Source organism: Silene latifolia, chromosome 5 (assembly GCF_048544455.1).
Source record: "Silene latifolia isolate original U9 population chromosome 5, ASM4854445v1, whole genome shotgun sequence".
Classification (NCBI taxonomy): Eukaryota; Viridiplantae; Streptophyta; class Magnoliopsida; order Caryophyllales; family Caryophyllaceae; genus Silene; species Silene latifolia.
This window is the reverse complement of record NC_133530.1, coordinates 50741852-50886030: the sequence shown is the minus strand read 5'-3', so window position 1 is coordinate 50886030 and position 144179 is coordinate 50741852. Positions and strand designations below refer to the sequence as shown.

At 37.9% G+C, this 144179-nt stretch overlaps 1 protein-coding gene, 2 long non-coding RNA genes and 2 other non-coding genes across 5 annotated transcripts; all 5 read left to right on the top strand.

The window, feature by feature from the left end:
• The first annotated feature begins 60248 nt into the window (after positions 1-60248).
• Positions 60249-60355, top strand: LOC141657985 (small nucleolar RNA R71). The gene has a single exon (XR_012548898.1). It is a non-coding gene; the product is annotated as a small nucleolar RNA R71 (small nucleolar RNA).
• A 39485-nt stretch (positions 60356-99840) lies between these two features.
• LOC141658208 (small nucleolar RNA R71) lies at positions 99841-99947 on the top strand. The gene has a single exon (XR_012549108.1). It is a non-coding gene; the product is annotated as a small nucleolar RNA R71 (small nucleolar RNA).
• Positions 99948-121049: 21102 nt separating this feature from the next.
• Positions 121050-124736, top strand: LOC141656102 (uncharacterized). Its single transcript, XR_012548339.1, has 4 exons — positions 121050-121148; positions 123399-123433; positions 123668-123779; positions 124666-124736. It is a non-coding gene; the product is annotated as an uncharacterized LOC141656102 (long non-coding RNA).
• A 244-nt stretch (positions 124737-124980) lies between these two features.
• Positions 124981-126913, top strand: LOC141656101 (uncharacterized). Its single transcript, XR_012548338.1, has 3 exons — positions 124981-125101; positions 125905-125988; positions 126386-126913. It is a non-coding gene; the product is annotated as an uncharacterized LOC141656101 (long non-coding RNA).
• A 4395-nt stretch (positions 126914-131308) lies between these two features.
• LOC141655350 (uncharacterized) lies at positions 131309-139743 on the top strand. The gene is made up of 8 exons (XM_074462435.1): positions 131309-131374; positions 133465-133569; positions 136933-137069; positions 137147-137217; positions 137310-138191; positions 138317-138449; positions 138566-138662; positions 138814-139743. The coding sequence occupies exons 2-8, from the start codon at positions 133519-133521 to the stop codon at positions 139741-139743; spliced, it is 2301 nt and encodes a 766-aa protein (XP_074318536.1). The 5' UTR covers positions 131309-131374; positions 133465-133518.
• The last annotated feature ends 4436 nt before the right edge of the window (positions 139744-144179 follow it).

Genomic DNA, 144179 nt, shown 5'->3' with positions numbered 1-144179 from the left:
CACGAGGAGGAGGCCGTTGAGGAGGAGGAGGCCCCGAGACGGGCCAACGTCGGACGAGGAGGTCGTCAGCTGAGAGGAGCTCCGGCGTGGGCTGAGACTTGGGAGAGCAGGCACCTGGTGTGGGCTGCAGAGGGTCACCTGTCTTACAGGACGGTGAAGAGTTTGGTAAATAGGAATTCACTACTCACTACTCATCCTCTTTCGTTTATTTGTCCAAATTTCTTTCAAATTTCATTCAAAACTAAAGATAGCTTTGTTTCAAATCATAATAGGAGGCCGGGAACATCAGGTCGTTCTCGGGTTACACGACAGCGATGGAGCACTACGAGCGGTTGTCGGCGGAGGAGAGGGCCATGATCGAGCATGGAGCGTTCGGTCCTTTGGTTCAGGTCTGGAGGGATATCGCGAAGAGGAAGTTGCGGGCTAACCTTAGCCTGGTCCGTGCTTTCTTGGACCGATTCTGGGATACGACTTCCACGTTTCACATGCCGTTTGGTAAGGTGGGAGTCACTCTGGAGGACTACGGCATGATTTCTGGTCTGCCGTGTGGGACCGAGGAGGTGGCGTGGCCGGAGACTGCCATGAGGGCGGACTCGGCCGAGGCGAGGAGATTGATCGGCTGGAACTTGTCGCCGAAGGTGTTCACGATCGGGTTTGATACCCGTTCTTACGTTCGAGACTACTTTGCGGGAAGACCCGTGCCCCGTGACGATTGATGGGAGGGAGACGGCTCCTCCTCCCTGTACACGGTGAGCAGGGGCTTGTCTGTGGCTCGTGGTTTCGTCTTCGATTTACCTCGGAGACAAGGGCGAGAGGTCACGACAAAGCTTCTTCCCTTCCTTTCTGACCTGAGTTCCCTAGGACGTTGGGACTGGGTCACTGCTGGTTTCGCGGTCCTCATCCGTTTCATGAGGGCCATGGTTCGTTCGGAGTTGATGGAGAAGGGGACTTCTCCCTGTGTTGTCGGACCTGGACTGCTGCTGGAGGTATGAACCTACCTTTAGACCAAAGTAAATTCCTTTCTTTATTACGAAAGATCGACATTGATTATTTTGCTTTTGCAGGCGTGGGTGTACTCCTACTTCCCGAGTCTCGCGCCCAAGAGGACGGAGCCGTTGGAGAGGGCCTATCCCGTGGTGAGGGATTGGGTGATGTGCCGGACGAAGAGCAAGCGTTCTTCTCACAACGTCTACCGGCGGGACGTGAATGCTCTTCAGCTGAGTAGCGTGAGTATCCCACTTATATTCACTTGCTTCTTATATTTGCTTTTAATTGATCGTAGGAATGATCCTTTTTATCTTGTCTCAGTGGGTGCCCGACCTTGGGCGGAGTACGCTGGAGCGCCTCCTTTCGTGGCCGAGGTCCTTCGGCCTAGGAGCTCGGGCCGACTGCTGTTGAGGACGTCGATGGGTCCTGTGTGGTACTTGGGCGAGCGCTTGGCTCGTCAGTGCTCGCGGGGCATGTTGACGGTTCCCGTCGATCCTCCCAGGACGATGTTTAGGGAGCCTACTGAGGCTGAGAGGGAGGCGGACTTGGCTGGTGCCAGTGGTGACAACCTTCTTCTTCCTGGCGAGGACTACTCGGCGTTCCTTTACGGGAGATTGGCGTATTGGCCAGTGGTGGTGAGTATCTTTTATTTTGCCTTTTGATTTGATTTTTGAGAATCATGATGAAAGATCGTCGATTGATGAGAACCATTTGTCTTTGTAGGAGGTCGAGGCGGCGGGCATCGAGCCCCCAGAGTACCCCGAGACCCTTGAGTACACTCACGCGACCAGGAGGACGACGATCTCCAAGCTGCGTGACTTTGACGTAGCCGTGACGGATGCTGGCCTGGACGACTGGCAGCATCTGATTCGGAGGGTGAGCCTCTAATCTGTATATCCTTTGTGTAAGAACACATTTGATTTTGAGTTTGTTCAATTGTTGAGAATTTCTTTTTAAAAATGCAGGTTGCGCCGTCTCGGTTTGTGGCGCTGTGGAGGGTGGCCAACCGGCTGCGAGCTACTGCCGTCGAGGCACTTGTCGGCGGTCGAGGTCGTCAGGTATGAACCTTACACCTATTTCCTTTTTGATTTGTTGATTTTCTAATTTTGCTTGAATTGATTGACATGAGCCAATTTTCTTGTTTACAGGGTGACCGCGAGTTGGAGCGAGAGTTGACCCAGTCTCGGGAGGAGACAGCTCGCGTGTTGAGGGAGCTCGAGGTTCGGGATGCCGAGATCGCCGCTCTCTTGGCGAGAGTTGCAGAGTTGGAGGGCGCCCAACAGTAGTTTTGTGTAGCTTTTTTGTTTGTTGGCTGTGTCTTGTACATTTGTACATTGGGACTATCATTTTAAACATTTTTGGACTCTGTTTGGGGCTCGAGCCCCCAGTTTGTACATTTCTTCCGTTTGGTATATATACGATGGCCTGAGTGCCTTTGCTGCTGGGTTGTGTTGCTTGTATCTGCAGGTTAGTTTTGAACAGGTTTGGTAGATGACGGTTTACGCCGTCATGCTGCCGAAATTTACATAAAGAAAAACACGCAAAGCATACATTTTTATATACATATGGCCTTAATTAGCGCAAAATGAGAGACTCAAAAGAACGCGAAAAAAATGCAAAAATGCAAAAATTTGCCGGAAATGACCGGACGGTAGGGAGGGTTACCCCCTAAAAAAAGAAAAAAGAGAAATCTATAAGTTTAGAAATGAAATTAAAGAATAGAAATTAATATTTACAAGTTGAAATTTAAAATGAAAATTATTTCCTAAAACGAAAATGAAATTTATTTCCTAAAATGAAAATGAAATTTATTTCCTAAAATGAAAATATACAAGTGTGATATAATGGCTGAAATGTCGATGTCGCCTCGAAATGCGTGCCCGCGAATTTAGGAAACCTGAAACATGGTAATTTCCCGTATTTACCAATTAATAACCTGTAGGAATAGGAAATTGTTCGTTATGGATTTAGGAAAGATTTAACGCGGAAAATCACAGAAGTGAAGCTGAGGAAGAGGCGCAGCAGGAGCTGCGTCCCTTTGAAGAGGCGCAGCAGGTGCTGCGCCTGTTCCCAGGTTGTTCCGTTCTGACGGATTTTTGGAAACAGCAATTAGTATAAATAGAAGCGTCGATGGAGCTTTATTCACACAAATCTTCCGTTTATTCTTCGTCTAATTACATAAAATTCTTCAAAATAAATTTTCTCATCATGAATACTTTAGAGATCCGCTTGAAGGAATGGACCAACGAGTTTTCATATATGGAGAAGCATGATATGGGCTTTTATAACTTTGGATCGTTGTTGAGTTTGAAACGCATCAAGGTTGTGAAACCGTTCTTGGATGCTTGCCTTGACTACTGGGACCCAAATTATCATGTTTTTGCGTTCCCTGGAGGTGATATTTGTCCTTTTCCTGAAGAAATTGCTGCCATTGGTGGATGGGACCCCGAACATTTGCCTGCTATCCCTTCTACTTCTCAAGGGTATAAGAGCAAATTTAGAGATTTTCTCGGATTGACCAGACTTGAGGTGGACCGTCTAGTTACCTCAAAAGGTGGAGAATGTTGGACTTCATAGATCGATTCATCAATAGGGCCGACCCCACCGTTTCTCATGTTGCTAGGCGGAGGGCATTTGGCTTTTGCTTGTTGCATGTGTATGTCTTCCAAGGGCATGTTGATGAAGACTTGAGAGGTGATCCCCGTCTTTTGGGCCTTGTTGAGCAGATGGAGCTGCGCAGGAGCCCAGCTTGCTTATGCTTAGGAGAGATTATATTAGGTTTGGATAATAGGAAATCAAACCGTGATCTGCCGTTCTTGGGGAGTCCCGTCATCTTGCAGGTAAAAGACACTTTCTTTTTTTTTGTTTTTTTTTTCGTTTCTTTTTTTTTCGTTTTTTTTTTTTTTTTTCGTTTTTTTTTTTTTATGTCTAATACCTGCTTTTGGTAGGTTTGGCTTATGGAGCGGCTCCGATTGATCGAGCCCCCAGTTCATGCGCTTTCCTATCATGCCCGTTCGATTGCGATGAGGACGAGGTTGTACATGGTGGACTTCACTCGGGTCTGTGATTATTGGAAGAACAAGTTGAAGAGTGATGATGGCCCGTTGATCAGGTGGGTCGTTCCATGGTGGCACCTCAAGTCCGTCACTGGAGTGTCTTCTTTGGATCCCACTAGGTCGGTGCGCATTCCCGGACTGGAGTTTATGGTATGCATCTTTCCGGAAAGGCTGATGAGGCAAGTTGGGCTGAAGCAGACGATTCCGAGGCTTGATACCGTCCCGCAGACTGCTATGGCGCTTACTACAGAGAGCCGAAGAGAGTGGGCTATCAAATGGGCCCAAAGAAACATGTGGTTCTTGAATTTCTCCGCCAATGCTTTATGGGTGTCAGATTCTTATCTGAGGTGGAGAAAGGCTACAACTCCGGAAGAGCGCGAGAAATTGAGGAAGCGCGAGCCTATCGACTACAAGGTGCGCGAGGGAGAGAAAGAGAAAGAGAAGCATCTGACAGAGGGAGAAGAAGAAGTCGGGTTTCAAGTCATTCATCCTTCGAAGAGGCCAAAGACTGCTCCTGTCGCGGAAATGGTGATTGGCAAGAATGGAAAAGCTAGACCTCGGGAAAGACCATTGGTGATTAGGTCTGAAGTGGCGCAAGAGCGTCCGGCTCGAGGTCGTGACAAGAAGTATGACAAGAATGACAAGGGCAAGGGGAAGATGGAGGAATAGCCCAAGTCTCTTTATTATTATTTGATTATTATTATTATTATTTCTGTTGTAATAAAAAGGAGGGGATTTTTAGAATCCTAGCCTATTCTATTTTTATTATTTAGCGTATTATTATTATTAGAAAATGAATGAATGAAATAAAAAAGGTTAAGTGGTTATGAAACCTTTGTGATTTTCTATTTATTATTCTTGTCGAATTTCAAATGCAATGCAAATGTCCTTCTATTTACATTTTAGATATGATGGGTTGAATCCCGTGAAGGATTGCCTACGTATTCACTTAAAAAGCGAAATCAAACCCTTGCGCGTAGTTCAAGTAAATGTAAAAATAATAATTGTTCAAAGCAAGAGCTTGTAATGAACTTAGAAAATAAGCATGAGCTTTTGCTTACTCTGAAGGTGCGAATTTAGTTTATTTGATGATATGAGGATGACAAATTTGTCAAAATACAAGAGCACGGTGACATTTAGCTTTATTTCAGCTTGGCCAGGGGCCGTTTATTTAGTGCCACAAGAGCGACACGTGGCTTTACGCGAGGAGCGTCTTCATTCCTATTCTAGGCATATTATCGTTTCAGTTGGTCAAGGTTTGTTGGGTTTGAAAACTCATTCCCATCTAGGTCTGTGATCCTAACCGCACCCCCTGGGAGTATGGATTTGACCAGAAATGGTCCGGCCCAATTAGGTTTGAATTTTCCCCGTGGGTCAACAGGTAAGAGAGCTCTAACCGATTTGAGCACTAAGTCTCCTTCTTTGATGTTCCTTAGCCTAACCCTTTTGTTGAAAGCTCATTTGATACGTGCTTGATATGTTTGGACATTATGCAAGGCGCGCAGCCTACGTTCATTCAGAAGGATGAGTTCTTCATATCTATCCCTTTTCCAATCGGCTTCCGGGATTTGACTTTCGAGTAGAATACGCAAGGATGGTATTTCTAGCTCGACTGGTTGTACAGCTTCTATGCCGTAGGTCAAATAGAAAGGAGTAGCCCCAGTGGGCGTCCTGACAGATGTTACATACCCCCATAAGGCAAAGGGTATCTTGCTTGGCCAATCTCTATAGTTGTCAATCATTTTCTTGAGGATTGTGACAACATTCTTGTTTGCCGCCTCTACCGCGCCGTTAGTCTGTGGTCTATAGGGCGAAGAGTGGTGATGCTTAATCTTGTATTTGGCTAGCAATTGCTCGGTTTCAGCTTGGAAATGTGATCCGTTATCGCTAATGATCTCATGTGGGCAACCATATCGACAGATGATGTTGTTTTGTATGAATTTTGCCACATTTTTAGCCGTAACACTAGTGTAGGAAGCCGCTTCTACCCATTTGGTAAAATAGTCGATTGCTACTAGAATGAAACAGTGACCTCCTGTTCCGGCTGGGGTTATCTTCCCGATTATGTCAATTCCCCATGCAGAAAATGGCCAAGGGGATGTCATTGTATAGAGCAATGAAGGAGGGACATGTTGTACATTCCCGAAGATTTGGCAGTTGTGGCAATGTCTTACGTATTTGATGCAATCGGATTCCATTGTGGTCCAATAATATCCCAAACGTGTGATTTTCTTTGCCATCATGGGTCCACTCATGTGAGGACCGCATTCTCCGTCGTGGACTTCTTCCATCACCTTTCGTGCCTGTGAATGATCGAGGCAACGTAGGACTACACCAAGAGGTGTTCTTTTGTATAATTCTCCTTGCATGAGAATGTATTGGGAAGCTAGTAGGCGTATAGCGCGTTGTCCCCTCTTGTCCATATCTGGTGGATAGGTACCATTAAGCTTAAAATTCAGGATTGCTTGGAACCAGGGTTCCTGCGCGATTTCCTCTTCATCGGTGATTTGGTGGACATAAGCCGGCTCTGACCGTCGTTCGATGCACAAAGGCATTTCCACCATGTGATCTGGCATATTAATCAATGATGCGAGTTTCGCAAGAGCGTCTGCAAATTGATTTTCCTCCCGAGGTAGGTGTAGGTAGGTTACGTGATCGAAGAATTGAGCGACTTGATCTATCCTAGCCTGATAAGGTGCGAGGCTTTCGCTTCGGATTTTCCAAGATCCTGTAACTTGGTAGATGATCAGTGATGAATCCCCATGTACTCGGAGGTTTTTGATGCCTAAGCTTACTGCCGCTTGTAGTCCAATGAGACAAGCTTCGTGATTCTCGCAAAGATTGTTTGTCACCTCGAAGTCGAGTTTGACAAAGAATTGGTGTATGCTCACCTTCAGGAGAAATGAGCAACACTCCTATTCCGAATCCTCTTAAGTTTGATGCTCCATCAAAGTACAGGTCCCAGGAGTCTACATCAGTTTGGAGTATATCCTCGTCTGGAAATGACCAAGTATCTATCGTTTGTGCGTCATCGATAGGATTTTCTGCGAAGAATTCGGCGACGGCGCGACCTTTTATAACTTTCAGTGGCACGTATTTGAGGTCGAATTCTGAGAGCATCAAGGTTGATACGTGCATTTTATATAGTCTTTTTAGCCTATTTTATGCACGTATTTCTATGCTTTTATCGTGGTTTTATGCTACGAAATGCCCCGAATATGCTACTTTGGGTTATTATGTCTTATTTGCAGGTATGGACCCGAAAGGAGTGAAATCAAGCCATTTACCGTCCATTTTGCATGCATTTGGAGGAAGAGATGATTTGGAGCAGAAATGTTCTTTGTCTTGAGATGCGTGAAGGTGTTCCGGGAGCTAAAAGGACAAGTCAAGGCGAACTAACAAGAATTCTAAGCTGCTGAAGTTAATTATCACTCGATCGAGGACATTCTTAGTCGATCGAGTGGTTTTAGGATGAATAAACAGTCGATCGAGCAGTTATATGGTCGATCGACCAGTTCTCTATATGCCCTTGCTCGATCGAGCACTATTCTAGGTCGATCGAGCTGTTTCTGAGTGAAGTTCACTCGATCGAGTGATTTAAGTGGTCGATCGAGTGGATATTGCTGACGGGTTGGGCTTTTTAGTTATATTCCGTCATTAGGTTTAATCCTACTCCTAATTTCTTATAAATAGGAGTTAGGGATTTCATTTGGAGGGACATCTCTCTTTACCCGGAGGCAGGGATCACGTTATTCTTCTCCCTACCTTTGCTACTGTTACTTTTATTTCCGGATCAATAATTAGTATTATCTCTTTCTCTTCTTTTCTTACTGTTATTTATGTTTATTTCTTCTCCTTTATTTCTTGTTTCCCCCATTCCCATGTCTAGCTAATTTCCCCTAGTATGTTAGGATTAGGGAAGCCGTGGTAGCATGCCTTAACTGTATTAAATAGATTAGCCTTGCGATAGGAATTGTATTAGGCAATTTAATTGTTATCCGGTCAAATGAATGCATGCAGGAGACCCATAATTCTAGTTAACCCCGACCTAGATCGAAAGATTGGAAGGGAAGGCTTGCTTAATTACAATAGGGTATTGCAGTGAGGGCGAAAGTTAAGCTGTTTACACTCTAGGGCGGTTTAAGGACCGAAAGGTGACGACCATAGCTCTTCTTATCAATAGTCTAATCGCCTTAATATTCCCGATAGTATAGATCTGATAGCTGCCACGGTGGACCGACTCCTAGCATACTTCCTTTCTCTTATTGTTAATCTCTCTCATCTTTTTCCCTCGCTTAGTCTCTAGTTAGTTAAATCAATTCAAAACCCCCAATTGTGACATTTAGACGGATAGAATAGACAAATAGATAGTACACCGCCTCCCTGTGGAGATCGACCCTACTTACCGCTGACTTCTGTTAGTAGTAATCTAGGTATTTTATTTTTGGTACGAAACGACAGTATCAAATTTTGGCGCCGTTGCCGGGGAGGCAATCTATTTATTTATTTGTTTAATTTTATCTGTTTTTAGCCTCAGGGGATTTTTCCCTTGAGGCTGTTTTTAATCTTTTGTTTAGTCTTTGTTTTGATAGGCCTTACAGTACTACCTAGACAGTTCTAGGTGAAGGACAGTCAAAGGGAAGGCTTGAGTACCTTTGACCCACCACCGATGTCCCATTTTATGGAACAGACGGTGATTTACGGCGGGAGATGTGGTTCTGCTGAGCACAATGCAGCTGTAGTTGTGCCGCCACATCCGCCCTATCAATGGCCACCGCAACAAGATTCCCCTGATATACAAGAAGAAGACCTTGCGGAGCTGAAATTCTTGATGGAGGAACTTGCATTCCAAGTGCAAGAATATGTCTCGCGATTTGATGAGCTCGAGTCTGCAGCTTGCTCAATTAGCAAAATGAGATGGAGAGAGAAGAGATCGCGAGTGATATATTTAACGAGAATGCTTGTATCACAAATGCAAGAGAGTGATAGATATATGGACGCTCGAATCCCTGAACTGGAGTCACAAATAGCTCAGTTAGCAGCTGAGATGCAAGAAGAAGAGGTTTATCTTACTGAGAGCAGTTTTTCTCGTAAGGAAACCGTGTTGCCCAATGATGAGGATGACTTCTATGACTCGGACGACGAGTTCCTATCATATTTCACTGCCCCACGCGAAGATTTCAGCGCTGTACAGGAGGTATCACTCGATCGAGTGACAATTATTGGTCGATCGAGTGATTTTTCAGAAGAACTTGCTCGATCGAGTGATATCACAGCTCGATCGAGTGGAATGCAGGAGGATAGTCCTCGATCGAGTGATTCGCCACTCGATCGAGTGAATTCTGAGGAAGAAATTGGTCGATCGAGTAATAATTACGCTTTCGATCGACTCGATTTGGTCATTGGGAGCTGTAATTCGTCAATTGGGCTTGATTTAGATGACGATTTTGACGATGATAACGGTTACGGTGAATCTCCCTTATTCAAAGCCGAGCTGGATGCGCTTGAGGCTGCGATTTACGGGACGAATTCCACTGAGGATGACAAGGAGGTAGCTGAGTCGGTAGTCACTCCTAGCACGGAAGAGGTAATGAATTCTTTTATCTATGATTCCGTCATTGAGAGTGATCAACTTGAGGTATTGAACGATAATTTATTTATTGTTTGTTTTAATAGTAAATTGCCTCAGTTGACTTTTGCTGCCCATCCCAATGCCTTACCCCTTCCCAGTAGGTCGCACAATTTAAAGATTTCTCACCGTCCTTATCATTATAAATTCGTTAATCTGAAATGGAGCCCTACTTATTTGACAATTGCTCCCGCGCTCCTATATTTTGTGGATAAATTTAGGAGCGCCCATAGGAAATTTGTTAGACTTAAATGTTTACACATTTTTATTTCCTATTTTGCTATTCCACTTTGGTGCTACTTATGCTGTTGTGTAGCACATGCGCAGCTATTTGACAAAGTTCTTTCGCGCTTTGAGTTGCTTTGATTGTAACTAATTATAAGGCTCGAAGAAAAAGAAGGTCGAGCTGGGACTGACTGAAGCTAAGCGCTACCGGAGGCAACCCGCGTTTTATTTTGTTTTTATTTCAATTTCGATTGTAATAAATGGTTCTAAAACCATAAAAATTTCTCAAAGATGCTTGTTTTGGTTAGTTGCATGGCTGTTTGAATTGCATTTTGCGAGAATTCATCGAGCATCATTCGATCGAGTGTTCTGCTTACTCGATCGAACACCGTAGCGATTTGATTCACTCGATCGAGTGATTAATCACTCGATCGACCACCTGCATATTAGAGAACCACTCGATCGACCACTATTCCGATCGATCGAAAGCGGTTCATGGACGCCCACTCATTCGATCGACCACTGTTGGACGGATATCGAGTGTTATTGACTTGGATTAGCTTCCTGAGACGGTTTTCCGGACCCTTAGCAACCTCCCATTTCATGGTCGGTTTGGGGAGGTTCCCTTTCTTCGCGTATCTTGTAAGTTTTCCGCTTTTACTCTCTTCCTCCTTTAGTTTGCATTTTCCTTTCCATGTTTTGGTACAATGGGGGCATTGTACGGTTTGGTTTGGGGAGGTTATGCATCCATATCTGTGTCTGCATATTGTTTTTATTGCATTTCAGTTATCACATTTAATTTATGTTTGCATTGTTGTTTATTTTTGTTAAAATTCAAAAATTCAATAAAAAAACTGAAAAATTGTTAAAAATTCAAAAAAAATTTAAATTTTCATGTTTATTTTAGCATATAGGTTGAGTCGGAACGGTAGATTTCCAGGATGATATTGCTCTATAACTGTCTTTTTGCTTAAGCCTTGCAATAAACTGTTATCTTATTAGCTTTGTCTCTTTGCATATCTACGAGTTAATGTTAAAATTTAGCTGAACGAATAGACTTGACCTGAAATCTTGGCAACCTACTTATAATTTCTAAGGAATTAGAGCCTTATAAACTGGTGTCATTTATGACCAGTTTCATGTAGGATTGTGAGTAGTTACTCCTTGCATAACATGTATCATTAATTTGCACATATATGAAATTCAATTGCTTTTTGCCGTCATACATTCGGGTTAGTGGTTGGTGTCACATGCAGGGAGGTGCTTACATTCCCTTTCTTTCATTTTTACCCATTTAACTCCACATTAGCCAAATTTGCCAGTTGACCCTTTAGCTACATCCAAATTTAGCCTGCCTTGTCAAGCTAGTTTAGATTGTTTCTGCGGTATATATTTCACTGTATCGAGTTTGGCTCGTATTCTGTTGATTTGGAGTCGGTAGAAAGAAAGACGGAGGTTGATGAAAAGAAAAAAAAAAGGGGTGAAAAAAAAAAACGAAGGAAAAAGAAAACAAAAAAAAAAAGAATTCGAAAAAAATCAGAGAAAGAAACCGAAATAGAAAAAGAAAAGAAAATGAGAAAAAATGGTTGACGGTTTCTGCTCCTATGTTCTATCTTATATCATTTGAGGAGTAAGTTCAGTTTGGTTTGGTGAGTTTTGTGCCAAATGAAGGGCATGTGCTTATTCCATAATTGAGTTGAGAATTGGATGTTGTCATATGGTTCTGTTTAGGTACTAGCTTGATCACCTATACCTCCACATTCCCATAAATGTTTTGCCTTTTCTTACCCATTGCCTCACTTTACCATATCTTTGTAAGCCCTCGGCTGTGACGGACCTTGTTTGGTTGGAATGTATGAACGGTAGCTAGAATTGTCTGTCATATCAGTTGCATGCATGTTTATGTGGGTCGTAGTCTAGGTGAGCGACTATTTTTCTTCTTCTCTCTTACATTCATTTGCTTACCCTTTGCTTCATGAGAGAAGAGTGACCCGTGAGAGTCCATCATTAAAGGTCTTGCAAGGTCGACGGTTCAGCTACTTTTATAAACCTCTTACAACTCGTTTGCATTTGACTTTTTGCTATAAGTGTTTAGTTTGCTTGCATTGAATTGGCTTAAGTGGGCATTTGTAGCTAGCTCTGAGTTATTTTTCCGTTCCATTAGCGTATAGTTTTTAGTTTACTCGGGGACGAGTAAAGGTTTGGTTTGGGGAGATTTGATACGTGCATTTTATATAGTCTTTTTAGCCTATTTTATGCACGTATTTCTATGCTTTTATCGTGGTTTTATGCTACGAAATGCCCCGAATATGCTACTTTGGGTTATTATGTCTTATTTGCAGGTATGGACCCGAAAGGAGTGAAATCAAGCCATTTACCGTCCATTTTGCATGCATTTGGAGGAAGAGATGATTTGGAGCGGAAATGTTCTTTGTCTTGAGATGCGTGAAGGTGTTCCGGGAGCTAAAAGGACAAGTCAAGGCGAACTAACAAGAATTCTAAGTCATTGAAGTTAATTATCACTCGATCGAGGACATTCTTAGTCGATCGAGTGGTTTTAGGATGAATAAACAATCGATCGAAAGTCAGCGATTATATGGTCGATCGACCAGTTCTCTATATGCCCTTGCTCGATCGAGCACTATTCTAGGTCGATCGAGCTGTTTCTGAGTGAAGTTCACTCGATCGAGTGATTTAAGTGGTCGATCGAGTGGATATTGCTGACGGGTTGGGCTTTTTAGTTATATTCCGTCATTAGGTTTAATCCTACTCCTAATTTCTTATAAATAGGAGTTAGGGATTTCATTTGGAGGGACATCTCTCTTTACCCGGAGGCGGGGATCACGTTATTCTTCTCCCTACCTTTGCTCTCACATTTTTTATTTCCGGATCAATAATTAGTATTATCTCTTTCTCTTCTTTTCTTACTGTTATTTATGTTTATTTCTTCTCCTTTATTTCTTGTTTCCCCCATTCCCATGTCTAGCTAATTTCCCCTAGTATGTTAGGATTAGGGAAGCCGTGGTAGCATGCCTTAACTGTATTAAATAGATTAGCCTTGCGATAGGAATTGTATTAGGCAATTTAATTGTTATCCGGTCAAATGAATGCATGCAGGAGACCCATAATTCTAGTTAACCCCGACCTAGATCGAAAGATTGGAAGGGAAGGCTTGCTTAATTACAATAGGGTATTGCAGTGAGGGCGAAAGTTAAGTGTTTTACACTCTAGGGGCGGTTTAAGGACCGAAAGGTGACGACCATAGCTCTTCTTATCAATAGTCTAATCGCCTTAATATTCCCGATAGTATAGATCTGATAGCTGCCACGGTGGACCGACTCCTAGCATACTTCCTTTCTCTTATTGTTAATCTCTCTCATCTTTTTCCCTCGCTTAGTCTCTAGTTAGTTAAATCAATTCAAAACCCCCAATTGTGACATTTAGACGGATAGAATAGACAAATAGATAGTACACCGCCTCCCTGTGGAGATCGACCCTACTTACCGCTGACTTCTGTTAGTAGTAATCTAGGTATTTTATTTTTGGTACGAAACGACAGTATCAAAGGTCCATCTTGCTAGACGTCCGTTGAGGACGGGTTTCTCGAAGAGGTATTTGACTGGATCCATTTTGGAGTATATTTTGACAGAGTAGCTAAGCATGTAATGGCGTAGCTTCTTTGTTGCCCACACAAGAGCGAGGCATGTCTTTTCGAGTTGTGAGTATTTGCACTCGTACTCCAAGAACTTCTTACTAAGGTAGTAGATAGCTCTTTCTTCACTTCCTACAGTTTGAGCCAGCATGGCACCCATGGCCGTTTCGGTTACTGTGAGATATAAACCAAGAGGTTGATCTCGTTGTGGTGGCATGAGCACTGGTGGTTTAGCCAATATCTCCTTGATTCGGTCGAAAGCCTTTTGACAGTCGTCATCCCACATGGTGTGGTCTGTTTTCTTGAGTTTCTTGAAGATAGGCTCACAAATCATCGTAAGTTTCGATATGAATCGACTTATGTACTGTACCTTTCCTAGGAATCCTCTGACTTCTTTTTCTATTTGAGGTTGTGGCATTTCGATCAGAGCTTTGATTTTGGAAGGATCTATTTCTATACCTCGTTGGCTAACAACGTATCCCAGGAGTTTACCAGATGTTACCCCGAATGTGCATTTCTGAGGATTGAGCCTCATGTTGTACTTCCGTAGCCTTGCGAAGAACTTGCGAAGGTTCGCGATATGTCCCTCTCTTTCCTTATATTTGACAATCATGTCATCTACGTATACCTCAACTTCTTTGTGCATCATGTCATGTAGTAGTGTAGTTGCGGTGCGTTGATATGTAGCTCCGGCGTTGATCAATCCGAACGGCATCACCGTATAGCAGTAGGTTCCCCATTGGGTGACGAATGCGGTCTTGTGCATATCCTCCATGGCCATCTTGATTTGGTTATAACCCGCGTACCCATCCATGAAGGATAGTAATGCGTGGTCAGCAGTATTGTCTACCAATATGTCGATGTGAGGTAGAGGGAAGTCATCTTTTGGGCTTGCTTTGTTTAAGTCCCTAAAATCAACACAAACACGGATTCTCCCATTCTTTTTGGGTACGGGTACTATGTTGGCTACCCAGTCAGAATACTCGGAAACTTTGATGAACCCGGCTTTGAATTGTTTGTCAACTTCTTCCTTAATCTTTAGAGCCCATTCCGTTCTCATTCGCCGAAGCTTCTGTTTCACAGGTTTGAAACCTGGCTTAATCGGAATCCTATGTTCAGCGATATCCCTGTCGATCCCTGGCATGTCTTTGTAGGACCAAGCAAAAACGTCTTTGAATTCATTTAGGAGGTCTATGAAATCGGCCCTTTCGGTAGAGCTCAAGGTAGTCCCTATCCTAAGTTCTTGGGGTTCTAGTTCGGTTCCTACGTTGATGGGTTCGGTGTCCTCTATTACACGGTCCCCCTTCCCTTTCTGTAGTATTTCTTTGGCTATGTAGGGAGGTATTTCAATTGAGTCCGGTCTTGGTCATCCTCGGTATCATCATAAACAGAATGCACTCAAGATAACACAAAGAGTAAAGCGTAACTGATTTATTCATATTAAAATTTGAGTAAAGTTGAAACAAAGAAGCCAACCGATCCATGGTCAGTGGCGGCAAAGGGACAATGGTTGGGGCATTTCCCGAACTCTCGTGACTACTCGAGACTAAGTTAGGAGAAACGAAGGGAGTGGGGATGACGACTGGAGTAGACTCTCTAATGACTTCTCTAGACTCCGACTCGACTCAGACTCCGACTCGAACTCATCGTCTCCTGGTTCTCCTTTGAACATCTCTCCTTCTCCAGTGGTGAGCTTGAAGAGTCTTCCTTGATTGTTGGTCCATTTGATAGATTTTCTCCACCCTTTCTGCTGTCTTGCGTCGGTTTTTGTGATCAACGCGGTGGGGTTGGAGCGATCGTCTTGAAGTATCATAGTAATGATCTCATCTGCGCGCCCCTAACGAATCGATCTTCTCCAAACAAAGAGGGCTAACACTTGTTCGTCTAAGCAAGGTACTTGACAGGTTTTGACGGTAGGAACCGTTTCTGGAGGGATGAAGTAGCAATCGTGAAAGATCTCGATTCCGGCTAACTTCCTCTCGAGATAATGCCAAGGTTCGGGAAATCCGTGAAAGAGTTCTACACTTCCTTCTTGAACAAAGTATCCATTTAAAGTAGGGAGATATGGCCTCATTTGGACTCCTACGTGCTTGCGGTTTTGGACTTGGGCAAGCATTTCGAGAACCTCCTCTTTTGTGGGTTTGTACCCTAGTCCCAGTGGTATTCTCGTTGAGTTGCCTTCCTTATATGGTGCGAAGGTATTCTTCCGAATAGGGTTCAAAGGCATTTCAGGGAAGTATCCCTGGGATTTGAGTATGTGGTTGACCACCAAGTTAGAGTAGGGATTATAGTATAAGGGTGCCAACTCACTTTCTATGACGCTTACACTTTGGAAGCCCCCAAGTTCGTATACGGGATCCGCAAGGACTTGATTGTTCGACTGTTTTTCGATTATTGCCTTGATGGGTGACGAAGTAGATGGAATGTGAAATTTAAAACGATGAGAGAGAAAGCTAGAGAGAGAAACGGTTAACGATTTTTGTTTGCTTTTCTTCCAAGCAATGGCTAGAACACGGAAAACAACCAAAAATCATCCGAAAACTCCAATTTCTAATCAAAAAAATACACAAAATTCACAAAAACAAGCTGATTTTAGTCTGAATTCTTCTAATAAAGGGAAATCACAACGACAATTGCAATTTTCCTCGCAGGAATTGGAAGCTGACTTGCACTCAATCATCGAAGGGGACGAAGAGGTGTCTGATCCTGAGGAGGAAGTTGTAGCTGCTCCTGTGGTTACTCCGGTGGCTACTCTGGTGGCTACGCCTATGGTAAGAATTACTAAAGATGATGTTCTTTGGTGAAATCTTTTTTTGGTCCACTACATTTTGTTTGTTACGTACTAGGTGCAAACCCTCCAAGCTCTGTTTGACGGGGGTTTGTTCGGAGGGTATGGCAAGCTCGAGTGTGGACAAAATCTCGTTTCTACCAAACGGTATTTTTCTCGTTAGGTTTAAAACGAAGGAACAAAGACAATTTGTTTTGGGGAATGGTCATCTGCTTTTTGATAATAAACCTGTTATTATCAAAGAGTGGACACCTGAGGTTAAGTTGATTAAACATGATGTGAAGCGTATTCCAATCTGGATGAAAATTCATGGACTGGATGTGCAGTACTGGGGGATGGGGTGTCTTAAGAAATTGTGTGAGGTGGTAGGAAAATTCATTCGTTGTGATGAAGCCACCTTGCATAAAAACTTCCTTGGTTTTGCCCGTATCATGATTGAAGTAGATATTGGGCAAGAATTCCCAGAAGTTATTAAGTTCCAGGATGAAAATGGTGAGGTTCAAACATTGCAGGTTGTGTATGATTGGCTCCCTTTATCATGCACAGCTTGCAAAGGTGTGGGTCATTTGACTGAAAATTGCAGGAAGGTGGGGAAAAAACCCGGGCCAAAGAAAGTTTGGCGACCTAAGGGTCCTGTGGTAAGACAGCCAAAGCCTGTTGTGGAGCCTGGTGTTTCTGTACATGTTCAGGAGAAGAGGAAACAGAAGGAGGTCACTCCTGCTGTTGTGCTAACTCCGGTGATGGTGGCTAAGACACCCGTGGTTGAAACCTCTATTCCTAGAAGGTTTTTAACAAAACTGTTGAGAAATGAGACTGGTGAACGTAGGTCTTTTACTTCTGGGGGAATCTCTTTCATGGAGAACCTCTCCAACTCATTGCAGAAATCCAGATTGGGGTTAATTGAACATTGTACTGTGGAGAAAGGGGGGCCAAGTAGAATACCCTCTGATAATGGGTAGTTATGGAGTGTGGAACATTCGAGGTCTAAACAATCCTAATAAACAAAAATAAATAAAAAAATTCCTTCATTATAATAAAGTGGGATTGTTTGGCCTCTTAGAAACAAAAATTAGTAATAAAAATTGGAATAAAGTGAGATGCAACTTATGTGATGACTGGGCAATTTGTACCAATTCTAGTTTTCACAAAGGTGGAATAATTTGGGTTATTTGGGATCCTCAGTTGTTTGAGGTGGATATCCTGGATGTAAATGTGCAGTGTATTCATTCTCTGGTAACTGATAAAGTTAGGAAAATGAAGTTCTGGTTTACTGTTGTTTATGGCATGAATAAAGCAGTGGAGAGGGAGCCTTTATGGATTAGTTTAAGACAATATTATACTACTGTTAATGGTCCCTGGATTGTTGGGGGAGACTTTAACACTGTCCTTGCTGGGAATGAAAGAATTGGTGGTGCACCAATAACTAATCTTTGAGATGAGGCCTTTGTCTCGGTGGTCCATGATTGTGAGTTGGCTGATCTTGGGGCTAGGGGAGCTTTCTTTACCTGGACGAATAAGTATGAGTCTGGGACTAAGATTTATAGCAGAATTGATAGAGTGCTTGTAAATGATGAATGGATTATCAAATTTCCTAACAGTTATGTGCATTTTTTACCTGAGGGGATGTTTGATCACTGTCCTGCTTTGGTAAAACTTGAGGAGGAGATATATGGCAGGAGGGCCCCTTTTAAGTATTTCAACATGTGGGCTCTAGCTCCTGAATATGGCAGTATCATTCAGACTGGGTGGCAAAGGCAGGTCCATGGCACTGCAATGTATCAAGTAGTTAAGAAGTTAAAGAACCTGAAGTATGATTTAAAACAGTTGAATAAATGCCAGTTTGCAGACATTGAGAACTTGACTAATGTTGCAGAGATTGCTTTAAAAGAGTTCCAGGAGATGCTGATTCATGATCCTTTGAACTCTGGTTTGTGTACTTCTGAGAGGGAGTGTGCCAAAGAGTTAGAGGGTTTGATTAAGGCCAGAGATAGCTATTTGAGACAAAAAGCTAAATGTGACTGGTTAAAGATGGGGGATGATAATACTGCTTTTTTCCATGCTTGTATCAGAAGGAGAAGAGCAGCTAATAGAGTATACCAGATAAGGGATGGGAATAATACTCTATGTTCCTCCCCTGATGACATTCAGAGAGCTTTCCAGGAGTACTATACTTCTCTGCTGGGCACTTCAACTGAGGTGCATCAGATCAGTACGAAAATAGTTCAGTATGGGAGCTGTTTGTCTCAGGAGCAATGTGATAGTCTAGTTGTTCCTATTACTGATGATGAAATAAGAACAGCCATGTTTGATATTCCTGGGAACAAAGCCCCAGGCCCTGACGGGTATAGCAGTCAATTCTTTAAGGATAACTGGAGTATTGTAGGGCCTGATATCTGTACTGCAATCAAGGATGTTTTTCACACTGGGCAGCTGCTGAAGCAATGTAATGCCACCACTTTAACTTTGATTCCTAAGGTTGCTTTGCCTGAAACAGTGCATCAATTCAGGCCTATTGCCTGTTGTAACACTGTTTATAAGTGTTTATCCAAGGTTCTGTGTAATAGAATGAGCAAGATTTTACCTACAATTGCGAGCCCTTCACAGAGTGCTTTTGTTAAAGGAAGAGATATAGTTGGCAATATCTTGATTTGCCAGGATTTAATTAAACTTTACAAAAGGAAAGCTTGCTCTCCTAGAATTCTTTTGAAGCTTGACTTGCAAAAGGCCTATGATTCTGTGGAGTGGAGTTTTGTGGATGCAATGACCAAGGCTCTGGGGTTCCCTTCTAAATTTCAGAAACTTCTAATGCAGTGTGTGACTACCCCAACTTATTCTCTGTCACTTAATGGTGAAACTTTTGGCTTCTTTAAGGGAAAGAGAGGCCTTAGACAAGGAGATCCTCTGTCTCCCCTTTTGTTTACTCTTTGTCTAGAGTACTTGAGTAGGATTTTAATGGTGGTACAGCAACATGAGCAATTTCATTACCATCCTTTATGTAAAAGGATAAAGCTATCCCACTTATGTTTTGATGATGATCTAATCTTGTTCTGCAAAGGGGACAAACAGTCTATCCAGCTGATCTTCCAAGCTTTTGATTACTTCTCTAAAGCTACTGGACTGAAGATGAATAGGAGCAAGTCTAGCTTTTATTGCAATGGCATGGACAGTCATCTGATTGATGAGATTGAGTCCATGTCTGGAATGAAAAGGGACACAGTACCTTTTAAGTATTTAGGGGTATGTGTCTCACCAAAGAGACTTTCTGTTCTTGATTGTCAGTGCCTGGTGGATAAGGTTGTGGAGAGGGTGAGATGCTTGGGCACTAGGAAGTCCTATGCGCAGCAGGATCGTGCTCATTAAAGCGATTCTAGCAACTCTTCATAGTTATTGGGCTCGAATTTTTATTCTGCCTAAGACAGTCATAAAGAGGATTGAAAGTATTTGTAGGAAGTTCTTATGGCATGGTAATGAGATGAAGGAAAGCCCTTCACTTGTTTCATGGGAGCACATATGCAGACCCTTGAAACAGGGTGACGAAGTGATCGTCACCACTTTGCCATTTAGTGGGATCTTGATCTTTTGATGAAGGGTGGATGTTACCGCTTTGGAAGCGTGAATCCAAGGCCTTCCCAGAAGTATGTTGAATGAAGCTTCAATGTCCACTATTTGGAAGCTAACCTTTCGTTTGATGAAGGGTGGATGTTACCGCTTTGGAAGCGTGAATCCAAGGCCTTCCCAGAAGTATGTTGAATGAAGCTTCAATGTCCACTATTTGGAAGCTAACCTTTCGTTCGATTGGTCCCGTGGCTATGGTTAAGTTAGCAAGTCCTACTACCTTTCGTCGTGTACCGTCATATGCACGCACACCTTGATTGGTAGGGGTCCAATCCGACTCTTTCATGCCCAGTTTGTATGCCGTTTTGATGGGTATGACGTTGACCGCGGAGCCATCATCCACCAAGGTCATTGGCACATTCTTCTTTAGACAAATGACAGTGATGTACAGAGCAAGGTTGTGACTAGCGCCAAAAGGTGGCAAATCTTCGTCTGAGAAAGTAATAGGATTACTTAGCTTTGGTGATTCTTGGAAGACCAAGTTGACTACATCTTCAGGAGTGGAGTTATGTGCTATATTTAGCTTGGCCAAAGCTTGCAGTAAAGCTTGGCGATGTGGGAATGAGCTTGCTACTAGTTACCGTGACCGAAAGATCACCTTTGTTTTCCTGTAATTGCTTGAGCAAATGATCAGTGGGGTCATCTTCGTTGTCATTTGGTGTGATGACGTTGGTTGGACCATTTTGAGTAGTGTTTTGATATGGACGACCCGAACGAATTAGGTTGTCCACATCTTGGTCTTCACCATTTTGGACTATTTCTTTGACTAGGGAGTTTTCAATGAGATATTCGTCCTCATCATCATCGGCCCAAACACCATTGATTGTAGCTAATTCCCTCATTCTCATGATATCATCTTCTAGTCGTATGATTTGATCGACTAGTTTATCAACCATGGTGATTATTTCTTGCATAGTGGCACTTTGAGAGAAGATTAGTGGCACACGCTTTTCGGGTATTGCGTTGGGATCGCGTAAGGTTATTACCATGTTTTCTAGCTCCCAAACTTGTCTATCTACACTCCTTGCCCATATGATGAAGTCAGAAATGGTAGGGGAGATAGTAGAGTAGAGCCCTTCATTCTCGATTGCATGAATTTCATTTTCGATGGGAGAAATGAGGTGTGAGCAATCTAAGGTAGATTCATCACTTGTGATCATTAGAACTCCAAGAGGATTCTGAGTGTTGTTGGGTTTACCTCCCGGTGGTATTGGGAGTCGACCATCTTCAATCATGTCTTGAAGCACGTTTTTCAACTTGTAGCATTTTTCTGTGTCGTGCCCCTTGCCCCTATGGTATTCACAGTATGAGTTCTCGTCCCAAAACTTAGACTTCCTTTCGGGTTCGGGAGTAGGTCCAATGGGCTGGAGTTTACCTTGCTTCATTAACCTCTTTAAAGCGTTGGAGTAAGTGTCCCCAAGGTTTGTGAATTTCCTTGGTGGGGTGGTTTTCTTGGATGGCTCGAGAAGGTTAACTTCATCGGTCTTACTAGTAGAGCCGTATGGACGACTTGTGGACCCTTGGTATCCTCGACCTACCGTTTTGGACAAGAGTCCTTTACGGATGTCATCCTCAATCCTCGTCCCTAGTACGGTCAAGTCTTTGAAAGTCTTGATGTTTTGGTATCTCAAATGATTGGCATAGATGGGCTTGAGATTATCCACAAATTTCTCCACAAGAGTAGCCTCGTCCGGGCGTTCCACTAGTTGAGTGCTAGTCTTCCTCCACCTACTTAGGAAGTCGGTGAATCCTTCTTTGTCATTTTGGGTAAGAACCTCTAGAGTACGCATGTTGACTTGGATCTCGGCATTATCCGCATATTGCTTGGAGAACTCGATTGCGGCATCTTCCCAAGTAGCGACCTTCTTGTGATCTAAAGTGTAGAACCATTGCTTCGGGATGGTGTCAAGAGATGAAGGAAAGATCCTTAGGAACATCTCGGGTTTGATCCCTTTGATAGACATGTAATCCTTGAAGGCACGGATGTGGTTCAAAGGGTTCTCGTGTCCCTTGAACTTAGGGATATCCGTCATACTAAAGTTGGTTGGTAATTTGGAATTGACGGCCTCATACTTGCGATTGTTCTCCCTATAAATGTCATCACCCTTAAGGTACATCAATTGCTCCTCCAGGTATTGGAGCCTTTTCTCAGCTACAGTCATCCCCATGAGAGGATTTCCATCCTTGGATTCGTTGTCAGAGTCACGTAGTACTTCACTTTCATGAGGAGGCAACCTTCCCTCCACGGCAAAGATTCGGCCTTCGATGAGCTCAAGGCGGTCATAGGTTTGTTCTTGAGTAGATTGCATTTGGGCTAGCGCGGCTAGGATTCGATCATTACTATTCTGAAGTTGGTTGAAGTTTGCTTCATCACTTGATCCGGGCATCTTGGAAACTGGATAAGAGATCGGCGACGAATCAAAACACGATCGACCATTCTAAAACACTTGCTAAAAGAGGAAAAGTTTTGACTCGTGAAGTGGGTGTGTGCCACTTGCGTTGAGTGAGTTTTGAAGAAAGACAAGGTTTTTGAAAATGTGTATCCTAGTCAACTGTAGTGTAGTTGTAGGAGTGGACTCGAAGTGAGGTTTTGAAATGGGCTTGTGGCCCGAATTTTGACACGACAAACGGACAGAGTTTTGACCGGATTTTGCGCTAATTAAGGGCCCAATTCGAAATTTTTACTTGAAAATGGGTTTTGATCTTTTGAAAAATTGTCATGGTTTTGTTCAGAAATGGTGATCACGTAAGGTGTACACATTTATACAAGCATTATAACGGGATGCTGAGTGCATTTAAAAGGGTTTTGGTTTAAAGGATGGGTTGCCATACCGAACCATCAAACCCGAAGTCTGTGGAGAGGCTCGTGCCAAACAAGAGTAAGGTCGATTCCTAGTCCATTTCCTCAAGTAGTGAAGGCCCTTGATACAAACAAAAGTAAGCATCATGGTATGGATGACGTCAATCGCTATCCATCCTTAGGCCCAAATAAGAATTAGGACCGTTTAGACGGGACGATTGGTCGAATGGATTGGGTTGGGCCTAGGAAGGCCGAATAAAACGGTCTAGGAAGACCGAGTTATGAAAACCGACAATTGTCTTGTACAAACTATTCCCTAACCTTGTTCAAGTTTCACCCTTTTGGCTACACGTAAGTGTATTATCCCCAGGAGTCGCCAAACGTGGACAGGCGGGGGCCACGGGGGCGCTTGGGAAACAAGCGTTTGCATTTTTGTATGGAGTCGCCACCAATTTTTATGGGAAATTGGAACCGTTCGAGTACCTCGTGTCATGTCAAGACACAAAGTAAAGACATGAACACTAAGCAATCGTTACCCTTAGCATTCTATGTCTAGAATGACTCTCGTGGATGCCAATGAACACGGGTGTTCATAGATATCTGGAGTAAGGGGTGAGGGTACGTATTAGGAAGCTCTTTTGATCGAACACCTAATCCCGCCCGCCTCGATAGCGGCCTCTACTAATGATTAGGGAAGTTATTCATACTTGATATATCGTCGGCTATATGCATGCAATGCAACATCCAAGTTTTAATCCTAGCATGTGAGAATTAATACTAAGTCGGTTGACAATTAATTAGCATACAATTGGGTCGAAGTAGGGATTTAATGCTCGTTTACATGTGAAAACATACAAGCAATAAAAGGAATACAATAAAGAAAATTACAATAATGAAAATTACAATAGTTACAACGGAATAGGCGATTTATGTCGAAAATACCTTTAAAACGGATGATTTGATAAAAAGGATAAAAGAAATAAATAAATTACGAACGGAATTAGCGTGATATTACGGATAATAGTTAGTTATATGTAAACTAATTATACTACGTCAAGGCAAAAACGGAGTTCAGGGACGAAACTCGGCCGAAACAGCGCAGCGCGTGCGTCCCCTTGAATAGGCGCAAATGACGCCGCGTCTTTCCTTGGCTTCGATTCCTGGTGAAGCCGTAATTGCATGCCGTTAATGTTAATCGGTGATTTTAATGATCAATGGATGATATTTACTCGGATGAAAGTGATTATCATGTTATTGAACATATGAATGGGTCATGAAAACAGTAAAACATGAATAAGACGGAATTAAACGGATTAATACAAGATGGATTAATGACAGAAGTGAAAAATATTAATGAGTCAAACGAATTAAATCAATTAATTAGGTTAGATATGATGGATTAAAGACAAATATGCGATGAACATGTGAATAAACAGATGAAAACTATATCAAAGACGAATCCCAGAAACTCAATATGAACAAATTGAATCTCTACAATCCGGAATTGAATTTAATGACGAAAACCCGCAAATATGAGATTATAAGGGATTTAAGTCGGATTTGTGACGATTAAAAGCATGTTAATGATGGATACTAAATATACATGTGAATTATATGCTAATACGACGAAGAATAAACAAACTAAACGAAACAAACAAAAGGATTTTGAGACGAATAACGAGAGGATTTAACGAAGAAGAAAGGAAGCAGGAATGCTGGCGGCCCCTCACGAAGAGGTGCGGCAGTGCTGCGCTCCTTCAAGAGGCGCAGCGATTCTTTGCGTCCTTTCTCGACGGTTATCTACTGGAAATCCGTAAAAAGGGTTTTAAACGAGGTTTTATAAATCGGTTTTAACGGTATTTTCGACGTAAACCTTACAATTGATGATTACAATAATTAAAATACAATAAATAAAAGAGAGATTACACCCTCAGACTTACATGTTGACGAAACGAGAAGGACTAAGATATCGATTAGTGATGCTCGACGCGAATGCAAAGAAGGTGCCCTCGTAAGAGGAAAACGATTAATTAATTAAATTGATTGAGTGTAGTTGGTCAAATTGGTCGGTCATGCAAACGGAGAGGCTGGTACACAGAAGGATCCGAGCTTACGTGGTCGAAAGTTCAAGCACGTAGACGCCAAAAAGTAAGAACAAAGTCTAGAATGCAAAGGGAGAAGAGAAGGGCGGACACTCGCGTGAGAAATATGAGGAGCGAAGGCTCCTATTTATACTAATCACGTGAAGGAATTAGGGTTTCAGAGACTCTTTGGAAGTGAATCTCGGAAAGATATGAAAAAGATACGAGAAACATGCGAGAAAGGGCACGGGAAGAGGCGCGCGACCACTGCGTCTCTTAGAAGAGGCGCAGCACCTGCTGCGTCTATTCCCAAGTGGTTTCCTCCTGCTGAAGAAAGATTTTCGTGTTTGAGTTATGGTAGGACGGAAATAATCCGGTTTTCCTTAATATCTTTTGTGAATATTACGGGAAATTGCTTACTAAAAGATAAAATCTTTGAAATATGGAATAGAAATATCCGGAACATTCCAGAACATTCTGACTCGGGATTTAACGTTATCAGAAAATGGAGACGGTTTTAGGCCCGGACTCCGAATGTACTCTAATTACTGTCAAAATGACCGCATCGACACGTAGGTGACAACTAAGAGGTAGATATTAATATTTGAGCAATCACTTGACGATAATCTTACGAATTGTCACAAATAGTTCCGCGTATCAAACATGCGGCCCAATCATCACCGGGTGGTTTGCGGGAGGTGCAGAAATGAGGTATCTACAATGAGTGTGCACATAACCCAGATGACGATGACGCTGTGTTGGATTTGCTTAAGGATGATTTAGATGATCGTGAACTCACCGACGCTGAGGGAGAGCGAGTGGAACAGATGATCAGTACCCTTTGCTCCATTGAGGTAAAGGTACCTGAGCGTAAGCCTCTTCCTTCTCATCTAAAATATGTTTTCTTAGATGATACTGAGCAATATTCAGTCATTGTTAGTGCTAAGCTTGATAATGATCAGCTGACTTCTTTGTTCGCTGTACTTAAGAAAAACAAAAAAGTTTTGGGTTATTCCTTGGACGATATCAAGGGGATTAGTCCCGATATTTGTATGCACAGGATAGAGCTGGAGGAAGATCATAAACCTTGAAGACAGGGCCAGCGCCGGCTGAACCAGAAGATCCAAGATGCTGTGATGGCTGAGGTAATGAAGCTGCTCGACGCAGGTATTATCTATTTTGTTGGTCATTCTAAGTGGGTAAGTCCAGTGCAGGTGGTCCTGAAGAAAGGAGGGACTACCGTGGTTAGGAATGACAAAAATGAGTTAATACCCACTCGAGTAGTGACTGGTTGGCGGATGTGTAAAGATTACAGACAGCTGAATGCCGCCACCAAGAAAGATCACTTTCCCCTTCCTTTTATTGATCAAATGGTAGAAAGGTTAGCCTCTCATATGTTTTTCTGCTATTTTGACGGGTATTCAGGGTTCTTTCAGATCCCTACTCACCCAGACGATCAAGCTAAGACTACGTTTACTTGTCCTTAGGGCGTGTTTGCTTATCGCAGGATGCCTTTTGGTTTATGTAATGCCCCTGCTACCTTCCAAAGGTGCATGATGGAGATATTTTCAGATTATATTGAGTCTATTATGGAAGTTTTCATGGACGATTTCAGTCTTTATGGAAGTGATTTTTCTAACTGTCTGTCTAACCTTGGTAAAGTGTTGCAGTGCTGCATTGAGGTTAATCTCGTGCTTAACTGGGAGAAGTGCCATTTCATGGTCAACGAGGGAGCTGTCTTAGGGCACTTAGTTTCTGATAGGGTAATAGAAGTTGATAAAGCAAAAGTGGAAGTGATTCAGCAGTTACCTCCTCCTGTTAATGTTAAAGGAGTGAGAAGCTTCCTTGGTCACGCCGACTTCTATCGCCGGTTTATCAAGGATTTCTCAAAAATTGCTAAACCACTTACACATCTGCTACTTAAGGATGCCTCTTTTGTATTTACTGATGAGTGTCTTTTTGCTTTTAACAGGTTAAAGCAGGCTTTGGTCTCTGCGCCGATCATACAGCCTCCCGAATGGGATTTGCCGTTTGAGATAATGTGTGATGCCAGTGACTATGCACTAGGAGCGGTGCTAGGCTAACGGAAAGACAAAGCTTTAAATGCAATCTACTATGCGAGCCGAACTCTGGATGAGGCTCAAGTGAAGCACACCACCACTTAAAAAGAGCTGCTAGCTGTAGTTTACGCCTTAGAGAAATTTCGTTCTTATTTGATTGGGTAATAAGTTACTGTTTTTACTGACCACGCAGCTTTGAGGCATCTCCTTGCCAATAAGGAGGCTAAACCACAGCTATTGAGATGGATACACCTTCTCCAGGAGTTTGATTTGTAGATTAAAGATAAGAAAGGAGCTGAGAACGTTGTAGCTGATCATCTGTCGCGACTGTCGCGATAAGAGGGGGAAGATTCTCTACCTATTGATGAGTCTTTTCCTGATGATTCTTTATTTTCTATATTATCATCTATTATTGACCAAGAGCCTTGGTATGCAAATATAGCTAATTACGTTGTCAGTGGCAAGCTGCCGCCTGACCTTTCTCATCAGCAGAGGAAGCGTTTTCTGTATAACGCTAAGCAGTATTTTTGGGACGATCCTTATTTATTTAAGGAATGTGCAGACGGTCTCTACAGATGGTGTATTCCACACTGGGAGACCAAAGTAGTCCTGGAAGGCTGTCACTCCTCTTCCTATGGTGGTCACCACGGTCCATCGCGCACCGTGGCTAAGGTACTTCAGTCTTGTTTTTACTGGCCTTCTTTGTTTGCTGATGCTAAGTCTTTTGTTTCAGCTTGTGATGCCTGCCAACGATCAGGGAACATTTCAAAGAGACATGAGATGCCACAAAATGGTATCTTAGAGGTTGAGGTTTTCGATGTCTGGGGCATTGATTTCCAAGGACCGTTCCCGTCTAGTAAAGGTAACAGGTACATTTTAGTAGCTGTAGATTATGTGTCGAAGTGGGTTGAGGCAATTGTCTCACCTCATTGTGATGCCAAGACCGTGATAAAAATGTTTAAGAAGGTCATATTTCCCCGATTTGGTGTCCCTAGGGTCGTCATTAATGATGGGGGAATGCATTTAAAGAAAAGAAACTAACTTCCATTATGTCTAAAGTTGGTGTTCAACACCGGCGTGGTTTGGGGTATCATCCCCAAACTAGTGGTCAGGTTGAGGTCTCTAATCGCGAGATTAAAGAGATGTTGTCTAAGGTAGTTTCTAAATCACGGAAGGACTGTAGTCTTAAATTGGAAGACACATTATGGGCCTACATAACTGCCTTTAAGACACCGATTGGTGCATCACCTTATCGGTTAGTTTATGGGAAATCATGTCATTTACTTGTTGAGTTGGAATGTAAGGCTTGGTGGGCAATTCGTGAGCTTAACTTTGATCCTAAGTTGTGTGGTCAGAATTATCTTTTGCAGCTAGATGAATTGGAAGAGTTTAGGCTTAATGCCTATGATAGCTCGTGCATTTACAAGCAAAAGAAGAAGAGATGGCATGACAAAATAATTCTACCTCGGGAATTTCATGTTGGGCAAAAAATGTTGCTATTTAATGCCCGACTGCGATTATTTCCTGGCAAGCTGAAATCCAGGTGGAGTGGTCCTTATACAGTGACAGCTGTTACTAAATTTGGATCCGTTGAGCTAGAGGGTCTCGAGGGAAATCGGTTCAAGGTGAATGGGCAGTATGTGAAGCATTATCACGAGGAAAATGAAGCAGACAATCGTGTTGAAGTCCTGTACTTCGACGAGCTTGACGTGCCAGTTAATTGATGCTAGAAAAGGTCGTGCGAGACCTCTTAAACCTGCGCTCTCTGGGAGGCAACCCGGATTGTTTTGTTGTATTTTTGTTGAACTTTTTCCTTCACATTTAGCTTTTTGTTGAACTTTAAACGCTGTTTTATGCACCCTTTGTATTTCCCTTGCTCTTTACTCGTGTTTTGCAGGTGCAATTTACTCGATCGAGTAGTTTTTCTACTCGATCGAGCACATCTGAGTTAAGAATCACTCGATCGAGTACCATATATACTCGATCGACAAGCTGCAAATTCACATCCACTCGATCGAGTAAACATTTCACTCGATCGAGCCTTTTTGACACCAATTCACTCGATCGAGCTATTCCAATCCACTGAATCGAGTTGTTTCGTCTTCCAGCTACTACTTTTCATCTGTTGAGCTACTGCTAGACTTCCTTTGACCTCCCATGTTCATGGTCGGTTTGGGGAGGTCCCTCTTCATGACGTTTTGTAAGTTTTCCGACTCCACTTATCCTTTTCTCCTTAGTTTGCATTTCTTTCCCTATTTTTGGTACAATGAGGGCATTGTACGGTTTGGTTTGGGGAGGTATGCATCCATATCTGTGTCTGCATGTTTTCTTGCATTTCTGTTTGCACGTTTATTTACTTCTGCATGCATTGTCGTTCTTAAATTCAAAAAAAAATTTCAAAATTTTCACGTTTAATTTGAGTCGGAACGTTTGAACTTTGACGCTACATTGAATCCTTACCTCTACCCTGCATATTCTCGGCAATTAGTTGGCATTATAATGTGCATGATCTATGAGTTTTTGTTTCTCTCTTATCTGAACGAATAGACTTGACTCACATATTGGCAAGCTACATTACATTTTGAGGTTAGAGCTTTATAAACTGGTGGCATTCATGACCGATTTCATTTAGGATGTGAGTAGTACTCTCTGTAAGGCACGTAACATCAATTTGCATAAGCATGAGTCTAGTTTTCTTAATACCTGTATGCATTCGGTTTGTGGATGGTGACACATGTAGCAGAGGCAGTTCCCTTTATTTCATTCTACCCATGAGCCTTACATAGCCAAATTGCCCTTTTTGTCCTACTAGCTACAAACTATAATCTTTCCTACCCTAGCCAAGCTAGTGATGAGTAGCTGTTTGGAATGCTTCACTGCAGTCTAGTTATATATCTGATTTCAGAAGTTGGTGGAAGAATCGAAGGGAATGAAAAGAAGGAAATGCTGAAAGAAAAATGAATGAAAAACGAAAAAAAAGAATGAAAAGAAAAAAATTGGAAATATGAAAAAAAGAGTGAAAAGAAAGAAAAATCATATGCGAAAGACGAAAAATTGTATGGATGATTTTCACTCCCATGGCCTATTTATATTTTATGGGGACTTGACAAGTTTATGGTGTATTGTGAGTTGAGTGCATTGAATTTGTACCGTTCTGTATTGTTATATTGAGTACGAAGTTGGGATGCAGTTTCATAATTTGGATCCGTGCTGCTAGTTTGGCTAGTAACTCCACATATCCAAATACATCTTAGCCCCTTCTTACCCATTACCTCACTAACCCAAATGTAAGTCCTCAGCATGTGTCTTGGTCATTAGTTTGGTTGGAATGCGTATGTACAGTTGTAGAGACTTTATTCATGTTAACTGCATGCATGTTCTTATAGGTCGAGTTAGGTGAGTGTCTTTACTTCTTTCAATCTTTCACGTATATACTCACCTGGTGCCTGAATTTGAGTGATGAGCGACCCGTGAGAGTCCGATATTTCTGAGTCTTGCAAGGTCGACGGTTCAGTAAGTTTGAAACATTGATTTAACTCGTTTGCACTTATCATTTGCCACTTTGTTAGTTGTTGCATTAAACTGGTTTTGATGGATGATTTGTAGTTGATGCGTTGGCCCCGTTTCACTGTTTATTCTTAGTTGCATTCATAGTTTGCTTGGGGACAAGCAAAGGTTTGGTTTGGGGAGATTTGATGCGTGTATTTTGTACAAGGTTTTTACCTCCTTTTTACACGCATTTCTATACTATTTTATGTAGCATCAAGCTACAAATACCCCCGAATAGTCTACTTTGGTTCGTCTTGTGTAAATTGCAGGAATAGACCGAAGAGAAGATAAATCGAGCCTAAACTCGTTCCATTTGCATGCATTTGTGGAGAACAAGGAATTGGAGCTTGGAATCTATCACTTTGAGGACGCGTGAGCTGGTTTCGGAAAGTCTCTTAGTGCCTAAACGTGCCAAAATAGCTCGATCGACTACAATTCCCAGTCGATCGAATGCTTTATATCATGAAGATTACATGATCGAGTAACATACCTACTCGATCGAGAGGGCATTACAAGGAGTTACTCGATCGAGTGGTTTATTTCCACTCGATCGAAGGGATTGCTGCTTAGTTACTCGATCGAGCGGTTTTATTCCACTCGATCGAGTGGTTTGCTTTATATTTGTGTTTTTCCGCCTCTTTTCGTATGGGCTTTTATAATTAAGCTTTGGATTAGGTTTAAGGGGGAGAATTTCGTGTGCTACAAAAAGGAGTAGACTGCGTAACTCTTCCCCATTGACCACTACTTCATCTTTTTCCACTGCTTCTTTCACTTTACTCTTCTACTACTCTTTTCTACTCGGATTCGGAATTGTAATCGGTATTATTACTCCCTTTATTTCTTAATCGTAATTGTTTCTTGAATTCTCCTTTTCTCTTATTGCTTATATTATTGCCTTATTCGATCCCTCTACTTTCGTTATTATCATGTTTAATTCTCATTATCTATATATTATCGTTGTTGATTCGATAGTAATGCGTAGCTAATTCCCTCTTGCTAAGGCTAGGGAATCCATGATTATGAAGGAAGAGTAATTGAACTATTAGGTTAATGCTTGTGTAGTCCTTGTTGTTAATCGCTGCACTTAAATGTATCTGTCTAATTGAGTCGACGCAATTAGGCATTTAAATCATAGTAAACCATAACCTGGACCGGAAGGTTGGAAAGGGTGAGACTCGTAGCGAACATTAGGGCACCGTAGTGAGGGCGGAAGCTAAGCTATTTGTGCTTTAGGGCGAATTGAGACCGGAAGGAGATTTTCACTGCCCCTTTGACCATACTTGAATTGACCTGAGACCTAGATTGCTTTACTGAATGATCATGGTGAACCGACTGTCTTAGCTGCTTTTCCCTGTCTGCTTAATCTTTATTCTCCTGCCTTTTTCTCTTTCCCATTCTCATTAGTTTAGAACAACTCGACTAAAACCCCCCAAATCGGTTACCGTGATGAACTTAGACAAAGTTGACATTTTCCCATCTCCATGTGGAGATCGACCCGACTTCCCTAGCTATATTAGTTAGAGCCAGTTGGTTATTTTTTATAGATATACGATTGCCCTGTCAGGGACAAACATGTATTTTCTCATATTCCATGTCCAATTCTCTAATCATTTTTTAGCCTTATATGTCCGACTCGGAAGAACATTACTGTCAGGAAGCATGTAACATAGCATTGCTAGAAGATCCGTAAAACTCTTATCACTCCACCCATTTGCCCCCTTCAAGTTATATAACTTTACCACCGCGGACAATTTAGTATACTTCTTACCATCAGTAAATAAAGGCATTTCAGATTGACTCAACTTCTCAATTAAATCATCAGCATTTATTTCTTCATCACCGGTAGCTTCAAAATCATCGAATCCATCATCTTCAGCAAACTTCTCACCTAAAACAACTTCAGGTGTAGGTGAACGATTGTTTACACACACATCATATGCCCCATCCCCTATATCTAAACCAAAGCGACTTGGTGTATGATTATTTACCTCTACATCAGATTCCCCATCCTCATCCACTAATTCTCCATGAAAAATCCAACGCCTATAATCTCTACTGAAACTATTCTTTTCTAAGTGTATTTTGACATCTGGGATAGGCAAAACCCTAATACTACCACATCTATTACAAGGGCAGGGGATTGATGAGTGGAGATGAAAATTTTCACTAACGAAATTGTAAAGTTCTGCAATTCCATCATTATAAATGGGGTCACCAATTTCACCATCAATCATCCAAGTACGACCCATATATAAGCCAATAGCTATGAATATGAGATTACCTTTTTTAAGCTATAAAGATTAATGACGGCGACGACGGCAAAGATGACTTCTTTAATTAGTTTTTCATTATAAATAACACCCTTAAAAATATAAACTCTATATTGCTATCATAGCGCGGGATTTGTTTTTACAACGGTTTTAAGAAACACGTTGTTAATTGCTGTAATATGACAACGGCTTTAAAATAACCGTTGTTGATATATGTAATATGATAACGGCTTAACAAAGAACCGTTATCATTTTATCTTATTATTGACATAACGGTTCCAATTCTTATTATCTTATTATGCCGTTTTCATTCATTTTATTATTATAAGTAGAAAGTTAGTCATTATAATATTTTATTTGGTGGATTGAACTTAAGTGTAAGGACTTGATTAAAACGTAGTAACAAATAAATAAATAATTAAACTTTTATTCAAATAACCACCATAATCAAAATACAACTCATAATGTCAGATAATAATTAAAGACTTAATTAGAATCTGATGAAGAATTAGGATAGTCTTCATGCCCAATTTTGGCATAGATTAAGTCGTAGATCGACTGTTCATCATCAGCGGGCAGCGCAGGTGGTGGAATGGCCTCTTTCTCCCATGACATAGGCACGTTGGCAGGAATGTACTGCCTCCGGTAATGTGTCAGCAGACGATGATCAAGATGGGTCGCAACCCATAGATAAGGGCCCTTTTGTTTAGCATCTGAATAAAAGTCCTCTTTCCCCGCATCTTTCTCCTTATATCTAGCCCCTAATGTTCTTGCCTACCGAAAACTATCATGGCAGTTGGCTTCGTCAAACTCGATAAAAGCGAAGCCTATAAAATCTTGCTTGTTTGTAGACACAGGGTACACTTTTTTAACCGTAGTGAAACCGGAGTCATGAAGCATTTGCCTCAACCACCAAAAATTAGGGTTTAAACCCTTTCCATTCCCATCATAACGAACCGGGAGATTATGGAGAATGCAAGTAAAAGGCTGTGCGTAATGATTACGTGATTGTAGCTCGGATACACTAGCCATATTTTTTTTAGAGAGAAATTTAGAGAGAAATTAAAGAGTAACTGTTTGATAATTTAGATTTTAACATTATGAAGACATATTTATAGAATTATTTTGGTCAAATTGAAAACGGTTGGTCAAACTGAATATTTATTAAAGTTCTGATAAAGTTTTGAATGCAGTGGTCAAACTGAGAAATCTAATCAAATAGTGACAACGCTTGAATTGAAAAATTGTTCTTTCATAATAGCAAATGATAACGGTTATAAGAAACCCGTATCTATAACATAACAACGAGTAACACAAACCGTTACTGGTGTTAATTTAGTAACGGTTTTTAAAATGCCGTTTTCTTAAACTGGTAACGGTTGTCTAACAACGTTGATAAGAGAGATTTTATAACGCGCTTTTGGAAACCTTTAAACGTTTTTGATAACCGTTTGTTAAACAAGCGTTGTCACATTGTAATAAGAACGGTTTTCGACGGAAACCGTTATTCTTATTAGCGTGGTCAAGGTTTTCGCCAATATTTTGAAAATTTTTCACCACAATAGAACACGTGTACAAAATTGTGTATAGTGGTTGTTCTTTTATAATTTTATATAGATAGATAGATTATAATTTTTTGTTCCCTTTTACATACCCCAGCAATTGCCCATAGTCCATAACCCACCATCGACTAGTAACCAAGTCCAACCACAGCGTAATAACAACCTCAAACCGACCATTTTACTCTCACCCAATCACAAAACTATCAACTGAGCCCCACCACTGAACCGGACCGCCACCAGCCCAACCACCGAACCGGACCACCACCCGCTAATCCAGTAGACCATCCGCCCAAATTAAAACCGCACATCAATCGCCTTTGTTGCTACTCAATTCACCGCCCCTAACCAACCCCAACCCACAACATATCGAGAAAGTCGCCGTACCAACGACTCGATTCATCCCTCTCACCAGAAAACAAGTAGCAGCCACATCGTGCTGTCCATGGCTGCATGAGTTCTATCCACAGCCATGCACAAGAACGAAACCCGACATAAGTTCAAAACCGTTTGCGTACACCATCATCAGCGTGCACCACCAAACAGATTATTGCGCTACCCATCTTCACCGATAACCACCTGCTCTGCCTAACATCAATTCGTTCACCATAGTTTGCTTCAATTAAGCGCAATGATGGTGATTATCGAGCACTCTTCCTGCCACTACTGCTCCTATTTTGATGGGGATGAAATTCATTTGGAATGGACTCTTTGTATTCAATTAACAATTAAAATACTTAATTTTGGCTGGACTTTTTAACTCTTTTAAGATAGAAAGGGTGGTTGTTTTGTGAATGATTTTATTGGAGCATTCTTATTTGTACGGGTTTGGTGTATGAATATTTGGGTATGAAAACTCATATTTCACGCGTTTATTACAAAGTAAAAGGGATTGGGCAAGAAAACTAGCTCTCTCGCAAACAAATACAAGGAATAATTTTACATTGTATTAACTATTTCAAGTCAACTACCAACTACGTTATATCAGAAATCCATTTAAAATCTGATTTCAAAAAAATCCATTTAAAATATAAATATATCACATGAAAAATAAACAAGTAAAATTTTAAGTTACTAACCCATCTTTTAATTAAAACAAATACCTACAATATAGAAAACGGGTAAGCCGGGTGGATACAATTTTACAACTCCTTGACTTCAAAACATACGAGTAGAAATATAAGCGACATCTAATATTCCAATAGGAGGTGAACGGAAAGAAGAATGGGGCACTACGTACACCTATATCCTTAAGAATTGCCCAGTTTCATTAATATATCCTTGCAATTCTTAATAAAAAGTGGGTCAATTCAAAAGAATCGAATATATACATTTTATTAAGTTCGTTTTTCATATTTATCACGTATAAGTTCCGCACACAATTATTCTTTACATTTTAGAACTAAATCGATATTCTTCTCATTTTTTACTTTTTTTTTTTTAATTATTTTGGAGTTTATAACTAAGTCGACATCTTTCTTAATTTCAGTGGGATAACTATAAGTGACAAAAGTATAATTTTAAACTCAGAATTATTTCATAAGATTTAAGTATACTCTTTAATACTACCAAGTACCAACCATAACCTTTAATGTAAATATGACCTAAAATCATTTTTATACCTTATAACAGATCCGTGAATTTCACCTAATATGACATGTCATTTCATGAGTACGTAAGAGCATCTTATAACCAAAAAAAAGATATAGTGCCTTTTTTTGAACTATTATTAAAGCAAGAATTTTTTTTTTTTTAAAATAAAACATATTTAATATTAATATTTTAATCATATGAAATGGCTATACGGAGTATTAATTATATTGACACAATTATAGAAATTACGTTAGTTTAATTATTATTTTATTATTAAATGTTACGAAAATTTATAATATTGATTTTTAAATTATTTTCGTAGTTAAAAGTAAAAAGGAATATTTTTATTATTATCATTTCAAATATAATATAAAAATATTAATATTTTAATAAAATTCGAATAATCTGTGACCTAAAAGGTCAATCCGTTCGGGCTGAGTTTCCCTAAATTAACGAGTCATTTTCGGTTTGGGTTAAACGGATCGCGGGTTGAGATTTTATGGGTCTTGACTCTGGAAAAAGCACATCAGGCATGTTAGGTTTTCAGGTCGGGTCAGAATTTAACAGCTCTAGGTGTTGGTCCTAAATTAGCAAGTTGTTATGTTGTATCTTAGTCTTGGATGGAGGGTCAAGATTTAAGGGTTTATGACCATGAAAAAACGGTTTAGGTTTAGACAGTTTTGCAATTCTAGTCAATTTGACAGATCTACATAATACTATGTAGACCAATAATGTTTAATTTTTTTTGTTAATAGGGAAGATCCAACTTAAATTTTTTATTTATTTATCTATTGTACAAAGTACAACATTAATTGCGAAACTGTTATTCACGTTATTTAATACTTCATTCATTTTTTTAGCTTCTCATTTACTTTATTATGATCTCCAAGACAGAACTTTGACCATATTTTCCGACTTCTATTTGTTTGTTTTTTTGTCGAAAAATTATTTAGCAAAAGATATTTTGATAATAATTAAATATTTTGATTTCAACATATTTACGATTAAAGTTTAGAAAATTTGACTTTCAAAAAGCAAATGAGAAGATAAAAAAAATGAAGCAAGTATCAACAGATTTTAAAACAGACCGTGAATTTCACGGTTTAAAACTAATTCAATATCAATCATCATCATTATATCAATCAATATCAATATTCAATATCTATCTATATTATTAAAGGAAGCTTTTTTCGAGCGATTATAGAGAGCCCAAGTTTTCGAAACTTCGTAAACTATTTCTTTTATGTAGAGATAATATTTTAATTTAGAGATAATAATCAAGTAGTTGTGAATTTATTATATATCGAAAAAGAACAAATTTTAAGTTTTCAAAACTACCTAAACTATTTCTTTTATTTAGAGATAATATTTTTATTTAGTGATAATAATCAAGTAGTTGTAAATCAATATCTATCTATATTATTAAAAGAAGCTTTCTTCGAGCAATTTTAGAGTCTCCAACTTTTCCGAAATACATAAATAAATCTAAAATTTTAATAATATTAAAAAATAAGAACTACAATAGAGTTTGAGAAGTATACAAACTGAAATAATACCCAAAATATATCAATTCAGTATATATAGTCGTACGTACTTCTATTCTAAGCATTTTTTTTTGTCCTGCTCTTTTGTCACGTTACGCAGTACGCTTTATTGGCTGCCGTTATCTGTTTTGTTCTTCATATAATTGATTGTTGATAATGTGTTAATGAATCTAATTAATTATCTTTCTTCTTGATGTCAGATTAGAAGAATATGGCTAATCCATGATATCTTGGTTGATAATCAACATGCTCAAACATTCTAATTAAGGTGAAAATATGTTATACGAGTACAATTTTAGATTTTTGGTTATCTTCACATTCCATCATAATTTTTTCTTTATTGTAGATTTTGTAGTGTATGTTTCGGGTCTAACAATATGAGTGATTTATGATTAGCTATACTTTTCATTGTATATCGAACTTTTTTGTTTTCTGAAAGTAGAGGGCTTTACCCGTTTAACCAAATCCGTCTTCCTTACGAATCGGGTAAGGATTGGTGGTATCTAAGAATAAGATGAAAGTCTGAAGTACCAGGTAGTTTAGAGTATAATTTATAACTATTGATCATATAGCATGCCTCTTCTTAGACATAGTATCTAGAATATAAAGATTTGTTATTCAAACATCCATATGATCGAATTAAGATAATTTACATGACATTTCATTAATGAATTATGGTGATAAGTTTTTTTGTGTTGATTATTGTTTTATTTTGGTATATACTAAATAATATATATAATTAAAATCTCCAAGTATTTAAATTTTATTGTCTCTCTTATGATTTAATAACGGGGAAATGGTGATTTAGCCCCATAATTCTTTTAAATTGTGAAATTAAGCCCCATAACTCTCAATTGGAGTAATTTAGCCCCAATACTTATACATAAAGTGAAATTTGGCCCCAATTCAAATTGTATCTAATATCTCCCTTGAAATCAATATCTCGTCAATTTTTCCTTAAAATAATAAGAAAAAAAACTTATACTCTCCATATACGTATTACAATTTCACATTTTCCGTACATAGTTGTTTCTTCATAAACGATATACATTTTCAAACTTCTGTAACAAAAAGAAATCAAAGCACTATCAGCCATAAGCAAACACTCACATGTGTGACATGTCTATATTTTGAACAACTATATAATACACCAACACAAATTCTCACTTTAGACGGACACTTTCCGTCAGAAGCTGTAGACAGATAGTGTCTCACTTTGCATTTTGTGTCCGTCTACAATGAGACGGATTGATATACCAACTAATGAATATAAATATTTCTCTAATTAATCTAATTTAGTAACAAAATAAGACGATTTAAATGATAATAACAAGAATATATTACCTTTTGAGTAAGGTAATATTAGATTGGGGTAGAAATTGAGGTTTAGCTATTGAGATTTTGAGGAGAATTTGGTGAGAATTTGAATTGGGGCCAAATTGCACTTTTTGTATAAGTAATGGGGCTAAATTACTCCAATTGAGAGTTATGGGGCTTAATTTCACAATTGTAAAGAGTTATGGGGCTAAATCACCACTTCCCCGGATTTAATAATATTATCTTGGAGATCAGATTTCTGGTTTGATTGTTTTTGGCGTACGATATTTGATTCTACTTTTTATAGGAGACATTAACATCGAAATCATTAACAACGATCAGCAAGATGAAGGTTCATGACGATAACGAGGCACATTACATTGTCAAATTATAAGAGGGTTGTGATCATTGTACAAAACAACGTTCATTAGCTCAGCCTGGATTTATGATCATGATAGTAAATTTTCGACCACTACTAAAGGCTATGATTGCGATTTGCGAATGACGAGGAAGTAATCTTCACTATCAAATATGCGATAGTATGTGAGATATGGCTAAAACATACTCCCTAATATTTTAGGTTCACTTAGGTTTTCATCTAAATCATTGGCATAGGATAAATCATGAATGTATGTAACCCTCCCTTCGTCTCCGTTATATGTTTTACCTTTGGTTTTAGCACAAATATCAAAGAAAGACAATAGGTGATCAAATTCATCTTCATAAATATTTCTAATATAAAAAAAGTAAACAAATAAACGAGACGCTCAATAACGAAACAAGTAAACAAATGATCAAGATGGAAAAAGAAAACAAATGATCGAGACGGAGGAAATACAACACATTTAACACAAGTAAGAAAGTTATATACATGAGATATACCAAAATAAGTAATTAAGTATACATTAGTTCGTAAGCCTAATGCAAAAGTATATAATAAATTATATACGGAGTACTTCATAGTCACCAAATTAAAACCTTCTATCTTCCTATCGCTTTGAAATTTCAAGATTTTATAATGCTTTCTTTCCAAAAAAAAATTATACTGCTTTTAACCCTGCTCGACTATTACTCGTGATATGGTTCTAACTCTTATTGTTACTAATACAAAAGTATTAACAATAAATAATAAATATTTGAATAGAAATAGAATTTTAATTGAATTAAACAAATAAAGATAACATGCACTAAGAAATTCAAAAACATTTTCAACTTTTTCTTATGTTTGATTTGATAAACTATTACATTTTGATACTCATAAGTCATAGCAAGCCTTAATTTTTTGGTTTGATACTCTCTTACATTTAGGGGGAAATAGAGTTGGAAATTTGCTCGAGGGGTATGGAATGAGATTTAGGAGGTTGAAATGCATTTAGAATTCATCTAAGCATTTAACTCCATTTTAAAATTACCAAGTTAAATAGTAGGTGAGTAAGTTTCTAGAGAGACCGTCTTACACTTAGCTTGGTTTTTCCACTAATTATAATACATGAAAAAACCACTCAAGAAAGTTTTAAAAAAGTTTTTTTTTTAAAAGTCAAATTAATAACTATACTGACAATAGATGAGATGAATCATATTAACTTGATTGAGAGACTGTCTAAATAAGAAAATTAGCGATAGTAGAATGGACGTAATCCATTCCACTTCATTTTAAACAATCAACCAAACTTATGAGTTACAGATCGACAATAACTTGGTATTTGATTTGGGTTACGATATGAGTACGACGCCTCTACCTTTAAATTAACATTAGTTCTTACCGTCCTACAATTTAAATCCGAACTCCAAATTTTATATTAACTTATGTCATCTAATTTAAACACTTACAATTAGAGTTAGACCTTTTTCTTTTGTACTTAATTTCAGCTCATTTCATTTCAGTTCAGCTATATTCAGTTCAGTTCAGCTCAACTCTTCATAAATTAACTCTTACTTCATTTCATTTCAGTTCAGTTCAGTTCGATTCAGCTCTTTTCAGCCAAAAGAACAGGTTTTAGACTTCAATTAGTGGCAAAATTTTCTTAGTTAGAGACTTAAGAGTATTATTACATCAGATATCATATGATATTACAAATTGGCACGGACATCGCCCAGACATTAAATCTAGTATATACTTAAAAGAGGAACTTTTGGAGCGATTTCATTGGCTATTAATTTAGAGTTATTTAATTGGATATTACTTTTGTTAGGAAATAAATTAAAATTATATCAATTATTTAAATAAGTTTAAAATAAGATAAGTTTGTATGAACAAAAAATCATAAATTAAATTAAAAGTATATTAATTATTTAAATGAGTTTTAAATAGGATAGGTTTGTATAAAGATAAAAAAATCAGAATTTACATATGAGTATATGACTGAACCTACTACTATAAAGCCAGGTAAAATTATTCTAAAAGATGAAAACTAATTCAAATACTAACAAAAATCCTATGAAAACAAAAAATCAATGCTAATGAATACGGAGTAGTACAATATTGCTTCCGCCTTACTAAAAGCGATAGACGGAGAATATTAGTGCAAACAACTTTAATAATTGGTTGTTATTTAAATACTACGAGTATAAATTTCGAGTTTTTCCACATTAAAAGTTGAAATTTCAAGTAAAATCAAAGACCTTAACGTTGTGAACTACCCTGATTTTTAGTTATATTTACCTAAGTTTTGTTTCGTGACGGTCTTAAGTTAAGATTTCACATAACTCCCTTTTATTTTAACATTATTTAAATTGATAGTGAATATCGTCTTAATTTAAGACGGTTTTTAGTAAGAATTTGTGATAATAGAGTTGATGTAGAATAGAATAAAGACTTTGATTCACCTATAATTTCCCCTTGGTATAAATAGACCAAACGTCTCTTTGATTCAAGAAATCCATGGAGAATAAATTGTTTACATACTAAGATAATGTTTACATGCACATATAGTCTCATTTTATCGCAGTTTGTTTTCAATTTTGCACAGAAGATGTATATAGGCTATGAATCGGTTTGGTATCAGTCATGTACCGTTCTATATTCGCGGCCGTATTGGCATATTTCGGCTATAAAATACCCATATGTTGTTAGGTAGTGATGAGAAAGATTGGATTAGTTTTATATGACACTTACATTAGTAGTAACTATGCCTTCTTAAAAAAACACAAAAACGCTCTTACCTCTCTCTAAACTTCCCTCTCTCTAAAAAAACACAAAAACCTAATCCTTCCTTGCGCCGCCGCCTCCCCTAACCACATACTTCCCCTCGCTCTCCCCTACCTTTTCGCCGGAGATAGGCTCGTTCCGTGGCCTATCTCTGGCGATCGATCATGCTTCAGTCCTTTCTCCGCCCGATTTGTTTGTTTTCTCTCCGATCCTGTTGACGGTTCTTGGTATGGTTCCGATGGTCCTCTGGCTGCGACGGTATGGTATCGGCCGTTCTCTCGTTTCCCTGTCCTGTCGTCGGAGCCTTGCATGCTTCCCCTTCCCCCCTTCCCCTGGTAAGTTCCGATGGTCTTATGTCGGTCTTGGTGTTTTGGGTCTCTCACTGACGTTCCCGTCCCTCGTCCCCTTGTCCTGTCGCCGTCGTCCTTTGTTTCCAACCCAAGGTGATCCCCCCCATTTCCCCCACCTCTGGATTGGATTTTCTTGATTGTCTATCTGTCTGGTTTGATGGGTATAGCTCATCCGTATTGATTTGGGACTGTTTTGGTGATCCCCCCATTCCCCCCACCATTCGGCCCCTTGTCCTTCTCCTGTTGTTCTGTCGGTCTTGTTTTTTTAGGGTCTGTTTGCTTGTTAAGTGGTGGTCCTGGGAGGAGTCGTTGGGTGAATCGGGTTTCGTTGTAGTGTATTGTTTGGTTTTCTGTGTCGTCTTTTGGGTTGGGTTGGTGTCTCCTGCATGCAAGCCGACGGTCCTGGGGGGTTGCGTTTGTTGGTCCGGTGTCTTCGTGTCCTTTTTGGGTGTGGCCTTTGTTGGGCCGGCTGGGCCATTTTTGGACTTTTTTGTGTGACCGTCCTGTTCTGTAGTCGGAGGGAGTTTGCGGCAGCTTGGGCTTTCCTTTTGTTGTTCTGAGGCGTGATGGGTAGGTTGGAGTCGAGTTTATGGGAGTGTTGTTGGTTGGGTCGGATGTGGTGGTTCCTGCTTCTTGTTAATGGCTCACTTCTCTTGGTGCTGTTTGTTTCCTCAGTTTCTTTCAATAATTATCTCCCTTTGGTTATGGGTGTCCTGTCCCGTGATCAGTGAGGTGTGGGTTGGTTCTGGTCGTCTTCTGGATTTCTTTGACTGGGTTGAGGTTATTAGACTGCCTTTGTTCCTTCTTCATTGCATGGTGAATTTCTTAAGGTGTTGGTCCTTTGGTCTAAGGGTTCAATCGCTTAGGTGTAGGAGTTTTATCTCCGCTGATGGCGGACTTCGTCGTCTCGCTCATCTCTTTTTATGTCTTCGTTCTTTTCGCAAGAGCGGAAGTACATCTAGTCTTTGTCACTCGACGGCTCGGTGGCGTCGATGCCTTCTGGAAGTCAAGAATGCCTTTGAAGCTGGTTCGGTTGTTCGTGGCCAATCCTCCGCCATTATCCATCCTATCATCGCGGATTTAGATTTTCTTAATGTTGTTGTTTTAGTTTTAATTAAGTTTTACGTTTCTCTTAGGTATGGCTTTGTAGTGCTAGATTTAGTTATCGGGTTTCTGGTACTACCTAGTCGAGTAGCTTACGTTGTTGCCTGTAAAACATTGTAAGTTATTCACCTGCCGTTGTCAAAAAAAAAAAAAAAAAAAAAAAAAAAAAAAAAAAAAACTATGCCTTCTTCCATCAAAATTATATAAGCACTCATTTTATTCATGTTAAAATGTAAATTTATTATTTTATGTTTTTTTTATTAATGAATTTCTTATGTATATTGACATGATGAAGATGTTAATGAAAAAGTCTTATAAAAAAACCATTTTATGTGTAAAAACTATACATAAAAGCCACTATTGAGTAGTTACTTTAGGATATTAAAGCCAATTAATTAGGGTTTTATACTAATATTTGTGTAAAACCGCTTTATACAAGTAATATTGGATGTTAATAACTAAAAACATTGTATTTAACTTCTTGAAAGCCACTGTTACGATCTTACCCGGGCAACGCCCGGGCATGAACTCTAGTTAATTATATATCGAAGAAGAACAAATTTTATCACATCATGATCATAACCAACCGTATAAAAAGTGTAAAGCTATTAGAATTCTAGAACTCTATTACGGAGAGAGTATATAAAACCAAGGTTGAATTTCTGCCATTAACCGTTCAATATCCCCATCCCCATAGATTAATCACAAATTGACATGAACTTAATTTATGTTGTGATGCACGTTAATTTTGTTACATGCATCTAATATACTTCTATTTTATGAAATCTAATTATATATTGTATTTTTTATGATTTTCAGGAAATATAAGAACGGATTTGGATAATTGCAGCATCAACAAAAATTTGTATTTTTTAATTGTATCAATGTTATGGTAAGTCGACAACTACACGTATACATTTATATTGTTTATATGTTTACCCTAGATCGACTCGCTCGCATTACTCTTTCTGTATAATGATTGTTATTATTATTATTAAAACATGTGATTTTTTTCCTACTAATTTTGATATTTATGTAGTTTCTATTATACGGAGAATTATGATATTTACATGAAAATTTAAACATTTTGCAGGTTATGTTATATTCTTGCAATTAACGTTAGTACTCTTGCCCTTTTAAGGTAAATTTTAAAAATAATTTAAACATACGCATTTTTTAAATAAAAGACTACTCCCTAATATTTGGTTTCCATGCAATGAACATAAGAGGTTAAAAACGACTTGCGATATCAGATCTAATAAGCTAAAAAAAAGTTGTGACGAGAAGAAGAACAACCAAGAATGAAGTTATTATTGCAAAAAAAAAAAAAATGTATCAAAATACATATCCCACATGGTTGTGCAGGACTCATAAAATTATCTTAGTTGTAATGCATATTAATTGTGTAGCTTTAATATTAGTCTTATGCTTTTGTTCATAGAAATTTAGATTTCTTTATTTTTCCTTTTGAAAACCTTTATTATTTAAATAGACGAGATATTGAGTATTAACGGTTATGATTAGGTCTACTATATTCAGTCTAATTATATGTAGTTATTTATGTTCGGTAATTGGAGTTAGGATTGTTTACTGCTTATATTATGGAGTTGTATTTATTCTAAGTTGCTCGCTGGACAAATCATAAGTAGAAAAAATTTTTCGAGCGATTATAGAGAGTATTTTTTTTGGAAAACTAATTTCAGTAATATTAAAATCTCCACCTTTCCTAAAATACCAAGTTAGGATTAGCCAGATGCATTCACTACGCCAAATAAGACATCCAATAATGGTCAAATAATGCAATTATCATTATTAATTTGAAACACGGAACCGTTATTGCAACGACTGTTGTTAAATATATACCACGGTTGTATGACCGTTATATAACATCAATAACGGATCTATAATACCGTTATCACTACTCAAGAACCGTTATAAAACTGTTGTTAATTATGTTTATGGCAACGGGTATACTTTTAAGAAACCGTTATTAGATATTAATAACGGTTTCAAACCCGTTGTCCTAGTTTACTATTGATAGCGGTTTAGTGGTTCCAAAACCGTTGTTAAATATTATTTATGATAACAGTTCATTTCGTTATCTTATTTAATTAAATGTCAATATTTAACAACGGTTTTATTGCGTGATAAACCGTTGTTATATTTATCAATTGATGAAACTTTGACAACGGTTCTTCTTAAATAAACCGTTGTTAAAATTTTGAAGTCGACAACGGTTATCGTTCGTTATCTTATATTTTTGGCGGTTTGAATGGGGAGGGAAAAGATGTCAACGGTTATTTATCTAAATAAAACCGTTTTCAAATAATTGTTTGCAACAGGTTATTTTTAACCGTTTTCGTTTTTTAATTTTTTTAATTTTTTTTTTTTAAAAAAATTTAGCTTGTTCTAGCAAACTTTGAAATGCTATTTTTCAAAGAAGCGTTTGTAGCAATCTTTGGAATGCTATTTTTTCAATTTCTTCTGAAAATAGCATTCCAAAGAAATTGCACTTTGCAAAAATTCAATCCTGCATCAAAATATTACACCCCGTGATCAATTAAACCCAGTTTCAAAACCGTACAAACATGATGATCAAAAGCCAAAACACCACTTCCTCTAAAAAACAAAAGAAGCCAATACGCAATGGCTCTATAAATATATATATATATATATATATATATATATATATATATATATATATATATATATATATATATATATATATATATATATATATATATATATATATATACACACACACACACACGTAAATAAAGCATGAGCAAACTATTGAGACTCCGCTAATGAAACAACATAACTGGCCCACATATTTCTCATCCGTTTGATGTCCTCTGGCGAATATTCTAGGGCTTTGTTGAGTATTAGTGGAAACTACAATTCAAAATATATATATAATCAAAATAGATATAATACATGGAAGTATACAAAATTGAGCTCAATTTACATCTGAAATAGTTTTTAAATCACACTAACTCGTATCGGAATGGTATAAAGTTTTCCGTCGATAACCTTCCACATGGAGTGACAAACGTAAAAGGCGCATTGTTTGTCATCTGGTGCTCTAGGAGACTATTATATAAATCACACACAAATCAGCTGAATTAGATAATCAACCTCTCGCATAAACATTAATTAAATGGTACGAGTAATTATTAAGAATAAACTTACTATTGGCGTGATAAAATTGAGATCAGTGTTGCTTTCATATTTCCCAAATGGACATAATCTTTTTTTGCTTCAAAAACACTAATTCATAAATATACACACATACCATTATTATTTGCATATATATGGCTCAAGTCATACAATCACAAATGACATTATTGAAGGTTGTAAACTTACTCAGTTATCATCCTTACACAACTGTCAGAGGGTTTGCCTTCGCGAGAGTCAATCTAGTACACTGTTTTTGTTTCCACTTGGATTGCCAGTAGCACCCAATGCTTCCAATTCATTTTGAGACATTGAACTGTTAGTTCATTTACGCGCATTTAAGCAAGTTAATAATAAATTTATAGAACCGTGATTCATTACAATAATCACGTACTATACATACATATTCTCATTGTAGGGGGCAAGCCATAGTTTTTTGGATGACATCAACCGACGAGCGATACTATTGATTTGTTCTTCGTATGAAATTCTGTTAATAGAGAACGTCTTAGGACTCAAGAATCCGTAGGCGTGACTAGGGACCTTCCACTCAGCGAACGGATTATTGAGGTATCTATTATGCCACATGGAACGAAGATTGTTATTGTAATTGATAATTTTAACATACATCATTATTCGTAAATGTAAATGACTTAATAGTTATACTAATAAAATTTACTTCATCCAAATCAAAATTTGAACAGCATCTAAATTGTCAAGGTCGACAAATTCTATCAGTTGCTTCGGGTCCGTATGGCTATATCAGCTGCGGCCATAACTTCCTTTTCAATGCTAATCATGACTACATCACCTGTAGGTGACCTCTTTACAGTCAGGTTGTGCAAAGCCTTCAGCGAAGCAGTTTTCATCTTTTTCTTATATTCACACGATTCATAATAAGAATCATAAGCAGGCTTGCCTGCAACAACTTTCGTTAACGTAGTAGTAATTTCTTTAGCTGCCATCATGGCTTTGCTTAAGTTCTTCAAATGTAAAGATTAAAGTAGTTACGATATGTTAATATTCGTACCCTAATATATTTAAAAAACAAGTGACCCCCTCGTAAAGATTAACGTCTGCAAATAGGTACCTCGGCGATGACAACATTGATGAGTTTGTCAGGCCATTGCACATAAGAGTTTAGGGCTTCTTTCAAATAAGTGACCCTCTCAGTAGGAAATGGTACTTGTACTTCCCCATACTCGTCTTTATATAATTGGGACACTTCCACTTTCCTGCAATTGTGACGAAGGGGTATACCATGAACCTTAACTTGCTGAACCGGTCGTAATTGAACACGTATCCCCTGGCAACAACAACTTTCTGTTTCCCCTGTAAATAGGACAGACGACAAGCCACCTTGCAATCGCCCTTCACGTCAGCTTTAATCAATTAGTACACATACATTCACTACCTTTAATAAATTTCCTAAGTAAAAAACGTGTATGATATGAATAATTATAAACTAGCAGCTATTACCTTTTTCGGTGTTGAGAAGAACATCTGATCATCAACTACCTCCACTTCATCCTGTGTCACGACCTTTCTGGCATCCTCTTCCTCTTTAACTGCCTGATATCGATCCTCGCCTCCCACTTCAGTCTCCTTTCTCATTTCCTTCTCCCTTGTCATGTCATCCTCGTCTTCCTTCTGTACATTAACACTTGTCCATATAACACGTACTGATTTTCCAAATCATATAACACACTGTATATAAGACTAATATTATTACCTCTTTTTCCTCCTCCTTCTCTTCCTCATCTGCTTCTTTTGTGACTTCTTGAACCATATCCAACTCCTTTTCTGATGGCTTTTACCCAGTTTCCAACATTTTCATCATCAACCTGACTATTTTATGTAGCTGTGTAGTAGAAATTAATGTCAGCATATATAGTTGCAAATTAATTACGTTGGTTCAAATACAGTATTTATAGATTACCTTCTTGGAAGCATCACCACGTCGAGTAGTTTTCCCAAAATACTTAGTGATACCAACATGCGTTCCTACCCCTCTCACACGACCTGGATGCTCTGATTTGCCGATTGCCCTAGCAAGAATGTCATCACGTCCTTCAGGCTTCCATTTTCCTTCCTCTACCTCCTTCTAACAGATCCTCTACATACACATAAAACCATTAAGCAACACACAATTATATAACTCCGACTACCAGTGGTAGGAGTGACATATTTATTCAAACTTACAATTTTCTCTTTGATGTCCTTATCATATTCAGTTTCCGTCTTTCTATTCTCAGGAGTGTGACCTTCCCCCCAAGCGTCGTGACGACTGAATTTTCCAAGCTTTACCTGCAATTCATTCATCACATTGACATCCTCTCAAAATATGTATGATTACGATGAACATATATAACATCCGACTATAACACCTAATAGTCTAATACTATAAGAATTATGTAGTACTTACAAGTTTCTTCTTAATCAATCTATAACCACCTCGGGAGCCGTAAAAGACGGTCTTTTTCTTTGAAATGTTCGCCTTTTTCCTCTCACTCATAGCCTTCATCAAATAAATTGTATGAAGAAACGTAAGCATGAACAAACACTAAACTAAGTATACTTCTTTACTTATTATTATTATTAAGTTACCTTAAACTTTTCAGAGTGCCTATAAGCGATATAGCCATCCCAATAGTCCTGACTGACATACGGATACTTCTTTTTTGGTTGGTTCTTGTTCATCTCCCCGGTTTCCTTGTTGAACAAGTGGTTCTCAGCCATCTTTAACTTCCAAGATCTGAGGGCTTCCCCTGTCTTTTTTTTAGGTACTTATCATACATTTCGGGGACAACATAAACTAACTGCATATATGATGAGCATAGTTGGTACAAGTGTTTCGGCTAATACACATATCAAGTAGTAACTTAATTTCAGCTAAAACATTTATTATTGTATATACATACCTTTATTCTGTTTATTAGCATGGTGTTCCGTATTTAACTCAGTTAACAGATACGCGGCGTACCGAGAGGCACATATTGTCTTACACAACAACCAATCCAACTCGCAAAATACCCGGCATACTCACCATATGGCAGCCCCGTATCTTTATCCCATTGTAAAGGATTAGGTATCTTTGAATTTATTGCTTCTAGGGAAACCATGTGGCGCATTCGACCCGCAGTGTGTTGCAAATTATTCTTATCACCTGAGTCGTCACCTGACGCATTTCCATTATTTATTTTGCGCTTTTGGACCATATCTAAAGCAGAAATTAATAAACAAATAATAACAATGCATACTTATAATAACAAACAAATCTCTAGAGAGGAGGGTTTATTACTTCTTTAAAGAGGAGAATCCATATTTATTTGACGGCGGCAATGGCGACGATGACGATGACTGCGACGACAATGGGGTAGGCTGGTGGTAGAGGGGAAGCTCAATGTTTGAGAATATTATGTGGGGGAGGGGAAGCTCAGAGTATATATGTGTGAATAATACAACACTTCTTGCAAGACCTTGTTTATTGGAAAATAATAAACACGGTATAAGAAAAACCGTTATAATTTGTTTCCAAATAGACTACGGTTTTGTTTGAAACCTTAATTGATTAGTACTATCTACAATGGGATAGAAATAACTGTTGTCTTAAATATTTTCATTTTGTTTGATTTTACCGCCATGAAATAAAGCAACATTTTTATAAACATAACAACGGCCTCAACCGTTATAAATGTACACGTCCAGAACAACGGTTTGGGTATATCCGTTTTAATTTATATTTCATTTTGTTTGATTTTACCGCCAAGAAATAAAGCATCATTTTCATATAGATAAAGCATCATTTTGTTTGATACGATTTTTCCCTAACCCGCCCGCTGCAACAACAGAAAAAGTTTACAACAGCAGTTTGATATATATAACAGCAAGACAATAATTACACGTGATGTAAGATAACTCGATTGGATTGCTGATATTTTCACGGCTGCCGGGAACGTTTTTTGGACTTGCCTGTCTCTTCATTAACCCAAATACCTTCATCATGATCATCTCGTGTATATATGTTTGGAATGTTAACATTTTCAACATCATTACCAAATTGCGATATAGCACTGTGATCAAGTCCTTCAAATTTGACGTCTTCATCATCTAGAATTCGCCGATGGCAAGATAGAACAACTGACCACTTCTTATCCATAGGATCGGTAACATAAAAAACTTGTTTTGCTTGTGACGCTAATATAAAAGGACCGTCCTTGTTTCCAACCTTGTCAAAATTTACTAATGTGAATCCTAAATCATCCTTTCTAACACCATTGTTGTTGTCAACCCACTTGCACCGAAATAGAGGTATCTCAAAATCCATGTAGTCTAAAACCAGTATCTCTTCAATAACTCCATAATATTGCATTGTACCCAAAATAGGATTTTTATCCTTTGAACTAGCAAAGTATATAGCCTGAGAATCTACGCAAACTCCACTGTTTTGCATTGTGCTCGCCTCATCTTGAATGCGGGTGTAGAAAGTGTACCCATTGATCGTATACCCGCTATAAAAAGTTGCATGAGCATCAGGACCGAAAGCGAGATGTCGTAGGTTGGTTAAGCTATCATCAATTGGGTTGTCATCATCGTAAATAGTATCCTTAAACCAGTCACTAAATTGCTTGTAATGCTCATTTGCATACCACCTTTCGTTCTTATGAGGGTGTTTTCCCTTAAGGTAACTCTGGTGTTCTGCTGTGTAAGGCTGGACATGTGGTCGGACTCACTTGGAGGTTTAGTTTTCGGTACTTGTCGTTAGGAGCACCTAGACCAAAACACAATTTATAACTCCACAAACAACTCTACAATTAGTAAAGAGGCAAGTAAAGGTCGGATCCCAAGGGACGGGAATTGAGATGAGATTTTCAATTGCAACTAGTGGTGTCTAGGGGTGTCACGATTTGGGGTTTGAAGTAGAAGATCACTAAACTAAATAGCAATAAAAGTAAACAAGCAAGATGATTAAAAAGGGATGTAAACAATTGATAAAAGGCACTATGGTGTCATGGGGTCATAGGGGATTCATGAGAATTGATCATACAAACATATTCTCAAATCATAAGCAAGCAATTATTGTTGTGATGGATCGAGTTGGTTTATATCTTACAATCCTAGGAAAGTTTGGGTCCCGGAGCCGAATCGATTAGATTGTACAACACCTACAAGTCGACTTAATCTTCCCTACTCAACTATATGCATGGTCTAATGAGACCCGAGTTGGTTTATGTCTTACAAGTCTCATTGGAAAGATAGGTGATGGGTAAAAAATGCAAGGATTCATAGGCTCGCATTTCATCAAACATAACATGTGCATAAGTTGAGATCACAACAAGCAAGCAAATAAACTATGAAAACATATTAATTTAAGCATGAATCATCCCCCATGTTGGTTTCCCCTAATTACCCATTAACCGTAGCTAAGGAAACTACTCACTCATTATCATGTTGAACATGCTAGCAAGGTTGTCAATCATACCAACAAAGTAAAACATGATGAATAAATGAAGATAATTAACAATAATTAAAAAGGGATTAAGAGAATTATACCTACTAATGATTCCAATAATAAAGCAAAGAATAATAGAAGTACTTGATGATTGATTGGAAGGTTGTCAATCTCCCAATAATAACCCAAAAAATCTTCAATTACCCAAAACGAAAGATGAACAAAAGAGAGATTAAGGAAATGAGATTTGTATTAAAACTTGATTAAATGTTGATTGCAAGATTAAAGAGAGATTTGATTGATATAAACTAGGGATGTCAATTTCACCCGCATCCATCAAAACCCGATCCACCCGATCCTAAAAGATGGATGAAAACCCGATTTAAATGGATGGTGGATGGATGATGGATGAAACGGATGTGGATGACGGATGGGTTGGATTAAGAAATTCCACCCGCCATCCACCCGCCATCCATCCATCACCCGATTTTATTATTTTTTATTTAATTTTTTTTTACATATAACACATTATTAAGATATAAAATATTTAAATTTTCATATTTTTCTACTCTCAATATAAATATTTTGTAAGTCTACCCACTAGAAAGTTAAACTAAATTAACTATCTAACTTTATTTTTGTAGAGAAAAAAAAAATCATCATTTTTTTAAACTTGAAATTATAAATGCACAACACTCGTTTATCACCCGATCCACCCGTTTCATCCATGGATGATGGATGGATGGATGACGGATGATATGTTTCACGGATGACGGACGGGTTGGATGAGATTTTAAAAAGACTGATGGATGACGGATGAGGCTTCACCCGACCCGAACCCGATCCATTGTCATCCCTAATATAAACTACCCTAGAGATTGCTAAGAAGAACCCCATAATCTAATTAGCCTAATGGAGTATTTATAGTGGGGATTAGGTACATAAATTAGGGTTTACTAAGGGCTTAAATGACGATTAAGTCCTTGAGGAATCGCCGGTCTCAAGGGAGACTCCGGTCTCCTTTTCGCCGGTCTTAGAAAAATATGTGCATCCTTCATTGAATAAGTAGAAGACGGATTTAGCTGTCACACAATCCGAGCGTCCAGGGCACGGGACGGGCGGATTGTCTTCTTGTTGGACGAGCGGATTCGTGGGGTGGAAGGGCAGATTGTGGTGGTTTTGGACGGGCGTCCAGCTGAGGAAGACGCTCGAATTGCTCCTCTTGGACGGGCGGATTGTGGGCAATCCGCTCGGATTCTCTTACAACTTCTTCCTTTCTTCTTTTCTTCCTTTCTCTTCATAAAATCCTTGAGGATTTCCTCGGGGATGCAAGGATCTTTTCTCATCATTGCCCATCTACTATAGTATGTACAAAGGCCTTCTAGTCTTGTCTTCTCTTTGATGCTTGGTCATTGAATTCAATCAATTTAGCTTCATTTTGCCATGAAAATTCAAGGTTTACACTCCTTTCCTACCAAGCGATCAAACCCTCAAAGAATATGCAAAATAAAGGACTAAAGACAATAAATGACCCAAATATGCACTAAAAAGCATGGGAACAAGGCTAATTCGGGGACTAAATATGCTCAAATTATGGTCACATCAAATATCCCCAAACCGAACCTTTGCTCGTCCCGAGTAAAGAGGTGACAAAGACTAGGACCGTTATTTAAACTAACCTAATAGCATAGCCGATATGAGACAATTAGCGGGTCTTACTCCGCCCCTTCAACTCACAACAAGACAACCATGAGGTAGGATGCCTTCTTGCAAGGCAAGGTGGGTCTTGCTAAAATGGCGACACATCCAAACATTAAAGCACATAAAATCAAGTAATGGATGCATCTACAAAAGAATACCCACTTTCCTCATCTAAGTGGCGGAAATTATCTAAAGGGGAAGTAATTCAAGGGTACACATTCCTTCATAGATGCAATTTCTTCAAACTACTAAGCCTAGAAGGATACCAATAAATCACCTCCAAGTTGTGTCAAGCTAGGGTACCTTTGTCCTCAATCGTTAAATGCTTTTGTCAAGAGTAGATTCCCTATGGTGTTAGAAACACTGGAGGATCGCGGAATTCCCCCTCTTGCCTAGACAAGAAGAAGGGCCGTCCCCTCTCTACCATGCACAAAAATGGATACGATGGATAAAGGGATCGATATATATTTGAGTTTCATTTTGGGAGTTTGCTTTTGTTGTTTGTTTTTCCCCCCAATTTCCTGTGGCATATAACATTTGAGAACAATTTCTTTTGCCATTTCTTTTGATTTTTGGCAATTCAATACTTGACAATTTTTCAACTTTTTGCATTTCTTTTTGAACATTTTCAAAGTCACCCCATATGTAGTGAGGGTGCCTTATATTTGAAGCATTAGGAGTCTATTTTTGCTCCTCTTTTCATTTGATGCATTTTGCAAACTTTCTTTCACTTTTGTTTTCATTTCTTGAACTCAAATCAATTTCTTTTTGTGCCCATTCCCTTTGATGATAAAAATGTGGTAGAACATGGATGATGGATGCATGGTTTCAAGGGTCACCTTGGAATAAACGGTAGCCAAGGAGTTATCACACCACAAGGTACTCTTGACTAGGCTTTAATCCATGGGTCAAAGGATACTAGCATGACACATCCTAGGGTGTTTTACAAGTATTCTAACAAGCAAAGTCTTAAGAAGAAAAAGCATCTACTAGAGCCTATATACACTTGTGAAGCTTCCCAAGTAGACGGTTTCGCAAAATTTTCTAACATGCAAACTACATGCCATGATGCAACTAACATATATATCCTAATGCAAATGATTCTACCAACTAATATGCCATATAATCTAAATGCAAGTCCTAAATTCACATTGTTTATATCGCATCAATCAAAATAAAGCCACATAGTCATTAACATAGAGAGGAAAAAGGAGATTGGAAAGATCATACCATGCGGTCTTCAATATCCTCATGTCTCGGATGTGGCGTAGTCGATCAATGTGAACAAGGATGAAACAAACACAATATATACATCAATATATACAAGTCTACACTACAAAGGAAAAGAACTTGTTTTTGGATTTTCAAATTTTTCAAATTTTTTTGATTTTTTTCGAAATTTTTGAATAAAAGTTAAGTTAGAATTTCCCATCCCCACGTTAATATGGGCATTGTCCTCAATGGCCAATATGATTGGAAATTATGCAAGTATGATGCATGAATTCTATACTAAATGAAAGCTATACTAAGCTACACTACATGATGCATGGGGTTTTTGTTTATGATGGAGAGCGTAATTTAGATTACCTCCCGTTGCGTATGCATGTACTTCCCCAAACCGAGATAGACATTATTTCTAATGTCTTGAATTATGGGGTAGTTCATGCACACAAGATGCAATGCATGAAACTAAATGTTGTCATTTTGGATTTTTCAAACGGGAACAATAAAAGAACACCTCAATGTGGCCGAGGTGTTAGTCCTCATGTTGTTAGGACTCTCCAAACTATGATCACGATAAAAATAAATAAAACAAGGAAAGAAGTAGACAAACCTCAAGAGGGTAGGAGCCTCCAAAGCTTGCTAGTCCTCCACCATATCATCATTGTCATCATTTTCCTCCATAGAAGCGGACTCATCACCACTTCCCTCTTCACTTACTTGCTCACTTCCTTCATCATCTTCATTAGCCTCTTCTTCTTCATCATCTACCTCTTCATCAACACCCTCATCATCATCAACCTCATCATCGACATTCCCATCTTCACCCGGTCTTTCACCCTTAGATGTGCTTGGAAAGAAGACTTCCCTATCCGCCCAACTAGGCAAAGGACATGAAGGATCAAGTAGTCCTTGCCTAGCTAAATGAAGGAGTGGTGGATATTGGGCCAAGTATGCATCTACTCGATAATTGTAAGCTTGTTTATGCATCTCTTGCATAAGTAGAGTCATGTAGTCATTGCCCACTTCAACATCTTTGGGTTTGAACTCTCGATATTTGAATGGAAGGGGTGGTGTGACAATGGAGGAGGAGGGCTCTTCAATCTCGCCCCTTTGTTGACGGATGATATACTCGGCGCCTTTGGAAAGTGGAAGTAGGTAGTTTGTTCGATGAGCACTCAAGCGGCATATCTTGGAAGGCAAAGTGAAAGATCTAACATCATTGGTGAGCCACCCATAGTTGGTGTCAAGAGAGTTATGCTTGACCCACTTATACATGTTAATCATGGCATCCATGTCAATGAGATGACCCCCTTTGATCGCCACATATGTGTTATCCTTGTTGAAATTTGCGTCAAAGTGCTTGGCCAAGAGAGCAACTAGACCTCCATTTACGATAAAAGCGGTGCCTTCCTTACCACAATCAACATTGAGCCATCTTTCCACCAAAAGCCTTAGAGCATTGTAAGGCTTAGTGAATTCCCTTCCAACATTTAAGGCTGACTCAAGTAGAACACAATCGAGCTTTGTAAAGTGATTAGTGTCTTTTCTTGCAATTATAGTATTCCTGATGACCTTATGCCACACTCTAATGCCCGGATGGTGGACTAATAGAGCGCGACAAGCATGAAAGCTCTCAAATTTCTTCCCGGAAATTGCCTCCCAAAGAGGAGCGGGGTCATATTTTTCGGGCATCTTGTGATAATAAGGTGTATCACTAAGACCTAATGCTTTACTCAAAACATCAAAGGTGATGCGCCTATTCACATTGGCAAGGCGAAACTCGATATATGTTCTAGTCTCTACCTTAGTCACTTTCAATGAACTTAAGAATTCCAAGGTAAGGGAGGGGTATGTCAATTCTCTTGTAGTAAACAATTTTCCCAACCCCATGGCTTCGAAGAAGGCTTTTGTTTGTTCAAGGACACCCAATTTGTTCAAGGCATCTTCACATATGAATTTGGTGGGTAGAATGGCTTTCTTAGCATACTTAGCAAATGTATCCCTATGGGAGTTAGAAATGAAAATTACCTCCGGATAGTTTGATAATTGAGAAATTTCTGGAGTTGTTGATGTTGTTGCTTCCAAGGGAGGATCTTGTTGTTGTTGAACTTCCAAGTTTGCATTAGCAACCACCATAGCCATTGAAGCTTTCTTTGCTTGAAGGCATTGTTGCCTTTTTGAGAGTGCCTTTGCCTTGAGTGCCTTTGATCCTCCTTTTGTTCTTGCCATTGATGATTATACCAAGAAAAGATTGAAAATCTTCAATTTCCAATTATACCCAAATCGATTTTAAGATGAAAGGATTTGCCTTTGTATTTCAAAAATCGACTCAAAGGTTGAAGATTTTGGTGCTTGGATTGATTATTGTTGGAAAAGGAGTGATTAATTGTTGTTGTAAGGAAATTTGATTTTGATTTTGTTGAATTTGGTTGAGGAAATCTTGTTTTTGGTGATGGAGAGGATGAGGATTTTGGGGTTTATGGGTAGTGTTTGAATGTTTGAATGAATGTGGGAAGGGGTATTTAAAACACCCGAAATTTCAAAACTGCAGGGGGAAGACGAGCGGAATTCCGTCGGGACGCTCGGATTCTACTCTATTTGGGTTCAGGAAATCTTGACTAAAGACGAGCGTCTTTCAGTGAAGACGAGCGGATTTCTGCAATTCAGGACGAGCGGATTCCCTTAAAGACGAGCGGATTCTTTTACAGCGAATTTTCTTGATCTACACTGGCAAAAAGACGAGCGTCTTCTTGCAAAGACGAGCGGATTCTTTCAGACGAGCGTCTTCTCAGCTGGGACGCTCGGATTCTCTAACAGACCAAAATTTTCAATTTTACAGCTCATTTGGATGGACGGATTCTTCCATAGACGCTCGGATTCCCATAAGACGAGCGGATTACCCATAGGGACGCTCGAATTCCTCCTGGTCTACCCGGATTCAGTTCCATCCGTGCACTTGCATATCCCGTGTCATTTTCATTCTTCAAATCCGGTGTTCTTCATTGTAGGGGCACTACAAAGGCTTGAGTAGCCTAGGCAATTGCTATCCCCACACTAAGTTAAAGTAGTACACATCAATAAAATCATTAGTCCCTCCCTCACTTCTCTCAAATATGATAAATATCTTGATCGAAGCATAAAAATCCAAAAATGACAAAAATGCAATGTAAGAATTAAAATGCAAGTTAGGGAGTTAAAAATATTTACAAATGGTGGTTTGGAGAGGACTCCACCAAACTCTCATCCTTAGTGAGATGTCATGGTGTTGTTGATGTTACTCAACACCTTGAAGAAGTAGTCAAAAGCTTGTTCATTGTCATGATAAAGATCCTCAATAGATCTTTGCACTTGTTGTCCTTTATGTTGGTCTTGATCGATAGCATTACCAATGTAGGGATTGAAAATCCCTTCAAACGCATCGTCCCAAAGACCACAAACTTCATCTACTTGCTCACTAAAGATCTCTTGAGTTGATAGAGACAACTCTCCTACTTTCTTGTCTTGGCCAATGAGGCCATCTTCTTCATTGCTTGACTTTGGTGAGCTTTTCAAGCTCTCTTTGTTACAATTTCCTTGCTCTTTGAATGGAGCATCATCGACTTTATTCTTCCATTGGAGTTCCGACTTCTTCCTATCATCCTTCCGGCTATAATGATCAACCATAAAAGATGGTTCATGCAAACGGGGAGCTCTCATGGTCTTGTCAAGATTGAAAGTTATGCTTTAATCTCCCAATTCTAGAGTGAGCTCTCCATGCTTCACATCTATCACCGCACCCGCGGTGTGCAAGAAAAGTATTCCTAGAATGATTGGAATATTGGAGTCTTCTTCCATGTCAACAATGATAAAGTCCACCGGGATGAAAAATTTCCCAACTCTTACGGGAACATCTTCCTATATCCCCAATGGTGTCTTCGTCGATCTATCGGCCATTTGGAGTGTGATATTGGTGCATTTAAGCTCTCCCATCCCTAACCTTTTACTCACCGAGTACGACATAACACTCACACTAGCCCCTAGATCACATAAGGCTTTGTTGATCGTGGTGTCGCCAATGGTACACGGTATTGAGAAGCTTCCCGTATCTTTAAGTTTTGGAGGTGAACTCCCTTGAAGTATTGCACTACTCACCTTAGTGAAGGCGATAGTCTCAAGCTTCCGGATCGAATTCTTTTTCGTAAGGATGTCTTTCATGTACTTTGCATAAGCCGGCACGTGATTGATTAATTCCGCGAAAGGAATCGAGACTTCCAAATTCTTCACAATCTCCATAAATTTTCCAAGTTGGTCATCAAATTTGGGCTTGGCTTGACGACTTGGAAAAGGAAGTCTAATCACAATGGGCTTCTTCTCCTTGGTCTTGTCTTCATTTTTCTTTGAAACTTCTTCTTTTGATGGTTCTCCATCCTTGGAGTTTTGCACAACTTCTTCTTTGTCACTAGCTTCCACAACTTCATCCTCAACTTGCTTCTTTGGTGCTTCATACCACGTACCACTTCTCAAGTGAATGACACTAACCGTTTCATGTCTCGGGGGATTACTTTGAGGTGGTAATTGCCCCTTTTGTCTTTGTGAGCTTGAAGATGCTAGTTGAGTCAATTGGGTTTTCAACATTTTGGTGTGGGCTAGGATGTTGTTGATGGTGATTTCCTTTGCTTGACTATCCTTTTGCATTTGAGTGAAAAACTCTTGTTGATTCTTTTGCATTTGGAGGACCGCTTTTTGAACATCAAAACCTTGGTCATTTTGTTGATTGTATGGAGTTTGATTTTGGTAACCTTGGTTTTGGTTGTAAAAGGGTCTTTGATTTTGGTTTCTCATGGGAGGTGGGGTGTATGTTGGTCGAGGGTTTTGAACATTTTGACTTTTGTATGAGAGATTTGGGTGGAATTTGATGTTCTCATTGTAATAATTTGAATAAGGGGTACCACTCTTGTATGCTTGGAAAGCATTCACTTGTTCATTTGTTCCCCTACATTCACTTTGGTCATGTCCCAAAGTTCCACAATTCTCACATATCCCACTTGGGATTGATTAAGATGCCGTCATGGCATTAAAATGTTGCTTTGGTGATTTTGAGGCTTCTTCAAGTCTAGCCATAGCTTTTTCGAACTTCAAATTGATGGTATCAATGTGGGCACTAAGTTGAGCACCCAATTGAGTAAAGTGTCCACTTCATGCTTTCCTCCTCTAGTAGCCTTGCGAGGTCTACTATATTGTGAATTATGGACCGCCATTTCCTCAATCTTGTTCCAAGTGTGATTGTCGTCAACTTCGGTGAACATTCCATTTGATCCCATGTTGAGAATGTTTGTTGAGTCATCATAAAGACCATTCCAAAATTGTTGTACCAAGAACCACTCGCTAAGTCCATGATGAGGACATGAGCGACAAATTACTTTGAATCGCTCCCAAGCTTCATACAAGGATTCTTCATCTCTTTGCTTAAAGCCCGTAATTTGAGCTCTTAGCATGTTAGTGTTTTCCGGTGGGTAGAACTTTTTGTAGAAAGCTAGAGCCAATTTCTTCCAAGAGTCAATTCCGAGAGTAACCTTATCAAGGCCTTTCAACCATTGTTTTGCGGTGCCAATTAGAGAAAAAGGAAATAAGACCCATCGAATTTGGTCTTGAGTTACACCGGTTTGAGAAATCTCATCACAATAGTCACAAAAAGTCTTCATGTGAGAGTGAGGGTCTTCACTAGGCATCCCCCCAAATTGGCTTCTTTCGACTAATTGGATAAATGCGGATTTGGCAATGAAATTTCCGGTTAAGTGTTGTGGTGTGGGAGTACCATTGGGTAGGTTCTCCTCGGTTGGTACGGAATGTGATGAAAATTTAGGTGATGGGTAAAAAAATGCAAGGATTCATAGGCTCGCATTTCATCAAACATAACATGTTCATAAGTTGAGATCACAACAAGCAAGCAAATAAACTATGAAAACATATTAATTTAAGCATGAATCATCCCCCATGTTGGTTTCCCCTAATTACCCATTAACCCTAGCTAAGAAAACTACTCACTCATTATCATGTTGAACATGCTAGCAAGGTTGTCAATCATACCAACAAAGTAAAACATGATGAATAAATGAAGATAATTAACAATAATTAAAAAGGGATTAAGAGAATTATACCTACTAATGATTCCAATAATAAAGCAAAGAATAATAGAAGTACTTGATGATTGATTGGAAGGTTGTAAATCTCCCAATAATAACCCAAATAATCTTCAATTACCCAAAACGAAAGATGAACAAAAGAGAGATTAAGGAAATGAGATTTGTATTAAAACTTGATTAAATGTTGATTGCAAGATTAAAGAGAAATTTGATTGATATAAACTGCCCTAGAGATTGCTAAGAAGAACCTCATAATCTAATTAGCCTAATGAGGTATTTATAGTGGGGATTAGGTACATAAATTAGGGTTTACTAAGGGCTTAAATGATGATTAAGTCATTGAGGAATCGCCGGTCTCAAGGGAGACTCCGATCTCCTTTCACCGGTCTTAGAAAAATTTGCGCATCCTTCATTGAACAAGTAGAAGATGGATTTAGCTGTCACACAATCCGAGCGTCCAGGGCACGGGACGGGCGGATTGTCTTCTTGTTGGATGAGCGAATTCGTGGGGTGGACGGGCGGATTGTGGTGGTTTTGGACGGGCGTCCAGCTGAGGAAGACGCTCGGATTGCTCCTCTTGGATGAGCGGATTGTGGGCAATCTGCTCGGATTCTCTTACAGCTTCTTCCTTTCTTATTTTCTTCCTTTCTCTTCATAAAATCCTTGAGGATTTCCTCGGGGATGCAATGATCTTTTCTCATCATTACCCATCTACTATAGTATGTACAAAGGCCTTCTAGTCTTGTCTTCTCTTTGATGCTTGGTCATTGAATTCAATCAATTTAGCTTCATTTTGCCATGAAAATGCAAGGTTTGCACTCTTTTCCTACCAAGGGATCAAAACCTCAAAAAATATGCAAACCAAAGGACTAAAGACAATAAATGACCCAAATATACACTAAAAAGCATCGGAACAAGGCTAATTCGGGGACTAAATATGATCAAATTATGGGCACATCAACATGATCATCGTTAAACAGAACGTATGTATGAGCTCTATGTCGCATGTCAGATGACATATCCTTGGAAACACGACCCCTTACACCTTTTCCATTCATCCAGTCACTATGACGATTCGTAGGAGCTCCAATTAACTCATCCAAGGAGAGGTACGTGTAACAATACGAAAGAGCTTCATCGATAATTGCTCGCTCAGCAATACACCCCTCTGGACGATACCTATTAGATGTGTAATCCTTGTAAACTTTCATCAATCGTTCGAATGGGTACTGATATCTCAAATACACTGGCCCGAGATACAAAACCTCCCGGACTAGGTGGACAGTCAAATGAACCATGATAGTGAAAAATGAGGGAGGAAAATACATTTCAAACTGACAAAGACTGGCGACGAGGATATCCTACAAAGTTTCCGCTTCATCGGGATAAATGACTTTACTGTTGATTGATTTGAAGAAATAGCAAAATCTAATTATAGCATGTCGAACCTTTGGAGGTAGAGTGGAACGAACGACCACAGCTAGTAGTTGTTGCATCAATGTATGACAATCATGTAACTTTAAACCAGTAAGTTTTAGGTCCTGCAACGAAACAAGGCTTCTAATATTAGATGAATAGCCTTTTGACACCTTAATACCATGCAAGCATTCGTAAAACTCTTATTTCTCCTTTTTTGAAAGAGTATGAGCTGCAGGCGGCAAAAAAGTCCGATTTCCTTTTGTTTTAGTTGCCAGCTCGGGCCTAATACCCATCTCAACCATATCATCCCTAGCTGCCTTGTTGTCTTTTGTCCTACCCGAGACATTCAGCAGAGTATTGATTATATTATCACAAACGTTCTTTTCAATGTGCATAAAATCTAGGCAATGTCTAACCGGGAGGTCACGCCAGTAAGTTTGGTAAAAAAATATGGTTTTTTTATAACCACGAGTAGACAACTTAGGTCCCTTCTTCCCATACGTTATCATAATATCTTTCACTTTATCATACACTTCATGACCATTCAAAATCTGAGGACTCCCACGTTGCTTAGGACACCCATTAAACGCCTTATGAAGCTTACGATAATGATGATCAGGGCATTAACCATCGACGATTTCCCCTGTACACATGCTTGCGAGAATGCTTCAAATATTCTGATTCAACATCCCTCCCACACAATGGGCAAGCCTTTTTCCCATGTACAGTATGTCCAGAAATATCGTCGTACGCCGAAAGTCAGTTATTGCATACAATAACATAGCTCTCAGATTGAAACTTTCCTTCTTATAACCATCAAACACCGGTATCCCTCTTTCCCACAGAATCTTCAGATCATCTAGAAGTGGTTCCAAATACACATCTATTTCATTTCCAGGTTGTCAAGGGCCAGATATCAACAAAGACAACATCAGATACTTCCGTTTCCTGCAAACCCATTGGGGCAAATTATAGATGGCCAACACAACTGGTCAAGTACTGTGTTGGGTACTTATGTTTCCATGAGGGTTCATTCTATCTGTGGAGAGCGCTAGACGCAAGTTCCTTGCTTATTTGGCGAAGTCAGGATATTTAGCGTCAAACTCTTTCCACTGTTGACCATCCGCTGGGTGTCTTAACTTTCCATCTTCAATCCTTCCACTATTATGCCAAGTCAACATTCTTGCATCTTCTTCATTCAAATAAATCCTTATGAATCTTTGTATTATTGGAAAATACCACAACACCTTAGCTGGGATCCCTTCCTTAGTCTTATAACGCCATACAGAGCAGCGCGGACAATATGATAATTTTTCATAATCTTTACGGTACAATATGCAGTCATTGGGACAAGCATGTATTTTATCATATTCCATGCCCAATTCTCTAATCATTTTTTTAGCCTCATATGTCCGACTCGGAAGAACATTACCGTCAGGAAGCATGTCACATAGCAAAGCTAGAAGATCCATAAAACTCTTATCACTCCACCCATTTGCCCCCTTCAAGTTATATAACTTTACCACCGCGGACAATTTGGTATACTTCTTACAATCAGTAAGTAAAGGCATTTCAGATTGACTCAACTTCTCAATTAAATCATCAACATTTATTTCCCCATCATCGGTAGCTTCAAAATCGTCGAATCCATCATCTTCAGCAAACTTCTCACCTAAAACAACTTCAGGTGTAGGTGAACGATTGTTTACACGCACATCATATGCCCCATCCCCTATATCTAAACCAGCAGCTTCAGGTGTATGATTATTTACCTGTACATCAGATTTCCCATCCTCATCCTTTAATTCTCCATGAAACATCCAACGCCTATAATCTCTACTGAAACTATTTTTTTCTAAGTGTATTTTGACATATGGGATAGGCAAAACCCTAATATTACCACATCTATTACAAGGGCAGGGGATTGATGAGTGGAGATGAAAATTTTCACTAACGAAATTGTAAAATTCAGCAATTCCATCATTATAAATGGGATCACCAATTTCACCATCAATCATCCAAGTACGACCCATATATAAGCCATTAGCTATGAAAATGAGATTACCTTTTTTAAGCTATAAATATTAATGACGGCGACGACGGCAAAGATGACTTCTTTAATTAGTTTTACATTATAAATAACACCCTAAAAAAATAAACTCTATATTGCTATCATAGCGCAGGGTCTGTTTTTACAACGGTTTTAAGAAACACCGTTGTTAATTGTTGTAATATGACAACGGCTTTAAAATAACCGTTGTTGATATATGTAATATGATAACGGCTTAACAAAGAACCGTTATCATTTTGTCTTATTATTGACATAACGTTTCCAATTCTTATTATCTTATTATGCCGTTTCCATTCTTTTTTATTATTATAAGTAGAAAGTTAGTCATTATAATATTTTATTTGGTAAATTGAATTTGAGTGTAAGGGCTTGATTAAAACGTAGTAACAAATAATATAAATAATTAAACTTTTATTCAAATAACCACCATAATCAAAATACAACTCATAATGTCAGATAATAATTAAAGACTTAATTAGAATATGATGAAGAATTAGGATAGTCTTCATGCCCAATTTCGGCATAGATTAAGTCGTAGATCAACTGTTCATCATCAGCGGGCAGCGCAGCTGGTGGAATGGCCTCTTTCTCCCATGACATAGGCATGTTGGCTAGAATGTACTGCCTCCGGTAATGTGTCAGCAGACGATGATCAAGATGGGTCGCAACCCATAGATAAGGGCCCTTTTGTTTAGCATCCGAACAAAAAACCTCTTTCCCCGCATCTTTCTCCGCAAATCTAGCCCCTAATGTTCTTACCTACCGAAAACTATCATGGCAGTTGGCTTCGTCAAACTCGATAAAAGCGAAGCCTATAAAACCTTGCTTGTTTATAGACACATGGTACACTTTTTTAACGGCAGTGAAACCGGAGTCATGAAGCATTTGCCTCAACCACCAAAAATTAGGGTTTAAACCCTTTCCATTCCCATCATAACGAAACGGTTGGTCAAACTGAATATTTATTAAAGTTCTGATAAAGTTTTGAATGCAGTGGTCAAATTGAGAAATCTAATCAAATTGTGACAACGCTTGAATTGAAAAACCGTTCTTTCATAATAGCAAATGATAATGGTTATAAGAAACCTGTATCTATAACATAACAACGGGTAACACAAACCGTTACTGGTGCTAAATTAGTAACGGTTTTCAAAATGCTGTTTTTTTAAACTGGTAACGGTTGTCTAACAACCGTTGCTAAGAGAGATTTTATAACGCGCTTTTGGAAACCGTTAAACGTTTTTGATAACGGTTTGTTAAACAAGCTTTGTCACATTATAATAAGAACGGTTTTCAACGGAAACCGTTATTCTTATTAGCGTGGTCTAGGTTTTCGCCAATATTTTGAAAACGGTAATCTAAGTGTCGTTATTAAATGTATTAAACCGTTGTGATACACTCATTATTGATGTCCAGAATTGGCGTAGTGATTAACTTAAATGATGAAATATAGGAATTTTAATTTAATATCGATTATTTATGTAATAAAGATAGTAGTAGATGAAAAAACATATGTTAAAACCAATGTTTTAGTTCCGTTGTAGAAGGATGGCTCAATCTTTATTCATAAATGAGCAAGAGTATTCTTTACAAGTCCATCACAAGCGTAATCTAAGGTATAACAACTCTACATAAAAAAATATCATAGCTGAAAATACCATGCATAATAAGCTAAAGTAAGAAGAGTGTATGTAAAATGTAAAGTATAGTGGCCTAAAATGCTCCATATACACTAATTAAAAGTGAGGGATAAAATATAGTAGTGATAGAAATTAGAATAATAGAAGAGACCCTCATGCATGGATTTATATATTTACATAGGAATAAGCATGCAAGTATGATAGGCTTATCGCTTACCTATGCAAATATAATTTCCCTAGACACAAATTAATGTAGTAATAGGGGTCGAACACAAGGAAATGGGAATTATGTCGTGAATTGCTATGGGTAGATTTTTATCAAGGTCGACTTCGATTTGGGTTTAGTTTGTTTGGTTGATGATTAATAAAAATTATGATGTAAATTATATAATTAAAAGGGAGTCTAAAGGGTTCGGGTCACACATGCAAAGGTAAACATATGATTATGATAAGTTCGGTATTAATAATTTTTTCAATTGTTTAGGCTTAGAGATACCCACCTTACGGCATTAGTATCAACCATAGACCGGGTCCTAGAGAAACTCTCGTCCATGACTAGGTCGTCCTACCACACATGCTTAGTCTAATTCAATTCCGTGCCTCTCGACTTTAGAATGAATGAACAAACTTAATCTTAGATTACGGCCGATAACCAAAGATTAAACGTAACAATGCAAACATGTGATGGAAACAATTGAACAATATTATTATCAACCTATTTTAACATGTTATATATTTGATTTTGCATGGCTCCCCTAGCCTTTAGACTAGGAAATTTAGCTACTCATACTAAAATGTAAATTGCAAACTAAATTATAAGAAATGCTAAACATGGTTGTATGATTTATATGGATTAGATGATATAACATGTAAAAGGAATAATGCTAAAGTAAAATGAAGTACTCAATTATAAATTATGTGGTAACTAAATTAGTAAAGTGAAATTGCAAACTTAGAATTAGAAATACCTTAATGGAAGAGAACTTATATGGAAGAACAAATAACAATAACCAAATGCTTGAATAATAGTTTGTAGTACAAATGTTGAAAGATTAACTAATGGAATGCTTAACAACTTGTAAATTAAAATGAGAAAACCAATGAGAGAAAATATAATGCTTGAGGCTATTGTAAGTAAACTTAGACGTGAAAATGAGATACCTAAAGCCTTGGAATACCTCTCCTATTTATAGGAGAGGAAGAGCAAAACGTAAGAAATCAATGAGCATATGGCCCCGATCGGGGTCGTGTGTTTCCTGATTAATTGCCTTAATTCCTTGATTAATTACGTGAGGAATCTCTATGCTCGTGTTTTAATGCTCCTTAATCACCCGGTAATGCTCTAAATTCCTAGCATCCTAAGCTTTCTTGGCATCCAATGCTTGCACCTTAATATGGACCTTCATTTTGGGCTTGACTTTACATTTGGCTTCATTTGTAATTCCTTACTTCAATCCACTAAATCTTCATGCAAAACTCAGGCAACTTCACACACTTAGTCCAATATTTGGTCTGGTTTAGCTTAGTGAACTTAGTGTACAAAATCATAGGAAAAAGCCTCTAAATGCTTAGATTCCTACAAAACTGTAACAAACACAACAATACACCTAGAACACAAGATTAGCTCAAATATATACTAATTAAAGTATGATAAATAATAGAAACCGAGCTAAAATGAGGGGTAAAATTAAATATAAAATGAAGCTACCAAACTCCCCCAAGCCAAACCCTTGCTTGTCCCCAAGCAAGAAACCAAATCCCATCTATTGCAATATCCAAACAAGCATAATGATTTAAAAACCCGAAACAACATGGGCAAGGAATAAAGCAAGACATGGATGAGATTTACACGACGGCGTAGCATAGAAAACTTTGAATGAACCTTTAAGCTCTTGCATGATCTTTTGACTTATGGACTCTCACGGGGCACTCAAACTCTTTATATGTGAATAGGACAATTTTGTGAATGAACACTCAACTATCCTCAACTTATAACAATGTGTCCGCAATCTAATATGGTAAACATGTCAAAACTAGCAAGCAAAGATAATCAAATGTAAACATGATAAAGAAGCCAAATGGGTAAGAAGAAGGCGAATAAACATGGGTAAGAAAGGGGAACAAAAGTGTTATGTTAATGTGGAGCTAAGTCGAGCTAGCTGTTGGGAAATGTGTCCTCAACAATAGTGCGATCACATGATTTAAATATCATTATTAAATCTCATTTTAAGAATACATGTGGGATGTAATATTTTACAGTCAACTGGTCCACACATATCGGTAATGATTGGCTGACTAGAGTTTGACATTACTGTCGTGCGACGGTGGTGATCAGTTGATCCCCTTAGGTCATACCTATAGGGAAATACTCTTAATTGATTATTTAATTAATCGTATACCGATACGAGTTAATTAAATTGCTTAAAATTGACGGATGATTTTGTGAGTATAATTTACGTGTCTTATTGTAAATATGATTAAATGAGACACGGTCGAAGTAATCGAATTGTTTTATTACTTAGATGAAATTATTGTTTACAGAAACAATTGAAACGGAATGAATAAATTATTATAAATACAGAATGTTGTAGTTTATAATTTGGAAACATTTTTGGTACGAGTAATTACGAATTACTAGTCGATTTTGTAAATGGCATATTTTATGAGTATGTTGATTTTTAATATGTTAAAAATACATTGCATTGTGACATGTCATGTAACATGTTACATGTGACAAAATTGACAAATGACAAAATATAAAATGGACTTTCCATTTTATAAGTCTTAAAAAAATTAGAGGGTTTTAGTGGAAAAATTGTGTTGATTATTTTAATAAGAGAAAACACAATGATGACCTACCTATATGTAGCCATGCAAGCCTACATTTCTTGGGTAGAAAAATTAGCCCATGCATTGGGCTCTCCTTCCCTTCCAATCGGTTTCTACATAGAAAAGACAAGGGGCTTTTCTTTTATTCATTCACTACTTCTTTACATAATTTTCTAGTGTAAGATTATTATGTTTTCTCTACATTTTTGGTGAGACATTTTTAGAGAAAGAAAAACCACAAAAATCATTTACTCCTCTTGGCCGAAATTATACAAGAGGAAATACATTTTTGTATCAATTTTTAAGTAAGATTAGTATTATTTCTAGTACAAATAATATTAGTTATTATGAGTGTTCCTTGGGTATATGTCTTTGGGAGAGATTCTACCTTTGAATCTTATTCATCCATAAGGAAAGCGCAAGAACTAAGTAAGGTAGGTGACCTTACTAGTGCCCAAATATCCGAAACATGCAATGTAAGGAACCGATTTCTTCTCTTAACTATTGATGTTTGCATGCATAAGATTAGTAATTTATTTTATGACTAAATAAATTTGAAACATATATGAATATGTTAAATAATGAGATATAGTTTTCTAACAAGCGGTATCATGAGCACAAGGTTGTTTGCATGCAAATCGGTTATTGTTTTTCCGAGTTATATGATTAAAAAACGAAACTTGTAAATTTGTGATATTATGATATATCACGAAAAAAATTTATGCATGTTAAAGTTTCTGATCCTAAAATGTATTTAGGATATTTTGGTTAATTTATGGATTTTATTGTTCATTTTATATAATATTGGCATTAAAATGTGATTTTTATGATAAAAATGTCATTTTGGGACGAAAATTAGCTAAACTTCGAATTTTCTAGTGGTTTTTGGATATGTTTTCACATATATTTATTTTAGATGATCTGGAAATGTTTAGAAATTTTTGAGTTCTTATGCTCGAAATATGGATTTTTCATGTTAAAAATCGAATTTAGATGAAAAATAGGTTAATATGAGAAATATTTCGAATATGGTTATAGAAATTTAGTATGTTGTCACATGCAATTTTACAAGATGTGTGTAAAATAATAGGCTATAATGAAGTCTTTATGCATGATTTATGATTTTTTGATGAAAAATAGCATAAATAGTTACTTAATTAGTGAAATATTGCTAAAACATACTCCATGACTAAAGAAAAATGTCACATGTTGCATTTTATTATCCATTTCAGATCTAAAAGTGAAAAGTTGATAAATATAATTTTTCTCATGTTTTTATGATTATATTTGTTAAAACCGATAAACCGCAACATTGTTTTTCCGGATAAATTTCGAAATTTTTAACCTAAGTTTTAGAACATTAAGAGTGTCATGGTATTTTTCCAGAATGTTCATGAGTTTAAATTTCGAATTTTGAATTTATTTGAAAATTTTGTGATTTATTTGAAAGTTATAGCTTATTTTTATAATTTTAAGTCCATTAATGAACAATTTTAGAAATATGAGTTAATTATGGTCAAATAATTAGTGAAGACTAAATTTTGAGTCCTAAGAGGTTAGGGTAATTAACTTATGCATAAATATGAATTTATGTGATTTTTGTGATTATAAAATGTTGAAATCACGCAAATCCGTAAAAACCGAGTAATATACGATATTGGCTCCTTAAAGGCGATTTAGCATAAAATTGGGCATGTTCATACATATTATAATGCTGCATTTTCTTTATGATTGTCATAATTTTATTTTATGTAATTTTTGAATTATGTAATTTTTACTTAGTATGGCCTTAGTTTTTAATTGGTATTTCCCGAAATGTATGGGAATATCGATTCGGTTGTAATTTATTGTGATCTCGTACCACCGTTTTGTAATTTAATAGATTTATTTTATTTTAGTTACAAATGTATAATAGGAAATTATGTAATTTGCTATGTAATTTTATTCATTTCGGAGTTCCCAAAGACGGATTTCTTCAAGATGACGATACATAAAGACGGTGTTACCTCGAGATGCGTGCCACAACTGAAGTTCTAGTGACCAATGGAGTTGGTTTCCGAATATGTAATAGTTAAATAGTTTTTCTATTTTTAGGAAGGCCATACTAGGATTTATTTTTATGCTTTGCATTTTATTTATATGTCGCATGCATCGCTAAATCGCCATAACTAAAACATGCATCTTTATCTAATCGAGTTTATCGACCGTGTCAATTAGAATTATCGTAGTTCACCGCTTTAGTTCACTTAAAACGTGATAGATAATAAATTGACATGACCTCTCGCTAAAACAATTAATTGAGACATAGCCTTACCAAATAGTAGAAACCATGAAAACCTATTTCGCGAGGGAGTGCACTCGGCCCTACCGGGGTACAAACCTTGTTACGTAAGGGAAGTGGGTGATAAATGTCTATCCACCGAATTCATGTTGATGAGGGTTTCATCGGCCCTACCGTGCCCAAGTTGACGTGGATTTGGATCATGGACACATTTATTCGAAATTTGGATTGAGCTCAACGGAAGTATTCGCGACCGTAGCCACATGTGTTCCGGGTTATAGATAAAATTTTAGAGTAATTTTATCGACCGAGAGTTCTAAAAGTAGAATCGATTAAAGAGTTAATCCACCGAGTTATATTGATAAGAGTTTCATCGGCCCTACCGTGCCCAAGTTAATATGAATTTGGATCTCGGAATCATTTATCATAGTTGGGTAGAGGTCACTATGTAAATGTTTTACTTGTTATCTACAAGTATTATTATAACGATGAATGTTTTGTTTTCACTATTCCGTTGTCATATTGTTCTATTTCTTTACCACAATTCATATACGATATCATTTCGATTTTTCAAAATCTCCATTAAAACATCGTAACTAAAGACAAAATATGAATTTGCTTCTAAAACCTCAAATGAACCATTGCTAAGGATCTCTTTTAAAGAGTATAGATAAAGGTTATTCATTATCAAACAGGTTTTTGATTCTTGACTAACACATCTACTTACAATGGATTGTTATTCATATACTTAATTGAATTAAGTACCTTGAAGCGATAAATTGTTTTGGTAACTAGATTTGTTGGAAATCAAAATTGACCAAAATAACGCAACCACTTCAATGAAAGTTTTAAGACTAAAACGAACAAATGAAGAGTAATCTTCATGAATTCAATTTTGCTTCTCAAAACATAGACTCATTGAAATGAGTGGGAGCATTCTCTTAAACCGTTAAGATGAGGATGAGGTTCAAGAAGTAAAGATTATAATGGAATTGATACAAGGTAATGTTAAAGGTAAAGTTGTTGAGAATGACGATACTAAACCTATCAATCCCGACCGATAAAGTTTCCATTGTCTTAAATGTTGGACACTAGAAAGGAAACTACCCCAAATTATTGAAGAATCAACAAGTTAGTTGTGGGACATCTAATGGGATCTTCTTCTTTAAATGTTTATTTGATTAAACATAAATTTTGCTAGTACCACTTCGTCAATATTAGAAACCAGTGGAGGTTTTCATCATTGTATTCGACACATAAGATGATTAGAATATGACGACTAGCAACAATAATGTCGAGAGATAGAGTAATTGTGTACTCAATCTAGTTTTTGGATTTAAAGTTGTACTTAATTGTGACTATTAAGTGCATAAACTCTAAATAAGAATATAAACTTGTTAAGATACAAAAAAAGTTTTCACTTTTGTGACCCTATACACCACAATTTGATGTATGGCTAGCCCATTATCAAGGTGATAATATTCTAAACCAAACTAGAATGATATATCATGAAGATGATGCAAGACTCAAATTGGTAACCCAAGATTAAACCTTAAATTTTGGAATGATGAACGCAAAGAGTTATCGAGTACTCTTGAAACCATTAGATTGTTAATGGTATATGCGTATCTTGTATTCAAAGCAAGATGTCTCGTGCCTTTTGGTTGAAAAGGAGATCGAGGTTGTAAATCATCGATCCAAAATAAGTTGATCATTTTATTTTACCAACGATTTAAGTTGACACTAATATGTTCACTTAATAAGGTAAATAGAGAAATCTTTGAAGAATTTCAAAGAGTTCAAGGAATCACGATTTAGTCGTGATGGGATTATCAAAGTGAAGACTTTGATATAAGCCAAAGGAAATGTGATTTAGAATCACAAGTTAATCTCTCTTAGCATGCATTATGGAATAATGTGTGGTTGGATAAAGAATTCAAACGCTATTCGATAAGGTTTGGACTTCGATCAAGTTACTTTGAGTTACTTGATCCTTTTGGGGATTTTATCATTTTGTCTAGATTATTTTTCCACTAAATCGAATCATATGAGATATGAAATGGTAAGGGTACCATGCTTGTAAGTTTTCACAAGAAACAAATGCCCATTTTCCCTTTTTTAATTATCACGAGTACACCGGGTTTGTGGCTCGTGAAGCTGTCTTTCTAAAATACAAGTTTATTTCTAGAAGACAGAGTGGGAGAAAATTATTCAAGAGCCACAAAGAATGTTATGTCGCAAGAAACTGGTCTTTCTTGGCTACATGAGACGTTTTGTAAGATGTTGTTTCTTTAAAACCTAGGAGGTTAAAATTCGTCACTTGTTGAAAATGATGAATTCATGCTACTTTTGAGAAAGTAAAGAGCTTATAACTTACAAAAGAAATTGTTTGATTCAAGTTGATTACTTCTGGAAAGTAATAAATGACTTACATAAGAATGTTTAAGTCACAACTCACTACAGGGCTTAGAGCCATGAAAATCCGAAATAAAAAGGCTTGATTAGTGACAAAGGGTTTTGCACTAATAAAGAGAGATTTCAAAGCAAGATTGGTTGCAAAGGGTTTTGCACTAATTGAAATGCTTAAGTCTATTTGGATCTTCTTAGAGATTGTGTTTCATTATGAGGATATGCACACAGCAAGTGAATCTAAAACCCACTTCTTCAAAAGAAGGAATGTATTCAATACATGTCATAAGTTTTATAGATTTTTACAATCCTAAGATAATGCGAAACTTAAGAGAGGATCTTAAGTAGGACATCAATGAGTTGGAATCAATGATTTGATCATGTTGTAAAACTTTTCTCGATAAGTCGAGAAGTTGTGTTTATACATGGAGTTTAGTGGGAGTTACAGAAATTTTTATTAGTCTTATATGTGGATGACATATTGATCATTGCGAATGATTTAAGACTTTTGGAGTATTATAATACATCTTTAATATCCAGATTTATGAAGATAAATCCACATGATGTTAGCGTCAATAAGAAGTCTTACATTGATAAGATTCATGACTAGTTCAATTAAATTGAACATATTTGATTGATTTCATTTGCTTCCGCTGCTGGATCAATTAAATGAGTAATGATGTATAACACTTCATATACTTTGAGTATGATGAGTTGTTTTCAAAATCGAATTTAAGTAATCTTTATCAAGTAAGCCATAAAGATTACCCTTAAGTGCTTGCAGAAGCATTAAGGAAGTGATGCAAAGTGTTTATGATGCAATTTTGTGTAAGGGTGTTACACAAGTGACAATTGACAATTGAGATTGCGCATGGTTTCCGACAAAACCATAATCAAAACACATTAGGATGGTTAAGATACCATTGTGGCTATGTTAATTAAGAAGTAGATTTTCTAGAATCGTTCTAGGCAATAAAGAACAATGAGATATATTTATAACGGAAATTGAGTACACTTGCAATCATGAGATGTGCAAGAAGGATGAGTCCCGCACACTGTGAAAACAGTGGGAGCTATTCTTAGGCTAGAGGGCCTATGTCTTGATTGGATCTTGACACGTACTCAGAAAGTTTTGTAATGCAAATGTATACATTACAAAGGAAAACGAGTATGTAGTAAGGTTGAATAGGTACAAGAAGTTGATAAAACCTACTAACCAAAGCCTTCTCAAAGGCTAAACATGATGAGTCATGTCATTTCAATTAAATTGAAATGAACAACTACATACAAGATCAAAATAGATTATAGAACATGAAATAGTAATCAGGCATTGACTATTCATATGTGATAATCGCATTTGTCATTCGAGTTTTACTTTAAAACTCTTTTGTTATACTTTGTTACATCCAAACGGGTTGTAGAGACAACATTGAACCCCGTTAAAGTGAACCCGGATTAACATAGTATTAGCCCGTAGTCGCTTGTATGAGGTGACGTCTCGAAGTGACTAGAGTGTGATGCGATTGATGGCAAGTTCAAGTGCCATAGAGTCATGTGAGATGACTAGTCGATCACATAGGCAGACTGTTAGGAACACTTTGTCGGGCAGTGACCGCTTATAGAGTTCTGGCAAATTTATATAGCCTGGTCGTGGCGAGAGCTACTATAGTATTCTAATGAGTCGATTCTTTTGAATAAAGACTATTCGCCTAAGATGGCACAGTTTCAGATTAACTTTGATTTGTGTTACTACGACCTTCGTAAATGGGGTCAAATGGGCATATTTTGGGTTATGATGGCTGTGGCTAGTCGAAGGGAATAAGTGCGATAGGAATTGTCCACCCCCTTGTCAGGGTTAAAACAATATCTCAGGGCCACTCGAGGAGTAATGAACTGGAAATGCGTGGCCACGCTCGGAAGGTATCTATGATAGATAAATCCGGTCAAACAGTTATTCTCCAGATCGAGGAAACCACTCTCGATATGATCACTTGCAAGTACGACCTGAAAGACACCTTGCATTGAGTGGGAGATAGTAATAGGACAAGAGAATTGGTGACGCACACTTGTCGAGGACAAGTGGGAGATTGTTGGGAAATGTGTCCTCAACAATAGTGCGATCACATGATTTAAATATCATTATTAAATCTCATTTTAAGAATACATGTGGGATGTAATATTTTACAGTCAACTGGTCCACACATATCGGTAATGATTGGTGACTAGAGTTTGACATTATTCTCGTGCGACGGTGGTGGTGATCATTGATCCCCTTAGGTCATACCTATACGGAAATACTCTTAATTGATTATTTAGTTAATCGTATACCGATACGAGTTAATTAAATTGCTTAAAATTGACGGATGATTTTGTGAGTATAATTTACGTGTCTTATTGTAAATATGATTAAATGAGACACGGTCTAAGTAATCGAATTGTTTTATTACTTAGATGAAATTATTGTTTACAGAAACAATTGAAACGGAATGAATAAATTATTATAAATACAGAATGTTGTAGTTTATAATTTGGAAACATTTTTGGTACGAGTAATTACGAATTACTAGTCGATTTTGTAAATGACATATTTTATGAGTATGTTGATTTTTAATATGTTAAAAATACATTGCATTGTGACATGTCATGTAACATGTTACATGTGACAAAATTGACAAATGACAAAATATAAAATGGACTTTCCATTTTATAAGTGCCGAAAAATTAGAGGGTTTTAGTGGAAAAATTGTGTTGATTATTTTAATAAGAGAAAACACAATGATGACCTACCTATATGTAGCCATGCAAGCCTACATTTCTTGGGTAGAAAAATTAGCCCATGCATTGGGCTCTCCTTCCCTTCCAATCGGTTTCTACATAGAAAAGACAAGGGGCTTTTCTTTTATTCATTCACTACTTCTTTACATAATTTTCTAGTGTAAGATTATTATGTTTTCTCTACATTTTTGGTGAGACATTTTTAGAGAAAGAAAAACCACAAAAATCATTTACTCCTCTTGGCCGAAATTATACAAGAGGAAATACATTTTTGTATCAATTTTTAAGTAAGATTAGTATTATTTCTAGTACAAATAATATTAGTTATTATGAGTGTTCCTTGGGTATATGTCTTTGGGAGAGATTCTACCTTTGAATCTTGTTCATCCATAAGGAAAGCTCAAGAACTAAGTAAGGTAGGTGACCTTACTAGTGCCCAAATATCCGAAACATGCAATGTGAGGAACCGATTTCTTCTCTTAACTATTGATGTTTGCATGCATAAGATTAGTAATTTATTTTATGACTAAATAAATTTGAAACATATATGAATATGTTAAATAATGAGATATAGTTTTCTAACACTAGCAACTACCAAAATGCAAGTACGCTCAATCCCAATACTAACCCAATTTTGCAATTCAAACCATAAGAAAATTCTCCAAAATAATATGAATAATGCTTGAAAATTTCTCACATCTTTTCTTCTTCTTTTTTTTTTTCTTTTCAATGCATACTTCTTTTTTTTCATGCTTTTTCTCATTCATTCATGATTTTTCTTCCTTCTTTTTTTTCTTCTTTTTTTTCTCATTTTTTTCAACTTTTTTCCATTTCTTTTTTTTTTTTTTTTTTTTTTGAGCTTTAAGACCAAGCTCACATGACTTCAAACAATAAATCATATCCCAATGAGCACCCAAACACTATCCAATTAAGCTACTAGCTCAACAAGGGTAGGCAATTTCAATGATGTAGCTAGGGATAAATTTTGTGAAGAGGTCAAAAAGGCTAAAATATCATGTGAATGGCTCCAAAATACAATAACAAATGAATGCATGCTAACCAAGAAATGACATGAGAACCATACTTGTGCGTTTTGATGAAACACACATTATAGGGAGACACCTACACTCACCTAAGAGAGACCGGATATGGATGCATCGGTCTAAAGAGGCTCTACCTTACCATTTTTTTAGCTTGCCACAAGTCAAGATTAAGCCTATTCGGTTCATTCTCCATCTCCCACCTACTATGTCAAGACGTCCCCATGTAGCTATTATCCCATCATTAAAGAATAAATCATTAGAAACAAGCCATTATTAGGATAAGCAAAGAGGAAAGTAGGCTACAAGCAAGCACAAAGCAAAAATTTCTCTCAAAAATTTTCAAATTTTCTACACTACATGAAAACTACACTATATGAAAATACAATCCCCCCCCCCCCCCCAAGCTAAACATCACATTGTCCTAAATGTGCCAACTATGCAAAATACCCAAACAAACCATAAAAAATGGCTCAAAGCACAAAACAAGAAGGACTAGAGGTTAGTTTAATGGGTTGCAAGATCTTAACTAATATGCAAAGCAATTAAAACTTACTCGACTCGCTAGCCCCCCCCCCCCCCCCAGCTAGCATGAATTCGGGGGATTTCTTCATCAATCAACTAAGAAAAGGGCCAAAAATTGAACCCCTTCCTCCCTATCTTCTTCTTCTTACCACTACCACTTGATTCACCTTGGTGGCCACTTCCACTTAAATCATCCTCTTGAAGAGGAGTGACATACTCACCAATATTCTTGGCCACTACCAAGACCATCACCATAGCTACTAATCCCACCATAGCCACCATATCCTCCATATCCTCCATATAATGCCTCAACACCATAATCCGAACCACAAAAATCCGGACCGGGTTCATATGTAGCAAATGTACCTGCATCATTGTTAGGAGGGGGAGGGGGAATAAGGGAAGGAGGAGGAAATCCACCCGGAGGATAAGTATAGAATGAAGGGTGTGGCCCCTCGGGTTGGACAACTCCTTGCCTAACAAAATGATCATAAATAGGATGTAATGCAAGTCGTTGGTCATCACGAATTTGATTTACACCTAAGTTCATTTCCCACATCATATTCATCATTTCTATGCTAGATGGTGACTCAATGCTAGAGGTGGAGTGACGTGCTTGAGAGGGTTGACCTCCCGCACGCCTCTCAACCATGGCAGGCGGCTCACCTCTTAGGTCTAAATGGTAGGTAGGTCTAGTGAAGGGGTCACTTCCACGATGAGGCTTAGTGTGAACTAAAGCCTTAATTTCTTTCTTTTCTTCGGGCAGAAGAATGGAGTCTTGCGTACCTATCTTCCAAACCATGTTAGGGTAAGCATCCCTAAACCAATTACAAGAAAGAAAATATTCATAATCAAGCCCAATTCCCTTTTCCCTAGACTCAAGCAATGGTCTCAAATTGGTATTCTCTTGGTTAAACCGACATAAGTGGTGTGCAATCTTAGTGACCAAACCTCCTAAGACAATACAACTATTCTTGACATTACATTGTTTGGTCAAGTGGACCGCAAAGTGGTAGGGGATATTGATTCCCCATTTCTCATCACCATTAACATTCAAGAAAGCACCCAAAATTTCTACCTCAATCTTCCTCACCGAGTGAGGTTCATTTCTCCCAAAAAAGGTCCATCCCATAAACCTTTGCCAAATCCTTATGTCAGGATAATGAATAAACTGATGAGGGGTAAGATCCCAACCCGGAAAAGGAAAGTGAGAGATTGCATCCTAAGTCAAAATGGGGTTATAATCATCGGGTGATTTGATGGGTAAGTCCTTGTGACGCAATTGAAAGATAGCGGCAAAGTCCGCTAAGTCCATTCTATGGTCTTCGTTAAACAAGCGAAAGGTAACAAAAAAAACAAAACCGGGTTTCCTAGATCTATAAAACTCAAAAAAGCTCAAGAACTCAAGGGTGAGTTCGGGGAAGGTCTTATAACTCATTGTGTAACAATGCTTCATACCAAGATTTTTAAACAAAGCTTTCACATTTTTCTCAATTCCAATGTTGTTTAAAGAAGCTTGGTTGATAAATTTTTTGGTTTCATACCTTTGCTCTTCAAGATGACCCAATTGTTGTATTAAGCTTGTGAATTGAAGATCACACCCGGAAAATCCGGGTCTTGCCACTCCGGGACTTCTTCCATTTGCACATCCTCCGCAGCACGGGAGGATTCCGCCTCGCCTCTCCTTCTCTTAGAAGCACCTTGGGTAGGAGGTCTTCTTGGTGCAATTTTTCTGAAATTGAAGACAAAAATTAATCTTAAGGCAAACCAAAATTCATCCTAATAGGCATAATAGTATGAATTAGTGAACTAATTCACACTACAAACATGTAATAAGCATTCTACAATCAATTTCTAGTACTAAAAAGCACAAAATCGAATTCCCCCAAATTGAGTTAGGGTTTGCATAATCCAATTAATTGATTGAAATGGATGAATTGAGAAAAGAGAAGAAAACTTACCAAATTGATGTTAATGGGTGAATGAATCTCGCAAATCAATGAAGAAATTGAGGTTTCCTTGTGATTTTAGATGAAGAAGTGAAGAAAATAATGGAGATAGAGGAAAGCAAGGTATCGTCGGGTTTGTGAGAATGAGAGAAAATTTTTCTTTTTTTTTACTTACCCGTCAAATAGCACCACAAAAGTCACAGAACCACGACCCCGATCGGGGCCCCCAACCCCGATCTGAAAGATCATAGATCCATATTAGACTCTCTAATAAAAATTAAATTATCTTATAATTTATCATTTTGGTGATCTATGTAACATGCATGCAAATATAAAAGCATAAAAATTAAAGTTAAGGAAAAACAATTTCCTTACATAGATTTTTATGGTAATATGGGCACAATCAAGATCTCCTACCTTGATTGTTCTTGAGCTTATAACAAAAAGATTATCCTCCTAACAAATCTTCAAAGAGAAGATCTCCCAACAATGTGCACCCAAGAACTCAACCCAATTAATCTAACAAGTATTTACTAGTAACTAGTTAGAATAATTCCCTTGATAATATGTAAATATTATTAACACTCTTAGTAATTATTTATTTTAGTTTATTAACAACTTAGTAAAGGATGGATAATTATTTTAGAGAGATAAGTAGTTTTTGTTCACATGCAAAACACATGAGTGCGCTTACATGCAAAAATGAACATAAATTGGTCTTAATAGAGAGGAGGAAAACCGGGTGGGAGGGGTAGTGTGTAGGAGTGGATTTGTTTCAATTTTTATCTAAAAACATTATGACATGCACAATAATCATATGACACTTATGGAAGAAAAACAAGTAAAAGTGAAATGATTATGATCATCCACTAACTTCATTTACACGGTCCAATTGCCCATTTACGGGTCCATATCGGTTCTTATATTTGTCGCACAAATACGTGTAAATTGTACTTTAAACATCGTTTCATGTTTAAATACTTCCATAATTAATTTCGTTCAAATCACTCCGTAAATATACGTGTACCGCTACACATATTATTTGCGTACTAATATTAATCACATTAATCAATTAGTACAATTTTAGTGAACTAACAATTAATTAACTAAAACCCGTCTTCCAAAATTTATTATTCAATTATCGCATAATTAAATAATAACTGTCGTGCCTCGAGTTCGCAACTCGAAATCTCTCTAAAATAATCGACTAACCTTTTAGTCTATAAATCAAGAGACTAAATAAATTGTATCTCATACAATTAATTATTTGTCTATTGGGGTTCGTTCCTTTAGGTGTGACCGAAAGGGGTCAGTTGATCACCACCGTCTCACGACAATAACGTTAAACTCTAGTCAGCCAACCGTTATCGATTTACGTTAATCAACTGACGAGGATCAAATAATTAAATATCTGATAATATTCCTTTAATGAGATTTATTATGTAAACGCACTATTGTGGAGGACACTAACTCCAACAATCTCCCACTTGTCTGACACAAGGTGTGCGCTACCAATTCTCTTGTCTGTTATAATCTCCCACTCAATGCAAGTTGTCTTTCAGGTCGCACTTGCACATGAACATATCGTGAGTTGTTTTCTCGATCGGTAGTGTGACTACCTGACCGGAAAAATCTCTTACAGATTACTTCCGAGCGTAGCCACGCATTTATAGTCATTAACTCCTCGAGTGGCCTTGAGATATAGTTACCCAACGTGGGTGGACAATTCATGTCTGCCCTATCTATCCTATTGCACAGCACAGATCACCATGACCTAGTAAATGCCCTTTGGCCTCCTTTCACGGCACGACCTAGGACAAAAACCAAAGTCACTCGAAAACTGCACTTGCTCAGATAATAGTCTCCAGTCAAAAGAATCGACTCATAGGAACATCTAGAGATCCCTGCCACGACCATGCGTCTATAATAGAACTTAGGGACTCTCTAAATGGTCACTGTCCGGCAAAGTGTCACACACTCTGCCTATGTAATCGACTAGTCATCACGTATGACCTTATGGTGTTGAACAACTATCAATCGACTTACAATCTAGTCACTCCGAGACGTCACCTCATTAAGTGACTAGGGACAAAATACAATGTTCATCTTGTTCACTTGAATAGTGTTCAACATTGTCTCCACAACTTATTTAGATAAACAAGGTAGTCAATGTTTTCAGTCAAACTGAATAATTGAGTTCTTAAAGAAACTCTAACAATGAATGCGATAATCACTTATTTAAATATCAATACTCTATCCAATATTTACATAACGATCTTTAGCAATTAAGGTATACTCCTCAATTCACATTGAGATGTAATAACCATCATGTCTACGGCTTTGGTTAGAGGATAAGCAACAGTTGCATCACTCTAATTTCCATTGCTATTTTCCTTTGTTCTATGCAATGTTTTCATCACATAGAGCATTTCTAAGTACACGTCTAAACAAGTTTTTAGACTCTGGTTCTAAAGCCAGTTAAACACTCCCACTGTTTTCACATTCTCTTGGGATACGATATTCGGCTAACAGAACTACTCTAGTCCCATTAAATTCCGGTTATCAACTATATCTCTTACAACATCGGATGTTGTAATGTACTTAGCTTTCGTTCATGATTTGTACGTATAACACTTATACATACACATCCTTCATATGACATCTTTTATGTATGACTCCTCATACATGTTTACTTTATACATGTATAACTTCTTATACACATATGTATAACTTCTTATACATATTATTCTTTATGCACATAACACTCTTACATGCTAACCATTCCTTAACGAGGCCCATAACATCTTATAAGCATAGAAATGTTTCCGTGTAATCCTTTTACACAAAATTCATAAATTCCTCCAAACTACAAGAGTAAATCCTCAGTGCTTCTCAAGTACTCAAGGATGCTCTTGATAATCATCTAGTGACACTCACTAGGAAATTATTGGTAATGACTTCTCATATTCTCAACATGATAAGTCCCGACGAGAGAAGATTTTAGCATATTTAATAGATCCTGCAGCGGAAGTACAAGAGATCATATTAATTGTTCAACAACTTGAACGAGTCAAGAATCTTATCACATAAGTCTCTTGACTATAATGCTAATATCCATAGAGATCTATCTCATTAGATCCGGATATTTAATATGCGCCATGCTACTCTCAAGTATTCACCCGAGAATATTTCTAGTCACTAATATGTCAAACACATATTTTAGACTAAGAAATATCACCTTAGCTACATTTCTAGTCAATAATATGTCAAGCACATATTTTAGACTAAGAAATATCACCTTAGCTACATTTCTAGTCACTAATATGTCAAGCACATATTTTAGACTAAGAAACTCACTTTAGCTCCCACTAAACTCCATGTATCATCATGTTATCTCGACACTCGAGTAATACCGTTTTGATAGACTACATGATTGAACCCAAAGTTCCAACTCTTTGACGTATATAGATCACAAAAGGGATCTTTCAAGCATGCTAGGCTTCTTAGCATTGACAACATCAACAAAACTTCTCCCTTCATAAGATACATTCAAGGAGAAAGTTTCGTTATCCTTTTGCCTAAACTCATCCTCATGAGAGGCTATATTGCTAAGACCATACGAATTGATAAAGGCATTTGGGTTGTCATAAACTCTCTATAACAAGCCCAAATTTTAAACATCTTATGTAACCTTTACGACAAGATCAAGGTAACCAACCAAAGTATTCACCTTAAATCAAGTCTCGAAAACATCTCGTGTTTCCTTCCTTATCGCATCGTGTGCAAGGAGATCAATTCGAATTGCATGGCGACACGTCATCACATAGAGTTCATACTATAGAAAAGCCTTTGATGAGGGTTTAAGATTCGTCACTTTTGAAAAGTAACGCAATATTATCGCAAAATTATCTCCTTATAACCACTGAGCCACAATAAAGAACGTCTTCTTGCATTGTACTCACCACTGAGCCTCAATAAAGAACATCTTCTTGCATTGTACTCAGTTTGTGGGTCTTGGACTTCCGTAAGTTCAAAATTTCTCCCACTCTGTCTTCCAGAAAAATGAAAATCTTTCTGGAAAGACAGCATTACGAGTCACAAACTCTTTGTTCTTGTTTTGGAGGAGTAAAAACCAAGTGGTTCAATTTTGGATAACCCTCACAAATACATAAATTGGTTCTGAACATAAACATTTATGGTCCCAAATGTATAAAAAGACAAGTTAGGGACTCTCCCTATCCATATCTCATATGGAGTCATTTAGGCTATTATAACCGGGTTTTAAACTTTTAGTGAGAAAATAGATTACAAAAATTGCGAAAAACCTCAAACTATATCTCATAAAGTTCGGTTTATATACTTGACTACACCATACTCTACGGTGTCCCAAGGAGAAGGTATTAAGTGAACTGGTTCACAATCTTCTTAGTGATTATCAAGGTCATTACTTGATATTACCCATTTGATCTTCAAAGTCATTACTTTGAAACTTTCGATCAACATCTTGATCTTGACGTGCTTTTGGTTTACTACTTCATTTTGAAAATATAACACGTTTCAAAAATAACTTTTATGTCTTATTAAATAGATACGAGGTTTTCATATCTACTTAACATTACGGTAAAAGTAACGAAGTATATTTATAACCAACTATCGGCCTTACACATCCGTATGTATATGGTCAATCACCTCACTATTGTGTTTCTTTTGAAAAGAAAACATAATTTATGCACACACACTATAAGATTCTCAATCAAATGGTTGTTCGATGTGCTTATCGTTTATTCGTTTAAACGAATTTACTTGAGGTTTGATCAATTTGGGTTCACCGAATTAGAGACATTAAAATCTACAAGATAGTATAACATTTAGTTTTCATGAAGAATGTAAAATTCCTCTAACTTAAGTGGTCTAAACCAACCACCAAGTTATCATAAAAGTAGGTACAACATTTTGTTTTAAATCACATGAGTGATGCCTTCTATGTATAAAGATAGATAATTACATTCTTTTAAAACCAAATTTAAGTACATTTGTCCCTATCGAAATCATTGCTACTCTAGCACCATTTCGATACAAAAATGTCCTATGCTAGACGTCTTACGTTTTGTCAATTCATGTAAACTTCTTTACAAAGAAATGACCCGTACTTGGTATCTCATACCAAGATAGTGGAACTAGCCTATCCATTGAGTAGATGTCTCTTTCAACTTTTGTTCTATCGCATACATCTAGGGTTGATTCTTCTTAACTCCCACTCACTTTCACATTCCTCTTTGCTTCAATCAAGCAAAAATGAATCTCATGAAGACCTCTCTTCATGTCATTCATGATATTTTATATACTTAGTAAGAGTGAATTACTATAAAGTGAGTGCAACATGTGGCAAAATCTCAACTTCTTGCGAAATTGGACTACCTAACCGTTCAATTGTTATCATATGCCTAAACTCTTTAGCGCATAAACAATCGATTTGGCCTTTCTCGAAGTGAGCCATTTGACGGTATCATATTGGAGTATTATAAGTGTTTTTGAAAACTCTTTTCGTAATCTTTTGAATTACACTTGAGTAATTAAACTAATATGTCATCATCATGACGGAGGTGTCACTTTCGAAATCAAGACTCTCTTGATAAAATGTGACTTTTTTTTAAACTCGTAATATGAGTTTGCAACATGAAACCCCTTTTTAATATGTATGGTCACTATTACAAATCCAGGCAACTACAACGCCCCTTTAACAACGATTATTCACGAAAATCACAATAGACGTTGTAGAATGTATGGCGCGAATTTTACTAAAATTAATTACAACGGGTATGGTTATAACAACCGTTGTTATAAGTTTTAACAACGGGTCACACATGCACAACCGTTGTTAATAATTTGGCGCAAAATTGACGCAAAGTTAGTGAAAAGTAATCACAGCGGTTACTTTTGAAACCCGATGTTAAAACTTATTTGACAACGGTTGTTATTTTACAACAGTTGTTAAAACGTTTTAACAACGGGTTTTGTTTAATAACCGTTGTCAATACCTTCCATACTATAAACCACACAAACAAAAATCAGCTACAGCCACAAAACACAAACCTTAATACACAAACACAAACACAGCAGACAAACACAAACACAAACACAAACACAAACACAAACACAAACAGAAACACAAACACAAACACAAACACAAACACAAACACAAACACAAACACAAACACAAACAAAAACACAAACACAAACACAAACACAAACACAAACACAAACACAAACACAAACACAAACACAAACACAAAACACACACTTTCTCATCGTCTCTTTCTCTCTTTCTCATCGTCGCTTTATCTTCTCGCCGTCACCGTTGATTTCATCGTCTCTTACTTTCTCTAATTACCAGGTAAATCTCGTCGTCACTGTTGGTTTCATCGTCTTTCATCGTCATTATTTTCTTTTTCTAATTATTTCATTTGAATGTATGTATTTTTATCGACCATTATGTTATTTCTTTAAGTATTATTCGCTTAATTAGCTAGTAAAACAAATAAATAAACTAAAACAAAGAAGAAGTAAGATGATAGAGAGGAATGCATGATAAACATAATTAATATAATTAATATATATATATATATATATATATATATATATATATATATATATATATATATATATATATATATATATATATATATATATATATATATATATATATATATATATATATATAGAGAGAGAGAGAGAGAGAGAGAGAGAGAGAGAGGAGATCAACTAAGGTCCACATTTATATTGAGTTCATAAGTTCTATTATGAGCCATTGGATGGAGGGAAATGGAGGGATGAGATCAACTCCAAAAAGTGTGTTTATAAGCTAATCTCACCATCTCTGTCCTCCTTCACTAATCCACTCTAATTAATCACTAATTTACTATATATTTGTTTTCCACTCATCCATTTCTCTTTCATCTTACACATTTCATTTCTCTCTTCTCTCAAACTCTAAAAAAAAACCCCAAATAAATAAAAAAACCCAAAAATCCAAATAAATAAAAAATTCAAAAAATCCAAATAAATCAAAAAACTCAAATAAATCATTCATTCCTCTCTTCCTCATTCACCACCACCCACCACCACCCCACCCGACACCAAATAACCACCCACCACCCCCGCCGCCGCCACCCCACCGCCGCTGACTTTTTTTTTTTTTTTTTTCAACTCGTTTTTTTTTTTTTTCGTTTTGTATTAATTTGTATGTTTTTAGTTGTTTTTTCCATTTACTATTTTTTTTTGTCTTTTATTTTATTTTAGTTGTCTTTTATTTTGTTAGTTATTATTTTTTATTCATTTTCTTAAATCTCTTCTTGTTATACTTTTTTTTTAAGATTTCGTGTTTTAAATCTCGTTTTTTTTTTGTGAGATACTTTTTTTTCATCTAAGACAAAAATGGAGTAAAGTTATACAAAAATGAACCAAAGTTATACAAAAATAGACCAAAGTTATACAAAAAAAGACTAAAGTTATACAAAAATTGGACTAAAGTTATACAAAAAATTGGACTAAAGTTATAAAAAAAATGAACCAAAGTTATACAAAAATGAACCAAAGTTATACAAAAATGAACCAAAGTTATACAAAAATGGACTAAAGTTATACAAATATGGGCTAAAGTTATACAAATAAGGACTAAAGTTATACAAAAATGGACCAAAGTTATACAAAAATGAACCAAAGTTATACAAAAATGCACCAGAGTTATACAAAAATGCACCAAAGTTATACAAAAAATGGACTAAAGTTATACAAAAATGAACCAAAGTTATACAAAAATGAACCAAAGTTATACAAAAATGGACCAAAGTTATACAAATATGGACAAAAGTTATACAAATATGGACTAAAGTTATACAAAAATAGACCAGAGTTAGACAAAAATAGACCAAAGTTATACAAAAAAAGACTAAAGTTATACAAAAAATTGGACTAAAGTTATACAAAAATTGGACTAAAGTTATACAAAAATGAACCAAAGTTATACAAAAATGAACCAAAGTTATACAAAAATGAACCAAAGTTACACAAAAATGGACTAAAGTTATACAAATATGGACTAACTTTAGTCCATTTTTGTATAACTTTGGTTCATTTTTGTATAACTTTGGTTCATTTTTGTATAACTTTAGTCCAATTTTTGTATAACTTTAGTCCAATTTTTTGTATAACTTTAGTCCATTTTTTGTATAACTTTGGTGCATTTTTGTATAACTCTGGTCTATTTTTGTATAACTCTGGTCTATTTTTGTATAACTTTAGTCCATATTTGTATAACTTTAGTCCAATTTTTTATATACCTTTAGTCCATTTTTGTATAACTTTGGTTCATTTTTGTATAACTTTGGTTCATTTTTGTATAACTTTAGTCCATTGTTGTATGACTTTAGTCCAATCTTTGTATAACTTTAGTCTTTTTTTCATAACTTTAGTCTATTTTTGTATAACTTTAGTCCTTTTTTGTATAACTTTAGTCCATTTTTGTATAACTTTAGTCCTTATTTGAATAACTTTTGTCCTTATTTGTATAACTTCAATCATTTTGGTATAATTGTAGTCCAAATTTGTATAACTTTAGTCCAAAATCGTATAACTTTAGTTCAATATATAACCGAAATCCTAAAAACCACCAATACTAACTTTGAACCAACAATACTAGATCTGAAAAAATAAAGCCCATCTAAATATCAAAATGTAATTTAAAACATATTTGAAATAAAAAAATAAAAAATAAGTAAATAACAACACACAACAAAATAATATAAATTGTATAACTTTAATTTTTGAAAAATATAACTTTTGTCGTAAATAGTATAACTTTAATGTTTTAAGTGTATAACTTTAGTCGTAAATAGTATAACTTTAATGTTTTAAGTGTATAACGTTAGTCGTAAATAAAAAACAACAACAAAACCAAAGCAAACCATACCAAATATAAACTAGATCTAGACAAAAAAAAAAAAAAAAAAAAAAAAACGGATCTGAAAACCCAAAAAAAAAGAGATCTGAAAAACGTAAAAAAAAAAACATAACTATAACAAAAACCAAAAAAATGAGAAAGGAAGACGGAGGGAGTGCGTACAGAAGAACCAAAAACAATAACAAAAACCAAAAAAATGAAAACAAAACAGAAAAACAAAAAAATAATAACCACGCGGACTGAAAAAAAAAGGAGAAAGTACCCAATCAGAAAAATTAGCAAAAAAATTAGAATTATATATATGTATTCAATCATATATATGTATTCAAAAATTAGAATTATTACCTTATATCACATAAACACAAACAAAATAAAAGAAAAAAAAAAACTGAGAACCAGAGAGGAGGAGCGACGGACGAACGACGAAGGGAAGAGGGTCATTGATTTGATTTTGTGACGATTTTCTAGCTCGTTTTCATCCTAGATCGGATGAAAAAAAAAAGGAGAAAGGAAGAGGGGAGGGAGTGCGCGGCGGCGCGAGAGGAGTGGCGGTTGCAGGCCGGTCTCTGGGTATATTTGACACGAGGAGGGCGGTGGTGGAGAGGAGGGTGGTTGTGTCGTGGAGTGGTGGTCGTGGGATGATGGTGGTGGGGCGGAAGTTCTACAGAAAATAAAAAAAAATTGGAAAAGGGCGGTTGTGCACGGGTGGAGGAAGGTGGCGGGGGTAGAAGGAGGAGAGGTGTGGCGGTGGTCGTTGGGTGGTCGCAGGGTGTGGTCGTGAGGTTGTTGTGGTGGGTGATAAAGAGGAGATGAAGGAAGGTGGTGGCCGGGTTGGGTGGTGGTCAGCCGGAGGTGTGGAAGAGGGAGTGGGTTTTTTTTGGGTTTTTTTTTGTTTTGTGAGATTGAGAAGGAAATGAGAGAGAATGAGTGAATGAGAGAGAAGTGAGAGGGTGAATTATGAGGAAGTGAGAAGGGAGGATTAGAAGGAGGATGGAGTTATACAAATTAGGATGGAGTTGTACATGGATTAGGAAGGGAGATTAGGGAGGGAGATTTATGGCCATCCATTGAGATGAAATCTCATCCCTCCATCCCTTCCATCCAAAGGCCCTTATAAGGACTTAGGGACTCAATGGATGTAAGGACCTTAGAAGAACCCCTATATATATATATATATAAATACATAAATTAAAAAAAAATTACATTAATAAAAATGCAATTCTTATATTTTCATTGAGAGTCTTATTCTCTTCTATGATATCCGTCCTCTCCTCCTTGGCTATTTGGAGGTTCCGTTCAGCAGTTGCTATATCGTTATATAGTTGCAACTGCTGCTGCTCTGTCAAGCCATCTTTTTTGGCCTCCTTCAGTACGGATCGAGCATCTACAAGGTAGCTCCTGAAACTTTCCTCAATGTGGAGCAACCGGCGGATGAAACTGTTGTTGTTCTCGATCATAGTAAGAGTCTTAAGGATGATATCATTCATTTTGTTGATGGAGTTTGGAGTTTGTTTGAAAGATTAATTAGGGTTTATTTGGAGTTTGTTTTAGCAGTTAGGGTTTGGAGATGTATAGTGAGATAATGGAATGTTAGTTGAGATAATGCATGTATTTATACTAAACAATGTGTGGTTTGAGTTGTTTTTTAATTAATATATATGTTAGGAAGTTGTGTCATAATCATCATCATATCTCTCTCTGCTGCTTCAAATCTTATTACTAACCCTTTTCATTCCATATTGTCCATTCATATGCACAGGGATGGTAGTAATAATGCATGAATCGGAATTATAATGGGCCGTAATTATGCATGCATCTAGTAATATTTAATTTAGTTTTTTTTATTTTTCAAAAACAAACAACAACGGTTATTTATAAACAACCCGTTTTCTTTAGTTATAACAACGGTTTTGTATATTACAACCCATTGTTATAACTTTCCCCCCAAAATTGAGTCACACTTTCCACAACGGGTTTTTATACTTAAAACCGTTGTTAATAGTTTTAACAACGGGTTCCTTAAGAAAACCAACCGTTGTTAAAACCTTTTACAACGGACGCATTAACAACGTCCGCTTTTTTATATAACAACGGTTTTTAACCGTTGTTATAGCCTGTATCTGTAGTAGTGGGTCGTTAATTAAGTTGTATAATAACCGCAAAAATCGTTGTAAGCTTATGTAGGTGAATTGGTAAATCATGTTACCAATCATTAATTCCTTCAAAGAAACCGCTTTCTATGAAAGAATGAAACAAGTATAACAATCAATAGAGAAAGGAGGATGCAGTGCGTGATGTCATACATTTATGAGAATGCACGAAAAATAGGAAAAATTAACATTCAATGTTTTAATTTTACTTGTGAAACATATTTAACAAGTTTTAACATTTATATAATGATCTGCCACTAAATTATATAAATGATTCGAAAACCCAAATATTAAACAAAAATGAGCATCGCTTGAGCGAAACATCCCATAATTGTGTGAATTCGGTAAGTCACGTTGACTAATTCTACCTCTAGAACTCTTGGTTGACGAATTTCCTTAAATCCATCTACTAGCCCTGGAACACAAGACCGTCTTATATCCCGTTGAGTCCAACCAATTTTGACGTGTGATAACCGCTTACCACCTTACTTACTCAAGGTAAAAAGAGAACATCCCGCTTGGGCGAGCGTGGCTCTAATGAACAAGAGATCATAGGTGTTACTAATTGGTAAGGATAATCTCAATTTTAGTTATGTGAGAGATCTTGTCAATTTAGTCATAAATACCCTATATGTGAACTAAGTCGGTGAATGTAAATGACGTGAATTGACAATCGCGAGAATAAAATGCATGTGAATGGCGATTTTGGCATGCGTGAAAATAAAAACAAGCAAACAAGTAAGCATATGAATAAATCCTAGTATGGCCACCTAGTTAATAAAAACTAGTCTATTACATTTCGAAAACCAACTCTTTGGTCCCTTGCCTCTTCATTCCAAAATTATCTCCATATAACCACTGACAGGTTACGATCCTGGGACCTGTGGGTTATGGCCCACCACGCTTCCGCTGCGCCACTCTGATACCACTTGAAAGATTATAGATCCATATTAGACTCTCTAATAAAAAAATAAATTATCTCATAATTTATCATTTTGGTGATCTATGTAACATGCATACAAATATAAAAGCATAAAAATTAAAGTTAAGGAAAAACAATTTCCTTACATAGATTTTTAAGGTAATATGGGCACAATCAAGATCTCGTACCTTGATTGTTCTTGAGCTTATAACAAAAGGATGATCCTCCTAACAAATCTTCAAAGAGAAGATCTCCCAACAATGTGCACCCAAGAACTCAACCCAATTAATCTAACAAGTATTTACTAGTAACTAGTTAGAATAATTCCCTTGATAATATGTAAATATTACTAACACTCTTAGTAATTATTTATTTTAGTTTATTAAAAACTTAGTAAAGGATGGATAATTATTTTAGAGAGATAAGTAGTTTTTGTTCACATGCAAAACACATGAATGAGCTTACATGCAAAAATGAACAAAAATTTGTCTTAATAGAGAGGAGGAAAACCGGGTGGGAGGGGTAGTGTGTAGGAGTGGATTTGTTTCAATTTTTGTCTAAAAACATTATGACATGCACAATGATCATATGACACTTATGGAAGAAAAACAAGTAAAAGTGAAAGATTATGATCATCCACTAACTTCATTTACACGGTCCAATTGCCCATTTACGGGTCCATATCGATTCTTATATTTGTCGCACATATACGTGTAAATTTTACTTTAAACATCGTTTCATGTTTAAATATTTCCATAATTAATTTCGTTCAAATCACTTCGTAAATATACGTGTACCGCTATACATATTATTTGCGTACTAATATTAATCACATTAATAAATTAGTACAATTTTAGTGAACTAACAATTAATTAACTAAAACCCGTCTTCCAAAATTTATTATTCAATTTTCGCATAATTAAATAATAACTGTCGTGCCTCGAGTTCAAAACTCGAAATCTCTCTAAAATAATCGACTAACCTTTTAGTCTATAAATTAAGGGACTAAATAAGTTGTATCTCATGCAATTAATTAGTTGTCTATTGGGGTTCATTCCTTTAGGTGTGACCGAAAGGGGTCAGTTGATCACCGCCGTCTCACGAAATAACGTCAAACTCTAGTCAGCCAACCGTTATCGATTTACGTTAATCAACTGACGAGGATCAAATAATTAAATATCTGATAATATTCCTTTAATGAGATTTATTATGTATACGCACTATTGTGGAGGACACTAACTCCAACACGATCGGGGTTGACTGCCTCTTCCCGCATTGACTTGCTTGCATACGGAAGTGAATTCTTTTCTTCTTTTTTTCGAAAACCACGTCCCCGAATGGGGTTCTTGCATGGGGAAGCGTTTCAAATTCACTCCAAATTCTCCTTTCTTCATTTTCACCTAAAAATCACAAAAAGAAACATTGTCAAGTCGAGTATTTTATTACTAATCTACGAAAAACAATAAATTGCAGAAAATTAAGAACAAAAATAAATAAAAGCAATAAAAAGCTTGGGTTGCCTCCCAAGAAGCGCTGGTTTAACGTCCCGCACGACGAAAAAGCTTGAGTCGGTTTAAGCTTTCTTTGGTAGAGGTTAAACGGTCATTTCCTCTATCACACCAAAGATCACATTCTCAATGTAGAGCTTCAAACGATGACCGTTTGCTTTGAATTTTTCGCCCTTGGTGGTCATCACTTCAACGGAACCGAACTTGTCGACATTTATCACGGTATATGGACCGGTCCACCGTGATCGTAATTTTCCCGGAAATAGCTTGTAACAGGAATTTAATAACAAGACCTTATCACCAATTTGAAATTCCTTGTTCAAGATCTTCTTGTCATGCCATCTTTTTGTTTTCTCCTTATAGAGACGGGAGCTCTCATAAGCTTGCAAACGATTCATAAAGTTCATTGAGTTGCAATAACTGCTTCTCTCCACTCAATTTCGGGTCCATGTTAAGCTCCTTAATTGCCCAAAAATCCTTTTGTTCCATCTCAACGGGAAGAGGGCACGCCTTTCCATAGACCAACCTATATGGTGAGGTACCAATAGGTGTCTTAAACACGGTACGATAGGCCCATAAGGTGTCATCGAGCTTCATACTCCAATCCTTTCGTGATTTGGCAACAACTTTCTCAAGTATGGACTTGATCTCACGGTTGGAAACCTCCACTTGGCCACTAGTTTGTGGGTGATAAGCCAAGCCTCTTCTATGATAGACTCCATACTTTTCCAACAAAGCATCAAGTTGTTTCTCACTGAAATGAGTACCACGATCACTAATGATTGCTCTTGGAACACCGAACCTTGGAAATATGATCTTCTTGAATAAGTTAATCACGGTGCGAGCATCATTGGTAGGAGTAGAAATTGCCTCTACCCATTTAGAGACATAATCAACGGCAACCAAAATATACTGATTCCCTTTTGAGGAAGGAAACGGTCCTTGATAATCTATACCCCAAACATCGAACACCTCTACTTCCAAGATACCATTTAGAGGCATCTCGTGCCTCCTTGATATGGAGCCCGTCCTTTGGCAAGCATCACAAGCCATTACGAAATTCTTAGCATCTTGGAACATGATTGGCCAATAGAAGCCGGATTGCAACAACTTTGCAACGGTCTTGCATGGTCCATGGTGACCACCATAAGGAGAAGAATGACATCCTTCTAGAACCCCTTTCACATCCCAATGTGGGATACATCTCCGGAATAGTCCATCGGAGCAATGTTTGAACAAATGTGGATCATCCTATAGGAAGAACTTGGCATCATGTAAGAACTTCTTCCTTTGTTGATATGAAAGGTTGGGTGGCAACTCTCTCCCAACTAGGTAGTTGGCTATGTCGGCATACCAAGGAGTATTGGCTTCCAACATCATTAGAACATCGTCGGCGAAGTAATCATCGATAGGTAATTCAATACCTCCATCATGGAACTTTAATCGGGATAAGTGATCGGCAACAACATTTTCGGCCCCCTTCTTGTCTTTAATCTCAAGATCAAATTCTTGCAAGAGCAAGATCCATCTTATCAACCTTGGCTTAGCTTCTTGTTTGGCTAGGAGACGCTTCAATGCGGCATGATCGGTATGAACAATGACTTTGGAACCGATCAAGTAAGAGCGGAATTTGTCTAAGGCATAGACAATGGCAAGTAGCTCTTTCTCCGTCGTGGCATAGTTAATTTGAGCTGCATCCAAGGTTTTGCTAGCGTAGTAGATAGCATGGAGAACCTTATCCTTTCTTTGTCCTAGCACGACACCTACCGCATAGTCACTTGTATCACACATGAGCTCGAATGGCAAGTTCAAATCTGGTGATTGGATGATAGGTGCGGAAATTAAAGCCTTCTTGATCCTATTAAAAGACTCAAGACAGTCGTTAGTAAACACAAAGGGAGCACCTTTTAAAAGAAGCTCCGTAAGGGGTTTGGCAATCTTAGAAAAATCTTTAATAAAACGGCGGTAGAAACCCGCATGGCCTAAGAAACTCCTTACACTCTTCACATTTACCGGTGGGGGTAGTTGCTTAATAATTTGGACCTTGGCACGGTCCACTTCAATTCCTCTTTCCGGAACAATATGACCAAGCACCACTCCTTCATTTACCATGAAGTGGCACTTTCCCAATTCAACACCAAATCAACCTCTTTACAACGCTTCAAAACTTTGGACAAGTTAGTCAAACAAGCATCAAAAGAAGAACCATAGACACTAAAATCATCCATAAACACCTCCATGATGGACTCAATGTAGTCGGAAAAGATGCTTATCATGCAACGTAGGAAAGTGGCAGGGGCATTACAAAGACCAAAAGGCATTCTACGGTAGGCAAATGTACCATAGGGACATGTAAACGTTGTCTTCTCTTGGTCATCCGGGTGAATGGGTATTTGAAAGAACCCGGAATAACCATCTAGGTAGGAAAAATATTTGTGACATGCCAACCTTTCCAACATTTTGTCAATAACAGGTAGTGGGTAGTGGTCTTTCTTGGTGGCTAGATTTAGCCTCCTATAGTCAATGCACATTCTCCAACCCGTCACAATTCTAGTTGGAATTAACTCATTTTTATCATTTTTGACTACGGTGGTTCCTCCTTTCTTAGGAACCACTTAGACCGGACTCACCCATTTAGAATCGGAAATTGCATAGATAATTACCGCATCTAACAATTTAAGTACTTCCTTTTTTACCACTTCTTGCATGTTAGGATTTAGTCGTCTTTGACCTTAGACACATGGTTTATGATCTTCCTCAAGATTAATTCGATGCATGCAAAATTTGGGACTAATGCCTTTTAAATCGTCAAGTTTATAGCCAATGGCTTTCTTGTGAGACATTAAGACATGAAGCAATTTAGCCAATTGACTCTCATCTAATTTAGCACTAACGATTACCGGACACATTCCCTCATTATCTAGAAAAGCATACCTCAAATTGGAAGGAAGGGGCTTAAGCTCGGGTTTTTGTACCTCAAGATCTTTAGGTGTAGCAACCAAGCCTATAAAGTGTGAGCTCTCCTCCAATGATAGCTCCTCTCCATCCAATTCTTACTCCAAAGCATCAATCTCCTCATTTCCAATCTCATTATCACCTGCAAATGATTCTAAAAGCAAGAGTGCCTCCAAGGGATCTTTAGATAAAGATCGAGGTGTAGAGTCTTCTATAACGATGTCAACAACATCCAAAATGTCAATAGAATAACAAGACTCTTCTATCATTGGACTCTTCATGGCACTATTCAAATTATATGTGACCTTATCGTCACCCACTTCCAATGTAATTTTACCGTTCTTGACATCAATTAAGGCACCCGCGGTGTGTAAAAATGGTCTTCCCAAAATGATTGGGATTTGGGAATCCTCGGTCATGTCAAGAACAATAAAATCAACCGGAATGAAAAACTTACCAACTTTAACGGGAACATCCTCCAAAACTCCCAAAGGGCGTTTTATAGAACGGTCCGCCATTTGTAATGTGACACTAGTGCATTTTAAGACTCCCATATTAAGCTTAGCACAAATAGAATAAGGTATTACACTCACACTAGCACCTAAATCGCATAAAGCTTTATCAATTTGGTAGGTGCCAATTGTGCATGGAATAGAAAAGCTACCGGGATCTTTTAACTTAGGAGGGGACTTGTTTTGCGAAAGAGCACTCACCTCGACGGTGAGAGCTATTGTTTCAACCTCATCAAAAGTCCTCTTCTTAGTTAATATGTCTTTCATGAACTTAGTATAAGATGGAATTTGAGTGATTAATTCGGTAAAAGGAACGGTTACCTGGAGATTCTTCACAACTTCCATAATTTACCGAATTGAGAATTCTTTTGATGCTTTGCCAATCTATGAGGAAATGGCACTTTGACTTTTTCCGGAATCTTTGATTCAACATATTTCTTTGGAGGAGCATCCTCCACTTCCTTAACTTTCTCTACAACAACAAGTGGATCATCCACTTTCTTGGGAATTTCTTCATTTTCTTTATCATTTGGAGAGATCTCCAACTCAACAAGCACCTCCTCATCTTCTTTGGGCATTGATGGCCCATCATATTTTGTACCACTTCTTAAGGAGATAGCATTAAGGGTAGCATGTGGTTGCTCACCTTGAGAGGGTAGTTGACCCGATTTCCTTGAGGCGCTAGATGAGGCCAATTGAGCCATTTGTTGCTCCAACATCTTAATTACAGCATTTTGAGATTGCTCATTCTTTTGGATTTGAGCCAACAATTCCTTTTGCATACGGACTATCAAGCCCTCAAGCTTACCTTCTTCTTGGTTGTTTTGTTGGGCATTTTGTGGTGGAGATTGATTTTGTTGGAAATTGTTTTGTGGGGGCCTTTGTTGATTTTGATAACCCGGTGGAGGGACATATTTTTGTTGTTGAGGGACATAGTCATTTTGTTGGGGTGGGGGTTATGGTTGAGGATTTAGCACATTGTCGCTTCTATAAGACATATTCGGCTGAAATCTTGAATTTGGGTTATATGTGTTTGAGAATGTACCCGGTGGATAAGCATTTGTCTTAAAGCTAGAAAGGCATTTACCTCTTCAATAGGAGCTTGGCAATGTGATACGTTTGTCGTATACCTATCAAAAATAACCAACTGGCTCTAACTAATATAGCTAGGGAAGTCATGTCGATCTCCTCAGGGAGGCAAGATATCTGTAGAAGTAAAGACAAGAGCAGTAAAGGCAGGAAAATAAAATTAAACTATCAGATAGAGAAGGGTCATGTCAGGATTTCGGTTCACTATGGTAGTCCAGTGACTCAACTGTAAACAACTTAGACAAATTAATGCGAGACGGATATGGAAAGGTCCTTCCGGTCCACTTTCTACCCTAAACTTCCACTAACTTAACTTCCGTCCTCGTCAGGGTAGTCTACTGTTCATAGCAGGCCTATTTAGTCCAATCTTCCGATCCAGGATTAATTTTAGCCAGATTAAAGGGATGACTCAGAAGCGTGCACTCAACTAAGTCGGTAAAAATACAGTTAAATTGCTATGGTGACAGAGTCTCACAATTAACTCATCTAAACTATTTACTACATCGTCACATTCCTACCATAGATCCCCTAATCCCAACATGAATTAGATTTAGCTACTCATATCGCTATTAATATAATCAAAACTAACAACAAACAATGAAGTAACAATAAACATAATGAAATAAATAATAAAGTGCATAAAAGAGAATTAGGGCAGAAAATAAATGAAGCAAAACAAGTCATTAAAGCAATCGAAATAAAGATTATTATTAAGAAAGGAGAAAGAGATTACAATCGTGATAATCCGGCGTAAAGAACGACAAATTCCAAGCGAATTAACCCCAAAGACAAAGTTACAGTGAGGAATGAAAATGATAGATGAAAACTGAGTAAAAGTGTCGATGATAATAAAATTCAATGATTAAAAGATTAAAAGATAGCTAATGACCTAGTAACGTAATGCTTAAATAGAAAATAAACTAAGTCCAAAAGCTAAAACAAGCTTGCGGGCTAATTAAAGCCCACGCCAGAAGAAACCACTCGATCGAGTGGAATAAATCCACTCGATCGAGCAAAACACCAGAAAATCTACTCGATCGAGTAGAATAGTTACACGATCGAGTAACCTCTCTTTTCGGCACTTCTGGATCGAGTAAATAACTGCTCGATCGACCAACTGAGGCCATAAAAACCAGTCAATCGAGTAATAAAACCACTCAATCGAGTCTTCTTCCTTCAAATCAGCCCAATCTCGTCACCGACTTCCTCGTAAACCGTGTCTTCACGCATTCCAATGCAGTATCTCACTCTGGAATATCCCGTCTCCTCTAAATGCATGCAAAAAGGACGAAAAGTGGTACGAGTCCATTACTTTCGCGTTCATTTCTACAAAACGGACAAAACGAACCAAAGTAGCCAATTCGGGGCATAATATTATATAAACAGTACAAAAATGCATGGAAATACGTGCTAAAATAGGCTAAAAAGACTATACAATATGCACGTATCACAATGAGCGGCATAATGACCCACACCTCCGCAACCATCACACACAACGATTTGGCTTGTTGAAGACATAGCATTGACTTGTTGAATGGAATCTCTAGCATCCCTTTTCGCCAATTGTTGGAGCAAGGCGATTTGAGCTAGCAAAACGGAGTTGTTGGAGGATTCTTCTTTACCTTTGGATGACACAACTTGGGAATTGACATATTTTGCATCATGGACCGCCATAGATTCGATCGTGGCATGAGCAAGGTCGGTGTCAATTTGATCAAACCGCCCATTGTTGGCGGAATCAAGAATCCTTCGGGACTCGGCACAACATCCATTGTAGAATGTTATTGCTAGAAACCAATCATCTAGCCCATGATGTGGGTATTCTCTTTGAAGCTCTTTATACCTCTCCCAAGCCTCATATAAGCTCTCAAGAGCTTGTTGACGGAATTCGGTAATTTGGCTCCTCAAAGTTTGAGTTTTCTCCGGTGGAAAAAACTTTTGATAGAAAGCTAGGGCCAAAGTCTCCCAATTGGTGATTCCCATGGCGGTGCGGTCAAGGCTATTGATCCAAAGCTTGGCCTTGTCCTTCAAAGAGAAAGGGAAAAGTATTTCCCTTATTTGGGCTTGAGTGACGCCCGTTTGACGGATCATGGAGCAATAGTCACAAAAGTTTTGCACATGAAATTTGGGATCCTCCAAAGGACTTCCCCCAAATTACTTCCTCTCCACAAGGCTATTGAAAGCCGGTTTGATCTCGAAGTCCGGCACGGTGATTTGAGTGGTTGTGATACCGGCCGGAAGCATGGCCGCGGTGGGCTTTGACTGATCGGAAAGTTTCACCATATTTTTGGTAGTAGATGGTGGTGGTGGTGGTGGAGATGATGAACTTGAAACCTCCTCCTCTTCAAGGGCTTCTAGATCGTCTAAATAAGACTTTCTAGCACTTTTGGCTTGTACGGGAGAAGAGGCCTCTTTTACTTCCTTCCAAAACCGTCGTCTTCTCCTAAAGGTTCTCTCGGGATCGGAATCCGGTGAAAGAGATTCTCCCTTGCATGAGGACCTGGGCATAAGACAACAATTTCTAGAGAAGTGATAAGTAACGGTCTCAAGGAACAAGTGTTCCCCAAGACAAAGGAAAACAAGATAAAAATCTACAATTCAAAATGCAATAAAACCGTTTCCCCGGCAACGGCGCCAAAATTTGATTGGCTTATCGCGTACCTATGCAAATATAATTTCCCTAGACACAAATTAATGTAGTAATAGGGTTCGAACACAAGAAAACGGGAATTACGTCGTGAATTGCTATGGGTAGATTTTTATCAAGGTCGACTTTGATTTGGGTTTGGTTTGTTTGGTTGATGATTAATAAAAATTATGATGTAAATTATATAATTAAAATGGAGTCTAAAGGGTTCGGGTCACACATGCAAAGGTAAACATATGATTATGATAAGTTCGGTATTAATAATTTTGTCAATTGTTTAGGCTTAGAGATACCCACCTTACGGCATTAGTATCAACCATAGACCGGGTCCTAGAGAAACTCTCGTCCATGACTAGGTCGTCCTACCACACATGTTTATTCTAATTCAATTTCGTGCCTCTCGACTTTAGAACGAATGAACAAACTTAATCTACGATTATGGCCGATAACCAAAGATTAAACGTAACAATGCAAACATGTGATGGAAACAATTGAACAATATTATTATCAACCTATTTTAACATGTTATATATTTGATTTTGCATGGCTCCCCTAGCCTTTAGACTAGGAAATTTAGCTACTCATACTCAAATGTAAATTACAAACTAAATTATAAGAAATGCTAAACATGGTTGTATGATTTATATGGATTAGATGATATAACATGTAAAAGGAATAATGCCAAAGTAAAATGAAGTACTCAATTATAAATTATGTGGTAACTAAATTAGTAAAGTGAAATTGCAAACTTAGTATTAGAAATACCGTAATGGAAGAGAACCTATATGGAAGAACAAATAACAATAACCAAATGCTTGAATAATAGTTTGTAGTACAAATGTTGAAAGATTAACTAATGGAATGCTTAACAACTTGTAAATTAAAATGAGAAAACTAATGAGAGAAAATATAATGCTTGAGGCTATTGTAAGTAAACTTAGACGTGAAAATGAGATACCTAAAGCCTTGGAATACCTCTCCTATTTATAGGAGAGGAAGCGCAAAACGTAAGAAATCAATGAGCATATGGCCCCGATCGGGGTTGGGCGGCCCCGATCGGGGTCGTGTGTTTCCTGATTAATTGCCTTAATTCCTTGATTAATTACGTGAGGAATCTCTATGCTTGTTTTTTAATGCTCCTTAATCACCCGGTAATGCTCTAAATTCCTAGCATCCTAAGCTTTCTTGGCATCCAATGCTTGCACCTTAATATGGACCTTCATTTTGGGCTTGACTTTACATTTGGCTTCATTTGTAATTCCTTACTTCAATCCACTAAATCTTCATGCAAAACCCAAGTAACTTCACACACTTAGTCCAATATTTGGTCTTGTTTAGCTTAGTGAACTTGGTGTACAAAATCATAGGAAAAAGCCTCTAAATGCTTAGATTCCTACAAAACCGTAACAAACACAACAATACACCTAGAACACAAGATTATCTCAAATATATACTAATTAAAGTATGATAAATAATAGAAACCGAGCTAAAATGAGGGGTAAAAGTATATATAAAATGAACATATCAAAGTAATTTACGTCTTTTCTTCATGCAATGCATTCTCTTCTTATCACGGGATAACACTCCCATCTCTAACATAACGACAATCCTATTAGCATATCTATTTGTTGTATGTATAGACTGTAGACATGTCTCCTAAAAGTTTTCACCCCATGTTAGCCGTCTATTTTTTTTTATTTTTTTTTTTGAGGAATTTTTTTTTTCGTTATTAGCTTATCAGAACGTCACATTCAGACATGGGTATAACACCAAACAAACAGCGTAACGTAATATGGTTTAAATCGTAATAACATGTTTTAACTACTACATCATACAAGAAGAACACTACGATTAGGTTCGTGCATCGCACGGGCATTAAATCTAGTATATACATAAAAAAGTAACTTTTGAAGCAACTTCATTGGCTATTGTTTTGATGCGATTTCATTGGCTATTGTTTCAAGGAATATTTAAATATAAAAGTAATATAAAAATCTAATTAATTGTAGTATACTTTTGCACTTTTACGTACAAAACGATATCTACATCATTTAGAATTTGTATAGAGTTGTAATTCCTTTCCTGTATGATGTTGAGTAGGATACTTAGCTATCATTATATATAAATTCCATACGTTTCAGCCTTTTTCTATTCCCCTTCCATGTCATGGTTTTCTAAACACATCATTTTCCAATCTAACCTTGCTAGCATTACCCTGTGTAGGAAATACTTCTCTAGAAGAGCCCACCCCCCCTCTCTAAAGGTTCCCATATTTGGAAATACATTGGCAAAGGATGGCCTTCGTTTACTAAATCCTTAACGTGGTCCATTGGCAATGGATCAAGTATTAGTTTGTGGTTTGATTCTTGGAGCCCCCTTGCAGCCCTTAGATCTCTCCTTTATGGACCCCTCTCCGACTCGGCCTTCTCTGCCCCCCCCCCCCCCCCAGCGCCATCATTTCCAATGGTCATTGGGATCTGAGTCGAATTGATTACCCTCTCCCAACTGAATTTATCAACACCATCTTATCTACCCCTCTCCCCACCTCCCCTTGTCTTGACCTTGCTACTTCTATCTTCACCTCTGGTAACTCCTTCTCCCTTCAACTGGCTTATAGTAGCCTCCTTGATAGCTCCCATTGTAATACTACAGTTTTCTATGTCTATGGGTACTTTATCGAGTGGGGCTTACTCTGTCGAGTAAGTAGTTTTTGACACAAAATAGTAGACTGCCTGTAGGGTACTCGATCGAGTAATTTGGGGACTCGATCGAGTATGGGCCACTCGATTGAGTAAGTTACTTACTCAATCGAGTAAGTGTGTTTTACGGGCTGAGCTTGACGGGTTTTGTTAATAATGCGAGATTAATATAAAAGGGTTTGTCGTTATTTCTTAAACATCTTTTCAACATCCTAAAAATTTCAAGAGACGATTAGAGGTTACGTGCTTTGCTTCTCTCGCATTATTGGCAAATCCCTAAGCTAAGTTCGTCGGATCATCTTGTTCTTTACACCGTTGCGATCATCATGTCAGGGGTAAGTTCCTTGTATAATTTATGTTGTGTTTTGTTGAGTTTCTTTAAACCCTAATTGGGTATTGTTGGGGGTTTTTGGGTGATTTGTATGGTTGTGGTGGTAATTGTATGTATGCATGTTATAGGAAGAGGATTCGTAGAGGAGACTTTCTGATTAGTTTCTAAATCGTCTGTGGTGATTGCTATTTCAGGTAGGGTTTCCCTACTCAGTATTGGTTACATAGTATTGTTGTTGTGATTGTTGTTGTATATCATATCGCTATTGAATTGGTTTTGGTGATTGTTGATAGTATAATGTTGATTGGTTGTATAACTGTCTGTGATCTTTAGGGTGCGTCCCTGGCTGAGTGGAGTCACTTACGGGAGTGGCTTCACGCCCTTGATTCGCCTTCTGTGGAACCCGCCACAGAAGGGATGTGCACATTAATGAACATGGGTTTATCGCTGAGATGAGATGAGCGGGGCTTAGGTGGGAACGGCTGCGGTCCCCAACTGGCAGCGAGGAGTACTTGTTGCGATGCGTAATCTGGTAGAGCTACACACTTTGGCGTGTAGTCAGGGGTGTGGAGATAAGATGGAGTTGTGGTGATTGGGTTGAGCTGATTGAGTTGTTTCTAATACTGTTTCATTGCGGTTGTTGTTTTATGTAATCAGTACTGATCCCGTTTAAATGTTTTAAAAACTGTGGTGATCCATTCGGGGATGGTGAGCAGTTGTTGAGTAGGTATGATGGCTTATACGAGGGATAACTGGGATGGCGTCATCACATGTCGTGGAGTCTTCCGCTGTGTCGTGAACTAGTTGTTTAGTCGTTTGGATTTTGAGAACATTTGTATTTCTTTTTGGCAGTTTTGGATTTCGGTTGTATCACTTAGACTTTATTTTTATTTAAGTATGTTTCGTTATTGTCCATTTGATTATCATTGCCTCGGGTAACCGAGATGGTAGAGTTCACATACCTTAAATGGTCCTGGTAAGGCACTTGGAGTATGGGGATGTCACAAAGTGGTATCAGAGAGACGATGTTAAAACCTGTAACCAATGGATCTAATGAACCAGTCACTGTGGGGTGTGTGTCAGGATCGCTATGTGTTTATCTTGTGTTGTGTGTCTATATAGTAATGTGTGGTGTGAAATGGTGGATGCATGCATTTGGAGGATAAGAGTTGTAAGGTGAAAGATGATGATGATATGATTATACATATGTCGTTGGTTGAATACGTGAATTGCATGATACTTGATTTAAAACGTGGCTTATTAGAAACATGAAAAGGAATTTATTGATGTTTGTGTATATAAAGAGATATCGTATATATATATGTGTGTGTGTGTGTGTGTGTGTGTGTGTGTGTGTGTGTGTGTGTGTGTGTGTGTGTGTGTGTGTGTGTGTGTGTGTGTGTGTGTGTGTGTGTGTGTTTGTCTATCGTTTGCATAAAAGTATAGTTGGTGGAGAGTGTTGAGATAAGCATGCGGGTAGTATACGAGTTAGCATGACTCGATCGAGTGGGGGGCAATCGATCGAGTAGGTGAGAGACTCGATCGAGTAGGTGTAACTTGATCGAGTGGGTAGTTTTTCGTTTCTGGGTAGTAGTCTGTTTTTGGGCACTCAATCGAGCAGGTTCGGGCACTCGATCGAGTGGGGTCAACTCGATCGAGCAAGGAGGTGGCTCGATCGAGTGTTTTTGGATACATTCTGGTCAGGTTCTGGAGTCGGGGCACTCGATCGAGTAAGTGGGCAACTCGATCGAGTGACCTCAACTCGATCGAGTGGGTTGTGGCAGTAGATCGAGTAGGTGCTGTACATGTCGTTTTCGTGTTTTGAGATATGGGATGTGTGTTCATGGTTACCGTTTCTTATATAGTTCCAAGATGCCGTTAAAGAGAAGCGCGTTGTATGTCAGGGCAGAGAACATGAGTATAGATGAGATTGTTAAGATGTTGGAGCACCAAGATGCGCTTACTGAGGCTTTGAAGAAAATGGGAAAAGATAAAGAGGCGGGGCCGGATCACTCAAAGATAAGTATACATATAGCGAGGTTTAATCCTAAGGAGTACATGGGAACTGGGGCGCCAATTCTGCTGGATAATTGGCATAGAGAGATGGAGAATATACTCAATCTGGTTCATTGCCCAGAGGAACTTCGAGTGGAACAAGTTGCGTTCTACTTGAGAGAAACAGCTTGAGAGTGGTGGGATAAGGTTAAGGTGAGTGCTCTGGACTTATATATGAAACAGGGGTTACCTGCTATACCATGAAATGAGTTTAAAGGGGCTATGAGGCGAGAGTTTGTGCCGGAGCATGTGCATAGTAAGCTGAGAGAAGAGTTTGACGACTTTAAGATGACTTCTGACATGACAGTTGTCGAGTACTATCATAAGTTTAACGAGAAATCTAGGTACGCAGAGGATATGGGACTAAACCAAGAGAACCTAGCCTTTAGGTTTGAGAAGGGGTTGACACCCAAAATCATGGAGAAGTTGCTGGTAGGGGTCCTTAAAGATGTCAAGGAGGTGTATGAGCGTGCCGGGAGAGCTGAGAGGTTAGTAGAGATGACCAAGGAGAACCAGGAGAGAGATTCTGAGAAGAGAAAGGCTGAGAGTGACGGTGGTGGTCAGTCTAGTTACAAGAGGGGCGGCCATAACCAGTGAGAGCTTACTCTTCCGGGTCGGGGTTTTTTGCGGTGGAGCTTCTTATGGGCGTGGCCGTGGTGGTGATAGCAGCAGTTGGGGTTTGTCTTGTTTTAACTATGCTGGTGTGGGCCACAAGAGGCATGAGTGTACCAGTGCTATGAGTGGGGGTTTCCAGAGACCGTCACAGAGGAGTTTCTCTCAGGGTCCGTCTCAGAGTTATGCTAGTAACAGGCTGACTGGGTCATGGAATAACCGGGGTGGTCAGAGTAACAACAATGGTGGGGCTAACCGCAATGGCTATAATTCATATCAGAAACCGGCGACGAACAACAACAACCAGGGGTTGGCTACTAAGCCATCTACCTCAGCTAGTACTGTCCAAGGAGGTGGGCAGAATACCAGTGGTAAGCTGTTCATGATGGAGAAGAAAGCAGCTGAGGATGATGCTCACGTTATCAGGGGTACTTTTCTTGTTAATGGAGTCTTTACCTTTGTTTTGTTTGATTCGGGAGCGTCACAGTCGTTTGTATCGTTGAGTCATGCTAAGCTGTTGGGTTTGAGTGAGTATGAGTCTGTAAAAGAGGAAGTTTTTATACCGTCGGGTGAGTCTGTATCTTGTGGGTGGTTGTATAGAGGTGTGTCTATGATAGTTGGGCAGGTTGACCTACCAGTGGACTTGTTAGATTTTCCATTGGATGATTTTGAGATGATAGTTGGTATGGACTGGTTGGGTAAGTATAAGGCTAATATAGATTATCATCAAAAGAGGGTTTCTTTGAGAGGTCCTAAGGAGATTAGTGTGTCTTATCGTGGGTTTGTTGTCAAACCCAAAATTAAGTTGATTGCAGCAGTGACCTTGAAGTCTTATCTGAGGAAGGGGTGTCCGTTGATCTTATGCCATATGAGAGACCATAGTATGGAGAGTGTGACAGTTGAGCAGATACCAGTGGTGGGAGAGTTTCTAGATGTCTTTCCAGATGAGATATCAGGTTTGCCACCGAAGAGGGAGATAGATTTCAGCGTTGAGTTGAAACCGGGGACGGGACCAATCTCTAAGGCACCGTACCATATGGGTCCTAAGGAGTTGGAGGAGCTGAAGAAACAGCTGGATGATCTGATTGAGAAGGGATACATTAGACCTAGTGTATTACCGTGGGGAGCACCAGTCTTGTTTGTGAAAAAGAAAGATGGGAGTTTGAGGTTATGCATCGATTATAGGGAGCTGAACAGAGTTACAGTGAAGAACAAGTATCCTTTACCGAGGATAGATGATTTGTTTGATCAGTTCAACGGTGCAGCGGTCTTTTCTAAGATCAATTTGAGGTCGGGTTACCATCAGGTGAAGATTCGGTAGGAGGACATACCAAAGACAGCTTTTACATCGAGGTACGGTCACTATGAGTATGTTGTGATGCCGTTTGGGTTGTCTAATGCACCTGTAGTGTTTATGGATCTGATGAACCGGGACTTCAGTTAGTTCTTGGATCAATTTTTTGTGGTCTTTATCGATGATATCTTAGTCTTTTGTAAGACTAAGGAAGAGCATGAGGAGCATTTGAGGATAGTGTTGTAGACTTTGCGAGACAATCAGTTGTATGCAAAATTGTCTAAGTGTGAGTTCTGGTTAGAGGAGGTTGCTTTTCTAGGGCATGTGATTTCAAAGACGGGTGTTGTTGTGGATCCTGCAAAGATAGAGGCAGTTACTCGATGGGAAGCACCTAAGAATGTGGCAGAGATCAGGAGTTTGGCAGGGTTTAGCAGGGTACTATCGACGGTTCGTGAAAGACTTTTCCAAGATAGTCAGACCGATGACAGCTTTGATGAGGAAAGAAAACAGGTTTTGTTGGGATGAAAGTTGTGAGACGGCGTTCCAAACATTAAAGGAACGTTTGACCACAGCTCCAATCTTAGCATTGCCTGAAGGGTGTGAGAACTTTGTAGTGTACACAGATGCTTTAAAGAATGGGTTGGGATGTGTGTTGATGCAGAACGGGAAAGTGATTGCCTACGCTTCTAGGCAATTGAAGCCTTATTAGGAGAACTATCCGACACATGATCTAGAGTTGGGTGCGGTTGTATTTGCTCTCAAGATTTAGAGGCACTATCTTTATGGGGCAACCTTTAAGGTGTTTTCAGATCACAATAGTCTCAAGTACATCTTCACTCAAAAGGAGTTGAACATGAAATAGAGGAGGTGGATGAAGCTGATTGGGGATTATGACATGGATATTATATACCATGAAGGGAAAGCTAATGTGGTTGCAGATGCCTTGAGCAGGAAGAGTGTGCATTCTCTATGCACAACTATGTCTTTGATGAGGTTGAGAGATGAGGTTGGAAAGATGGGGATATATATGATACAGAAAGGGGATGCTAGAGGAGATTTGACAGTAGAGCCAGACCTTTATGATGATATTCGCAGGAAACAAACTTTGGATCCCAAGATTGAGGAGTGGAGAGCTAGAGTAGAGAAAGGGACGGTGTCTAGATTCTCTATTCATACAGATGGCAGTGTGAGATTTGATGGGAGGTGGTGTGTTCCTAATGATGAGGAATTGAGGAAGCTGATCATAATAGAGGCTCATTGCACACCATATTCGGTACATCCAGGTGGTGACAAGTTATATAAAGATTTGAATTAGACTTTCTGGTGGCCTGGGATGAAGAAAGAAATAGCTGAGTTTGTGGCTCATTGTTTGACATGTCAAAGAGTAAAAGGGAAGCAGTGACGACCACAAGGTAAGATTCAGTCTCTTGAGGTACCTGAGTGGAAGTGGGAGTCCATTTCTATGGATTTTATAGTGGTTTTGTTGAGGAGTCAACAGGGTAATAACATGATATGGGTTATAGTTGACCGTCTGACTAAATCAACTCACTTTTTGCCGATGAAATATAATTGGACCAAGATACAGTTAGGTTTGGCCTATAGGAAGCATGTGGTTCGTTTGCATGGGGTGCCTAAATATATAGTGTCCGATAGATATGCGAGGTTCATATCACGGTTTTGGAAAGAGTTACAGGAGTTGATGGGAACTACTTTAAAGATGAGTACTGCATTTCATCCTGCGGCAGATGGCCAGACAGAGAGGACCATCAAGACTTTAGAGGATATGTTACGAGCTTGTGTTATGGATATTGGTGGTAGTTGGGAGCAGCGTTTGGACCTAATTGAGTTTTCTTATAAATACAGCTATCACATGAGTATCGGCATGACACCGTTTGAGGCTTTGTACGGGAGGAGATGTAGAAGTCCGATCTGCTGGGATAATAGAGCTGAGGCAGTGGTTTTAGGGCCAGAGATGGTACAGGAGATGGTTGAACAGGTTAAGCTGATTAGACAAAAGATAAAGGCGGCCCAGGATCGACAAAAGAGTTATGCAGATCTACATCGTCGTGACATAGAGTTTTAGGTTGGGGACAAGGTTCTTTTGAAAGTGTCTCCTATGCGTGGGGTCATGAGATTTGGGAAGAAAGGGAAGCTCAGCCAGAAGTTTATCGGACAATATGAGATTTTGGATCGTGTGGGTGAGGTTGCTTACCGGTTAGCTTTACCAGATGCTTTGGATAGAGTACATAATGTGTTTCATGTGTCTCAGTTGCGGAAGTATGTGAGTGATCCTTCAAATGTGTTAGATGTAGAGAACATCGAGCTGGACGAGTCCTTATCTTACCTTGAGGTACCGAAACAGATTCTTGATCGCAAGGTTAGGAAAACTAGACGTGGGGAATCAGTGTTGCTTAAGGTTCTTTGGTCTAACCATGAGGTTGAGGAGGCTACTTGGGAGGCGGAGGAGGCTATGAGGGAGCGGTATCCGTCTCTTTTTGATCAGGTATGTGTGGTTACAGAGACGTAACCATGTTTCTTTTAGGGGGATTGGAGATGGTCGCATAGAGTTTTTGTATGTTTTATATTGGTTTTAGCACAGTTAGTAGTTGTCTTGAGTCGAGTTGAGTGTTGTTTTGGGAGGTGGTTTTGATGAGTTTTGTTTTGGGTTTTGGTCATGTGGTCGTGTTGGGAGGAAGTTAGTATGTTTTGTTTTGTTTATGGGTTGAACATCGGGGACGAAGTTTTTTTTAAGGAGGGAAGACTGTAATACTACGGTTTTCTATGTCTATGGGTCCTCTATCAAGTGGGGCTTACTCTGTCGAGTAAGTAGTTTTTGACGCAAAACAGTAGACTGCATGTAGGGTACTCGATCGAGTAAGTTGGGGACTCGATCGAGTAAGGGCCACTCGATCGAGTATAAGTGTGTTTTACGGGCTGAGTTTGACGGGTTTTGTTAATAATGCGAGATTAATATAAAAGGGTTTGTCGTTATTTCTTAAACATCTTTTCAACATCCTAAACATTTCAAGAAACGATTAGAGGTTACGTGCTTTGCTTCTCTCGCATTATTGGCAAATCCCTAAGCTAAGTTCGTCGGATCATCTTGTTCTTTACACCGTTGCGATCATCGTGTCAGGGGTAAGTTCCTTGTATAATTTATGTTGTGTTTCGTTGAGTTTCTTTAAACCCTAATTGGGTATTGTTGGGGGTTTTTGGGTGATTTGTATGGTTGTGGTGGTAATTGTATGTATGTATGTTATAGAAGGATGATTCGTAGAGAAGACTTTCTGATTAGCTGCTAAATCGTCTGTGGTGATTGCTATTTCAGGTAGGGTTTCCCTACTCAGTATTGGTTACATAGTATTGTTGTTGTTGTTGTTGTTGTTGTTGTTGTTGTTGTTGTTGTTGTTGTTGTTGTTGTTGTTGTTGTTGTTGTTGTTGTTGTTGTTGTTGTTGTTGTTGTTGTTGTTGTTGTTGTTGTTGTTGTTGTTGTTGTTGTTGTTGTTGTTGTTGTTGTTGTTGTTGTTGTTGTTGTTGTTGTTGTTGTTGTTGTTGTTGTTGTTGTTGTTTGCTTTTATTCTTTATTTCTTCTTCTTCTTCTTCTTCTTCTTCTTCTTCTTCTTCTTCTTCTTTTCTTCTTCTTCTTCTTCTTCTTTAAGCTTCTTTCTTGTTGTTGTTGTTGTTGTTGTTGTTGTTGTTGTTGTTGTTGTTGTTGTTGTTGTTGTTGTTGTTGTTGTTGTTGTTGTTGTTGTTGTTGTTGTTGTTGTTGTTGTTGTTGTTGTTGTTGTTGTTGTTGTTGTTGTTGTTGTTGTATATCATATCGGTATTGAATTGGTTTTGGTGATTGTTGATAGTATAATGTTGATTGGTTGTATAACTGTCTATGATCTTCGGGGTGCGTCCCTGGCTGAGTGTAGTCACTTGCGGGAGTGGCTTCACTCCCTTAATTCGCCTTCTGTGGAACCCGCCACAGAAGGGATGTGCACATTAATGAACATGTGTTTATCGCTCGGATGAGATGAGCGGGGCTTAGGTGGGAACGGCTGCGGTCCCCCACTGGCAGCAAGGAGTACTTGTTGCGATGGGTACTCTGGTAGGGCTACACACTTTAGTGTGTAGTCAGGTGTGTGGAGATGAGATGGAGCTGTGGTGATTGGGTTGAGCTGATTGAGTTGTTTGTAATACTGTTTCATTATGGTTGTTTTATGTAATCAGTACTGACTCCGTTTAAATGTTTTAAAAACTGTGGTGATCCATTAGGGGATGGTGAGCAGTTGTTGAGCAGGTATGATGGCTTATGCGAGGGATAGCTGGGATGGCGTCATCACATGTCATAGACTCTTCCGTTGTGTCATGAAGTAGTTGTTTAGTCGTTTGGATTTTGAGAACATTTGTATTTCTTTTTGGCAGTTTTGGATTTCGGTTGTATCACTTAAACTTTATTATTATTTAAGTATGTTTCGTTATTGTCCATTTGATTATCATTGCCTCGGGTAACCGAGATGGTAGCATTCTCATACCTTAAGTGGTCCTGGTAAAGCACTTGGAGTATGAGGGTGTTACACTCATACTGCCCACCCCATGTCTCCCCCGGTTGACCTTAGTTGGATTTGGAATATTCGGACTCAGCATAAAATTCATGTGTTTCTTTGGCTTGCTTGGTGGGATAAGCTCCCTCATCGAGCTAGTCTCTTCACTAGAATCGTTTCTTACACCCCTTGCTGCGACCTTTGCCCCCTCGACTCTGAGAATTCTCTCCACATTTTTCGTGATTGTGCTTTCTCGCGCGCTATCTGAAACTCCTTCACAGCCTCCTCAGACTTCTTTGGTTCCAATCTCCAGGGGTGGCTTGACACCAACCTTTGCTCCCCTCATGCCAATTGGCCCACCTTCTTCTCCTTCATTTTGTGGCACAACGAACGTCTCTTTAGTGCCTCCACCCCCCTCCCTCTTAAGCCTTGGTTAGACGGAGTCTGCCATTTGGCCTGTGACTGGTCTTTCGCCCAACATTTTTCCTTGTTGGGTGCCCCTTCCTTACCCCTAACCCTACCCATAGCCCTTCGTGTGGCCCCTGGCTCCATCCCCTGATCCCTGCCTTAAAATCAACGTTGATGCATCCTTTTGTGCTTCCTCCCTCTCTTGCGGAATCGGGGGTGTTGTTAGAGATTGGACTGGGCGTTGGGTTAATGGGTGGACGACTCGTTGCCTCGCTCCTAATCCCTTAGCGTGTGAACTCTTTGCCATTAGGGAAGGAATTAAGTACGCGATTAAGTCCAAGGACACTTGTATTATTAGTTCGGATTGCAAAGTTGTTGTGACTCTTGTGTGCTCTAACTCCCCTCCTTTGTGCCCCCTTGCTAATATTATTTTGGAGTGCATGGATCACCTAAGAGCCTTTCCATCTTTGAAGATCCTTTTCGAAGGAAGATTAACCAATTTGATAGCCGATTCTCCCGCTTGTTACTCGCTCCATGACCGTTCCTCGCATGCAATGGAAACTTTTGTTGGCATTTTGCGCCAAACTTAGTAAAATCTATTTGTAATATTGACGCGGCTACTGTCATCTTGTCCCCGAACCCGCCCTCTCCTAACTTGAGCTGTGGTTTTTAATTTATCGTCCCATTTTCGCCAAAACAAAAAGGTTGCAGACAGACAGCTTACAAAACTTGCAATGAGTGTGTACAATCGTCTGAAACCGTATATTTCTTATTTCTTATAATCGTCTCAACATGATGTTTTACTGCTTGAGCAATTTTCTTATCGTGTTCTATATGAATCTCATAGATCGGGCTAAAAATATCAAATAAATCATAGGACTCCAACTATCAGTTTAATCATTTAATCGAGTCAATTTTTTGATAGATTGTTGCAAAGTGAGCGAGTAAAGTAAACAATGAGGACCTAAAATATGTAAGGACCTAACAAATAAAAATGAAGCTTTAAGGACCTCCATTGGAATGTCCGTTAAAGTTACTGTCAAGTTTCATTTATAAATAGGTCAATAGGATTGTAAGACTATTTGAGAAGTAAATATGTTACTATTATTTACTTTTAAATCACAAATCATTATTTAAGATAGATGTATTCGTCTCAAACTTAAAACTCGTCAAATAATAAGAATAATGTAAAAGTATAATGCATAGTTAAAAGCAAAAAAATTGTCTTATATGCACAAGTGAGATGAGATTTCACCCGTATTAATATTAAAACGCATACGTCCATCTTATAGGCGATTAACTACTTTCAAATCGTCTTCTCTCATTTTATTTTCTGAATATCACATTTACTAGTAATAATTATATTATGATAGAAAAGAAAAATATTAATAAATTGTTCCCTTGCTCCAGCCCAATAAAAATCCAAGGGTTTAAGCAAATCTTCCTTTAAGCAAAACAAACCCTAATAAAAACCCTAATATCTCTTACTTGTTCCCTTGCTTCAGCCTAATTATCCATTGAAGCATCAAATCCGTAAATCTTCCTTTAAGCAAAACAAACCCTAATATCTCTTACTTGTTCCCTTACTTCAGCTTAATTATTCCATTGAAGCATCAAATCCGTAAGACGAGATTCTGTTAATATCTCTTTGTTTTTTCTTCGATATGGATTCATACACCGCGCGGCATTATGGCGTGTGGAAGAAATAAATATGCTAATTAATATAACACAACATTACCCCAGTGCCTCAATCACTCATGCAATTACTAATTAAAATTAATAATAATCTTATTTTGTTTGATCAAATGGCAGGAAGACAACACTAATTAAGTTGAACACAAGATGTGCCAGGTATATATGAAAATATATATAACCATATATATAGTCTCCTTCCTTTATGTTCACATATTTGGCTCGATCTGTATTTCTCTGTTTGTATATGGCGGCTTACAGCAATGGCCGATATTCGCAATAATTAAGTCCCGTTTATAATATTAATTGTACGTCGTTCCGTTGGGTTTTGGACAGAATTCTGATGATGAAGAAACTCCTGCTGGTTTGTATTTTCCCATGATTGCTCTCGTGGAACAGGATAAATGGATAATAAGCATGATTTTGTTCGCTTGTTTAATCGTCTCTAGTCACGCCATAAAATAAGAGTAATTATGGAGATTTGTTTCTGTGATGCTGCAAATTGTGTTGCTGCAATTCTTGATAGAGAAGCCGGTGATGAAAGTCTTATTGTTAGATAAAGGGTTTTCAGCGGATTTCCGAACCGATTTCGAATCCCCGCATATTTGTTTGAACAATGCTCTTCCACTCAATGTTGCACTCTATTACTGCCGGTATGTAATCTTTATTGTTGTCATTACGGGCTGATAATGAGCCGACTTAGAGCTTAACCTTCTTCATTAATAATTTTCCACTTTTTCCACTTTTTTGCAGCTATTGTGTTTGGTTGAGGCACGGTTGGAAATCTCCAATACACCAAATTATTATACTTTGTGAACTGGTATATTTTTTTTTTTTTTTTTTTTTAATCTTGTGTGTTTCTCTTCTACAACCATGGGCGGACCCACTTAATAGCAAGGAGTAGTGCTACCCTAAACTTAAGAAATTGGTTAAGGGAACAAACTTTTGCTACCCCAAATACTCCTGGATAGGAGATAAGTAAATATTAGCCCATTAAATATACCATAACATTATGTGGTTAAATGTTAAAGGCTTTAGTTTCTCATTTATTGCCTAATTTGGATTCACATTCTATGCATATTCCCTCTTTTTTTTTTCTTTCCTTAAATATATTTGTGAAGTAACAATATTTTAAGTTATTATATTAGCGGTGTATGTGCAAAAATGGCGTGCCTCTTTTGCACAAAGCAGGGACTTTGTCTCGGTGATGTATTGGGAAATAGAATATTAGATGGAGTCATATGGTATGATATCCTAATAGGGTTGGAAATATTAAGATAATACTCCATTTGTCTCAATCATTTGTTTGTTTATCTTTTATATTTATTGTGAGGAATAATTTAATCAAATGTAAGCAAATGATTGAAACTCAGGAGTATATTTCTCCGCATACAAATGTGAGCGTGCAAACTTGAAATTTTGTTATTTATACAGAATATTTTATTTAGTAATGACGGACACGGAAGTGAAGAAAGTGGAGGATGGGCTTAGGAGGAGTGAGTATTGAATGCACACGAAAAAAGGAAAGTATCTTTCAATGAAAAGTTAATGCAGTCGATCTACAGTAAAACGCTTGTAAAGAAGTCGAAGACCAAACAGAAACACTCAAAGAAAACAGGGTTGCCAGCAACCGTTATGCCAGTAGTTTCCAAGGAGATGTCCAAGAGCCTTCTTGGGGAGTCCACAGTTTCCGTGGAGATGGTTAGGAGCCTTTCCTGGGTGTCTATGGAAGAAGAAGGTGTTTTAATGGCGATAGGGAATCAGCCACGTGAAGTTGATGCTGGGGTTTCTTCGTGAAGAGCGATCATTTGAAGGTTAAAGAGGCTCTTCGAGCATTTAACAATCACTATCTCCATTGCATCCAGGTAAGGTATGGTATTATAACTCTTGATGTTGATATATTTATGGAGTTTAGATTTAATATTGCCTGACAAACTTTGTTACTTCTTAAGAGGAAGAGTAGAGATGCAAAAAAGCGGACGAATAAGAAAAAAGGTGTTGGGCTTGCTTGAAGAATATGCAATCAAGTTATTTTTCCTAACATTTAGTTTTAATATGGTAAACATTTGTAGCGATACTTACCTTACGATCTTTGGCCTGTATAATCGTCTTTCATTCCATATTAAAACTAAATGTTAGAAAAAATAACTCTCATATTCTTCAAGCAAGCACAACACATTTTTCTCTTCTGTCGCTTTTTAGCATCTCTTCTCTTTCTCCTACAACCGCCCCATCACCAAGAATTAACAAAGTTTAATTTGTCAAGCAATATTGAATTTAAACTCCGTAAATATATTAACATCAACAATGCAATGCAGATAGTGATTGTTAAATGCTCAAAGAGTCTCCTTAACCTTCAAATGATCGCTCTTCACGAAGAAATCGCGACATCAACTTCACGTGGCTGATTCCCTATCCCCATTAAACCACCTCCTTCCTTCTTTGACTCCCGGAAAAGGCTCTTAACCATCTCCACGGAAACTGTGGACTCCCCAAGAAGGATCTTAGACATGTCCTTGGAAATTACTGGCATAAGTGCTGCAGGCAACCCTGTACGTCTTCTTTGAGTGTTGTGTTTGGCCTTCAGCTTCTTTACAATCATTTTATTGCAGGTCGACTGCATTAACTTTTCATTGAAAGACACTTTCCTTTTTCGCGTACGCTCACTTCTCCTGAGCCCATCCTCTAATTTCTTCACTTCTGTGTCCGTCATTACTAAATAAAATATTTTATATACAAAATTTCAAGTCTGCACGCTCACATTCGCATACGGAGTATACTCCCTTTATTTCAATTATTTGTTTACACTTTATTAAATTACTCCTCTCAGTAAATGTAAGAGATAAACAAACAAATGATCGGAACAGATTGGGTATTATCGTAATATTTCCAATCCTATCACGATATCATACCTTATGACTCCATCTAATATTCTATTTACTCCGTCATAACTTTTTTTTTACTTGCGTGTGTTTCTTTACTACAATCAGAGGTGGACCTACTTGGTAGTAAAGGGTGCGACCGCTACCCCAAACTTAAAGAAATTGGTCAAAGGGGATGAACTTTTGCTACTCCAAATACTCCTGAATAGGAGATACTAGGTTGAAAGCCCGTGCGTTGCAACGGGTTAATTAATTTGGTTATAATGAAAAAAATGTTATAAAAACATTAATATTTACATCTAATCATTTGTTTACATATGATTAAAATATCTCTTTCAAAGAACATAAATGATAAAAACATACATGTCAACCGTTTATTGATTATGCGAGAAAAATAAATAATAAATAAATTTTGCTATTAAAGAGATAATAATAGAAACTCTAATAAAAGATCTATAATAAGACAATACTTAAGAGACTCAAAAAAATTGGTTGACATTTAAGTTCCAAAGATGACTCTTATTTATAATCATAGGTTCACCCCACCTGATAGTAATTTTCCGATGTGGGACAATTCGACTATTTATACATTATATATAACAACACCTACATTATTTTTCAATATGGAACAAATAACATTGTCAGAAATACACTATCTTTTTCGCATCCAGTTCGACATCTAGCCCGATTAATAATGAGAAAATACTATACTATGTTCGTACGATTTTTCTATACTTATATATATGATATGATGTTTTTTTTCTAAGTATATTATTTGTTCCACATTGAAAAATAATGTAGGTGTGGTGAATAATATACTACATATAAATAATTAAATTGTCCCACATCAGATGATTATTAAGGTGGAGTTTCCTAAAAATTAATTTAGGAAAGTATTATAAACAATATTTTTTGATGCAAAAAATAAAGTGTAGAATCTTTTAATTATTATAATTTATTATATTATGTTATATTCAAATGATGTTTCTAATTTTTATATAGAAATTTATAAATTTCATTTGGTAAAAAAATATCGTTAAAAAAATTATGAAAATAATATGATTTGATTTGATTCGTGGTAACAAATGCTATCATTAGAGTATATATTTCATATAATTTTTAATATAAAAGATTGTGTACTTCTTAGTATATTATATGTCTCACATTAAAACATAATCTAATGTGATGAATATACTACATGTAAATAATAAAATTGTCCCACATCGAAATATTAGCATAAGGTGGGGTGATCCTATGATTATAAATAAGAGCCATCCTAAAACTTAGATTATATATCCTTACCTTTTAAAAGAGAGAACTTGGCTGCACTGTAGCAATGAATAGTGCACAGCCAAGTTCCCTTTCCACCGTTGATTTGCTACCTTTAGATCTCCCCCCTCCATTTTCCTTTCACTTACAGCCATACCTTTTCCTTCTCATCCGTCACTCCTTTTTCGCACCACACGACCTTTGATTCCATAGGATTTCACGGTGGCATCATTCCTCTGATCTCCTCTCTCAAGTTGATCAACCCCTTCAGGTTCCTCTCTTTTCCTTCCTTTTTTTCTTTTTAATCTCAATTTTCCACAATTTGATTCCATATGATTTGTGTTAATTCTTCATTTGATTTAACTTTCTTTTGAGAAAAGAACAATTCATTAATAGAACGCCATACAGTACTTACAAAGAATAACTATAATCGAAAACAAATCTAATGGAAATCAAAGAAAAATAATTTTCTTATAAACTAGGGATCTCAAAACAGCATCTGACAATTCGGCTCGTCCTATTATCGCTATCTTCATGTAGCTTTTGAGGGGATCCTTCGTTTGATTTATGAGATAAAATTTACCTCTGACTGGTTCCAAAGATCGTTGACAAATCACTTTTACCCTTTGAAAGAACACGCTGCAAACCATCAACGAACTACTCCTGACTATATTACTGATGAAACTAAAACCACGAATTAATGGAAAACCCCCGAAATAAGGGATGGAAAAACGATTCTCACCAAAAGGGAGACACTTATTGAATAGAAAATAGGTATGCATACTATTGATTAAAATTTGAAACAATTTTGGGGCTTACCATCGATCGATAGATAATCGATGGAGCCCCTTGTATAATTTGATGGAGGCTAGGGTTTTTTAGAGAGAGTTTTTTGAGAGAGAATTTTAGAGAGATTTGATAAATTTATCTAACTCATGCTTGTTTGTCAGAATTCAATGTTCATTTGATTTAACTTTCTGGGTAGTTTTAATTAGGGTTTCTATTCATATGATTGTTGCGTTGTTTTTTAATTGGAGTTTCGGTTTACTAGGGTGTATACAATTGGGTGGAACTGATTGTTGGGTTGTTTTTAATCGGGTTTTGGATTCGCTGAGGTTTATTGAATTGGCTAACGGTGATGATTGATGGGTATTATGTACTCCATATTATTTATTTCTGCCGATGATCAGGATTTGAGAATTTGTTGGTGTTGAAATGTCAATTCCACCCATTTTCATCCAACTCTCATTATCTGCTCATCTTCTATTCTCACTCTTTTTCTCCTCCATCTCTTACTCTTCCAGTTTTATCGTTTTTCATTGTATTCATTTTCACTTGACTACTTTCGTGATTGAACCAATTTACTATATACACATAAAGTATGTGTCCCTTTACCCAGTTTTTACAAGTTTTTAAATGCAATAGGTCTCACAAGGGACCGCATTTCTGTCTTCCGCTGCTATATGTGATGTACCGCGGTCCCTTCACTTTATACTTCCTAGCTCTATTGTCCGGCATATTATTATTCGGCAGCATAAAAGCATAATCTCTACCAACCAAATTCGGGTCCGATCAATCTTGTAGCACCAAAACGGAAGGAGCTGACATAGAATATCTACTTGTTTATGTTTAGCGATTCAATAATCCTGCTATTTGCGGAATTCCTAAAGACGATTAGCCAAAACAATGGCAGTAAGTCAAAATTTACATGTAGATTAGACTATGTAGACAAATGTTATGGTCGGTAGTTTACCTTGAAGTGGCAGTCGCTTAAAGAATTCCAGCAAGGGTGAGAGCATCGTATGATATGACATTTCTGACAAAAGTTGCGGGGACTGTTTCAACAGGCCCTGGTGCCGCCACAACAGTAACCTGGCTTGATTTTCGAGCCCGGGATAGTGCGACATAAAGCTGACCATGAGAGAAGCATGGATGCGGTAAGTACACTGTTGTATAAGCAGAACAAAAAAAACCATAATTGGCATTTTATTAAGAAAAACTTTTAACTGGAGATCCTTAAGAAAATAGATTATGATAAATATGCCCACTTTTTATTTATACAATTTCCGTATTCTTGATCTTCTTGTCTCTCAAGTGATTTGAGATAATTTGCATGCCGTCCCAAGTAATTTTTAATGTCTTTATTCAATCTCTTATAGAGAAACCAATTAGAAATTGTAACTCTTGAGATTAAAGTTTTAACATGCCCGATGATGGAAACCATTTTATTGTTTATTGAATTTCATATAAGCCTTTTTCCATAGTACACTTTTTATTATTAACTAGATCCATAGATATCGTCGTTTTTGCCATGTCGAGCCAAAAGGCAGTTCTAATGTCGATTGGTGCAGTCCAGATCATTAGAATTCCTGTATTTGCGCATTGAATAGAAATCTGGGTGCACTGAACTGCCTATTGTTCTGCAATTTCATTTTGATGGTATCCTTTCTTGTATGTTACTCCATTTTAGGGGCCCTTTCTGCTAATTTGTTATTGGCCCTATTATTCAGCCTCATCTTTGATACTTTATTAGAGCTAATTCATGACTTCTTGGTGCTTTCTACATAACTAATATTTTTGTTTTATTACTTTAAAGGCCTTTAGTTGGAGTATGTATTTGGCACCAATGTGGCGGAAGGCTTGGTGAAGGCAATCGACGCACAAGTCGCTCGAAGTGCATCAAGTAATCGTGAGGTATAATGTTCATTCATGGTTTTGATTTTTCTGGTTTAAAGATCCTTAAGAAAAAAAAGGGTCCGAGAATGTCAAACCTACTACTATAATTGGAACATGGTAAAAGCCTTTTTAAATGTTTTACATTTGTAATTAAAGAATTTCTAATATTTAAAAGGAGCTTCACATCCTAATGGAGTAAGACTATGAGATAGAGTGAGTTGTTCACATAAGTTTATGAAGGTTTATGTGATTGCCCACACTTTTATATTGCCTTCTTACAATAGCTCATCCTCGAATTTTCTTTTTAGTTTAAGAGGAGAAGGGGAAGTGGATGGGAAAGGCAATGGGAGAGAAAATAATTTATTCAATTTTGCTGGTCCTTATAGTATGTGTGTTTTTGTTTGTCGGAGGAAATTTGCGCGAAGTTCAATGAGAGTTAGGTCTTTAGATTTTCATCCTTTTGACCCATGTTGATTTCCCCGCTACATTTTTTCATCTGATTTAGTCCAATTTTGTTACTTTTCCCAATATAGCCATTTGGTCTAAACTATTTACCATAATGACCATATGACCATTATATTTACCAAAATGACTATATAACAAAGTAATATATGACTATAAATATTAACTAACCATAATATCCAAATTAATTTATAAATTATTTAAGTTCATCATGATAAATGAAGAAATGATTCACTTTCGTAATATATGAAAATTATTCTTATATAATCTTTTTTACAAATTAAAATTATCTTAAAAATCAACATTAATAGTAGGTAGTAGCTATAAGATTAGAAATACTATACTTACATTGTTGATAGCGCTTTGACAATTAGAAAAAAAAATTGCATGTTTTTATTTAGCTTTTTTTAATGCATGTTCTCATTTTTTGTAAACAATATTTTATGAAATTGTATTTATAATATTGCACGTTTTTTTGAAACTTTTAAGAAAAATTCATAGGGCTTCAATCAAAAGTGAAAAAAAAATTCATGGGTCAATAAATAATTTTCTGAAAATAATATTGAAATATTGAAATATTGCTATTTTTCAATTTTGTAGAATTTTTTTCATAGTTTAGTTTATATTGTATTATTTTGAGGGAATATAAATAAATTTGAAAAAATTAAAGTTGTTTAGCTTTTTTTATGGCAACTTTATAACTTAATTGGTCATTTTGGTAATTAGATTTACAAAATGGTTATTTTGGAAAATAGTTTGAGCTAAACGGCTATTTTGGCAAAAGACCCTCGATGTAAAAGGAGAATATCGGAGAAGCTAAAATTAGAAGGAGCAGGTCAGAAACATTCCACTACCTTGTATTATTTCAACTTCACAAGTTGACTTTACGCATACTCCATACTGAACAAATCAATCAATCAATATAGATTTGCGTAAGAAAAGATATGTAAGTTAATTAAACTTTTCGATTACAAACAATCAATAAAGATTATAATAAATATGCGGATGACTCCTTCATCGTTTTACATCTTTTTTGATGTTGATGTTGATGTTGTTGTTGTTGTTGTTGTTGTTGTTGTTGTTGTTGTTGTTGTTGTTGTTGTTGTTGTTGTTGTTGTTGTTGTTGTTGTTGTTGTTGTTGTTGTTGTTGTTGTTGTTGTTGTTGTTGTTGTTGTTGTTGTTGTTGTTGTTGTTGTTGTTGTTGTTGTTGTTGTTGTTGTTGTTGTTGTTGTTGTTGTTGTTGTTGTTGTTGTTGTTGTTGTTGTTGTTGTTGTTGTTGTTGTTGTTGTTGTTGTTGTTGTTGTTGTTGTTGTTGTTGTTGTTGTTGTTGTTGTTGTTGTTGTTGTTGTTGTTGTTGTTGTTGTTGTTGTTGTTGTTGTTGTTGTTGTTGTTGTTGTTGTTGTTGTTGTTGTTGTTGTTGTTGTTGTTGTTGTTGTTGTTGTTGTTGTTGTTGTTGTTGTTGTTGTTGTTGTTGTTGTTGTTGTTGTTGTTGTTGTTGTTGTTGTTGTTGTTGTTGTTGTTGTTGTTGTTGTTGTTGTTGTTGTTGTTGTTGTTGTTGTTGTTGTTGTTGTTGTTGTTGTTGTTGTTGTTGTTGTTGTTGTTGTTGTTGTTGTTGTTGTTGTTGTTGTTGTTGTTGTTGTTGTTGTTGTTGTTGTTGTTGTTGTTGTTGTTGTTGTTGTTGTTGTTGTTGTTGTTGTTGTTGTTGTTGTTGTTGTTGTTGTTGTTGTTGTTGTTGTTGTTGTTGTTGTTGTTGTTGTTATTTCTGATGTTAATATTAGAACTGTTTTTTTCCTTTTTTCCGTATAGGCTTTAGGAACTCGATACAGCCTTGTCTTCAAAAGGTATGGCTTCTACTTATCTTTTAATCTGAGCAAATTTTTTTACCTCTTTGTTTGGGCATTTGTAGTGTTATTATTATTGCTAAATTACTACTTCTGGTGTTATCCTTTCTATCACTATATTTTGCTTATTATATTAGATCTGTTATATGGGTGCTGATTACTATTGTTATTGTGATGCCATCGGATTTCTTGCCCTTTCTTTATTGATGTGGTTTGTCTTTGTTGTATATGCAGTTTTGTGGGCTGTAGAGGTTAGAAGTACAAGGTTATGACGGCCCCTGATTTGTTAGTGTTGCGTTCTTTGTTAACGAGTAGCGGTAAAGAGAAGTGTAGATGTAACTATAAGGTGAGGGCTCAAACATTATAATTCCTTCATTGTGTACTTCCCACAGCTAGTGGTTTGCTGTTGGTAACGTTGGTAATTCGGTGACCGTCTAACGCTTGTCCGTTTCCTTCAACTCTGCTGTCTATTTTTTTTTTTTGCCCTTTTTGAGAGTTTTTTGCGGTTTGTTCCTTTGGGTTTCGTGGATTTCCAGACAGTTACCCTTTCCAGATACCGGTTTGTGTTGTGGGCACCTAGCGGCGTTGCCGCCTTTCAATACGGCTGCCACTTTTATTGTGAAAATGAGTCTGTGATAGCTTTATTGATATGAGGAGTTAATGCTTGTGTTATTGTATATCACATCACATTTATAAAGTGTGCGAAAGTTGTGCGCAAAATAAAAGGGATGTTTTGGGTGCATTTGGAAGTATTATTGTGTGAATAAAGTTATTAGGTTTGTAGTAGGAAATAGAAGTGCTAGATTTCGATAATTTTTGAGTGGATATTAGGGTTTCTTGGCTTTACATTTTTTTTTATTATTTTTTTCTAGAAGTCAGTTATCTTCGTCTCCAGCGGAACTCGTATTCTATTTGACTAATTCCGATTCTATCTTTGTTGGGAAATTTTTGTGTCTTTGGTGTGTACGAAAAGTGTTCAGGCGGTGTGGTGTTGGAATTTCTAATTAGGGCCTCCTGAACAGGAGGTTTCGCCATTCGCAGTTATACATTTTCCATTAACCTCTCTAATTAATCGTTATGGGTTTACTTAAGATTCCAATAGTGCCCTAACGTAATGCACCTTATTGACCATGTGATTTTTTCCTGTGAGTTTAACCTACACCGCCTTTTACTTTGACGCTTTAATTCTTTCTTTTTGAGGGAAGTTTACCGGTGTGTTTTGGAACGCGCAGGGAGGTCAACCCTTAACGTCCGGATCAATGGCGGCTGCCAGACTTGCACTGAACGACTCGCTAACCAAAAGGTACGTGCACTTCTTACCTTGTAATCATAGCAACCCAGCGAGTATCCTGGGAACTTTACTGAGGTTTATGTACCATGGTAATATGCCGTTAACCGCAATGCTGATATGTGTTGTGCTTTCCGACAGATGTTGGGCACACCACGAATTTCCGCACACCTGCAGAGTCTATAAGACTACTGGGCGCGGAGCCCTACGCCACTCGGGGCTTAAAGTACAACATAACACTTGCAATGTGCACCATTACTCCCGTTTTTTATGTTAAGGCGTAGCAAAAACGTGATCTACACAGGGGTAGATACGATGGGCTTCGTTTTGCTAGCTTGCTACGCACCATGAGGCATGTGTGGCCTGTATTGCCTTCTCAGGTACAACCGCTCTTAGTACCCAACGCTTTGCCTACTGCTTTAAAATTGTTAAACATACTTCAGGGCTCCTGTTTGGATGTAAGTTTATCTTGAAACTAGGGACCATACCTTAGTTTGCAGGCACTCGAATAACCTTTAGTGATTCTGTGTGCCTCTTATAAACAAAGACTAACTACGCCACCCAAACAAACTGTGTGGTCTGCTTTCTCGAATGGCTATGGATGATTCATGTGAAAACTACACCTATGTTTGGAAAACACTATAGCTGTGAAGCTTCTTGTATAGAGGAAGTATAACTTTGGGCTTGTCTGCTTTGAACTATAGTTCTTTTCTTTCCAAATTAACCCATAACTTGGTTACGATATGCAACGTGCGTTTTATATATACTTCGCCGTCCCAATGAAATAAAATGATTAGTACGGGTGGATTATATGCTTTATGATGTTGAAGGGTAGCTGAGATGTTCAATTTTTTAATCTATATTGTTTTTTTTACCCTGAATTTATTTGTAACTATGCCGAAAGAGTCTTCCAAATATTTTTTGGTTAATATTTTGTGAAAACCGTAAGTTTGGATGAAATTGGTGAAGTGAGAACTCATGTGCACCACATTCAGGACAGAAAAGTCTAGGCTTTGGGGTTTGTTGATGGAATAAGCGTATCGTATTTAAGAAATCCTTAAACATGTAATGCTACACTTTGGCAACTATCGGGAATGGTGTAATGAAAACTGAAAGTGTTGTTCATAATGGTTAATATATCATAATTTAATCATCGTCATTTCTTTCACAAAACTCTTTTCAGCTTTACAACAGCTGCAGGATTGTGGTACCAATGTCTACGAACCGGTTAAGAGCTTCGGCACCCTTATGCCTTCTTCATATCTAGGTTATTACATGTTCCGACTCCCGTCGCCTCTTTATCTGTGGTTCAAAATATGTTTTGTTGTGTGTTTAATTTGACCTTTTGCTATTGGGGTTTCCCTTCATCTGTAGTAGTGTTGCCTTCTTTGTTGTGGACAGTTTACTTTTGCTTTCTATTTAAAGAGTAAAAATATATATTAAACAAAATATTAGCAAAAAAAAAACAGCAAAATTGAGATTATACCTCCAAAAAATGTTGAGATGTAGTGATTTAAAGGATATAAATACATAATATTAGCAGGAAATATCAAAAAAATACTTTAAAATGGAAGATATTTTTGAAATAAGAAAATAGTGAAAAATGTGAGGTAGTTAAGGTAGATATTTTTGGAATAAGAGAATGTCTTTGTGTGTTTGAGCAGGTTTGTTAGTGAAGCTGAAGGACTACTGTGAGTGGATAGACTACAAGGATTTCTGGAAGTTCGTAACGATAAGGAAGAAGGAATTAGAGACATTGCGAGCTAAGATTCCGTTAACGTTATGGGAATGTGTGGATCCGCCAAAGTTCATACTTGAAGCGATGTCGGAGGTGTTTCCGGTGGATAAGAGAGGGGGCACATGTAATGATTTAGGATGGGCGTGTGTGTTGTTGCTTGAATCGTTGATTTCGGTAGTGGTTGATACCGCGGTGGGAAAGGATAGATTGATAGTTACTCCTACTGTGAGGCAGAGGGCTGAGGGGATTGCTGAGACTTGGAAGTAGAGTTTGGAGGAGCGTGGCGGAATTAAGAGTGTGAAGACGCCGGATGTTCGTGCATTTTTGCAGCATTTGGTTACGTTTGGGATTCTTAAGAAGGCGGATGTTGGACTTTATAGGAAGCTTGTTGTTGGGTCTGCTTGGAGGAAACAGATGCCTAAGCTTGCTGTTTCACTAAGGCTTGGTGATAATATGCCTGGTATGGTTTGTTTTTGTGTTTTGTTTGGTGTTATATGTGATTTGAAGTTGTGCGGATCGAAATGTCGGAGGATAATGTCGTCTTATGTGTATTATTAGCTGAAGAATTTATGTTGTTTGATGTGAAGATTGTGGTTTAACGTTTTGTGTCTAAGATTCCATATTCTGACTGACTTGTCCTCATTCTCCCCAATCTCAGCTAAAATTGACTGAAAAATGTTGATTATAATTATTCTCAGTTCATTGATCTATGAGAGTGACATTAAATAGTTTAGATATATCATATATGGACAGTTTCGAGATATACTTTGTTGTGACTATGTTTGTGATGGTGTTTTGTAAATTGGTTGAGTTTAAGTCACCGTGAATTAATAGTCATTCGATCCTGTTTTTGGTTGGGTCACCCGCTTCCCCTTATTGTAAAGGTAAGTACATTCGTATATCTTATCCCTACACCGCAAATTGGGGGGGATCCTTTCAGGCAATGGGGGAATGTGGGTATTGCTGTTGGATGGTGTACACTTTTTGGTGTTATTTGCTTGAATGTATTTGACTGTTGCTTATATGTAAGCTACCCATTCTCTTTGTTCTAGAAAAAGTGGGAGTATATATTACTTGTAAGAGCTCGGTTTGAGGGTGTGAGCTTGGTGAAAATCGGAAACCCTATGTAAATCTGTTTTGAAACCCCCTTTTGTTAACCAAATTTCTCTGGTAACTAATAACCAAATAATGACACGAAATCTATGCTGTTATCTTGTCGTCATTGAATTGATCTCGGCAATACGCTTTTAAGGCCTCACTTATGTCTACCTCTATGCAAAATATTCTCTTAAATGCTTCTTTGGCGTTTATCTGATGCTCGAAGTTGCTTGCTATTTCTGCACAGATTATTTGCACGTCTGACGCAAATGAGCCCGAGGTTTCTCAGAAGAAGGAAATCACCAATGTGAGTGGGTCGAAACCAAGGAAAATATGGCGTTTTGCACGTGACTGGGAATTGAATTTAACGGTCAAAGATGCATGGCAGACCGATGGCTGGTGGGAAAGTATTGTCATCCAGAAACAACGTGGTGGGATTGTCCGTGTTGATTTTCCAGGTAATTATTGCTTTTGAACAACTCTTATGGAGGCTTCTTCTTTAGTGCCCCTCACTTTGTTGATGCCATTTTACTTTGAAGTGGTCAAGTAACCCGTATAATTAAATGATAAAAACCAAATATTAATGAGTAATAGATGTTCTCAGTGCTCATTTTACAATTTCGTACATCAAACCAAACTCGTGCTAAACTTAATCGTCATTCCGGGATATACGCGACATCTCCTGCATTGGCATGCCAAAACTGCAGAGAAAGCACTGCCTTTACCGGGCAGGTCCTTATCGGGTATCACTCACAGATTACTTTGACATCGCGTATACGCGACCTCTTGCAAAAGTCATCCACATTCTACCCGTTGTGCTGCACGCACTTGCCTAAAACCCCCAGCACCCCACGCTCTCCCTGTTTGGGAGCTGCCACACCAGGGGATCTACCTAATTGCTGACTGAAAGATAGGCACCATTCTAGATTTACTCAACAATGTCACACTTCTGTTACCCTAAACAACAGGCTCAAAATCTACTGTTGTCCCTGCAATTATTATTTGATATGCTCAGATGGCTATTGCTATGCATTACATGTGCAGACCAGACTCCTTAAACGAGCAACGCTTTGGCCAACAACCAGCGCGCAACTGCCTACCTCATATTGCTCCCATCTCCTGCCATTGTTTGGAGGCAATTATACTCCGACACAGCAGCTGTCAGGCTAACCTGCAAACACTTTGACCACCCCTTGACGACACAAGGCAAAGACTTGACTACAGCTTCTCTTTGTAATCTATCAGGTAGCACGGTGTATGGTCTAAAATTAGGCTTTGTGGTCAAATTTGTGTATGCGCTTGCTGCTTGTTTGCATTGCTACCTGCAAATTAACATTAGCATTGTCGTACCCTTGTCACATACAACTGTTTTTTTTTAAAAGGGCATATAAAAAAAATAAGGGGAAAAAGGGGAAAAAGGGAAGGGTCTTGTTAGTGTGATGCCTGCAAACATACATGTAGTGGGCTGATTCTGAGCCGAATATGGTTAACAGGCTCCTGCTTTACATATACTAATGTGAAACACTGATAGTTGTTGGCGTCTGATGAGTCATAGCAGCCTGCAAGTTAGGCACACCCACCTTTGGACGAGCGTCCCACACCGTGTAATTGGACTATCCTTTTTGGTCCCAAATAGCTCTCGACGAAACTCAGATAACCAGTAGAACCCACGGTTTTTTTTTGCATACCCGTGTCTCTGCTTCCTGGATCCTCCCTTGCTGTACAAAATTGTCGTTCTTACCGTGACTGAACATACAGGATTTGCAAAGGTTCCCCGTCACGGTTCTATATAAAGGTAATAGAGTGCATTACAATTTACCTCCTCATCATCATCCTGCCTTGATCAAAACTCTGCAACTATTATTTACACACAAATACACTACCTCCCTAACATGAATACCTTCACATGCACACGCCCCTTCTTCCAAGATGAGGGTGACAAAGAAGAATTTATAGAGAAATATGAGGACTCGAAGAAAGGTCGCTTCAATTGCAAATGGATAATTGTAAAAGTGGATGTATAGAAGGCAATACCAGAAAATGGTGATACACAGCACCATCAGTCACTTGGTTTAGAGGTTGTGCTTTCTAATGTATTTAATCGGCTCTGAAAAGCTCATAAGAGAAATGTAGCAGAGGTTTGCAAGTGGTGGGCAGAATTGTTCCTTGTGGGAACCGAAACATCAAAAGTACTTGTGGATTATAATAGTCAATTAGTTACAGAAAATGAACGTGGTTTGATCACGGCTCAAAGGGGTCAAAAGGTGGTGAAGATGTGTTGTGCATGCAGGGCATATACTACTAAAAGGGAAAAATACGAATTTCATCGTCGCCTAGAAAAAGCACACCCACTTGTGGAAGACTTCACTATGTGGCCTGAGGACAATTCTGGGAGCGAGGGTTACTACAATTCTGACTGTTAGGTTGCTGCCAATATAATTATAGTGCACCTGCCAACTCTATGTGTGTCTTTTTATAAACAACTCTAATATGTTTTTACTCTTATTATGTATTAGGCTTATTTGTGGCACTTGTAAATTGTACTGCTAAGTTAATGTGTTGCAGGCGCATGCACACTCAGTCTGTATTTTGTATGCTAACATTTTGCAATGGAATGCTATGGATGACAAGTTTAGCTTTTTCTTACAAATGACTGGATTTCCCTAGGCTTTTTGTCGTAACACTAATCTGTAGATGCGTTCTTGTATTTTTTTTGGGGTGGCAAAGCTTACCTAACCTCTTTTTTTCTGGGATCCTTTTAAAGTTAATGCCATTACAATTACCATTCACGAGCATATATGTCTCTCGTAAAACAGGCACACTGGCAGCTGTACTGTTCTAGGCAAACCAAACGCCCCATATAAAGCGCCTGCATGCTACAACCAAATGCATGAACACGCTGTAGCCTGTATTACCAAATGGTGGGGATCTACGACTTAATATGCAGGTATATTGTTTCTGCCAGTTTAGATGCTAGATGCCATTTACTGATTGTACATTAGTTCCTTGATCTGCCTTTTGTGCTTCTTGATGTTCCGTGCTTGAAGGGCAATTGTAATTCTAGCATAGCTTTTAGACTATAAGTCAGTAGACCGTTGTTAACCATTCGCATACCTGCCTAACTGGCGCGTTAACCCAGGACTCCTTGTGTATGATTGTTCTCCTCTATCAATTTGTGCTTAGAGAAACACTAAGGCTAACCTTTTAACACCGGTGTGGTGAACGAATGTCAGTGCTGCTGCTGCTTCTGATACTTGCGTGCTCCTAACATATTATTTGCAGCTTCCTGTTCCCCTTCCTAAGTTTAGTGCGATCAGAGAGTACTATATATAAAGCGTCCCACCTCTAGCGTCAGTTGTCTGCGTTTTTGACTGGGTATGTGTATCAGTACGGGGTTTGAGTCTGATTACATGCTATCTTACTGGGTTAACTGCTGCTAAATCACATAATCAAGCGGTGCATGTACATGGTCGTTGTAGTTTTAAGCGTTCTTGCAGAGCTCTCAGTTTGGCTGATGAAATGCGTACATAGCGAAGCATATCCTTATTTGCGTGACAGGCGACATGGCCTATCCCTGCCCACTGCCACCCATACCACACGTTGTCACATCTGAAGATTGCCCAGGCACCAATCGTACAAAGGCTGCCATTTCACATAGTACACACAATTCTTGAATATATCTCTAAGGAGCTATTTGAATTAGGAAAGGCAGCAGAAGAAGAGAGAAAAGGAGAGAACGGGAGAAAGAGGAGCCAGATTGTGGAGCGATGAGAGAAGGAAATGGCTAAAACGCCCGTAGACTCTGACGTGATTCAAAGTAAGTTTATCTTTCCTGGACTGTTTCTAATTTCCTGGAAAATGCCCAGCATTAAAAGACCTGTTGGCGTATAGGGACTGTTTTCTTCACAATTAAAATGTTTTGTAACCCAATTTCTAAGTTCACGTTGTCGTCGGAGGAGGATGAGGGGAAGAGGCAGAGGGTAGGAAGACTTGTTTTAATCTAGGAACACGTGTGGGTAATCGTTGAATTAAATCGTACACAGGCCACCTGCCTGTACAACAGCAGCACCCGTTATCAAATTAACGTTATAACGTTAAGGTCCCTTTTTGGATGGCAGTTCATTGCCAAGTTGCCGATTTAAGAAACCTGTTGCCTTTTATGCGTGTGCTACGTACTGTAATGTTTACAATTTTGCTTAATAGGCTAGGCTCAATTAACAACTGGCACCGCTTTTTAGTTTTAAAAGGACAAACGATGACGGCCAAATAAGGCACCACACATACACCGTAATTATTTATTTCAGACAATACCACTGTTACAAGGACTATTCTATGCTTGTATCTGTAGGTGACTTTTTATTATAGAGGACCATGGACGCGTTCTCCGTTGTAACTGTACGCCTTGCCATAGACTTAAGGATATGCACAAGGCTTAATAAGTCCTTAATAGCGTTAAATAAAAATTGTGTGTCATAACCTTACTGTTTATTGTTATAACTAATAGTGTTCAAGTCTTCTATTTGTACATAGAGTAAGTTTAACCTCTCTGATTTGTCCCAAAAACAGTGCTATTACTTGTAACACAGGCATTATTTTTTTCCTATAAGTCTACTAAATAAATGCGTACTTTTTTCCCCCTTGCGTAAGTTACGATGGTGTTTGGGGTTTTCCGGTTATGGTCGCCATACAGATAGGTGTGTGTGGCAAAATGTTCATGCACCTAAACATTCGAAGCGAACGTAATACATTAATTGATGCATCAGAATTCGAGGTTGTAGAGCATGCGACGTACCACAAAGAGAGGTGTCCGGATGACCAACAAGACGGTTTCCCAAATACACGAATTATACTAACCACAACTCCACCGAAAAATAAGAGGTCACACAAACCAAGTACTATGCCCATTACCTAACACTATACCACCCAATAGTCAACCTAAATAACACAACCCCCTTAATTGTGCAAAAAAGGAGTGGACTGCAAGGGTGATTCAGACTGCCGTTAAACATGGATAAAATTGTAGAGATGATGCAACTAATATGACATCATACACAAACTTCTCTTCAATCTAACAGCCAATAATCATATCAACTTGGTCATGATCTAACTAAATATGTTGGGAGGAGTGATAGCATTAGATATTTTTCTTCTGTTGGGAAAAAAAATGTGGACATTTAGCCTGAACTAATATATGCAAAAAAAAAAAAAAACGATTAGACTCGACTCCCGCCACATATATATTTATTTACATCCGTTTACAAGAGTGTTGTACTTGTATTTGTTTAGACAGTATTATTGATTTTGGACAGGAGTGTTGTACTTGTATTTGTATTATTGATAATGGACTCCTAATGGCCTATTGTATTTAATATAATTTGGGGTCTCGCAAATGAACGCCGCATGTATTACTTAGTGATATTCACTGGTTAAACTTGGTTGCAAACAACAAAGCTTGTCCACTTCAATTCGGGATTCCCCTCCGACACTGATAGTGTGCAATCTCTATTAGTGACTCAACTTAAATATGTTTTTACGCTGCGATTCATAATACCAGCCCCAACACAACCAAAAAAAAAGAGAGATTAAACTTGTATAAACTTAAGTCAAATTTGTAATGGTAAACATATCGTTGTAATTTTTATTTTTTTTAAAAAAAAGGTGGTGAGCAAGAATATTTTATCATTACTAATTATACGTTTAGATAACAGCCGAACTGACCCATTACAGAACTAACAATTAAACACGCCTTATCCGTGTAAAATAATAGTTAGCATCTGATCTACATAGATGTTGTACTTGTACTTGTTTAGATGGTAATAATAACATTTAACTTTAGACAACCAATGTACCCTTTAATTGTTTATATATATACATGGGTATATGTATGCTAAATTTCTATATCCTCAGTGACTAAACACCAAGGGCATACCAAAGGGTAAAGCTTACTCAGTACAAAGTAGCATGGATAATGCAGCGGAGCATACACCAGGATCTTCCTCCGCCTCACCAAAGGTATATTATGCCCATATGATTACATTTGCATTACTTTGGTTAATATGTACACAAATATTTGCACTTCTTCCTTAACAAAATAAACACTCTATAGGCTACCTTTAAATAGTCTGTTTTGTGCATTCTTCTTTGTTATGCTTTATACATTCTTATGGAAAAAACTAAAATAAAAAATACGTCTGTCTGGCGAATAGTTCTTACTACATGGTTATGTCACCAACTGCATCTTACTATCTCCGTGTTTAAGATACATGGTGTAAACTAGATGAAAACAACAAAACAAAATGTCGTACCTAGACAATAAATTATGTGCCTTGATGTGGTTAGCCTTTGACAATTAAGGTAAACATCCTGAAATTCACAGTTTGGTTCATCAACATGAAACTATTCTTTGTGTTTTATTATTTTATTCATCTGTATACATGTATGGGTATATGTACAGCTATATCATTTCCTTTTTTATAATTTAGTTTTCGATTACATCAATGATTCACCAATGATTCTGATATGATTACATCTATTTAGGGCTAAGGAAATATACATCCATTTAGGGGTAGGGAAATATACATCCATGTTAGTTTTTTCGTGTCCATTCATAAATATTGAAGAAATGATAAAAGGGGTAAGGATTGGCTAACATGACTACATCCATTTAGATTTTGATCATTTCAAGTTTATAATAATTTGTACAAACCACTCAATATTACATTGGTTATGTCTAATGTGCGCTAAAATGTGCAGAGTTCAAATCTGTGCTTTCTTAGAATAACTTGCTCAAAAATACCCCAACTAAAAACCATAGAAGTTTAGCCTAGATCAATGTTCCTGCAGTTGGAGCTGCTTGTTTATTTGCAAACCCATAGTCTCGTAGCACATCGAGCTAACCTTAGATCCGCCTAACACGTATTTAAAGTGAATTGCTTCACGCACACCTCTGCACGTTCCCTTTATCACGAGTATGCACCATTATTTTTTTCTAGACGACTTCTTACTATACCGGAAAATAATTAAATTACAGGTCATAGGTCCTGCACCTACGCAAGTACTAATTCCTTTCCAACCCTTGATTGAGCAAATAGCAGAATGCTTAAGATTCTCAAGCCCTGAATACCGGTACGTAAATGGGACCAGTAATAGTGTATACCTTTCAGTCTGCCCAGAAGGTGAACAAGTTGCCTTCATATACACTGGTGGCCCAGCCGTAACCCCTGAGGAATCATGTGAGCATGCAGCTATGCAAGCTGTTCGCGATATCATGACCAAATACAATGTTACAGTTAAAGATTTTACCCACTCCAAGAGGGAACTGTTGCAGAGGTTTGGTGGCCTATATAGGTTGAAACGCCTAGAATTACAGGAGCTTATGAAAGGCCGTACTAACACCCCGTTGAATGAAGAGCCCCCAAATGCCTGTTCAGGTACTCCAAAAAATGTGGCTCTTGATTGTGTTTCCTTATTGAGGCTCCTCAATCAAAAGTTTCCAATACACTGTACAACATTGGATGTTCTCCGGCATGGGAAAGACCGGTATACTGCATTCATGACCGTGTCCCTCCCTGGGGTGGTTATTGGGAAGAAAGACATAGTGAGTGACTGCTTCAGCTTTCCCGAACCTGCAAAAAATGACGTAGCTAAGCAGGCGATCGAATATGTCATACCAATACTTAACCTTGAGATCATAGATGCAAACTATGTTACTCCTGACACCAATCGTGTTACCCTCGATTCAGCACTAGAGCGAGAAAGTTACCTTGCTGTAAAAGCGCGCCTAACAGGCATAGAGGAAGAATTTGAACCATCATGCTTACTCCTTGAGGAAGGGGCCACCACGCCACGTGCCTCTGATTTTCAGATCCCTCGCCCCAACGGCCCCCCTCCACCACCTAAAAAAATGAAATTGTGTGCGACTTGCAAGCATAGGGCACATGTTCGGCCTGCACGAGCAAAGCCCCCCCCCCGCTATTTTAGGGTTTCTAAGAATGTTGAGTCGATGTTTGATCGCTTCAAAAAGGCATAACTGCATGCCATGCTAGGAGACCTAAGAATGAAATGAGTGTGTGGCTCGCGTACCGTTTTGGCAATAAACCTTTGATATGGAACGCTTAGAACTTCACTAATCCACTATTTCATAATCCTAATAGATAGGGATGAACTTGTAACTTTTTGACACTATAATAGTGTTTGTATATATTTGCTGCGTGTATGTTTCGGTAGGTTTATGATGTATTTTGAATGAACGTTTTTAAAGCTTGCTACTACTCGGTTGTAATACTATGTTCACTTTTCTCATAATGAAAAATGTGTGAAGCAACATTGTCGCGTAGTCCTGTACATTTCTTCAAATTGGGTTTAAAATTTTGTCATTAATTAGCAAATGCACATACGCATTCCTTTTCGTTATGTAAACAACTTAATTATAGACAAGAAAAAAAGGACAAGGTAAGCCAAATAGAAAGCACACATAAAAATAAAAAAAAGGAGTAACTAGAAAGAGAAGATAAGGAAGAGAGTAGGACGAACTGAACATGTAATTACCTGCTGCAAATTTTGGAGACAAGCAGTATATTACTTGTAGTGGTCGGAATAGCCGGTAGTTTTTTTCTAGATGGTGGCAAGTTCCCCACCAATTTCATGTAAACTTTTGTTTTTCATTTAATGAAAGCTACGCGCATCCTTTTATAATAATAATAATAATAATAATAATAATAATAATAATAATAATAATAATAATAATAGTAATAATAGTAATAATAGTAATAGTAATAGTAATAGTAATAGTAATAGTAATAGTAATAGTAATAGTAATAGTAATAGTAATAGTAATAGTAATAGTAATAGTAATAGTAATAGTAATAGTAATAGTAATAGTAATAGTAATAGTAATAGTAATAGTAATAGTAATAGTAATAATAATAATAATAATAATAATAATAAGAAGAATAATAAGAAGAAGAAGAAGAAGAAGAAGAAGAAGAAGAAGAAGAAGAAGAAGAAGAAGCTAGGTACTGCATACGCATACCAGGAAACTTTTTATGCTTCCAAGACGTATTTAATTATCATAGCTTATTATAGGACTGGGTACTTAAGAAGCCTAGCCATAACAGTTCGTCATTCTTGTGACCATATTCCATGCATTTCTGAGAAAACATGTATTTCTTAGTTACGGTGTAACCATTTCGCATATGGACCTTACTGTGTGTAGTGTGGCGATTAACCGAGCATCCGCACCTAACAAAACAGCCTACCATCTACCTATGCTTTGCGAGCCTATAAATGCCCCGGTCTCTTGAGCATATAGTTGTTCCGTAGTACAAGTCCCCCTAAGCTTTGCCTAAATTCTGTTCTTAACTAATGGTGCCACAGGTACAGGGAGGTTGCTCCTTAACAGGACGACCGCCAGATAGAGGCCTACTTACAACTGCCCCTCCACCTAGGCCAGTTATGCGTGGCGGCAAACGAGCCAGAACGACAATTATTTACTGCGATCGTACTGGAATAAGGTACTGTGCGTCCTGTGTGCATTCCTTTTGCTGTTGATACAAAAAAATTCAGCTAACCCAAATACTCACCCCTGCAGCAATGTGCCTGAAACACCTATACAACCGCAGTCTAAAAGACGAAGAAAGGCCCAAATCAACCGACAACCGAGTAAGTTCCATGAACACTTTGTTGTTGATGTTACTGCAACATCGTGTGAATTAATACTGCCGCTAACTTTCTTATGTCCACTTCATACGCAGGGTTACCTGCAGCTCACGCGGCACAACCGTTACCTACAGAGCAATTGAAGTTGCCGCACGGTGGGGTATGTGTTAAGTGCAACGCACAAAAGTTTGCATACGAAACCCCATTTTTCTGCTGTGCTAATGGAGCTATTCAGTTACCTACAAATGCATATCCTCCTGCATTAGTGCGCTTGTATACCTCCCCTGATGAGGATGCAGTTCATTTCCGCGCGTACGCAAGGATGTACAACAATCTCTTTGCTTTTAGCTCTATTGGCAGAAATTATGTTGCATCCACCCTCAAAGGTATTTATGTCTTTACTCTCCATGGCCAAATATATCATCACGTACCTACTTTACTTCCCAATGATGGTAGGCCAAAATATCTACAACTTTATTTCTATGATGGGCGGCATGAGGCGCTTAATCGAACTGGTTGCTTCCCAGAGGTAAGGGGAGATATAGTTAACACCCTAATGCAGATTACCCAGTCCAATCCTTACGCGCGCTTCTTTCGATCCCTTAAAGAATTACCCATAGATGAAAATACCCAAATAAAACTAAACAGGAACACTGTTTTGGACCAGCGAGTGTACAACGCACCCACGTCTGATGAAGTAGTTGTTATTTGGACGGAAAGTTCATCGTCTAGCGAGTCTAGCACCCCGCATATAACTGTAACTGCAAAGGACAACCAGTCCCATCGAATAATGCACTACTATGGTTGTTATGATCCTTTGCAGTACCCATTGCTTTTCCCGTCTGGAGAATGTGGGTGGGTGCAAGGGCTCCGAAAAGTAACCCCGGGCACGACCCAAACAGAAAGCCACGCTCCTGACAGGGCGTCTTTAGAACTTACACAAACCGTCGAAGGCCTATTAGAAGATGAATTAAACCGTATGTAAACTTACAAGTATTTATTTATTATTTATTCCCTGTGCATCACTCTTCAGTTAACGTGTTTTGACATTTTGACATGGTATATACACTTACTGTTTTGTTGCCCTTGAATAAAAAAATAGGCGCCGAGCAAGGCTATGGTCCAAAGGATAAAATTATATCGTGCCGGCAATATTACTGCTACAAGTTACAAAACCGCCCCGGTAATATGCTCTTGCGGACAGGTCGGTGCTTCCAACAGTATGTGGTGGACATGTACGTTAAAATCGAAAACACGCGGCTTGATTATTTCAGAAATAATCAAGAGACGATAAGGGCTGAATTATACCAGGGAATTATTGATACTGTCGGAACGGGTGAATGTTGTGCAGCGAACGTTTGCAAGAGAGTGATTCTGCCACCGACTATCTTGGGGGGACCTCGGGACATGAAAAAAAGATATCTGAATTCAATGGCCTTGGTACACAGGTTTGGAAAACCTGACCTGTTTGTCACTATGACATGCAATCCTACCTGGCCCGAAATAAAAAACCACCTAGCACCAGGAGAAGAGGCTTAGAATCGGCCGGACTTAGTTGCAAGAGTTTTCCGTGCTAAGCTTTTAGCTCTGAAGAAACAGATTGTGGAAAAGCACATTTTTGGAGAAGTTGCAGCTTACGTATACGTGGTTGAATTCCAGAAAAGAGGCCTCCCCCATGTACACTTCCTGATAATTCTAAAAGACGGGTATAGACTGAAATGTCCGGCAGATTTTGACAAATTTATCTGTGCTGAAATACCGTCAATGGCTAACCCTTCCCTCCGTAAGACTGTGCTTAAACACATGATGCACGGTCCTTGTGGCAAACTTAATCCTGCATGTTCATGCATGAAGCATGCTAACAGTCCTGGGTGTTGCAAATACGAATACCCAAAGTCCTACACATCTGACACAACAGTTAATGGTGCTGGATATCCCGAGTATAGAAGGCGGAACACAGGCGAAAAGGTGCTTATCCGGGATCATGAACTAGACAATAGATGGGTTATCCCGTATAACCCGTACTTGTTGGCTTTATTCGACTATCACCTGAATGTTGAGGTATGCTCAATAATGCATGCAGTCAAATATTTGTATAAGTATATATACAAAGGCCACGACAAAATTTCCTTTAGTGTTACGAATGCCGAAGAACCCACAACAATAGATGAAATAGCGCAATTCCAATCAGGACGATGGGTATCTCCGTGCGAAGCAGCTTGGCGGATATTCGGATTTTATTTATTTGAAACACACCCACCAGTAATGCCCCTGCAAGTGCACCTACCCAACATGCAGACAATACGCCTGAGATCAACAGATAACTTGGCTGATGTAATTGCTGATGAGAAAAGGAGTCGCACCCCTCTTACTGAGTTTTTCAAGAAAAGCGCAACTAAAGACTGCCCCAAACTATTATACGGGGAGTTTACTGAACATTACCGTTGGGATACTGGAACCAGAACTTGGGAAAAAAAGGAGAAACAAAGTTATTGTGATTGGCAGGCTTGTTTTTGTAGCACCGGCTGAAGGGGAGCGTTTTTTCCTAAGACTTCTGCTCCTACACATCCGGGGTCCTACATCATTTGAGTCATTGAAAACAGTGAACGGGTATATATGTGCAACATTCCAGGAGGCGGCGCTCCGACACGAGTACATTGAAGAAGAAGATCTTTCTTGAGCTATGCATGGCGGAGGCTTGCGCAGTACAAATGCCTACAGCACTTCGTCGCCTTTTCTCAACATTGCTCATTTTCGCACAACCAAAGGATCCATCTTTGTTATGGGATACACACTATGAATCATTGTCAGACGATTTTCGACTAAAGTTCCCAGCCGACCCACGGAAAGTTAGCCAGCTAACAGCTCGTTCAGTGGAGAGGTACTTAGAAGCTATGGGGAAAACTATGGCGGAGTTTGGTCTGGAACATCTAGATACTTGCAACGATGATGAAATGAGGCGCACTAGAGATATAGTTGATGCCCTTGACGCAGCAATACCTGAGGACTGCACGTTATGTAAGGCACTCCTAAATTCAGCTCAGAAGGAGGCGTTTGACACAATTATGGAACATGTACGTATGTCTAAACCAGGTGCATTCTTTGTAGATGGGTCGGGTGGCACTGGTAAAACCTTCCTATACAAAGCGTTGTACGCTGAAGTATGCCTAATGGGGCAGATAGTCCTGCCAACAGCATCATCAGGCATAGCTGCAGCGAACATACCGGGCGGGCGAACCACCCATTCACAATTCAAAATTCCCTTAGAATGTGACATATCTTTAGCATGTGACATTCCTAAGCAAAGTAGTCTCGCTGCGCTGATTCGGGCAACAAGCTTGATAATCTGGGACGAAGCTTCGATGTCAAAGCGGCAGAATATCGAGTCTCTAGACCATCTGCTCCGAGACTTATGTAACCCAGAACAGATTTTTGGTGGGAAAATCGTTGTGTTTGGCGGTGACTTTAGGCAAACACTTCCAATCCTACCCCGAAAGTCGCAACGTGAGGTATTGGAAGCCAGTTTGTTCAGCTCACACCTCTGGCCAAAGTTAACGAAGTTTAGCTTATCTGAAAATCTTCGTGCAAGAGATGATCCTGAATTTGCACGGTTTTTGCTTGCACTTGGTAACGGCGAGTTGTAAACCAAGGAATATGAAAACATTGAACTACCAGATGGGCTGGTCAGGGTGCTGGACAGCGATGACCCAAACCCGATAAGTGGTTTGGCGGCACTTGCATTTCCAGAATTGGATCTTGGCACATTTGATCCCGACATCTTTACAAATCGAGCGATTCTGACACCGCTAAACGACGATGTAGATGCCATTAACGATGCTCTAATTGACAAGTTCCCCGGCAAGGTTGTAACCTACACAAGCCACGATTCAATGTTAGATGATACCTGTGCAGTTTACCCGGCAGAATTTATCAACAAACTAAATCCGGGTGGAATGAGTCCTCACAAACTTATTCTTAAAGAAAATTGTCCTGTTATTCTGATCCGGAACCTCCAACCATCATTTGGCTTATGCAACGGCACACGCCTGATTTGCAAGAGATTTTTACCGAACACAATTGAATGTGTCATTATGACGGGCCAACACAAAGGAGACCGTGTACTTATACCACGCATCAAGCTTCGGCCAGCTCCTTCAGCTAACTATCCTTTTCATTTTCAAAGAAATCAGTTCCCTTTAAAGCTGAGCTTTGCAATGTCAGTTAACAAGTGTCAGGGACAGACTTTAAGTCAGGTAGCAGTGTACTTACCGCGTCCATGCTTCTCTCATGGTCAGCTATATGTCGCACTATCCCGGGCTCGAAAATCAAGCCAGGTTACTGTTGTGGCGGCACCAGGGCCTGAAACAGTCCCTGCAACTTTTGTCAGAAATGTCGTATCATACGATGCTCTTACCCTTGCTGGAATTCTTTAAGCGACTGCCACTTCAAGGTAAACTACCGACCATAACATTTGTCTACATATTCTTTTATTCCATTTAAGATCAACAATGATATGTGGCGTTTTCTTTCATTTTTCAGTAGAGTAATTTTGACTCACAAACAAGGGCACGATACATTTGGAATTCGACATTTGCGGTAAAGTTTCAATGCCTGCCATTGCCATGCGTAAGAATACGTAGCCTGTACTCTCGTCTAAGCGACATTATTCTGCTGCTAGATTCTTCCCTAAAGCTTCTTTAAGCTGGATGTTGGTGTTTTTTGCACACTCTGCCAACTGTTGTAAATTACCTTGCTCTGCTTGTTGTGTGTATTGAAAGGTGGTCACTAGAACACCAGACAAATGAATGTCAGATTTAATAGTATGTTTATGAAAACAACTTCTTCCCCTCTATGTAAACAAAATATGAAATCTTGCATAGTTGGTATTAAAATTATCTGGTGTAAAACATTCTATTTAACACACTTAAACGTCCTCACCTTAAAGGGTGTTTTTTACTTTTCCAAAAAAAAAAAAATAGAGAAGAAAAAAAACAAACTTTGAGTGTGAGCCCAAAATTATCAGAACCTCACCAAAGCAATTTGTAAACTTTGGCTGATATTCAATAAAACTATCTATTAACAACCGTGACAATATTTAACGTAACATCATAAAACTAGGCACTCTAATATGGAAACGTCCCTTATAATAGTCGCTTCATAAAGACAGCATAGAATTACGTTATAGCCTTGTAATAGTAAACACGTAAAAGAAGCGACAATTGAACTAAAAGATTAATAGATTTACATTTTACACGCAGAAACCAAACATATATAGTGGAAGAAAAAAAATCACATTATTAAAAAGAAACGAATAAAGGGAGAGAAATATGAAATAAGGGAGGGGTATACAAAACAAATAACCTGAACTATTCCAAATATAACACATCCCACTTTAACAACTATCTTTATACACCACCTCTCGCTAATTAGTCCGTATTATGAACGCGGTAATGTACTAAACCCGTCTACAGATTTAAACGGGTATACCCCACTATAATAAGACTAATTAATACTATTACACAACAAATACACACAATAGGTAACGCTTATAACAAAAAAACAAAAGGTCAAAAGGTACACAAGCTCTAATAGCCACATATATACAACTAGCCCTCCCAGAATCCCTTAATTCACTCCAATACTCCATAGACCATTGCCAGAACCCCACTCTCTGTACTGGGCTACATCAAGTCACACACTATATCAGTCAAACAAATCATTAAACAATTCACCTCACCACTTTTCAACTCTTGCCCTCATAAAACAAACTCACAAACCTTCTTTTGAAAAGCAGACTGTAAAGACCCTCTGCATTATTACCATCTTCCTTCCACTCTTCCACATCAGGGTAACTTCTTTTTATTTACTTGTATTTGCTTTTGTGTGTATTACTATTTATTCAGTGCCAACTTTGAACTTTGAACTTCTGATATGGCATGCGGTTTTGATGCACGTTTTTTCAATGATTATCTGTCTCATATTTTGTTGTGAAGCTATAAAACGTTGTAGATCAATAGCCTTCAGTTGTAATTAAAATGCCTTTTATGTCAGCCAATGTTAAAAGGTCGATAAAAGTTTCACTCGTTCCTCTGTTTATTATCTTATTAACTTTCTGTATACAATTGTTATACTGTTTAGTAGAAATTTCCTTTCTACCAACTCCACTAAAATCTAGGGTAAGGAGATGTTACTCGATATTCGGTGAGGCACGCCCAAAAAAAGCCCGTGTTTGATACCTACACACTACATTAACGCTGATCGCAATATATATTTATCGTAATTTTGTCTGATATTGGAAACTATCGCAATTGTTGTTAAAATTGCACCTTCCTATTGCTGCTTTACAAGTTTTGTTATGACTATTTTATTAAGAAAAATAGACAAAAAAAACGTTAGAAATTAGTGTAAAATCCAGGGTTCCAAAACTTAAAAAGAACTAAACACTATAACCGAACTACTACATTGCAGATTTGTATCCAAATTAGTGCGTTACTAGGTGCCTCCTGCACAATACTGACATGTTACGCATTTAATTTACCAGTCCGCCGCTTATATATTCACAGTGTTCCCTACTACGCAGTGTACTATCTATCATGTCTGAAGGAAGGGTTTTTTTGGACGAGCTCAATAGCAACAGTACAAGTTACAAGGTGAAAGTAAAAGTTTTGCAAAAAGGGAAACCCCAGAAATCTACCAAAGATGTACTTTACCAGACGGTCGTTCTGCAAGATGATAAGGCAAAATCTCTTTAAACTAATAACGCGTCTTTCTTGCATGCCAAATTTATTCACGTGTGTTATTAATTATCAACTATTAGTTTGTAATTTATCAAATCGCCTATGTAGCTTTATTGGATTTTGTCTGTTTTTATTTTTACTTTCTTTTACTACATAGAGGATTTAATACCGACTTAGGTTAGGGTTTTTGGCACGTACATGCAAATGTATTTGAAATCCATGACCATG

Bases quoted from the DNA above. Each gene is read 5' to 3' on its own strand.
- LOC141655350 (XM_074462435.1), top strand. From the start codon at position 133,519: ATGGATAATGCAGCGGAGCATACACCAGGATCTTCCTCCGCCTCACCA. The intron at 133,570-136,932 runs GTATATTATGCC...ATGGTGCCACAG, and splicing joins CTTCCTCCGCCTCACCAAAG to GTACAGGGAGGTTGCTCCTT. The intron at 138,450-138,565 runs GTACGTTAAAAT...AATGTTGTGCAG, and splicing joins CAACAGTATGTGGTGGACAT to CGAACGTTTGCAAGAGAGTG.